At 43.3% G+C, this 144,179-nt stretch overlaps 1 protein-coding gene across 6 annotated transcripts; it reads right to left on the bottom strand.

The window, feature by feature from the left end:
• Nucleotides 1-44,450: 44,450 nt before the first annotated feature.
• On the bottom strand, nt 44,451-134,976 carry CHFR (checkpoint with forkhead and ring finger domains). Of its 6 annotated transcripts, none has more exons than XM_073628401.1 (18): nt 134,822-134,976; nt 128,187-128,319; nt 124,894-124,993; nt 115,988-116,097; nt 113,262-113,321; nt 110,106-110,273; nt 108,517-108,672; nt 102,407-102,557; nt 100,759-100,913; nt 98,215-98,377; nt 78,388-78,527; nt 71,296-71,415; nt 70,991-71,074; nt 68,550-68,620; nt 65,306-65,393; nt 59,971-60,078; nt 47,815-47,887; nt 44,451-44,848 (listed from the first exon to the last, which is right to left on the bottom strand). In XM_073628401.1, the coding sequence occupies exons 2-18, from the start codon at nt 128,305-128,307 to the stop codon at nt 44,806-44,808; spliced, it is 1,911 nt and encodes a 636-aa protein (XP_073484502.1). In that variant the 5' UTR covers nt 128,308-128,319; nt 134,822-134,976; the 3' UTR covers nt 44,451-44,805. The 6 variants fall into 6 exon arrangements, with proteins under 6 accessions (XP_073484502.1, XP_073484517.1, XP_073484510.1 ...); XM_073628416.1 differs by having other exon boundaries at nt 134,706-134,822; XM_073628409.1 differs by lacking the exon at nt 134,822-134,976 and adding an exon at nt 134,131-134,618.
• Between the last annotated feature and the right edge of the window lie 9,203 nt (nt 134,977-144,179).

Below are 144,179 nucleotides of genomic sequence, written 5' to 3'. Positions count from 1 at the left end.
GTTATCCCTAATGGAATTAGAAGGGGGATGGTGGCATCCAAAAGAACTATAGCAAGCTGGATTGTATGTCTGATTCAGAAGGCTTATCGGGCTAGGAGTCTTCCGGTTCCTAAGGCAATCAATGCTCACTCTACTCCGGGGATGACCTCTTCTTGGGTGGCTTTAGCACAGGTCTCCCCAGAAACTATTTGTCGTGCGGCAAATTGGTTTTGATTCACCATCTTCATGGCTTATTATAGCCTGGTCCCAGCCGCACTGACGTCCTGTGATTTTGGGAAAAAAACTTTTGTAAACCCAATTAAACAATGTTTTTTGCAGCAACCCTCTCTGTGAGGGAGTTATTTACCATGTGTATGCTGCCATGGAAGGACCAGGAAACAGCAAAATTGAATATTTCCCATTCCGTAATTTTCCTTTCCTGGTGCCTATCCATGGCAGCATACAGTACACCCTCCCTTTCTATAATCCTCAGTTTTTTAGACTAGTTACAAGAATGGCATGGGGGGCAACTCTTTCTTTTATAGAGTTAAAGTAGTTCTGTGGGTTGGTTGTAAGTGGATCAGAGCTGTTTTGGTGGCAAAAGGGGGACCTACTCAATATTAGGTAGGTGGTCATAATGCTGATCTGTGCATATATACATTTGGTGGACAGCAAGTGGTTAAACTCAGGGGCGGACTGACCATTCGGTCACTCGGTCGCCAACCGAGGGCCCGACGTCAGGAGGGGCCCCATGAGCGGCTCAGTCAGCAGCGGAAAAAAGCCGCCCGCCGCACCGCACGAAAACCCCGTCCTCCCGGACGCCGCGGCCAGCCTGCTGCCCGAGCAGACCTTGGCTTAGGATGAGAGAGGCTCTGTCAGCAGGGAGGGGCGGGGCGGGGCAGGGAGCTCCACTGACCCTCTGACCCTGCCCTGCCCCGCCCCTCCTCATGTAGTCTGAGTCTGTATAGAGCGTCTCTCCTGCACTTCTGAGAGCTCCGCTCTGGACCACAAAAATCTCCGCCCCTACCGATGAAAGCTCCACCCCCTACCGATGAAAGCACGCCCCCTACCGACGAAAGCCCTGCCCCATATCGGCGAAAGCTCCGCCCCCGGACCTCTGAGAGCAGGAGGTGAGCCCGACTGGTCAGGTAGGTCCTTCTGCCTACAGTATATACCCGGCCTGTAGACCCTTTTTTTTTGCTAAACCATCCCTGGAAATGTTGTTTACCCCCCCCTGTATAGCTGTGCATTGCTGAAAGTTTAAATTTTAAAACTGGTTACCTGGTTATTTCCTGTAGTCGCATCCCCAGTCTGGTCATCTCCTGTAGTCGCATTCACAGTCTGGTTACTTCCTGTAGTTGCATTCGCAGTCTGGTTATTTCCTGTAGTCGCATTCGCAGTCTGGTCATCTCCTGTAGTCGCATTCGCAGTCTGGTTATTTCCTGTAGTCGCATTCGCAGTCTGGTCATCTCCTGTAGTCGCATTCGCAGTCTGGTCATCTCCTGTAGTCGCATTCGCAGTCTGGTCATCTCCTGTAGTCGCATTCGCAGTCTGGTTATTTCCTGTAGTCGCATTCGCAGTCTGGTCATCTCCTGTAGTCGCATTCGCAGTCTGGTCATCTCCTGTAGTCGCATTCGCAGTCTGGTTATTTCCTGTAGTCGCATTCGCAGTCTGGTCATTTCCTGTAGTCGCATTCGCAGTCTATGGTTATCTCCTGTAGTCGCATTCGCAGTCTGGTTATTTCCTGTATTCGCATCCCCAGTCTGGTCATCTCCTGTAGTCGCATTCGCAGTCTAGTTATTTCCTGTAGTCGCATTCGCAGTCTGGTCATCTCCTGTAGTCGCATTCGCAGTCTGGTTACTTCCTGTAGTCGCATTCACAGTCTGGTTACTTCCTCTAGTCGCATTCGCAGTCTGGTTGTTTCCTGTAGTCGCATTCGCAGTCTATGGTTATCTCCTGTAGTCGCATTCGCAGTCTGGTTATTTCCTGTAGTCGCATCCCCAGTCTGGTCATCTCCTGTAGTCGCATTCGCAGTCCAGTTATTTCCTTAGTCGCATTCGCAGTCTGGTCATCTCCTGTAGTCGCATTCGCAGTCTGGTTATTTCCTGTAGTCGCATTCGCAGTCTGGTCATCTCCTGTAGTCGCATTCGCAGTCTGGTCATCTCCTGTAGTCGCATTCGCAGTCTGGTCATCTCCTGTAGTCGCATTCGCAGTCTGGTCATCTCCTGTAGTCGCATTCGCAGTCTGGTTATTTCCTGTAGTCGCATTCGCAGTCTGGTCATCTCCTGTAGTCACATTCGCAGTCTGGTCATCTCCTGTAGTCGCATTCGCAGTCTGGTTATTTCCTGTAGTCGCATTTGCAGTCTGGTCATTTCCTGTAGTCGCATTCGCAGTCTATGGTTATCTCCTGTAGTCGCATTCGCAGTCTGGTTATTTCCTGTATTCGCATCCCCAGTCTGGTCATCTCCTGTAGTCGCATTCGCAGTCTAGTTATTTCCTGTAGTCGCATCCCCAGTCTGGTCATCTCCTGTAGTCGCATTCGCAGTCTGGTCATCTCCTGTAGTCGCATTCGCAGTCTGGTCATCTCCTGTAGTCGCATTCGCAGTCTGGTTATTTCCTGTAGTCGCATTCGCAGTCTGGTCATTTCCTGTAGTCGCATTCGCAGTCTGGTCATCTCCTGTAGTCACATTCGCAGTCTGGTTATTACCTGTAGTCGCATTCGCAGTCTGGTCATCTCCTGTAGTCGCATTCGCAGTCTCTGGTTATCTCCTGTAGTCGCATTCGCAGTCTCTGGTTATTTCCTGTAGTTGCATTCGCAGTCTGGTTATTTCCTGTAGTCGCATTCACAGTCTGGTCATCTCCTGTAGTCGCATTTGCAGTCTATGGTTATCTCCTGTAGTCGCATTTGCAGTCTATGGTTATCTCCTGTAGTCGCATTCGCAGTCTGGTTATTTCCTGTAGTCGCATTCGCAGTCGCTGGTTATTTCCTGTAGTTGCATTCGCAGTCTGGTTATTTCCTGTAGTCGCATTCACAGTCTGGTCATCTCCTGTAGTTGCATTCGCAGTCTGGTTATCTCCTGTAGTCGCATTCGCAGTCTCTGGTTATTTCCTGTAGTTGCATTCGCAGTCTGGTTATTTCCTGTAGTCGCATTCACAGTCTGGTCATCTCCTGTAGTCGCATTTGCAGTCTATGGTTATCTCCTGTAGTCGCATTCGCAGTCTCTGGTTATTTCCTGTAGTTGCATTCGCAGTCTGGTTATCTCCTGTAGTCGCATCCCCAATCAAATATAGTGCTCAATATGGATTAAATAAGTAGTGAGAAGAATGTTCCTTACATTATTGATCGGTGATTGGTGATCAGTGGGAAGAATGTTCCTTACATTGGTGATCAGTGAGAAGAATGTTCCTTACATTGGTGATCAGTGAGAAGAATGTCCCTTACATTGGTGATCAGTGAGAAGAATGATCCTTACATTGGTGATCAGTGGGAAGAATGTTCCTTACATTGGTGATCAGTGAGAAGAATGTTCCTTACATTGGTGGTCAGTGAGAAGAATGTTCCTTACATTGGTGGTCAGTGGGAAGAATGTTCCTTACATTGGTGATCAGTGAGAAGAATGTTCCTTACATTGGTGGTCAGTGAGAAGAATGTTCCTTACATTGGTGGTCAGTGAGAAGAATGTTCCTTACATTGGTGGTCAGTGAGAAGAATGTTCCTTACATTGGTGGTCAGTGAGAAGAATGTTCCTTACATTGGTGGTCAGTGGGAAGAATGTTCCTTACATTGGTGGTCAGTGAGAAGAATGTTCCTTACATTGGTGGTCAGTGAGAAGAATGTTCCTTACATTGGTGATCAGTGGGAAGAATGTTCCTTACATTGGTGATCAGTGGGAAGAATGCTCCTTACATTGGTGATCAGTGAGAAGAATGCTCCTTACATTGGTGATCAGTGGGAAGAATGCACCTTACATTGGTGATCAGTGAAAATTATATAAAGTTAATAAAAATAATTAAAAAAAAATGTAAAGCACCCCCATGATCCCCACACATGCTCTATATGAAAAGCTTTATGTAGGATGAGCACATGTATGTAAACATGTGTCTATAGACGCAAATGCTGGACACGGGAGCCCACCTGCAAGGTAACCCCCCCCCCCGGGAGAGCGCTTCTCCTAGGGAGTTATCTGATGTGGGGAGGAGCCACGAGAGCCACCCCCAGATGTCGAGGTTCGGGGCCACTCTGTGCAAAACGAGCTGCACAGTGGAGGTAAGTATGATATGTTTTTTATTTAAAAAAAAAACAAAAAACGAGCCTTTACAATCACTTTAATTTATTAAATATGTAATTCTGTGACGAACGCATGTAGTGTGGGCAGTGCAAAATGTAGGTGGGGATTTGTGTGGGTGTGGCTTGAGTATGGGTGGGAACACATGAGCAGGGACAGGGGGCCCCAGGATCTCCTATTGCCCGGGGGCCCCATGAGTTGTCAGTCCGCCCCTGGTTAAACTACAACCTTTCTGCACTGATTGATGGCTAACATGGTACAAAACTCTGCTACAAAACGTTGTCTTGAGAATGCTAGTTGGAAGAGCATCAGATGCAACAAACTTTGTGCTGAGTACTTTCTCAAATTCAGTTAAAGCAACACTTTCCTTTGACAGTGTTTACTGAAACCACATTCCAATGTAAACGATTCTGCATACATACTCTGTGAACAAAACCTGTTCCAGTCTGTTTCCTGATACCAAGTCAATCCCCTGTGTAAGCTGGCAACACCCAATACGGCAAAGAGAAAGTGAAGCCAGACTGTCAATCAAAGTCTGTACATCAAAGACTCATGTGTCACTGACCTCTGCAGATAGAACACAAGTCTAACTATAGCAAAAATTAAAAAATGACATAAATGACAGCATTAACACAGCAGTCTTTGCTTTTCTCAGTCCCACTGTAACAATCGTATTACCTGGTGATCCTGATAGTAAGTCTGTTGTATTTCAATTTCCTTTAACAGCCCAAGCTGTTCCGCAAAAGTGGCAGTTTTACCACTTAAAATGGTCTGTTTTATTTATTCACGTAAAACCTTTATCCCAAAAGAAAAGAAAAAATACATATATCTATATATGTAAATCTACTAATCCATCCAACACCTCCCTCTCCACAGATTGACAATGCTGCTGCCCAAAGGTGCTTACTTAGTTACTCTATAGATGTAGTGGAGGAGTGAATGTAGCCACCCTAAAATAGGAGGTGTGTTACTGGCTGATCACCAGATGAAAATATAGGAAAAAAGCCTGAAAAAAGAAAACTAATACAGTCACCACATTCAGTGATTGGTGAGCTGTAACATTACATTTTTGTTTTTGGGTTTAGTTACGCTTTAACTGTTGACTTTTTACAAAAAGGCAAAATCTGGGTAGAAGTAACAGCACTTAGTCTACCTAGGCTGTACATTTTGGAGCAATCAGAAGTGAGTTTGAAATAGCTAATGGAGGAAATAAAAAAGGTTTACATTTCTTCACTGTTAGCAATGTAAACTTTTATTTTTTTTTTTAACAAAGGTTTACACTGTTGCTTGGCAAATGTAACCCCCCTCAGCTCCAATCTTGGAGGCCTTAGCTCTTTATATTGCAATCTGTTTATTCAACCATTTCAAATGAACAGAAAAGAAAAAGAAACAATTCCCTTCGCAAAGGGGAATAATTGACAGTTCAAAGCTGAAAGGAATCAGAATATCGCCATGGGAAAAAAAAAAAATTGCATTTCCGTGTACCAACATCAACAAGATATTTGAAATCGAAATAAAGACCCGTGACTAAAAGAACCGTACATTGTATGTCAAAAAAGATGTTATACAGCATGTCTTAGATTATGTACAGGAAGCCTGTATCTGTATATTACAACATAAGAAGAGAATGCATCCTGTAGAAGAAAGTGGCAAAACATGGAACCCTTGGGTAGAATATCTGGCTACTGATTAGCAAAGACCTTGGAGATTTCTATTTTCTTTTTTTTTTTTTTGAATTCCTTTATTTTGTTATGAAAAGGCATAGATACATATACCAGAACAAGTCCAGTCATACATTTTCAAACAGTAACAAATTTTGATTCTATTAATTGAGACTGGTATCTAATATCAAGTATACACAAACTTATAGAATATTATGGATATGTTCTAGCCAATATTATATCTTTTACATACACAGCGAATCAAGGTAGCCCAGAAAGGGGCCTCCTTGTATAGACATCAAATTGGTCATAAACAATAGGGTTATGCATTAAAGTATTTAAACATTTTTAAACAAATATATCGCATGATATATTAACATGCATTTCCCGCTCACCATATATTAAATATTCACAGTATTCACCTTACCGCCGTCACCACGGCTATGATAGCGAGCATAACAGTACAGAGGACATAAAAGAAGAAAACAAGATAGAAATCAAAACAGATATCTGAGTGTGAAAAGAGCAAAAGAGGACATAAAAGAGGGAAGAGAATGGGGGAGGACCAAAAAGGGTTGAGGGGAAGAATGGCCGCGGCACCGCCCCCCCCACAGACACCACCCCCACCGCACCTAAAAGATGAGTACAAGTACGTATTTAGATAATAGATACAAAGTTGTCATCTCATGTATCCAGGGTTTGTGACTGTGCTATCTCATGTAGGTATGCGCTAGTGCTTACAAAGTATCTCCAGGGCCTCCACTTGTCATTAAATTGTTCCTCCTTATTTTGCAAAGTTGCAGTTAGTTCCTCCATGCGGAGGATATAATTTACTTTAGAGTACCACAGGACCTTGGTTGGTGGAAGGGGTTCACGCCACAATGCGGGAATACAAGCCCTCGCCGCATTAAGGAGTTGCATTGTCAGTGTTTTCTTATATTTTCGAGTCGGTCTCGGGGTCAAATGCAAAAGACATGCAGCTGGATTGTCTTTAAGTTCGACCGAGGTCAAACTTTGAATGGTCGATGTCACCCCCTCCTAGAAAGGCCTCAACACTGGACACGCCCAGAAGACATGTACCATACTTCCAACCTCTGTGTTGCATCTCCAACATCTATCTGATAACATAGGGTTCATTTTGTGTAACACATATGGAACTCCATATCATCTGGTCATAATTTTATACCCCGATTCCTGATAGTGACTCGCAATCGAGGATTTGTGGGCTAGTAGTAAAACTTTCCCTATTTGTTGTGGAGAAAACTGAATCCCCAAGTCCCTTTCCCATTTCAATAGAAACTCCGGGGTCGGATCTTCCCCCTGGTTAGTAAGGAGGCTGTATAGGAATGAGAGCGTGTGTCTCGTTGGTTCCCTGGATTTGCACAGAGATTCCAAAGGGGTGAGATCATGGGGGACATATGGAGTTTTCTGAAGAGTCTTCAGAAAGTGTCTGAGCTGCAGGGTGCTAAGATTGTCTAGCGGTGGCTCCGTGAGTCTAGAGATGGTGGAGGCATAAGGAAGCTCTCCCCAGGGCCAAACCTCGCCCAGGGATTGTCTCCCAAATGCGATCAGTTGTCTTAGTCTACGGCTAGTTAAACCAGGAATGAAATCCGGGTTTCCTATGACAGGTGTCATGGGGGAGGGTAGCGATGATATATCCGTATTGCGGAATATTCTCCTCACTACCATGAGAGTGGCCCCTATCAGAGGCTGAGCTTTCAAATCTGCCGGGGGCGAAGATGTAAGCCACGGGGATGAGAGCAAAGGGATGGAGGCATCTTCAACTTCCGTCTTCAACAATCCTGACAAGGTGTACAGCCTTGTAGTATCAGAGAATGTCTGGAAGACCGATGCCCCCCTTCTCCTTGGGTCTGGTCAGTGTTTGCATTTTCATTCTGGGTGACTTATGAGCCCAAATGAAGTCCCGTATTATAGTCTGAATTTGCGTAAAAAAAGTCAATGGTACCTTTATCGGCAGCGTTTGGAGTACATATAGAACCCGTGGTAAAGCCATCATTTTCAGGGCATTACATCAACCAAACCAGGTCAAGGTCAGATTATGCCAAGTCTGAAGGTCTATTTTAAGTCTTTGTAATAGGGGTAGGTAATTGTGGGTGTACAAATGTGCCAAGTCCGGTGTGAAGTCTATTCCCAGGTAGCGTATGGATTTTTCTGCCCACCGGAACGGAAAGGATTTGCACATGGTCTGTGCTTCTGAAACTGGTATTGTAACATTTAGCACCGCGGACTTGGCACAGTTGACCTTAAAATTTGAAACGTCGCCATATGACCGCAAAGCAGCTAAAATGTTAGGCAATGATATCTGTGGATTGGATACGAAAAAAATCAGGTCGTCAGCGAAAGCCGCAATTTTGTGATGTCCCGGGGGCTTCACAATCCCGGTAATATTGGGATTTCCTCTAACACTGCATAGCAACGGCTCAAGCGTCAAAATAAAGATGAGTGGAGAAAGGGGGCACCCCTGTCTCGTCCCGTTAAAGATGTTGAAAAAGTCAGAGCGCCACTCATTGACCTGCACCGCCGCTGAGGGAGCAGAGTAAAGAGATGAAATCCAACCAAGCATATTGGGTCTCAAACCAATGTGTTCCAGGGTCGCTCGTATAAAATGCCAGGCTACCCTATCAAAAGCCTTCTCTGCGTCTGTTGAGAGCAGCAGAAAAGGCTTTTTAATACAACGAGCTTCATGTATAAGGTTTATGACCCTTATGGTGTTGTCGCTCGACTCCCTCAATGGCACAAACCCTGCCTGGTCGAAGTGAATTAGTTGTGGGATATGCGGTAGTATTCTGTTTGCGAGAATTTTGGAGAACAATTTTAGGTCTACGTTTAGTAGCGCAATCGGACGGTAATTGCCACAGTGAGAAGAGTCCTTCCCTTCCTTTGGTATTAGGGAGATAAATGCCCGTAACGAGTCTGCCATGCTAGTACTGCCTCCCTTTAACGTGTTGTATGCTTTCAGGAAATGAGATGACAAATTAGTCACAAAGGTCTGGTAGTAGGTCAGGGTAAAGCCATCCGGCCCAGGTGCCTTCCTCGGCTTTGTTTGAGCCAAGGCTGTCAGGAGTTCCTCAGACGTGATATCAGACTCCAGGGAGTCTCCAATATCATCTGGTAGGGTAGGCATACCTGAGGCCCTGATGTATTCCCCTGCTGCCGCAGTCTTTCCAGTTAAGGACTCCGTGGATTCCCCCCTGTGTATATTATACAATTGTTGATAATAGACAGCAAATTCATTAAACATTAACCAGGGTCACTGTGGTACCTCTGATTTTGCCTTTTACAAGCAAGTATCGACCCAGTGGATCTGCTCTCTCCTCTAATAGAGTCCACGGCAGTGACTTGGCTATCAGTATACTGACACCTTTTGACTTCGACAGAGGGGAGGCGGCATGATAAACATTAGGGAAGTCCCTATTGCATAGTCTGGGAATTGCCGAATGCTTAAAATGTGTCTCCTGGATTAACGCTACCTGGGTGTGGGATTTTTTGAGATCAGAGAGCAGCCTGGAGCGTTTTTCCGGCGTAGCCAGGCCTCAAGCATTTAAGGAGGTAAATTTTATCTCCCCATGGGGACGTGAAGACGGGGGCGCTCCCGAGGGGGCCATGTCACACACCAGTGTAAATTGGGATAGGGTAGGGTAAATCGGGAATGGAAAAAAGAAAGGGGGAGGGGGAGAGGGGGGGGAGGGGGGGAAAGAGGGCGAGACACAAAGGGAGAAGGCGGTAAGCCGAGAAAGGAGTGAGAGTGGAACAGAAAAAGATGAAAGAAGAAAACAGAAAGGTTATAGGTTATCCAACTGTTGCTATATTAAGCTTTGCGCAAGTATGCGCTTCCTATTGGTGGGGGTGGATGACTAGACTCCGTGACACAGAGGGAGACGTGCCATCAGGAGAAAACCAGCATTGTGTAAGACACCAGACTATTACCTCAAAATACATCTAAATTTAGAACCATTAACGACCTAAGATTTAGATTCAAAACCCTCAAACTGAAAACGTGGCTATAATAACTATAATGTAAATACTCATAAGCGTGCTGGTAATCACTCCATACGCTCATGATAAAACATATGAATCACAAATAAATCACTTGTCTTTAACATTGGGGTGGTATTCTAAATGTGTCCCTTTGCCTTTCGGATATGGGCCGCCCCAGCACCCCCATCTCGTATCAGAAAAAATAAAACAAAGCGAAGGATAACAAAAATTCCTTCTAAAAAAATGTAAAACAACGAGGGGGAGGTGCAGCGGGATGACACCTGCTCCGTTCAGTTCCAGGCCTTAGCTCTAAGACACCCAATCCCTCAACCGAGGGGTAGGGTATTACATCAATATACATTCAGTAAGACCCACAATAACTTTGTGAACTGTGCGGGCCCAATGTGAGCATAAAAAGCATACCAGTTCGATTTAGGTCTCTAGGACCCCTAAGAGTCCCCAACCTCTCTCAGCTAATGCTACTCTCTGCTGTTAAGTCCGATTAAGACTCCAGGAAGGTAGGGTTGTCTCTTGGGACCAATCTGGATCTTGAACGCCACCGTCTTCTGCTGGATCTTTGGGGTCTTGGTGATGTAGATCTCGGGTTGTTGAATGTGGTCGGGAAGTCCAGCCAATTAGGTTCAGAAAACCCAGGGATCTCCAGAAACATAAACAGCTCCGGAAGTTGGTCCGGCCATCGCAACGTAAAGGAGTTGTTGCCTCTCAGCACGATCAAGTGAAAGGGATGGCCCCATCTATATGTGGCTCCTGTTGTTCTGATCGCTTCTAGAAGTGGTCGCAACTGTCCTCTCATCTGCAGGGTAAGCCGTGATAAGTCAGGAAATAGTTGCACCGATGCGCCATCAAAGTCTACTGGACCCTGAGTCCATGCCCTCCTTAGAATTTCCTCCTTGATTGTGTAATAATAGACTCTCGCTAGGACATCTCTCGGTGCAAGATCATCTCCTCCTCTAGGACCCTGAACACGGTGTACGCGGTCTAGTTCCAATTCCGCCGTCGGGGGCTTGTCCAGTAAGCGGTTAAAGATGGCCACAATCGTAGCTCTGAGATCCCCCCCCCCCGAAGTGGCTTCAGGCAGGCCACGCAGTCTGATATTGTTTCTACGGCTGCGATTTTCACCATCATCCACTGAAAGTTGCATCAGGATCAGGTGTCTTTTATACTCTGATTGTGCCTCTTCCATAGCTGTCATTCTTGATTCTAACACGGAAGCAGATGTTTCCACCCCTGTTACCCTAGAGTCGACAGTATCTATCCTTTGCTTAAGGTTATTTCTTTAGATAGGGTATTCACAATTGAGGCTGCAGATTCAGTAATGTCCTTTTTAGTGGGGAGGAGGGCGATGATATCTTTCCAGCATTCTGGGAATGGCTGTTCCTGGGTATTAGCAGCCTGTGAAAACGAGCAACCATCCGCCCCTAGGATGTCTGGAGATAAGATCGGAGAGTCCGGTCTGTTGGGGAGAGACACAGTCCCTTGTGAAGTATTAGGGAGCCCTTTGCCAGCCTTCTTACGAGACGCTGCTCCAGCGGTATTGGTACGAGGCGGCGCCATCTTGGAATCCGGGGCCTGCGACGGAGTGGCTGAATTCCGCAGGAAATAAGCGGTGATGTCCGTGCTTCTGCTCGCTGCAAGTGATCCCGGTGGTCTGTCCGTCATGGACATCTAAAAATTGTCAAGGTACGTGCTCTAAATCCGGTTCCCTACCCGAACGGTGCACGGAGCTCCTGGGTAAAGCAGCCTCACAGCGCCATTGCCAAGCCACGCCCCCCGGAGATTTCTATTTTCTCACCAAATTTAGATTGGGTAATATTAAGAGCTTCATGAATCATGATCCAGATACATTTTTGTTTAACATATTCAGAGACCACTGGTTCTAGTTCGGTGCAATTGTGATTCTGGCTGCCAGAATTATGTATGAAACAAGTGTTTAGGAAGTTCAATATCCTCTATGCCTAATTTTTGAAAGAGGGAAACTTCTGGAGCTCTAAGTATATTCACCCCTGTTACCAAGTGGATTAGATTAAAATAACTAAGCCAAAATCTAATTCCTTTAGGGCACTGCCACCAAACATAAAACATTGTATTGTTTTCCTGGCCAAATAGGTACCAAGACATTTTGTGGGCACACTTTGGCAACCCTAATAGAGACTGTGTACCATCTAAGTTATAATTACATTCAACCAAGCTTGTATTAACCACTTAACCACTGGGCACTTAAACCCCCTTCCTAACCAGACCAATTTTCAGCTTTCGGTGCTCTCACATTTTGAATGACAATTACTCAGTCATGCAACACTGTACCTATATGAAATTCTTGTCCTTTTTTTCACATAAATAGAGCTTTCTTTGGTGGTATTTAATCATCTTTGGGTTTTTTTATTTTTTACGCTATAAAAGAAAAAAGACAGAAAATTCTGTAAAAAACTGCATTTTTCTTAATTTCCGTTATAAAATTTTGCTAATTAGTAATTTTTCTTCATAAATTTTGGACAACATTTATACTGCTACATTTCTTTGGTAAACAAGTCCACAAGCTATGGTGCCAATCTCTGAAAATTGATCACACCTGATGTACTGACGGTTAAATTGTTAAATTAGCAGGTTATTTCTCACACACAGCATATGCATAGCACAAATTACACCCCAAAATACATTCTACTACTCCTCCTGAGTACGGCGATACCACATGTGTGAGACTTTTATACAGCGTGGCCACATACAGAGGCGCAACATGCAGGGAGCGCCATCAGGCGCTCTTGGAGCATAAATTACACATCTAATTTCTTGACTACCTCTTACACTTTTGAAGGCCCCGGGAACACCAGGACAATGGAAACGCCCCAACGTATAATCTATGAGGCATAGTGAGTCTTTTGAAAATGTGATTTTTTTCTACACGTTTCTGGAAAATGTGTAAAGAAAATGAAAATGCATTTTTTTTACACAAAGTTGTCCATTTATACAATATTTCTAATCCATAGCATGTACATACCAAAAAATTACACCCCAAAATAGATTCTCCTACTCCTCCTGAGTAAAGTGATACCACATGTGTGAGATTTTTACACAGCCTGGCCACATAGAGAGGCCCAATATGCAGGGAGCACCTTCAGACATTCTAGGGGCATAAATGTCAAATCTAATTTGACTACCTATTACACTTTTGTGAGGCACTCTAGTGGCATGGATGAGCATGAATAGGGATGGATGAGCTGTGGATGGGGATGGCTGAGTATGGATGGGATGACTGAGCATGAATGAATATGGCTGAGTATGGCTGGGATGGCTGGGTGTTGCGGAGTATGGATGGGGGTGGATGGGATGGCTGAGCATGGATGGATGAGTATTGCTCAGTATGGATGGATGGATGAGCATGAATGAGTATTGCTGAGTATGGATGGCTGGCTGAGTATGGATGGATGGATGAGTATTGCTGAATATGGATTGATGGCTGAGCATGGATGAGTATTGCTGAGTATGGATGGATGGATGAGCATGGATGAGTATTGCTGAGTGTGGATGGATAGATGAGCATGGATGAGTATTGCTGAGTATGGATAGATGGCTGAGCATGGAAGGATGGATGAGTATTGCTGAGTATGGATGGATGGCTGAGCATGGATGAGTATTGCTGAGTATGGATGGCTGGCTGAGTATGGATGGCTGACTGAGCATGGATGGATGGCTGGCTGGCTGGCTGAGCCATGGACGGATGGCTGGCTGAGCATGGATGGATGGATAGCTGGCTGAGCATGGATGGCTGGCTGAGTATGGATGGATGGATGGCTGGCTGAGCATGGATGGCTGGCTGAGTATGGATGGATGGATGGCTGGCTCAGTATGGATGAATGACTGGCTCAGTATAGATGGCTCAGTATGGATGGCTGGCTGAATGGCTGTAGTGGGCACAAAACAGCGCTGTGGGCACTACACATCCAGCCCACAGCGTTGCAGCAGCATTTGATCTCTCCCCCTCTCCCCTCTCTATACCGATCTATACAGAGTGGGGAGAGAGGAACTGGACGTGATGCCGGTTTGTTTACATGTGATCGCTCGGCCATTTACCGTGATGCGCCGGATCAGAGGACCCGGCGGTCACGGATGCTCCCAGAGAGGATGTCAATGTACATCCTCCCAGGGTTATCGAGTCGCACTGTAGCCATCATTCGGCTATAGTGTGGTCGTTAAGTAGTTAAAAGAGAAGTATGGGGGTTTGTTCGTTTTTTTTTTAATCATACCTACCTAGGTGGATGCAGGATCGGTCCGATGCTGCATCTGTCCCCCGCCGACTCCAACACTGAGAACCGAGTGATCTAACACCGCCAATTGCTAGGTTCTCACAGCTCCCTGAGCAGAGTGCGGGTGACTGTCAGTCAGTGGCTTTCTGCTCTGCACCCCCTGTGCTCCCTGGAGCGCTGGGCTGTGGAGGGGGTGGTAGCAGCTGACTCAGGCCTTCAGCGGCTGGCTGAGAGGCTGAGCCCTGGCACCGGTGCAGGCATGTGGGTGGATACCGACTTCATTGTCGTGATCTTTCTCGAGCCTGGACTGGCTCTGTGTTGTTAGCAAACTTCAGCCCACTCTCTGCTGAAACTGGGTCACAGGAGTAGGAACTGCACTCTTGTGATCCACAGGAGAAATACAGCCAAGCAAGCTTTGGCTGTACTTCTCCTTTAGGTAAATCCAACATTATATTTGAATCAAGCTCCCATTGTCTCATATAAGGGTTGTATCCATTAAAAGATTATAAAGTATAGAAATATAGCCCTTTGTGGAATCTCTGGTTTTACAAGAAAGAGCAAATAATGTCAACAATAATGAGTGGGTGGTATGTTTTAGCTTATTTCAAACACTTCAGGAGAGGGCAATTGTGGGTTGTTTTTATAGTAGTTCAGACTTTGGATATAATTTCCTGCCCTTGTTTCCCCACCATCTAAATAGGTGTTGGTGTAGCCCCAAAGAAAATTCAGGGTTCTTTAGTAAAGGAACAAAAGGAACATGCTGGGGGAGTGGAGTTGTTTCCTAGCTCTCTTCCTATCCCAAATAGGTAATGTGTAAGATAAAGTGGGACACATAATAGGAGGGTGAAGTCTACTAGGCATCCACATCATGGCAATAGAGCCTGATGAGCAAGAGTGACTTCATGGCAACTCACAGTGGGGTAGGTCCTGTCAAAATAGTTTGTGCTAACATAACAGAGCTATTTGCTCCATTTGGTAATATGCCAAGATTACCTACCCCCCCCCCCAATAAATAGTGATTTTTTATTTGTTATTGCTCCATGTGAAGCAGAGAATTTTGTTTGAATTGTCAAGTCTCTTCTGAGAACTACCAAGGTCCTAAAACAATACAGGAGTCTGGGGAGAGTGTTCATTTTACCTGAATGGATCTTACCGAACCATGACAAAGATGTGGTAGACCACGTGTCCAAGTTTGCCGTAATCTGTTTAAAAACAGCCGAAAAGTTTTCTCGGTATAAATATATGTAATGATGCAGTCAGGCAAATTAGGTCTTAACTCTTTAATAAGTATGCTTTTTTTTTAGCAACTTGTTTGATTCTATTCCGAAAACATAAAAAAGTAGTTTTATTCTACCTTTTTTTTTCTTGAAGCACTACAGCATGCATGTGCACAATGTAAGAGTCTATCTCTCTCTGCACTAGTTTATATTTAAAAGATAGTACCTAACTTTGCAGTGGTTTAGCCGTGGGCAGTGTGTGTACCTTGTGAAATATTTTGTTACATGCTTTTAAGACACTATTAGGACATCTAAGGCCCCTTTCACACGCTCGGACCATTCAGGTCCACCTGTCAGTTTTGACGGTGGACCTGAACGGGCGCTCCATGTTAGCCTATGGAGCGACGGATGGCCCTATGTTCAGATCCGTCACTGGCGGATCGGGTGAGATCTGATGAAAATGGACATGCTCATTGGGATAGGTAGGCGGAGCCAGCTGAGGCAGACATGTCCAGCTGAAGCTCTGTATCTCCCGGGACTTAGCGGCCAGATTAAACACCTGCACGGCTTCGAGTGAAGTATACAAAGAGCTGCATATCTTTACTGAGGTAAAGGGGACACATTATGGTGTTTGGCGGGGCTCGTCCCAAAAGTATAATAAAGAAGAATTCCAGAGAAACTCTGCCCAGGGCTATGTCTAAAATGGCACCTCCCCCTCACCTTACACAAGCTCTTCTCGTGCTGCTAAGCAGAGGCAGAAACAGCACCCACAGGATGATACAGCTGACACAGCTGAATCTGATATTGAATATACTGCTTCTTCACAAACTGCAGTAATGGACACCTTACATCCTAATATTATAAAGCAGTTTGAAAAGATGCTACAAAAGGCACTAAAGCAGACATCAAAGCATATCACAGAAAGCCTGACTAAAGAAATCAGAGAATTAGGCCAGCGGACATCAGACCTTGAAAATAGAGTAGAAGATGTGGAAACAAATACAGTCCCATGTTTGTGAATTGGAAAATCTTAAAGAGGAAAACCTCACTTTGTAAATGCATCTGGAAGATTTTGAGAATAGAGCACGTCATTCTAATCTGCGCATCCGTGGAATTCCTGAGGTAATTGTTGATCTTCAATCGACCATGACTGCTTTATTCCAAGAATTAATGCCGTCAATCCCAATTGATCGATTGGAATTTGATCAAATTCATAGAGCTTTAATGCCACGCAAAACTGAAGGTCCACCTCGCGATATAATTGCAAAGTTACATTTTTTTCGCATCAAAGAGCAAATTTTGTCTGCAGCAAGAGGAAAAGACTTCCTCACTTTTCAGGGTCACCCTTACCAGCTATTCGCCGATCTTTCCCCAATTACAGTTGCTAAACGGCGAGCCTTAAAACCTCTTCTTCAAATCCTTCAGCAAAATCAAACAGCTTATCAATGGGGATTCCCGTTTTCTGTATGTTTTACTTATCAAGGTACCAAATATACCTGCAGATCTTATGATGAGTTGCAAAATACCTTACAAAATCTACATCTCATAGATAGATCCTTTACTACAAGTGGTCCTCGCTGTCATATTACACCTGATCCATCACGAGATTCTGCCAAAGATGACAGAAGTCGCCAAAATTCATCTAAACGCAGTCGCCATAATTCTCCTGATAAAGACCTTGCAGATACTATGGACTGATAGATTCATATTTATTTTTTTTTTTTTTTGGACTCTATTTTGCAAGCATATTCAGCTTTTTCCCCTTTTTTTTTTTTTCCTTATGCCATTAGATGTGTTGGCAAATGTTAACATCTTTACCCTCAACTCATCCTTAATTGATAACGTTATGAGTGCATACAGCTCATTCTTACCCCTAACCTCAATTCTCCTAGATATTTCACTTTTTGTGTACCAAATTTATAGTTTCCTTCCCCTTTTTTTTTTTTTTCGCCCCTTCCCTCCTGCTCTTATTAATTATATGGTTAACAAACCTGGTATGTACGTTTATACCCTACATAGATGTGTAATATGCTTCAACTCAATGTTTTCTTACTCCTTCTCACCCTCCTTTCCCATCCCTCCTTTTTATTTATTTATTTATTTATTTATTTATTTATTTATTTTTCTCTCGCCCCTCTTTTTCCCCATCCTTTTTTTTTTTTTTCTCTTTCCCTATCCCCTTACTTAACACTTATTATAGCCGCTTTTGGGTGTTAGTATACTTTATTTTATTCATATATGTTTTGGCTGTCGTGGTCTCGAGAGAATGTCACTGCTCTCCCCATCTCTCTATCTTTGGGTATTCTTCCTTCCTGTTAATTTTGGGGAATTCCCTGGATAGCTATTAGGCCTCTGGGTTCGTATTTTTACGCACCTAGTATGCCACTTTCTTACTTATCCGCATAATTAAACTTAATGTTGATTGTCTATATAAACCTTACCCCCCTCCTTTATCTTACATACTTCTTACTCTTCTACTTGTTCTTACTCTTCTCTGAAGTAAGTGTAGCAACACAAATTGTAAAGACAAATTTTGACCATATGTCTTTTATACCCTTCTTATGGCTCCTTTAAATGTACTTACTTTAAATGTGCAGGGTTTAAATATACCACAGAAACAAACTAAAGTGTTTCGCTCATTGGCATCAACCAAGGCACATGTTGTTTGTCTCCAGGAGAAGCACTTTACTACTACAGCAACTCCCAAATATTTTAGCCCTTTTTACCTACAAGTTTTTACTGCTTCAGCTGAAACCAAACAAAGAGGAGTATTGGTAGCATTCCATCGCACAACACCTTTCTCTCTCCAAAAGGAAATTAAAGTCCCTGAAGGGAGATACCTGATACTAATGGGGTTTTTATCCGATTCTCCAATTACAGTGGTATCTTATTATGCTCCGAACAAAACTCCAACATCATTTCTTTCCCACTTGCTACATGTGATCGATACCCACAAAATGGGCACACTGTTAATCTGTGTTGACTCAAACCAAGTCCTATATCCGTTCTTAGACAAATCCCCAATACCTATTGCCTCTAATTCACGAAAGCATACCTTCCAACAATTACTCCAACAGTACTCTTTATTAGACTCGGCATGAAAATAATCCCACAAAACGACAATTCACTTTTTATTCCCATCCACATAAGTCATTCTCCCGAATAGATCACATATTGATCGTAATTGGCATGACCCCAGAACTCCTTTCCTCTTCACTTATACCATTTGTGTGGACGGACCATAGTGCTGTACTAACAACATTCACTTCTTTAATTCCTAAAGCACATGACCCCACATGGCTTATCAATAATTCTATATTATTACATCCATCTCATTCCTTAGATTTGGAAAAGGCTTTAAAAAAATATCTGGTTAATAACGCGACTCCTGATATCTCCTCAATGACACTTTGGGAGGCACATAAACCAGTGATTAGAGGTGTTTGTATTCGCCAGGCCTCTTTTCTCAAAAAAGAAAAGAGCTTAAAGCAGCAAAAACTAGAAGCAGAATTTAATTCTGCACATGTGCTCTTCCAATCTAACCCCTCTCCTACAACAAAATTAAAATTAGATAAAACACGCCTTGATCTTGACCTTTTCCTTTCGGACTCAGCGGATAAAACGATACATAAATCCAGACACTTATTTTATTTTAAAGCCAATAAGCCTAGTACACTTCTTGCCTGAGCCCTTAATAAGATAAATCGCCCTTCTAAACCAATACGGTGGAAGTTATCCCAAGGTACATATACCAGTAACCCTATAAAAATCCTAAATGCCTTCCAAAAACATCTTGCCTCCCTATATAACAGGGAAGATCCTCTAGATCAAGCCTCAGCACACTCCTTCTTTTCACAGTTCACTCTTCCAACTATTCCCCCGGCTCATCGCGAGTGCCTTGAAAACCCAATATCCACTAATGAACTCCTGATGGCCATTAAATCCCTTAAATTGAATAAACGCCCAGGCCCAGATGGCCTTTCAGCCCTGTATTACAAAAAATTTGCTTCTATCCTAGCTCCAGTATTGACTGAAGCCCTTAATTCCCTATTAAACGGACATAGCTTTAGAACTGAAACATTAACTGCAATTATTTCAATGATACCTAAACCCCACTCTGATGAAACATCTTGCTCTAATTACAGACCCATCTCGCTGCTTAATTTAGACATCAAACTTTTAGCAAAAGTTTTAGCAACTCGCCTAAATAATATAGTTGGCTCTTTAATACATAGAGATCAAGTAGGCTTCATCCCAAAGCGTCAAGCGGGGGATAATATACGTAGAGCGACACTATTGATGCATATTGCCAAATTAAGGAAAATCCCACTTTGTTTTTGAATGAATGAATGATTTGTAAAGCGCTGCAAATGCGAACTGAATCGCCTCAAGGCGCTAGATATCTCTAGATATCAAAAAAGCGTTCAATACAGTTTCGTGGCCCTACTTACGCTATGTCCTACAATGCTGGGGATTTGGCCCTCATTTCCTTAGTTGGATCTCTTCTTCATATGATAAGCCCAAAGCGTATGTCAAATATGCAGGGTATAAATCAACCACATTCGACATCTGCAGAGGTACGAGACAGGGTTGCCCACTATCCCCACTTATATTTGCCTTACTCATTGAACCCCTTGCCCAATCAATTCGCTCTGATCCCTCAATTGATCCCTTGAGTTAGCTGGACATCATCACAAAACCTGTCTTTTTGCAGACGACATCTTAATCTTTATGTCCTCTTCACATATTTACGCTCCTAATCTTCTCTGAAAACTTGATCAATTTGCTCATATTTCTGGTCTAGTCATTAATCCTCAAAAATCTATGGCACTAAACATCTCCCTATCCCCCTCAGATGTACAACAGGCACAAACATCTCTCCCTTTCACATGGTCTACTACCAGTCTTCCAAATTTAGGAATGAATCTTACGTCTCATCTCTCTGAACTATTTAGGATGAATTTTTCACCTGTCTTACGACAGATTACCAACTTATTAACTCAGTGGTCTTCTCTCCCTATATCTTGGATTGGTAAAATCAATGTTATTAAGATGGCTATATTACCTAAATTTCTTTATCTTTTCAGCGTTTTACCTATTTCAGTCCCAACATGTTTTTTAAGAATAATGCAGCGTAAAATAACAACCTTTGTTTGGGGCTCTTCAAAACCCTGCTTACCTAAACATACTTTATATCTTCCAAAACTTAAAGGTGGTCTCGGATTTCCTAATTTATCTACCTATTACCATGCGGCTCATTTGGCACAAATACCTAAATACCATGCAAAAACTGAAATAACACTTTGGGTAGCTCTGGAGTCTATAGATTGTGACCCATTATCAATATCCAATTTTCTGTGGATACAGCCCTCTTGCCGGAAAAAACTTACAAATCCGATAACTAAACAATCCCTTGCAGTATGGGACAGATTTAAATTGTTATGTGGTTTACAATATCCTCATAATCCACTCTTATCGTTCCTTAAAAATCCTCTTTTTTATCCTGCCTGGAAATTTCCTAAAACTTTTAAAACATGGACCACCTTTAAATTGACCCAATTACATGATCTTACTTCCTCTAATTCCTTTAAAACATTCACAGACTTAAGTAATAGTCACGAACTTCCAAACTCCGAAATTTTCCGATATCTTCAGATTAAAATTTTTTATATGCCTAATATCCAAGGAAGACTTGCACTCGATAAATTATCATACTTTGAAAACATATGTAAACATGACCCCCATACAAAAGGACTTATTTCGAACATTTATGCCCAACTCATTTCTAAATCGGATTCTAGTCCGCCCACATATGTAGCTAAGTGGGAATCTGATCTTGGATTCTCATTGGAAACAACAAAATGGGATAAGATTTGGACTACTACAAAATCCTCCTCTCAAAATATAGCTGCTTTAGAAACCAACTACAAAGTACTTACGCGTTGGTACTTAGTTCCTACTAGAATTGCGAATTTGCCCCCAATTACTCCTCCTCTTGCTTTCGAGGCTGTACTGAACCTGGATCACATTTTCATATTTGGTGGACCTGTCCAATTGTCAAAAGATTTTGGGAAAACATATTCCGCATGATCTCGACATTATTTGCAGTGTCCATCCTTCCTGATCCCTTGATTGCATTTTTGAATTTAAAACCGACAATTCTCTCTAATAATCAGTTCAAGCTAATGCTGCAGATTACTACAGCCGCAAAACAAACAATCGCTAAAGCCTGGAAAAGTCGTACCCTGATATTAACTGAAACTAATTATAGAATTAATCAAGCCATGGTTCATGCCAAAACAGAGGCTATAACGCATGACAAAATTCCTAAATTCAAGAATATATGGCTTCCTTGGACGACACATTTCCTGCCTTCTAATTTCGATGCAACCTTATTGATGCCTGGGTAAATTTCTCATGCATTTTCATTTTCTCAAATTTAATATATTGTTGAAAACACGCCTTACCTCGGAGATCCCTTCCCTTTCATTTCCTTTCCTCTCTCCTCTTTCCTTTCTTTTCTAACCCTTTCGCTATCCTACCTTTCTTTTTCCTTTCTTATACTCCTTGCTCTTCATCAGGTTCATATAGCGTCACTTTTAATTATATTTCATGTTTCTATGACGTTATTAACCCCTTCCCGCCGACCGTACGCAGATCTGCGTACTCGGCTTTCCGGGGTTATACCGGGATGATGCCCGCAGCTGCAGGCATCATCCCGGTACCGTTGTTCACAGCGGGCGATCGGCTACCCGAGTATAACAACCGATGCGGCTAAAAGCCGCTCGACTGTTATACCGGGGGAGCGGGAGGGGACATCCCCCCCCTCCCGCCGCTCTTACCGGGCCTCCCGTGCGATCGGGAGGCCCGGTGTCCAATCGTATGCCTTCGGCGGCTGGGGGCGGGCTGGAACGAAGCTGTGGGTGGCTTCGTTCCAGCCTTCTCGTTGTAAACGCGGAAGCAACGTCATGACGTCACTTCCCGTTTACTCGGCTGCCAATGGCGCCGGTTTTTAAAAAAAATACAGTATTCAGAATCGCCGACTTGCCGATCTGAATACTTTGAAGTGCAAAGGAGGGATCGGGGGTCTTTTAGACCCCCGATCCCTCCATAAAGAGTACCTGTCACCACCTATTACTGTCACAAGGGATGTTTACATTTCTTGTGACAGCAATAAAAGTAAAAAAAAAAAAAATTTTTTTTTAAACACAATTTATAAAGTAAAAAAAAAATAAAATAAATTAAAAAAAAAAAAATTTTTTAAAGCGTCCCCGTCCTCGCGAGCTCACGCATACGGAAGTCGTGCCCGCATACACTACCGTTCAAAAGTTTGGGGTCACATTGAAATGTCCTTATTTTTGAAGGAAAAGCACTGTACTTTTAAATGAAGCTAACTTTAAACTAGTCCTAACTTTAAACAAATATACTCTATACATTGCTAATGTGGTAAATGACTATTCTAACTGCAAATGTCTAGTTTTTGGTGCAATATCTACATAGGTGTATAGAGGCCCATTTCCAGCAACTATCACTCCAGTGTTCTAATGGTACAATGTGTTTGCTCATTGGCTCAGAAGGCTAATTGATGATTAGCAAACCCTTGTGCAATCATGTTCACACATCTAAAAACAGTCTAGCTCCTTCCAGAAGCTACAAAACTGACCTTCCTGTGAGCAGATTGAGTTTCTGGAGCATCACATTTGTGGGGTCAATTAAACGCTCAAAATGGCCAGAAAAAGAGAACTTTCATCTGAAACTCGACAGTCTATTCTTGTTCTTAGAAATGAAGGCTATTCCATGCGAGAAATTGCAAAGAAATTGAAGATTTCCTACAACGGTGTGTACTACTCCCTTCAGAGGACAGCACAAACAGGCTCTAACCAGAGTAGAAAAAGAAGTGGGAGGCCGCGTTGCACAACTAAGCAAGAAGATAAGCACATTAGAGTCTCTAGTTTGAGAAACAGACGCCTCACAGGTCCCCAACTGGCATCTTCATTAAATAGTACCCGCAAAACACCAGTGTCAACATCTACAGTGAAGAAGCGGCTGCGGGATTTTGGGCTTCAGGGCAGAGTGGCAAAGAAAAAGCCATATCTGAGACTGGCCAATAAAAGAAAAAGATTAAGATGGGCAAAAGAACACAGACATTGGACAGAGGAAGACTGGAAAAAAGTGTTGTGGACGGATGAATCCAAGTTTGAGGTGTTTGGATCACAAAGAAGAACGTTTGTGAGACGCAGAACAAATGAAAAGATGCTGGAAGAATGCCTGTTCTCATCTGTTAAGCATGGTGGAGGTAATGTGATGGTCTGGGGTTGCTTTGGTGCTGGTAAGGTGGGAGCTTTGTACAGGGTAAAAGGGATTCTGAATAAGGAAGGCTATCACTCCATTTTGCAACGCCATGCCATACCCAGTGGACAGCGCTTGATTGGAGCCAATTTCATCCTACAACAGGACAATGACCCTAAACACACCTCCAAATTGTGCAAGAACTATTTACAGCAGAAGCAGGCAGCTGGTATTCTATCGGTAATGGAGTGGCCAGCACAGTCACCAGATCTGAACCCCATTGAGCTGTTGTGGGAGCAGCTTGACCGTATGGTACGCCAGAAGTGCCCATCCAACCAATCCAACTTGTGGGAGCTGCTTCTAGAAGCGTGGGGTGCAATTTCTCCAGCTTACCTCAATAAATTAACAGCTAGAATGCCAAAGGTGTGCAATGCTGTAATTGCTGCCAAAGGAGGATTCTTTGATGAAAGCAAAGTTTGATGTAAAAACAATGTTATTTCAAATACAAATCATTATTTCTAACCTTGTCAATGTCTTGACTCTATTTTCTATTCATTTCACAACGTATGGTGGTGAATAAGTGTGACTTTTCATGGAAAACACAAAATTGTTTGGGTGACCCCAAACTTTTGAACGGTAGTGTATGTAAATGGTGTTCAAATCACATATGTGAGGTATTGCCGCGATCGTCAGAGCGAGAGCAATAATTCTAGCCCTAGACCTCCTCTGTAACTCTAACCTGGTAACCGTAAAAAAAAATTTAAAGCGTCGCCTATGAAAATTCATAGGTACCGTAGTTTGTCGCCATTCCACGAGTGCGTGCAATTATAAAGGGTGACATGTTTGTTATCTATTTACTCGGCGTAACATCATCTTTCACATTATACAAAAAAATTGGGGTAACTTTACTGTTTGGATTTTTAAAAATTCATGAAAATGTCCCTTTTCCAAAAATTTGCGTTCAAAACACCGCTGCACAAATACCGTGTGATATAAACTATTGCAACAATCTCCATTTTATTCTCTAGATTCTCTGCTAAAAAAATATATATAATGTTTGGGAACTCTAAGTAATTTTCTAGCAAAAAATACGGATTTTAACTTGTAAACACCAAATTTCAAAAATAGGCTTAGTCATGAAAGGGTTAACCATTGGAACTTCCTCTTACTTGAAATATGAGAGCGACAATTCCTTAACGCTTCTTTTATTTAAAACTTTAGATATTCTCAAATTATAATTTTATTGAGATTCCATTATTCTATCATAGTCTATGTTTAGACACTGACCAGAGCACTTTTTTACAATTTGGCACTGCGTCGCTTTAACTGCTAATTGCGCGGTTATACAATGCTGTACCCAAACAAAATTTGCGTCCTTTTCTTCCCACAAATAGAGCTTTCTTTTAATGGTATTTGATCACCTCTGCAGTTTTTATTTTTTGCTCTATAAACGGAAAAAGACCAAAAATTTTGAAAAAAAATGATATTTTCTACTTTTTGTTATAAAAAAAATCCAATAAACTCAATTTTAGTCATACATTTAGGCCAAAATGTATTCGGCCACATGTCTTTGGTAAAAAAAAATGTCAATAAGCGTATATTTATTGGTTTGCGCAAAAGTTATAGCGTCTACAAACTAGGGTACATTTTCTGGAATTTACACAGCTTTTAGTTTATGACTGCCTATGTCATTTCTTGAGGTGCTAAAATGGCAGGGCAGTACAAAACCCCCCCAAATGAACCCCTTTTGGAAAGTAGACAGCCCAAGGAAATTGCTGAGAGGCATGTTGAGCTCATTGAATATTAATTTTTTTTTTCCCAAGTGATTGAATAATGACAAAAAAAAAAAAAAAATTACAAAAAGTTGTCACTAAATGATATATTGCTCACACAGGCCATAGGCATATGTGGAATTGCACCCCAAAATACATTCAGCTGCTTCTCCTGAGTACGGGGATACCACATGTGTGGGACTTTTTGGGAGCCTAGCCACGTACGGGGCCCCGAAAACCAATCACTGCCTTCTGGATTTCTAAGGGCGTAAATTTTTGATTTCACTCCTCACTACCTATCACAGTTTTGAAGGCCATAAAATGCCCAGATGGCACAAACCCCGCCCCCATATGACCCCATTTTGGAAAGTAGACACCCCAAGCTATTTGTTGAGAGGCATGTTGAGTCCATGGAATATTTTATATTTTGACACAAGTTGCGGGAAAGTGACAATTTTTTTTTTTTGCACAAAGTTGTCACTAAATGATATATTGCTCACACAGGCCATGGGCATATGTGGAATTGCACCCCAAAATACATTTAGCTACTTCTCCTGAGTATGGGGATACCACATGTGTGGGACTTTTTGAAAGCCTAGCCGCGTACGGGGCCCGAAAACCAATCACCACCTTCAGGATTTCTAAGGGCGTAAATTTTTGATTTCACTCCTCATTGCCTATCACAGATTCGGAGGCCATGGAATGCCAAGATGGCACAAAACCCCCCCAAATGACCCCATTTTGGAAAGTAGACACCCCAAGCTATTTGCTGAGAGGCATGGTGAGTATTTTGCAGCTCTCATTTGTTTTTGAAAATGAAGAAAGACAAGAAAAACATTTTTTTTTCTTTTTTCAATTTTCAAAACTTTGTGACAAAAAGTGAGGTCTGCAAAATACTCACTATACCTCTCAGCAAATAGCTTGGGGTGTCTACTTTCCAAAATGGGGTCATTTTGGGGGGTTTTGAACTGTCCTGGCATTTTATGCACAACATTTAGAAGCTTATGTCACACATAACTCACTCTTCTAACCATTTGAAGACAAAGCCCTTTCTGACACAATTTGTTTACATGAAAAAATATTTTTTTTTGCAAGAAAATTACTTTGAACCCCCAAATATTATATATATTTTTTTAAAGCAAAGGCCCCACAAATTAAAATGGTGGGTGTTTCATTTTTTTTTTTCATACAGTATTTGCGCAGCGATTTTTCAAACGCATTTTTTGGGGAAAAAACACACTTTTTTAATTTTAATGCACTAAAACACACTATATTGCCCAAATGTTTGATGAAATAAAAAAGATGATCTTAGGCCGAGTACATGGATACCAAACATGACATGCTTTAAAATTGCACATAAACGTGCAGTGGTGACAATCTACATACATTTTTAAAAGCCTTTAAAAGCCTTTACAGGTTACCACTTTAGATTTACAGAGGAGGTCTACTGCTACAATTACTGCCCTCGATCTGACCTTCGCGGTGATACCTCACATGCATGGTGCAATTGCTGTTTACATTTGACGCCAGACAAACGCTTGCGTTCGCTTTTGCGCGAAAACAGGCGGGGACAGGGGTGCTTTTTTTTTTGCTTTTTTTATCTTATTTTTAAACTGTTCCTTTAATTTTTTTTATCATTTTTATTGTTATCTCAGGGAATGTAAATATCCCCTATGATAGCAATATTTAGTGACAAGTACTCTTTTTTTTTTTTAAATGGGGTCTATTAGACCCTAGATCTCTCCTCTGCCCTCAAAGCATCTGACCACACCAAGATCGGTGTGATAAAATGCTTTCCCAATTTCCCAATGGCGCTGTTTACATCCGGCGAAATCTAAGTCATGAAATGCTCGTAGCTTCCGGTTTCTTAGGCCATAGAGATGATTGGAGCCATTCTGGTCTCTGATCAGCTCTATGGTCAGCTGGCCGAATCACCAGCTGCATTCTGTTGGGACAGGAGAGCCAAAGAAAAACATGGAAGGTGGTGGGGGGGGACATTCCCTCCCACTGCTTCTAAAAGCAGTCTAGAGGCTAATTAGCCGCTAGGATTGCTTTTACATGAAAGCCGACTGCTGGCTGAAAAGAATGATACCAAGATGATACCTAAACCTGCAGGCATCATTCTGGTATAACCACTCAAAGTCATGAATGGCATACCTGAAAACAAAAAAATGGTTAACAATAAAACACAGTAAACAGTAAAGTATAAAAAATTGCATACCTGAAAAGTAAACAAGATAAAACATAACAACAATAAAACATTGCAGAATAGAATACAGTAAAAAAGAGCAGAACAATAGAGAGAGAGAATAGAGCGAGAGAGAACAATAAAACGACAACTATTTTTGTTTTTTTATTTTATATATATATATATATATTTTTTTTTTTTTTACACTTTCTTTTGTAACTTTTATAACTGTAACCGGTTCCAGGTTCGGGTCCCTCAAAATGCGATGGCATCTTGGGAGACCCTGTGAAAGTGTGCCTAGTCTGTGCAGTGCTGTACCCTACGCTAATAAGTAGTGCATGGTAGCGTTCAAAACATTCACCAATGCAAAGACCAGGATTGTCAGGACAGGAGGGACAATAATAGCGGGTGTCACGCCACGACATCTTTTTTGGGGGGTTCGTTGGGTAGGGGTACTCGGGAGGACATAAAGAAAATGCCTCTCATGCAGCCAACTGCATTTGGTTGGGGATGTGAATGGGGGAAGTACGAGCGCTGCAGAAGCGGTGGGTTCCCAATTAGGATTGGCGAATTCAGCAGGAAGGGCACTATGGGCACGATGGGCCTGTGTTTGTCTTCTTCTTGGTGGCAGCGGGACACTACTTGTGCTTGCCACCTCACCAGCTTGAACTGCACTTATGGGACTCGCCACATTACCAAGTGTTACTGCAGTGCTGGTTTGACTACGACCAGGGTGTACTAGGCCGCTGGTGCTTGCCAGTTCAACAAAACACTACCAAAAAAACTGTTAACGATCGCAGGGATCAGGCCTGACTCTGCGAACGCTGCAGTTATGCGTTTAGTGTTTTGTAAGTGACAGTGATCAATCGATACTGCACTTGGGTGGGCTGGGCTGGGCCGGGCGGAGGGGCAAAACGCAGGTGCTAGCAGGTATCTGGGCTGATCCCGCTAACACTGCGTTTTTGGGAACCCTAAACTGCTGAGGACGCTAGTATAGATCTGATTGGATCAGATATTGATCCGTTCAGCTACTATACCACTAAAAGAGGCGTATGCTGCGTGCGTGGGTGTTAGCGGTACTGGTGCTAACCTGACACTGCCTGGGGCTGGTGCTTGCCAGTTCACCAAAACGCTACCAAAAAAACTGTTAGCGATTGCAGGGATCAGGCCTGTCTCTGCGAACGCTGCAGTTATGCGTTTAGTGTTTTGTAAGTGTCAGTGATCGATCGATACTGCACTTGGGTGGGCTGGGCTGGGCGGAGGGGCAAAACGCAGGTGCTAGCAGGTATTTGGGCTGATCCCGATAACACTGCGTTTTTGGGAACCCTAAACTGCTGGGGACGCTAGTATAGATCTGATCAGATCAGATATTGATCCGTTTAGATACTATACCACTAAGGGAGGTGTATGCGTGGGTGTTAGCGGTACTGGCGCTAACCTGACGCTGCCTGGGGCGACGCATATCAACGCCGGGCGATCAGGGGACTAAACCTTTATTAGGTAATAAACGGCGGGTGCCCTGACACTATAAAAAATAAACTAACTAACCAGCGTCACCTGTAACAGTTATACAGTGATCAGTGGTGAAAGGGTTAACTAGGGGGCAATCAAGGGGTTAAAACCTTTATTAGATAGTATATGGGGTCCCTGTCGCTATAAAACGCTGACGGCGAACCTATATATTTATCTCCTTAACTAGCGTCACCAATGACACTAATACAGCGATCAGAAAAATTATCGCTTAGTGACACTGGCGACAGGGGGTGATCAAGGGGTTAAAACTTTAATAGGGGGGTACCCTAGACCTAAAGGGGGCTAACACTAACTGCCCTACCACACTAACTGTCACAAACTGACACCAATGCAGTAATCAGAAAAAAAAAACTGCTTGGTGTCAGTGTGACGGGGGGGGGGGGTGATTAGGGGGTGATTAGGGGGTGATCGGGGGGTAAAGGGGGTGTAAAGTATGCCTGGCATGTTCTACTCTGTGTGTGTGTTTTACCATCACTCGGATGTCTTCTCTCCTCGGCGCCGCAACGGAAAATACAGAGCCGAGGAGAGATGACATCACTTTCTCTGCCTCTGTGTACTATACAGAGGCAGGGGAAGATTGTCATTGGCTGTGAGCGATCGCGAGGGGGGGGCCACGAATGGATGGTCTCCCCCTCACCTCTGATAGCTCCCAGTCAGAAGCCGACCGCCTCGGGCACCGGGGGGGGTGTCTGATCGGACCCCCCGCCCGCGGCAGGCAATCACGTACCAGGTACGTGATTTTGCCTGCCCGTGCCATTCTGCCGCAGTATATCTGCGTTAGGCGGTCGGCAACTGGTTAACACTATAGGAAATGTCTCTCTGAGTTGACAATTTTTTGTTTAAAGGGGTTGTAAAGGTAAAAATTTTTTCACCTTAATGCATTCTATGCATTAAGGTGAAAAAACTTCTGACAGAACCGCCGCCCCCAGGCCCCCCGTTTTACTTACCTGACGCCTCGAAAGTCAGCTTCGCGTTCCCGACATCTGTTCCTCCGCTCACCCTGGCCGCTGATTGGCTGCAGTGGATGGATTGAAAGCAGCGCAGCCATTGGCTCGCGCTGCTGTCAATCACATCCGATGACGCGGCGCGCCGGGGGCGGGGCCGAGTGATACAGCGAGCGGCTATAGCCGCCGGCTGTATCACGGGAGCGCGCCCGCAAGCACTCACCACCGTGCGAGGGAGCTCGCATTAAGGTGGTGAATGCTTGCGGGGAGGAGCTGAAACAGCCGCCGAGGGACCCCAGAAGACGAGGTTCGGGGCCACTCTGTGCAGAACGAGCTGCACAGTGAAGGTAAGTATAACATGTTTGTTATTTTTAAAAAAAAAAAAAAACACCTTTACAAACGCTTTAAAGTAAGAGACAACTTTATCTTTTGTCATATTATAATGTTATACTGTACCTTACTATTGTATATTCCTGTATTGCTTTTGAACCTGTTCCCTGACTTATAAAACTTCAATAAACAAATTTGACAAGAAAACGGACATGCTGTCCGTTTTCGTCCGATCTCCACATAGGCAGCAGCAGCACTGGACAAGCCCCTCCCCACTCAGTGAGCAGAGAGAGACCTATCATCCGCCAGCTCAGCGGAGATCAACTGAGAGATCTTCCGCTGAGCCAGAGGACCGAGGTGGACTCCGTGGAAGCAGAGTCCACCTTGTGTGAAAGGGGCCTAAACAGTTACCTGGTACATATTAGCTTATTTTTTTTATTGTAATTGGAAAAAAGTTAGCCTTTAGAATCACTTTAACCGTTTGCTGTCCTTAGGATGCACCCATAGGTCCTCGGGAACAAGCAGTGATACCAGTATCAAAATCTGTAGCTGATGATGGGATTTCCTGTAGAAGCGATCCTACTGGCTCTTCTGCCATCTGCCGCCAGTCCAGGCTCTCTGGTGCGAATGAGAAACCCAGGACCCCTGTATCCTGATCACGGAAGAAAGGGAGGTACATTCAGAGGTGGAGAATAGGGGAGTGAAGAGGGAATCTGAGGGGGAAGGAGGAAGATTTTTAACTTCTTTCTACCTCGTTCAGACCAGATCAGATAGATATATATATATATATATATATATATATATATATATATATATACGTAGCAATAACTCACGGTGGAGCTGCTGGTTTAAGCGGGTCTGTTACCTTCACTTTGCTTCCCTCTGTTTCACCGGTACTGGGTCTAGGGGTTCCGTTGAGCTTACTGCTGGACGACACATGCATCAACACTGGAGTACGTTTTTTTTCAATGCTTTATTAAACAGTCAACTTTAGGAAGTAGCAGGAAAGAGGTGGAAAAGGAAACTTTCAGGAGAAACTCAAATATCTTCTTCTAATATCTTAGCAACAAATGTCCCGATAGATTTCAGATAATTGGATGCAATGCGCTCCCCTTGTGGGACACACTCTTTGCTCGTCTGGATAGGCCTCTCTCACCGGTCTAGCAGCCAGTACGCAGCACGAATCTAAAGTCTCTGCCACAGACTTACTTGGGGGGTTAAATCTGCACGATCCTCTGCCACAGGATGTATCAGATCTTCTGCAGTGAACAGTCAGTCACAGTGCCTGAACCTTTAAGCTGAACCGGCGACACTATACTGTATAATTACTTCTTTTGGATACGTCCTGCAACCGAGTCATCAGGCCCCTCTACAGACCAGCACGCAGCGTGATCTCTCCAAGACGGGTCCTCCCCTGGGATCTCCTCGGCTGTCCAGCTTCGTCACACAGGACCGACAGCTCAGGACCATTCCTCGGCCGCGGTGGTAGGCTCCAGACAAGCCTCTGGACCCACCCCTGCGCCGCAACATCGTGGGTTTCCAGATCGGAGGACCACGAGGTAGCTCCTTAAGGCATACCTGTCGGCCAGGAGGGCCAGCAGGTGGCTGTAAAAAAAACCTAAAACATGGCGTCTGTTCCATAAATACCCCCTTCCCAGAATGCAACTCGAAGGACCACCTCCACCGAGCTTGTCTCCGAGACAGAAGAGCATCTATACACTTCGACACGTTGCCTTTCCAACACTGACTAGTGGTAACAGCGACACCCACCGGTCAGCACGGAAGCACACACAACGTCAACCAAGCTGGAACAGAGGCGAACTTTTAACCTTCCTAACACCCAATTTACTAAATTTACCTAATCTGTACTGCTTAATAAACTGATATCTCAGTGTTTCTGTGAATTTCTTGTACTATAACCTCGTAAAGTGTCACGAGATTCCAGTATCAGGGGCCGTTCTCCACTGTTTGAAGCGCTTGTAGATCGCTTCACTCCTCCAAAAGAGAAGCGATCTACAAAGTTTCATGAACTGGCACACAGAGAACGATCTCCTCTGTGAATGCCGGAGAATGTAATAGTGAATTATTTTCACTTCATAAACAGACACCTAATACCCAGTAACATTACCAGTACAAGAATCCAAGAGGTGGATTAACTTCACATCAGCATGGGGCAATTATAACAAGAAATCCTGCAAAGGAAAACAACCTGGGTTTGTGGATACACAAGAAAATAGTTAATGTTCAACCTTGGTCAAGACCCCTGAATGGTGAGTGTGAAAAGAGTTTTGTCCAATGTCACTTGTTAGGTGTCACAGAAGTCTCTGTGCGGGTCTTGGAAGATAATCAACAGTTAACGGGTGAATGATGGAGTGAAAGCCTTTCCCAGGAAGACAATATGAATATAGGTTTGAAAGTCTGTAGATGAAAAATTATTATGGAAAGGAGATCAAATGGTTTGGGGAGTAACGCTATTGCAGAATTAAAATGGAGAAAGGAAGAAAAGAGGCGGTAATGAAAGGGAAAAAAACAGGCGTGCAAGTAGGAGAGACACTGCTTGAACCTAGCACATGGGGAATCCTCAATCAAAAGAAAACCATTTGAAACTAGGTAGAGTGCGATAAAGAATATCCAGATACACCAAGTGTGCATGCATGTGGAGAATTTGTCATGATATTTTTCTACCAGCTCCTCTACACATTGTATGCAAGTAAGTTGAGCAATCCATTCTGTGACCGTGGCAGCATCCACTGATTTCCAATGTCTGGCAATTAGATTCCTGGCTGCAAGCAAGAAAAAATGTAGTAACCCTTTTTTGGCTGATGAGATAGGGAGGAGAATTTAGTTACATAGTTACATAGTAGGTGAGGTTGAAAAAAGACACAAGTCCATCAAGTCCAACCTATGTGTGTGATTATGTGTCAGTATTACATTATATATCCCTGTATGTTGCGGTCATTCAGGTGCTTATCTAATAGTTTCTTGAAGCTATCGATGCTCCCCGCTGAGACCACCGCCTGTGGAAGGGAATTCCACATCCTTGCTGCTCTTACAGTAAAGAACCCTCTACGTAGTTTAAGGTTAAACCTCTTTTCTTCTAATTTTAATGAGTGGCCGCGAGTCTTGTTAAACTCTCTTCTGCGAAAAAGTTTTATTTCTATTGTAGGGTCACCAGTACGGTATTTGTATATCGAAATCATATCCCCTCTCAAGCTTCTCTTCTCCAGAGAGAATAAGTTCAGTGCTTGCAACCTTTCCTCATAACTAAGATCCTCCAGACCCTTTATTAGCTTTGTAGCCCTTCTTTGTACTCGCTCCATTTCCAGTACATCCTTCCTGAGGACTGGTGCCCAGAACTGGACAGCATACTCCAGGTGCGGCCGGACCAGAGTCTTGTAGAGTGGGAGAATTATCATTTTATCTCTGGAGTTGATCCCCTTTTTAATGCATGCCAATATTCTGTTTGCTTTGTTTGCAGCAGCTTGCCATTGCTGAGCCTATCATCTACTAGGACCCCCAGGTCCTTTTCCATCCTAGATTCCCCCAGAGGTTCTCCCCCCGGTGTATAGATTGCATTCATATTTTTGCCACCCAAATGCATAATTTTACATTTTTCTACCTTGAACCTCATTTGCCATGTAGTTGCCCACCCCATTAATTTGTTCAGATCTTTTTGCAAGGTTTCCACATCCTGTGGAGAAGTTATTGCCCTGCTTAGCTTAGTATAGTCTGCAAATACAGAGATTGAACTGTTTATCCCATCCTCCAGGTCGTTTATGAACAAATTAAATAGGATTGGTCCCAGCACAGAACCCTGGGGAACCCCACTACCCACCCCTGACCATTCCGAATACTCCCCATTTATCACCACCCTCTGAACTCGCCCTTGTAGCCAGTTTTCAATCCATGTACTCACCCTATGGTCCATGCCAACGCACCTTATTTTGTACAGTAAACGTTTATGGGGAAGTGTGTCAAATGCTTTTGCAAAATCCAGATACACCACGTCTACGGGCCTTCCTTTATCTAGATGGCAACTCACCTCCTCATAGAAGGTTAGTAGATTGGTTTGGCAAGAACGATTCTTCATGAATCCATGCTGATTACTGCTAATGATACCATTCTTATTACTAAAATCTTGTATATAGTCCCTTATCATCCCCTCCAAGAGTTTACATACTATTGATGTTAGGCTAACTGGTCTGTAATTCCCAGGGATGTATTTTGGGCCCTTTTTAAATATTGGTGCTACATTGGCTTTTCTCCAATCAGCTGGTACCATTCCAGGCAGTAGACTGTAAAAATTAGGAACAACGGTCTGGCAATCACTTGACTGAGTTCCCTAAGTATACCCTCGGATGCAAGCCATCTGGTCCCGGTGATTTATTAATGTTAATTCTGTCCTCTGTTAACCATGGAGGTGCTTCCTGTGTTGTGTCATGAGGATAAACACTGCAGTTTTGGTTACTGAAGCCCCCCGATTCACTCGTGAAGACTGAGAAGAATAAATTCAATACCTTCGCCATCTCCCCATCCTTTGTAACCAGATGTCCTTCCTCATTCTTTATGGGGCCAATATGGTCCATCTTCCCTTTTTTACTGTTTACATACTTAAAGAATTTCTTGGGAAATCACGGATCACTTACATCGATTGTGGACTCTTTTTGCTTCAACAACACGTCACTATTGGGACATTATGTTTATGTGCACAGAGATCACTTATATATGTGTTTTTTAGCGCTACATTTTTTTAATTTATGTTTTATTTCTAGTTGGTGCGTCTACCATCTGACCCACAAAATTGTCCTGCAAGACATTAAGGAACTGGCGAGCCTTAAATGAATGTGCGGTTCCCTCCACCCAGTCTATGTCTGGTAAATTAAAATCCCCCATTATGAGAACACCCATCCTTGCTGCTAATCCAAATTGTGATAGGAGATCTGTCTCCACTTCCTCCCTCAGGTTAGGGGGCCTATAGCATACGCCCAGTATTATTTTCCCCTTAGCTTCATCCCTTTGGAGCTCTACCCATAAGGATTCCACCTCCTCCCTAGCTCCGTAGGGTGATGTCATCTCTCACATTCACTTGTACATTATTCTTGATATATAGGCATACCCCTCCCCCTTTTTTACCCTCTCTATCCTTGCGGTAAAGGGTATACCCTTGAATGCTTGCCAGCCAATCATGAGAGCTGTTGAACCAGGTCTCTGAAATTCCCACAAAATCCAAATCCTCCTCGTACAACAGTATCTCTAGTTCACCCATCTTGTCCGCCATGCTCCTGGCATTGGTGAACATGCCACATAGTTTACACCGGTCGCATATTGTCCTTGTATTGGGTGTTTCGAGATTGCAACTCGGACTTGCTACTATACTTACCTTGTGTTTTTGTGCTTTGCTTAACCTACCACTAATGCCCCCAATACTACCCTCTGGAATATCTTCCGCGCTGACTATCTCTACCTCTGGACCCTCCCCCCATCGCCTAGTTTAAAAAGCCCTCTAACTTTTTGGCCATCTTCATTCCCAGCAGATCTGCACCCTCCTCATTTAGGTGCAGTCCGTCCCTTCTATAGTACCGGTTATCGACTGAGAAGTCGGCCCAGTCCTCCAGGAACCCAAACCCCTCCTTACTACACCAGCTCTTCAGCCACTTGTTTACTTCCCTAATCTCCCTCTGCCTTTCTGGTGTGGCTCGATGTACCGGTAGTATTCCTGAGAATACTACCTTGGAGGTCCTTTTCCTCAATTTAGCTCCTAAGTCCCTAAAATCATTCTTTAGGACACTCCATCTGCCTCTGACTTTGTCATTGTTGCCAACGTGCACCATGACAGCTGGCTCTTCCCCAGCCCCTCCCAGTAATCTGTCCACAAGATCCGTGATGTTCCGAACCCGAGCGCCCGGTAGACAACATACTGTTCGGCGCTTCAGGTCTTGGTTACAGATTGCCCTCTCTGTCCTTCTAAGAATTGAGTCCCCTACCACCAGAATCTGTCTTTCCTTTCCCTTCGCTGCCCCCCCACTCTCACTGGAGGAGTTCTTCCCCCGGCAGCTAGGAGAGTCCCTCAGCTCCAGCAGCGCTGGTCCCTGACTGGTTTCACCAGTGTCACTCAATGGAGCGTACTTATTGGGATGCTCCAGTCCTGGATCAGCCTCCCTGGCACTTCCCCCTCTACCCTTCCTGACTGTCACCCATCTACTCTTTGCTAGTGCCTGCACCTCTTTGCTAGTGCCCGCCCCTGTGCTGGCCCCTGCTGCCACCTGCCGTGTACATTCCTGGCGCCATTCCGCAATTTTAAAGAATGACATGTTAGGCATCTATTTACTCAGCCTAACATCATCTTTTCTATTTTACCAAAAAAATTAGGTATTACATTTTGTTTATGTGCACTAAAATTCATTAGCGTTTTTCCTGAAAACTTGCATTTGATAAACAGCTGTGCAAATATCATGCATGAACTACTATTTTATTCTCCAAGGCCCTTGTCAATATTTAACCAGACAGAAAAAAAAAAAAAGGGTAATCATCAGAGCCCCAAGTAGCACTAAACTCTTTCCCACTATCTATAACTGAGAAAAATAACTCAGGCATGGACATACACTTTAACCGCTTCAGATCCGGGCCATTGCCAAATGACGGCAACAGCGCGGATCTAAATTGCCGGGACCACGTCTATCGACGTCGTCCCGTGCACGAGCGGCCTGCGCGCCCCCTGCAGGGCGCGCTCGGTGATCAGCGAGTCTATGAGACTCGCCTGATCACGGATCAGAGTAAGGGGTCGGTCCCGACCCCTTACCACATGATCAGCTGTCAGCCAATGACAGCTGATCATGTGATGTAAACAGAGCCGGTAATCGGCTATTTTTCCTCCTCGCGCTGACAGCGTGAGGAGGAAAAAAAAAACCCGATCACCCGCGGCCGTGATCGGGACATCAGTCCCGATCACGGCAATCTTCTGACACAAAGCAATAGGCAGCAGTGCTGCCTATCAGTGCCCACCAGCGTCACCCATCAGTGCCCACAGTGCCATCAATCAGTGCCACCCATCAGCACCCACATCAGTGCCACCCATCAGCACCCACATCAGTGCAACCTATCAGTGGTACCTTATCTGTGCCTATCAGTGCCGCCTTATCTGTGCCTATCCGTGCCCATCAGTGCAGCCTATCAGTGCCCACCAGTGCCGCCTCATCAGCGCATATCAATGAAGGAGAAAAATTACCTGTTTGCAAAATTTTATAACAAACTATTAAACATGATTTTTTTTTCAAAAATTTCCATCTTTTTTGTTTGTTTAGCAAAAAATAAAAACCCCAGCTGTGATTAAATACCACCAAATGAAAGCTCTATTTGTGGGAAAAAAATGACAAAAATGTCATTTGGGTACAGCGTTGTATGACCGCGCAATTGTCATTCAAAGTGCGACAGCGCTGAAAGCTCAAAATTGGTCTGGGCAGGAGGGGGGTTTAAGTGTCCAGTAAGCAAGTGGTTAACCAGTTGCCAACTGCTGCATGCCGATATACATTGGCACAATGGCAGCGGTAGGCAAATAGGCGCACCAGTATGTCCCCTTTAGGAGCCGGGGATAGCAGGCACACGCGTGCCCGGTGTGTACAGTGTGACCGGCGGACTCGCTGTCTGCCGGTCTCCCGGCGATCATGGCACGGGGCCTCAGAACTGGGAAGTGCCTATGTTAAACAAGGCACTTCCCCATTCTGGCTTGTGTCATGACAGAGATTGCTGCTGCTCTGTCAACGAGAGCAGTGATCACTGTCATGTGACTAGTAGCCCATCCCCCCAGGTAGAATCACTCCCTAGGACACACTTAACATCTTCATCGCCCCCTAGTGGTTAACCCCTTCACTGCCAGTGTTATTTACACAGTAATCAATGCATTTTTATAGCACTGATGACTGTATAAATGCCAATGGTCCCAAAATAGTATAAAAAATGTCCGATGTGTCCGCTGTAATGTTGCAGTCCCGATAAAAATCGCAGATCGCCGCCATTACTAATAAAATAGTAAAAATGTCATAAAACTATCCCCTATTTTGTAAACGCTATAACTTTTGCGCAATCCAATCAATATACACTTATTGCGATTTTTTTTACCAAAAATATGTAGAAGAATACATATCGGCCTAAAATGAGGAAAAAAATATTTTTTTTAATAAATTTTTGGTGGATAGTTATTATAGCAAAAAGTAAAAAATGTGTTTTTTTTTTTCAAAATTGTCGCTCTTTTTTTGTTTATAGTGCAAAAAATAAAAACTGCAGAGGTGATCACATACCACGCAAAAAGTGCTCTGGTCAGGAAGGGGGTAAAATCTTCCGGGGCTGAAGCGGTTAAAGCTGCAGTTATGCCCCTCTACCAGGCAGGACTCTGTAACAAGCATTTTACGTTGCAGCATGGGCACTGAACGTGTCAGCCAGGGAGAGGGAAAGGCTCAATCTATGTGAGTGTATGCATAAGCGTAGAGTGTGTGTGTGTGTGTGTGTGTGTGTGTGTGTCTTTACATTACTGTTAAGCATACACAGTGGGAGGAGCATATTTGCCCGTAGACAGTATGTCTTCAGTGAAACGGTACCCACACAGATGTCAAATTTGTTGCAGCGGCTGCGTCCACGCAACCGCTGCTTCCCAACTGGCATGAGACTGCCTGCAGAGGGATCCACGGAACACCTGTGCATTCCCGATTGAGCATGGGTGTATGCCTAAATGCACACGGGTGAACGAGGCCTAACACTAAACTTTAGGCCTGACTCTTAAGCCTCGTACACATGATCGGATTTTCCGCAGACAAAACCTCTGACTTTTGTCCGAAGGGCGCTGGCCAGGAACTTGTCTTGCATACAAACGGCAAGGAATTATCGGCCAACAAACACGAATGTAGTGACATACTACGTGGTTTTTCAGCTCTTTAGCGACACCCTTTGGGCGCCTTCTGCTAATTTCGTGTTAGTAGAAGTTTGGTGAGTGTTGATTCGCCCTGTTCAGTTATTTCTGAGCGGCCGTTCGTCAACCAGCCATGCTGCAGAATCGTAGGAGATAATGTGTTAATTATTATTGACCTTGGAGTTATTGCTTTGACAGTCCAGGAACAGGAGGAGGATTTCTTGGACCAAAAACTGGTTTCATTATTAATTGTGATCAATTATGTCATATACCTTTGCTGCAGGAGCTCCAGGAGAATAATCCAGATGATTTTCGGAATTATCTCCGGCTGACAGACCCCTGCTTTCACCAAGTCTTGGCATTGTTGCAGGACACATGCATGAGGCTTTTATTTTTTGGTTGAATAATGATTTGATTTGGTGTATTTTTTGATGCATAGAAAGCACTTTTTGGTTAAGTTTTATTGTCTAATTTTCTTTTTCTATTTTTAAAGCACAATAAAAAAAAAAATTGTGTAGAATAATACTTGGCTATGTGTTTTACTTCAAAATGACAGTTTGGGAGTAGGCAGTTACATTTTAAAAAATACAATGTAAAAATTAACCAGGGACACCAACATTGTTTTTAAGATCAAAGATGCAACGATGGGATAATGGTGTTGTGGTAACTTGCACCATAAAAAAAAAATTACAATCATAATAATATCATTCTTGATATCACTAGAAAAAAAAATGCCTTTCAAAATTTGTTTGCCATAACTTCATCAGTATCACCAGCAAAGCAGCTTCATTATTATCCCATTAAAGAAGAAGAGAATTGTGCGCTGCAATTTCGATATTTCATAATTTGCCACATCACAAATGTTAAATTCTCCATTACGAGCGCTAGTTTACAAGACCGACTGCTTCCAGCTCGTCCTTGCTTCCGCGCATGCATGTTTGTACTTTGGATTTTTGTCCGACAGACTTGTGTAAACACGATTGGAAAATCCGACAACAGACATTTGTCTGCGGAGAATTTTAAAGCCTGCCATCCAACATTTGTCCGCAGAAAATCCGACAATTGTCCAATGGAGCACACAAATGGTTGGATTTTCCGCCAACAGCCTGTCATCACACAATTCCCATCGGAAAATCCGATCGTGTGTCTGAGGCTTTACACTCTGTATGACCAGAACTGCTTTCTTTGAGACTGAGGTGCCTCAAGACTAAAAATACTTTTAAAGGATGCTGTGATTGGAAAAAAAAGTTGAAAAACCATGGTTTACTTTAGACTAGGGTTTCTCAACCTCTTTCTCAGTCAAAGCACCCATTAAAATTAGAAAAAAAGGATGGCAACACAGCGCCAAAGATCAATCATGGAAAAATAAATAATAAAACAATACAGGATCGCAGCTGCCCTAAATTTTGACAGGACCAAAAATAATTTTTCGGAGCCAAAAGGAAGACAGCGCTGATCCTCAACTATGTGATCGTTAATATACTGACTGAGAAATTTGTGATAAAAAAAACAAAAAAATAAAAAACATTTTCAGATAAATGCCTAAAGTCCCGTTAAGGTATAAAATATATTTAACAACAAAGTGCAACGTGCCGTAATCTATAGTACACGAAATAATGTGAACATGAGAATGACAAAAGAACATCCTATTAGTGATCCAAAAATAATAATAATAATAATATTATATATTTTATACACACACTTTTTTGGATCACCAAGATGGACTTTGTCATTCTCATGTTCACGTGCTATAGGATTATGAAACATTGAGCACTTGTTGATACATATTATTTATACCTTAGCGGGACTTATCCATTTATCCAAAAATATGTTATTTTTTTTTATCACCAATTTCACACAATCTGTTAAATACAGTAAATACAAATGTGAATATACTATTATCACATAGTTGAGGATCAGCGCTGCCTTCCTTTTGTGTGTGAAAAACCCTTAAAATTATGCACACAATCTCAAGGCACCCCATTTCAAAATATAAAACGAAAACAAACCGAATCAAAACGAATAGGACACTTGAGGTGACAAAGCAATATATTGTTGAACTCTTTGGTGCCAATACTTCTGTGTCTCTTCTTCCTCAGTTTCTCTCCCTCATTCAGCCAACGTGACCCCAGTGCTGACAGAGGGAAATAGAGGAGGGGCAAGCAAGGATGCCCTTAGGTCCCTGATGTACTCCTTATCAGTGCCATTAAAGGTTGATTGTTAGGAAGCTGGCCACACACAGTGCTCAAGTTTGTAATGTTGCACAATAAAACCTGTGGTTTTGTGTAACAAAAAAAAAAAAAAAAAAAAAAAAAAAAAAAAAGGCAGGCCTGACCCACCAGCATGTTGATAATTTTAGGGGATTTGTCAAGGCACCCCTGAAGAACCCAAAAGGCTGGTATAGACTAACACCCTAACAATATATTTGAAGCAAGCAATAAGAAATATAACCACGCTTTGCCTTGAGGAAATCTTCAGTCTTGGACTGCTGTCACACGAGTCTTGTACTGTAGCAGGATAAAAGAAAATCTGATTTGTACTCTGCATTCCAGAGCCTCAAGTAAAGGTTAAATGGTGTTTATTTCTGCTGATTGGGAATGATGGAATGAAAGGATTTTGACTTCACCCTGGTATTCATGAAACCACTCTTGGAAAGTGTGTTTTTGAATATGAAACATCAAGAGGGCAGTAAAGGGGGGGGGGGTGTATTCTTGGGGTTCAACTGGTTCTTTAACCACTTCAGCTCCAGAAGGTTTTAACCCCCTTAATGACCAGGCCATTTTTGCGATAAAGTGACTGCGTCACTTTAATTAACAATTGCGCCGTAGCGCAACACTGTAACCAAACAAATTGAGGTGCTTTTTTTCCCCACAAATAGACCTTTCTTTCGGTGGTATTTGATCACCTCTGCGGTTTTTATTTTTTGCGCTATAAACAAAAAAAAAAAAGACCGGCAATTTTGAAAAAAAAAATAATTAACTTTTTGCTATAATAAATATATATATTAAAAAAAAATCATCAGTTTAGGGTAATGTGTATTCTTCTACACATTTCTGGTAAGAAAAAAAAAAAAAAAAAACGCAATAAGTGTATATTGATTGGGTTACGTAAAAGTTATAGCGTCTACAAAATAAGATAGATTTATAGCATTTTTATTATAATCTTTTTTTACTAGTAATGGTGGTGATCAGCGATTTTTAGCAGGACTGCGACATTGCAGCAGACACATTGGAAACTTTTGACACTTTTTAGGACCATTGACATACAACAATCAGTGCTAAAAATAGCCACTGATTACTGTATAAATGTCACTGGCAGGGAAGAGGTTAACACTAGGGGTGATCAAGGGGTTAAATGTTCCCTAGGGAGTGTATCTAACTGTGGGGGGAGTGGACTCACTGGGAGAACAGAGAGATCGCTGTTCCTGATCACTAGGAACAGCAGATCTCTCTCTACTTCCGTGTCAGAACAGGGATTTGTTTGTTTACACTGACCAATCCCCGTTCTGGCTCTCGGTGGAGTGATCGCGGACAGCTGGCGGACATTGTGGCCGCCGGCCACACACGCACCTGCTATAGGCTTTAAAAGAGACTGCCGTATCAATTTGTGCAGCCAAGCCATTCTGTCACAGTATAACTGCGGCGGCTGGTCGGCAAGAAATTAAAGCACCCTCAGTTTGCTTGGCCATTATAGAACTATGCAGAGCAATAACTCAGACATTATCACCACTACCAGATAGCTGTCTATACCATTATGAATTCCCAATTCTGATGAGCATTTGGCATCATATATGGAAGAAAGGAATACTTTAGCTTTATCCAAACCTGTCCAGATATAGGAATTGCTCATCACACTAATCCAATTCTTTAGTCATTTTAGAGGCTTAGGCGCCTTTCACACGAGCGACCCAATCCCATCTGCCTGTCAGTTTTTCAGGCGGACCCACCAGTCTCTTCTATAGAGCGGCGGATGTCAGTGGACACATGTCCGCCAACATCTTTCACCATCCAATCCACCAAAAACAGACAGATGGTGGTCCTATTCCCCCATCTGTCTAACAGAACAGATCGGATAGAAACGTTTTCAGACGATTACCCCATAGAGGAGAGTGGGACTGTGTCCGCGTTCACTCTGCATAGTGGAGCAGACATGGACCTGTCAGGAGAGATTCCTCACTGAGCAAGCCGATTCTGCTTCACAGAGGCGCACGTGTGAAAGGGGCCTTAGTGAAATTTAGCAATTAGCCATTTAAGGGTTATCCCTGTTAAATTTACTCTTGCAACAGTGTGTTCATGCCCGTTTATGCTGTCATTGTTGAAGCCTGTCCTGTAAGAAACATGTCAAAAAATGAATTTACCTGCATTTCATGCACAGAGTATTGGGTCTACTTGGAACTATAAAATAAAAATATGCAGCTCCACAAAATTTTAAGTAAACAAAAAGAGTTCCTGAAGCCTGCACAGGGTGTGGATTCATTTGGTTGCTGATTGCAGTCTAGGGCTACATGACCAATTTTAATCTCTTGCTACTAAGAGATTAAATCACCACTTGTTGACAGTCATCTCATTAGCAGCACATGGAATTCAGTGAGCCACAAATGAGATGACTGCCAACAAGTGGTTAAACCTTTCTAGAGCAAGAGATTAAAATCATCCGTTTAACTCTAGCTTTACACTTTTGTTCACAACTGTAATAGAAATGGATCTATGCATTATAAGCATTTCTGAAACTAGGAATTGCAACAGTGATCTCAAAAGGAAGGTATCAGAAGAAAAATATGTATAAGCAGATCACACCACACACACAGCTATCCATAAAGTGGACCTTCGGAGTGTAGCAGACACATTCCACAAGCAACAACAATATTTAGCTATGCAGGTCACATACACAGGAACCTCAGTACAGGCAGGATGTTTCTTCTCACTCTAGCCCTTAATCGTAAAAAAAGAGAAGTGGACTGATTTAATCATTATCATGTGTAACTAGAATGTAAAAAGTTGTCTATTTCTTGAAAAGAAAACAAAAGCAGACAGTAGTGAAAATGAAGCCAAAAAGTATTATAAATAAGTAAACAAACAAAAAGCCAAAGCATCATGTACAACAGTATATTGTTTACCAACAATAGCAATGCACAACAAAAAGCTGTTAAACCATTATGTATATGCATTTAACTGGAAGAAAGGCATCTTGCATTGCATAAAGATAGCAGTTTCACTGCCTCCAAACCACAACTCAGCATTTATTAAGGTGACTCCACTCTTTTGCTACAAGCATTTATCAGGAAACAATAAAAGTGTAACCAGCCCAGCATGTATTAGAGCTGCAAATTACACCTTGAGGTCACAAACTGCTGGCCAGGTGAGGCTCCCATTGCTCTGAGAAGGGGTGTACAAGGCCAAGGAGACTTTATTCTCCCCGATATCAAATTTATCTCCAAGTAAGTTCTTCAGTTCTTGAACCTTGTTTGTTCACAAATGTGGTTGAATTTCCTAAAAAAAAAAAAAAATTTTTAAATACATACATAAAAAAGTGTAAATTTATGCGGTTTCATAGTTTTTTTATATTTAGTTAGTAAAAAACTAAAATTTTACAAACCACATCTTTGCCCTAAACTTTAAGCAGCGCTATGCTCATCTTCTCTCCAGCAATGGGATGTCCCAGAGCTTTTAAGTGGCCGGGCCAAGATTAAGTGTACAGTATGGGCAGACAGATATGCAACTTTAACGCAGAAGAGCAACGTCATGTCTCTTTTCCATTAAAAATCCTGCATCAGCATTTTTTTCCCCCATTAAAGTTCCACTTGAAATTCTACAGCTAATCGCAGGCCATCTTTTATCTGTGAGCGCATATTGGGTGAGTAGTGTCAGATGCAGATAGAAAACATCATTCAAAAGAACTTACCTTCTTTGGATATGGTAAAATCAATAAAACCTTTGACATTTCAATTTTGGATTAATGCTGCACACACTAAACCAACAACAGTAAAATCAGTCTGTATATGCAGTAAAGCATGCTGGTTATATTCACTGTGGAACCTAAGGGGTTAATCCTCTGCATTGTGTATTGATACTGTCTTCTCTGATCCTCCCCTTCTTCCGCTTTCCCCAAGCTATCTGCTGATAGAACAGAGCCTTTGGAGGCACTCTGTGCATGCAGTTTGGAGAGTATTGCTAGAGTTTGGGTGCATGTGATCAACACAGGGCCAATCAACACTATCCATACAGAGGGTCAGGGGTCCTGCAGCCTCATAGGACAATCAGGGGAGAATGAAAACCCCTCATACAAGCTCTAAGCAGACACTGATTGAAGTCACACAACTGCTCTATACTGCTGAAGAGAAAGGGTATTTATCAGTTTATATTTACTAAAATATTTTCATTTCCATGTTCTGTGTACTGTGGGAGACCAGATATAGTGAATGCAGGGTCCTGGGTTTAGTAACACTTTAAACCACCTAAAAGCTACCCGTGTCATTTTGGTACTCTGCTGGTGAAATCTTTGTGCTTAAAATAGAAGTGTAAGCAAACCACTAAAATTATAAAAAGAAATAATTAAAAATGAATGTGAACTGTCCAGAAAGAAAATGTAATTCTGTTCCGCCAGTTTTCCAACGAAGACATTCTTGTCAGACAGCACAGGCAGGTTCTGACCACACTTTTCTACATTTAAAGCAATATAGCTTGGACAATGATGACTTCTACCTGTGACTGGATAGTGAAGGAACTGCAACACACTAATAAGAGGGGGAGGAGCGCACAGGGTTGGCCTCTTCAGCCAGCTCTCTGTGTACGGTGCTGTACCTTCCCCTTCAAGTCTAAATTCTGCTGTGCAGAGAATTACAGGAGATTGATTTAATCAAACTACATATAGGTATTCTGTGGGCTAAAAATAGACTGAAAGAACACTACAACATTGCACAGATGTTTTTCTTCCAACTTTGCAATTCTTGGCATTTTACAGGATTTTGAGAGTTAAAAAAATACAAAATACATTTGCTCATTTTCCCTTTTTGATTTTATTTAGGGAGTGCAGTCATCCCGGCACACTGACAGTGTGTCAGAAATGTAAATGGAGCCGCACATGTTCAACTCAGTGTACATTTTGCAGACGATTGCAAACAGGCAGGTGAATGTATTTTATTGCAGAAGAGACGCTGCATAAAGAACCTCAAAGTAGGAAATAGCAAAAAGCAGGGCTCTGCGGTTAACACAAAGCACAAAAACACCTTTATTAAAAGCAGCACACTTACATGTCAGAAATTACCAATCCACCAGTGGATAGTAACACAGCAGGTTGAAACACAAGTGCTGATCAGCTGAAGATACACAGAGACAATGGATGGCTGCCAAGCATGCAGCAGCAGGGGATCCTAAGCTCCAGCAGGTGGAGTGGACTGGCTGCGTCTCCAGCTGCACCGTTAGGCTGACCATACATGGTCGAATTTCGAAAGAATTTTCTTTTGAAAATCAGAAATCTCGTGCGTTTTGTGAACCAATGGTGCCACCATTGATTTAGAAATTCAACCAACCAAGCCTTCAATTTTACCTCCTGTTGCTACAGAAAATAATTTTCGTGGCTGGGAATCTTTTCTTTACAGGACTTTTCTTGCACATTTTCCTGCACATGCGCATTTTTTAATACATTTCTTGCACGATTCTCCCATCATCAATTAGAAAATCGTTTTTCAAAAAATTACCAACATGCCCGATTACTCAAATTCGATCGCCACACGAAAATCTGCTGTTGCTGCAGCCCACTAATGGTGTGAAATTCGAACGAAAATTCTTGGATAAGATTCCCAAAAGAAAATTCTTTCGAAATTCGACCCATGTATGGCCTGCCTTAAAATGACAGCTGGTAGAATCCTATGGTGATGTCAGGAGGGGATAAGCATAACGCGTTTAAAGGGACATAGCCCTCTTTATCAAATGTCTTTTGTCTGTGTATCCCAGATCCTTCTCTTCTCGGTTCCCTCACCGGCGCTCCAGGCCCCTCCCTCTTGCCGAGTGCCCCCACAGCAAGCAGCCTGCTATGGGGGCACCATTCAAACACTGAGCCCTGCCTCAGCCCCACCCCTCTCATTGGCTCGCTGACTTTGAGTGACAGCAGCAGGAGCCAATGGCGCCCACTGTGTGTCTCAGCCAATCAGGAGGGAGAGTGGGACAGCCGAGTCTTTCGTGCAACATCCCTGGATCAAGATGGCGCTCCGATAAGTATTAGGAGGGGCTGATGCACACAGAAGGCAAAGATAAAAAAAATCGCTGCCTTTGCAACCACTTTAAGCCTTTAGTTCCACTTTACTTAAACACGCTGAGCTAGAATTGAATTGGTTACTATGCACAGTTGCTCTAGATTCGGTCTGCTCCCGTTTTACAAAACTACTTTCTTTGTCCCTATAACCACACCTCAGTACCAACACAACAATTAACCAGATTCAGCATAAGGAAATACTTACATGGCATGGTGGGCTTTCACCTGAGTTCTGCAGTTTCGTCCCCAGTAGCAATTTGGTCGTGATGTCACTGCCACTGTAAAGAGCACAAAAACTTAAATAATAGTCATAGGGAAAAAAAATAGTTACTCAAATGTGACCATTTTAGGCTGAAACAGCTAATGCTAGTGCTCATTCGCAGCTATAAAATTCCCCTTTACTACACTAGCTCAAATGCATTTAAATCTCTGCCAGGGATTGGAGCAGTTCATACTTGGTGGCTCAGTTGTTAGCACTGCTCCCTTTTAGCACTAAGGGCACTACCTGCATGAAGTTTGCATGTTCTCCCTGTGCTTGCATGGGTTTCATCCAGGTACTCTTGTTTCCTCTCACACTCCAAAGACATGCAGGTAGGTTAACTGGCTCATGTCTACAATGACCTTAGTATGTGTATGGATAAGGACCTTAGATTGTAAGTTGCTTGAGGGTGGTGACTAATATATATATATATATAAAATAAAAATTAAGTGCCTATACTGTTTAATCATTTCAGCCCCAGATGATCTGGCTGCTCAATGACCAGGCCATTTTTTGCGATATAGCACTGCGCCGCTTTAACTGACAATTGTGCAGTCGTGTGATGCTGTACCCAAACAAAATTGATGTCCTTTTTTTTCCACAAATAGAGCTTTCTTTTGGGGGTATTTGACCACCTCTGCGGTTTTTAATTTTTTTGCGCTATAAACAAAAGAAGAGCGACAAATTTGAAAAAAAAAAAAAAAAAAAAAAAAAAAAAAAAAAAAAAGAACACAATATCTTTTACTTTTTGCCATTATAAATTATATATAATTATATATAAATATTCCAATTTAAAAAAAAATTTCCTCAGTTTAGGCCGATGTGTACAGTGGGGCAAAAAAGTATTTAGTCAGCCACCAATTGTGCAAGTTCTCCCACTTAAAAATATGAGAGGGGCCTGTAATTGTCATCATAGGTATACCTTAACTATGAGAGACAAAATGTGGAAACAAATCCAGACAATCACATTGTCTGATTTTTGAAAGAATTTATTTGCAAATTATGGTGGAAAATAAGTATTTGGTCACCTACAAACAAGCAAGATTGCTGGCTCTCACAGACCTGTATCTTCTTCTTTAAGAGGCTCCTCTGTCCTCCACTCATTACCTGTATTAATGGTACCTGTTTGAACTTGTTATCAGTATAAAAGACACCTGTCCACAACCTCAAAACAGTCACACTCCAAACTCCATTATGGTGAAGACCAAAGAGCTGTCGAAGGACACCAGAAACAAAATTGTAGACCTGCACCAGGCTGGGAAGACTGAATCTGCAATAGGCAAGCAGCTTGGTGTGAAAAAAATCAAATGTGGGAGCAATAATTGGAAAATGGAAGACATACAAGACCACTGATAATCTCCCTCGATCTGGGGCTCCACGCAAGATCTCACCCTGTGGGGTCAAAATGATCACAAGAACGGTGAGCAAAAATCCCAGAACCACACAGGGGGACCTAGTGAATGACCTGCAGAGAGCTGGGACCAACGTAACAAAGGCTACCATCAGTAACACACTACGCTGCCAGGGACTCAGATCCTGCAGTGCCAGACGTGTCCCCCTGTTTAAGCCAGTACATGTCCGGGCCCGTCTGAGGTTTGCCAGAGAGCATTTGGATGATCCAGAAGAGGATTGGGAGAATGTTATATGGACAGATGAAATCAAAGTAGAACTGTTTGGTAGAAACACAACTCGTTGTGTTTGGAGGAGAGAGAATGCTGAGTTGCAACCAAAGAACACCATACCTACTGTGAAGCATGGGGGTGGCAATATCATGCTTTGGAGCTGTTTCTCTGCAAAGAGAACAGGACAATTGATCTGTGTACATGAAAGAATGAATGGGACCATGTAGCGTGAGATTCTGAGTGCAAACATCCTCCCATCAGCAAGGGCATTGAAGATGAAACGTGGCTGAGTCTTTCAGCATGACAATGATCCCAAAAACACCACCCGGGCAACAGAGTGGCTTCGTAAGAAGCATTTCAAGGTCCTGGAGTGGCCTAGCCAGTCTCCAGATCTCAACCCCATAGAAAACCCATAGAGGGAGTTGAAAGTCCGTGTTGCCCAGTGACAGCCCCAAAACATCACTGCTATAGAGGAGATCTGCATGGAGGAATGGGCCAACATACCAGCAACAGTGTGTGACAACCTTGTGAAGACTTACAAAAAACGTTTGACCTCTGTCATTGCCAACAAAGGATATATAACAAAGTATTGAGATGAACTTTTGATATTGACAAAATACTTATTTTACACCATAATTTGCAAATAAACTCTTTAAAAAAAATCAGACAAAGTGATTGTCTGGATTTGTTTCCACATTTTGTCTCTCATAGTTGAGGTATACCTATGATGACAATTACAGGCCTCTCTCATCTTTTTAAGTGGAGTCTCATCTTTTTTAAGAGAACTTGCACAATTGGTGGCTGACTAAATACTTTTTTGCCCCACTGTATTTAACCAAAAATATTGCAATACGCGTATATTGATTGGTTTGTGCAAAAGTTATAGCGTCTACAAAATAGGGGATAGATTTATGGCATTTTTTTTTTTTTTTTTTTTTACTAGTAATGGCTGTGATCTGCGATTTTTATTGGGGCTGTAATATTGCGGTGGACAAATTGGACACATTTGAGACCATTGACAATTATATTGTTAATATTAATTATATTATTGACAATTACACAGCGATCAGTGCTATAAAAATGCACTGATTACTGTATAAATGTCACTGGCAGTGAAGGGGTTAACACTAGGGGGCAATCAAGGGGTTAACTGTGTTCCCTAGGTGTGTTCTAACTGTAGGGGTGATGGGACCGACTAGGGGAGGAGAGAGATCAGTGTTCATACTTAGTATGAACACACGATCTCTCTCCTCTCCCCTGAGAGAACCAGGATTTGTGCGTTTACACACACAGATCCCGGTTCTCGAGCAACCGCGGGTGCCCAGCGGTCATCGCGCCCGCCGGGCACACGCCTCCTACAGCGCCTTAAAGGGCTGATGTACAATTACGGCTATATACAGGTATGCCGTTCCTTCAGAGCGCAGGCGACAGTGACATCACCAGCTGCGTAACCATCTCCTAAACAGTGCACATTTAGGAGATATTTACTGTACCTATAGGTAAGCCTCATTATAGGCTTACCTATAGGTAAACATTATACATGGGAGTTTACTCCTGCCGTTTCACCTTGCTCTGCACATGCTCAGTTGCTTTCCCTTTTTAGGCACTGTCAAGTTTGTAGAGTCTGATCTGCTGACAGCCTTAAAGCTCCAATCCTTTACAGTAGGGTTGCACCAATACTAGTATCAGTGCTGATACCGAGCATTTGCACGAGTACTTGTAAATGCTCCGATGCTTTATCAGATACCTGGGCAGCCTCACGGGTGATCGGTGCAGCGGTGGGGGCAGTTAAAAGCACCAATTTCCCTGTATAGTTTTCAATAAAGCAGCTGACAGCCGCTTCTCCTCCTTGCCCTCCCATGGCTTTCAGCTGCTTTATTGAAAGGTATATAGGGAGATTGGTGCTCGTAACTGCCCGCACCAATCATTCAAAATCTCCCCGTGTCCTCCTCTGGCACCCCGGGTCCTCCCTGTCCCAGATCAGCTCCAGATCTAATGGCTCCTTCCTTTTCTGAATGAACAGAGTCAGTAATCACTGACTCTGTCATTCATAACTGAGCATCGTAAACTGTGTTTACTTTGCTTCAGTTTATGAATGAACAGGAGCCTCTGTCTCTGGGGAATCTGTGTCCTCAGTCCCTTTCCCTGTCTCAAAGGGGAGATGTCAGGGGTCTAAACCGACCCCTGATATCTCACCAAAGCCCCCCCCCAAGGGCTGATAAAAATAAAGAAAGAATTGTAATACATTTTTAAAAGTTAATTTGTAAAAAATAAATAAATAAAAAAACACTGACAACATCTATTTTTACATAGTTACATAGTAGGTGAGGTTGAAAAAAGACACAAGTCAATCAAGTCCAACCTATGTGTGTGATTATAAGTCAGTATTACATTGTATATCCCTGTATGTTGTGGTCGTTCAAGTGCTTATTTAATAGTTTTTTAAAACCATTGATGCTCCCCGCTGAAACCACCACCTGTGGAAGGGAATTCCACATCCTAGCCGCTCTTACAGTAAAGAACCCTCTGCGCAGTTTGTTAAACCTCTTTTCTTCTAATTTTAATGAGCGGCCACATGTCCCATTAAACACCCTATGGATAGCGTAGGACTCACTAACCATGGGGTACTTTGTCGCAGTAAGTGGGCTTAAGCACCATATAGCAATACGGTGTGACCAAATCCTCATATTTTTTGGAAAATGTCTAGGTGTTTTAAATAGCCTTACAGGAGGTAAATGCCTTTTTTGCATGAGTGCACTGTAATATTTTGTTCTTTTTTTTTTATTAAACACCCTTTCACGGAAAAGTTTTATCCCTATTGTGGGGTCACCAGTACGGTATTTGTATATTGAAATCATATCCCCTCTCAAGCGTCTCTTCTCCAGAGAGAATAAGTTCAGTGTTTGTAACCTCTCTTCATAACTACTGTCCTCCAGTCCCTTTATTAGTTTTGTTGCCCTTCTCTGTACTCGCTCCATTTCCAGCACATCCTTCTTGAGGACAGGTGCCCAGAACTGGACAACGTACTCCAGGTGCGGCTGGCCTGGACCAGAGGTGTGTAGAGTGGGAGAATTATTATTATACAGTATTTATATTATACAGTATTTATATAGCGCCAACAGTTTACGTAGCGCTTTAAAACTTGAGGGTAAACAGTACAAATACAATACAATTTGATACAGTAGGAATCAGAGGGCCCTGCTCCTTAGAGCTTACAATCTAAGAGGGAAGGTCAAGAGATACAAAAGGTAATAACTATGGGTGATGTGCTGATTGAGAAGATAAATGTACAGTTGTTAGGTGGGGGCCAGATAGGCTTCTCTGAAGAGATGAGTTTTCAGGGATCGTCTGAAAGTGGATAAAGTAGGAGAAAATCGGACGGATTGGGGTAGAGCATTCCAGAGGATGGGGGAGGCTCTGGAGAAGTCCTGAAGGCGAGCATGGGATGAGGTGACAAGGGAGTTTGAGAGCAGGAGGTCTTGGGAGGAGCGAAGAGAACGATTAGGTTGGTATTTTGTGACTAGGTTAGAGATGTAGCTGGGGGCCAGGTTGTGGATGGCTTTGTAAGTTATAGTTAGTATCTTGAATTTAATTCGGTGACTGAGTGGCAGCCAATGGAGAGATTGGCAGAGGGGTGTAGCAGACGCTGAGCGGTTTGTGTGGTGGATGAGCCTGGCAGCAGCGTTCATGATGGACTGAAGTGGGGATAGCCTATTTAGAGGTAAACCAATGAGGAGGGAGTTGCTGTAATCGAGGCGGGAGATGACCAGGGAGTGGATAAGAAGCTTTGTGGTGTCATTGGTTAGGAAGGTGCGTATCTTGGAGATGTTGCGAAGACTGAAGCGGCAAGCTTTGGATAGTGATAGAATGTGGGGTCGAAAGGTTAGTTCAGAGTCCAGGATTACACCTAGGACCTTGGCGTGGGGAGATGGGTTGATAGTTGAGCCGTTGATCTTGACAGGGAAATCAGGGGAAGTGGCACCTGAGGGAGGAAATATCATGAGCTCAGTTTTGGATAGGTTGAGTTTGAGAAAGTGATGTGACATCCAGGCTGATATGTCTGCTAGTAAGTTGGTAATGCATGAGGAGACAGATGGAGAGGGCTGGGGGGTGGAGAGATAGATTTGCGTAGAGATGGTATTTAAAGCCGTGGGAGGCAATCAACTGACCCAAGGAGGTGGTGTAGATTGAGAAAAGGAGAGGTCCAAGAACAGAACCTTGGGGGACCCCAATGGAAAAAGGAAGAGGAGAGGAGGAAGTAGAGTTGTAAGTGACACTGAAGGAGCGGTGGGATAGGTAGGATGAGAACCAGCGAAGAGTACAGTCACGGAGACCGAAGGAGTGGAGTTTTTTGAGGAGGAGGGGGTGGTCCACTGTGTCAAAGGCAGCAGAGAGATCCAGGAGAAGTAGTACAGAATAGTGTCCATTGGCTTTAGCCATTAGTAGATCATTTGAGAGTTTAAGGAGAGCAGTTTCCGTGGAGTGTTGAGGGCGAAAACCGGACTGAAGGGGATCAAGAAGTTTATTCATGGTCAGATGGTCGCTTAGTCGGTTGCAGACCAGTCTTTCAAGAAGTTTGGAGGAGAAGGAGAGTAAGGAGATGGGACGTAAGTTGTTGAGATTGGTGGGATCCAGTGAGGGCTTTTTTAGCATGGGGGTGACTAGCGCATATTTTAGAGAGTTTGGGAAGATGCCACAAGAGAGGGAGAGGTTGAAAATGTGAGTTAGAGAGCATAGAATCGAGTCAGAGGGTGAGCGTAGCATTTGCGAGGGAACAGGATCCAGGGGGCAAGTGGTTAGATGAGTGCTAGATAAAAGTTTAGCAACCTCAGTAATAGTAGCAGGGTTGAATGAGGGAAGTAATGATTGTGTCTGTGGACATGGGGTGTTGCATGGGGGAGGTTTTTGCGCAATGGCGATCTCCTCATGAATTGTATCAATCTTAGTTTTGAAGTGATTGTCAATCTCCTGGGCAGTGAGTGAGTTGGTGGGTGGAGGCAGTGGAAGACAGAGTAGAGTATTGAAGGTAGAGAAGAGTTGACGTGGACTGGATGAGAAGGTGTTAATGAGTGTGATAAAGTAGGTCTGTTTGGCAATGTGAAGGCAGGAGTAGTATTTTAGGAGGGCAGATTTATATTGTGTGAAGTCTTCCCGGGTCTTAGTCTTATGCCACAGGCGCTCAAGAGCGCGGCTACGTTTTCTGAGACTTCTGGTGTCATTCGTTTGCCAGGGTTGTAGCAGTCGTGGCCTAATTCTGCGTGTAGTGAGGGGGGCAAGCTTGTCTAGGGAGGAAGACAGTGAGCTGTTGTAGATGAAAGTAGCTAGGTTGGGGCAGGACAGAGGTGAGATTTTGTCATAGAGGTGATCAGTAGCAGAGTAGAGAAGAGAATGGTTGAGGTGGCGAAGGTTTCTAGGTGTAACTGTTAGGCGGTTGGAGGGAGAGGAGGTGGAAGACAGGGAGAGATCAAAACTAACAAGGTGGTGATCAGAGAGTGGATTGTTGGAAAGGTTGCATTGTTTTATCTCTGGAGTCAATCCCCTTTTTAATGCATGCCAATATTCTGTTTGCTTTGTTTGCAGCAGCAGCTTGGCATTGCATGCCATTGCTGAGCCTATCATCTACTAGGACCCCCAGGTCCTTTTCCATCCTAGATTCCCCCAGAGGTCCCCCAACCCCCCCCCCCCCCCCCCCCCCGCGAGTAGATTGCATTCATATTTTTGCCATAAAAAAGCATTATTTTACATTTTTCCACATTAAACCTCATTTGCCATGTATTTGCCCACCTTATTAATTTGTTCTACTTGCAAGGTTTCCACATCCTGCGGTGTTAGTTATTGCTCTGCTTAGCTTACTATCATCCGCAAATAGAGATTGAACTGTTTACCCCATCCTCCAGGTCGTTTATGAACAAATTAAATAGGATTGGTCCCAGGACAGAAACCTGAGGGACCCCACTTTCCACCCCTGACCATTCTGAGTACTCCCCATTTATCACCACCCTCTGAACTCACCCTTGTAGCCAGTTTTCAATCCATGTACTCACCCTATGGTCCATGCCAACGGACCTTACTTTGTACAGTAAACGTTTATGGGGAACCGTAGCAAATGCTTTTGCAAAATCCAGATACACCACGTCTACGGGCCTCCCTTTATCTAGATGGCAACTCACCTCCTCATAGAGGGTTAATAGATTGGTTTGGCAAGAACGATTCTTCACGAATCCATGCTGATTACTGCTAATAATACTGTTTTCATGACTAAAATCTTGTATATAGTCTCTTATCATCCCCTCTAAGAGCTTGCATACCATTGATGTTAGGCTAACTGGTCTAATTCCCAGGGATGTATTTTGGCCCTTTTTTAGATATTGGTGTTACATTGGCTTTTCTCCAATCAGCTGGTACCATTCCAGTCAGTAGACGGTCAGTAAAAATGAGGAACAATGGTCTGGCAATTACTTGACTGAGTTCCCCAAGGACCCTCGGGTGCAAGCCATCTGGTCCCAGTGACTTATTAATGTTAAGTTTTTCAAGTCTATTTCTAATTCTGTCCTCTGTTAGCCATGAGGGTGCTTCCTGTGACGTGTCATGAGGATAAACACTGCAGTTTTGATTACCAAAGCCCCCCCGATTCCCTCGTGAAGACTGAGAATAAATTCAATACCTTCGCCATCTCATCATCCTTTGTAACCAGATTCCCTTCCTCATTCTTTATGGGGCCAATATCGCCTGTACTCCCTCTTTTACAGTTTACATACTTAAAGAATTTCTTGGGATTTCTTTTGCTCTCCTCCGCTATGTGTCTTTCGTGTTTTCTATCTTAGCCACTCTAATTGCACCCTTACATTTCTTGTTGCATTCTTTGTAAAGTTTGAATGCCGATGATGATCCCTCAGCCTTGTATTTTTTGAAGGTCTTCTCTCCTTTGCTTTTATATGCATTTTTGCATTGAGTTAAACCACCCAGGACTTTTGTTCGCCCTTTTTAATTTATTTCCCAATGGGATGCACTGGCTAATGCCCTTATTTAATATGCTCTTAAAGCAACCCCATCTCTCCGTGTTCTTTGTTCCTAAGATTTTATCCCAATATCTTCTAGCAAGGTTCGTAATTTAGGGAAGTTGGCTCTTTTGAAATTCAGTGTCTTTGTATTCCCCTTAGGTTTCCTATTTATTTTTTAAACAAAAACACTCCAAGACTTTAACATCACTTTAACCCCTAACCTAACTTTGAAACTAAAACCTTAAACCTACCGTATATACTCGAGTATAAGTCGATATTTTCAGCCCTTTTTTTTGGGCTGAAAGTGCCCCCCTCGACTTATACTCGAGTCACCGCCATCTGCCTACATGATCAGCATGTCATGCAGACAAACGGCAGCCAGCGTGTGATACATTACATTCGGTGGCCATTCCACTATTCAAAAGCCGTGCCTCTCCCTCGTCTGTGATAGGCAGAACACTCCATTTCCCAGCAGTCAGCCTATCACGGACATTCTCTCATCTCCATACCATGGACGAGGATGAGAGAATGTCCATGATAGGCTGTACACTGACTGCTGGGAAATGGAGTGTTCTGCCTATCACAGACGAGGAGGCGGCACGGCTTTTGAATAGTAGAATGGCTGCCAAATGTTATTTTTGACATGCTGATCGGTGGATGCAGAGCGGCACACGGAGGATGGATATCGCCATTCGAAGGCTGCAGATCGGCACACGGAGGCATGCACAGGACACAGGTAGGCTGCACAGGGATACATGCACAGGACACAGGTAGGCTGCACAGGACAGATGCACAAGACACATGCACAGATGCACAAGACACAGGGAGGCATGCAGCTGCAGATGGGCATTGTTGACCCTCTTTTTCCACTTACAGTAGCTGCTGCATTTCTCATCCTCGGGTCAATAAGTTTTTCCTAGTTTTTTATGGTAAATTAGGGGCCTCGGCTTATATTCGGAATTACCTATACTCGAGTATATAGGGTAATCCTTTCCCTAACCTTAACCCAACAGTAGATTAACCTCCAATGATCCCTAAAAAGGAGGTTAAAAACTACAGTAAAGCTCCGCTAAAACTAGCGGCGCTTTAGCAGCGATGCCCCCGTGCTTTTAGTGTGAAAGGGCCCTCTTATTCTGCACAGACTTTACATAGGAACTGTAAGGATCAGTTCAAGGCTTCATTCACACTGGCACTGCTGGTTTAGCATTTCTAAAAGCAAGAGAAGTCACCTGGGAAGTATAAACAACGTTTTTTGCCTCCCACATCACGTTTTCCTTCATTTAGATTTTCCTGCATTAAAGTAGGGTTTGATGCATCCATTTGCATGTACATGTTTTTAGTAGGGATGCACCGAAATTTCGGCTGCCGTAACATAACGGCCGAAAATGGGGGTGTCCTTCTGGCGCGGTGCGCCGCAGTCCTCTCCTCCTCCTCCCCCCTCACCGCGATCTCCGTGTGTCACGGAGCTTAACCACACAGACCGCAGTAACAATGTCCCGCTTCCTGTGACAGATGGCACACTGATCCAATGGTGGGACATTGAATCAGTGTGATGTGATTACAGGAAGCGGGACATTGTTACTACGACCTGAGCAATTCAAACGCAGCTCCGTGACACACGGAGATCGCCGCTGTGATTCGGGCACTGGCAGGCTACATGACGGGCACAGGTGAGGCTGCATCTGAGGGGCAAACGTGGGCTGCATGACAGACACTGGTAAGGCTGTTTTGATCTCCTGTACCATGTCCGCCGTCTCGGACCATCTCCTGTACCATGTCCGCCGTCTCGGACCATCTCCTGTACCATGTCCGCCGTCTCGGACCATCTCCTGTACCATGTCCGCCGTCTCGGACCATCTCCTGTACCATGTCCGCCGTCTCGGACCATCTCCTGTACCATGTCCGCCGTCTCGGACCATCTCCTGTACCATGTCCGCCGTCTCGGACCATCTCCTGTACCATGTCCGCCGTCTCGGACCATCTCCTGTACCATGTCCGCCGTCTCGGACCATCTCCTGTACCATGTCCGCCGTCTCGGACCATCTCCTGTACCATGTCCGCCGTCTTGGACCATCTCCTGTACCATGTCTGCAGTCTCTGACCATCTCCTGTACGATTTCCCCAGTCTCTGATCATCTCTTGTACCATGTCACCAGTCTCTAACCATCTCCTGCATCATATCTGCTAGAGGTGCACCACATGGAAATATTGCTAATGTTATATAAAAATGTATAAATTTTATTTAAAACATATAAAAATATTTTTTTTAAAGCCATCATTTTCGGTATCGTTTTTTGCATAGTGTATTTTTCATTTTCGGTATCGTTTTTTGCATAGTGTATTTTTCATTTTCGGTATCAGTTTCGGCACCAAAAAACCCATTCGGTGCACCCCTAGTTTTTAGTCGCATGTAGCATGTCTTAGGTTTTGGACATACAGAATTTTATTTTCTCTAACCTCAGCTAAAATTCCTGCACCTAAAAACACAGATAAACACACACAGTGTGAATGTCACCATTGAAAAATCATTATAGGCCAGTATATGCATTTAGAAATGTCATCTACTAAAACGCATTTAACACGGACACTCCCAGTGTGAACGAGGTCTAAGAAGTCAAACAATAATAACCAAACTCAATATGATTACAACAGAGGCTGGCAGGTAGAGAATATGCAATTTGCTGAACTTGCCATTTTGAAATATTACAAAATAGCAAGGCTAGAGTTTATCTGATTATAACAATGAATGCAGTTCAATCTTAGATATAAAGGTACAAAAATTAGATTACTTTAATATATTAAGTTGTACTGACTTTTAGCTATTCAAAAATTTTCCTTAACTGAAGCAACATATAGATTAGCACCCGTTCACACCGGTACAACTTTGACAGTTCCAAATCAAATGAAAAGTCTAACCCCACTGCTGGCAATGGAACTGTTCATATCACTGCGACTCACGACACAGCAATTATTAAAAAAGCTCCTGCGTTACTTTTGACCGATTTCATTGCAACTTTCATAGACTTGTTAAATTAAGTAGTAAGACGCAATGAAATCACCAGTGCAAATCGCAATGATGTGCAGCTTTGATATCGTGCTGAAGTAACGCAATTTCAAAGCCGCACCGGTGTGAACCAGGGCTTAGAGGCTAATTCCTATGCTCTAAAAAGGTAATTGCCTGGCCATTATACTGCTTCTCTGGTTTAATAGTCTGAGTCACTGACCTGGAGCAAGTATTTATATCATTGAATACTTGTTTTGGGCGAGTGACTCAGTGCTGTTGAAGCTAGACAACTAGCATGTCAACAATAGCAGTCCCCAGGTTTCTCTTAGGAAAGGCAATCCTAGAAATTCTGCACTGAGAAACCTACTTTTATTAGAGATATATGGAGGCTTTTATCACGATCTTGAAGGCTGTATTTCCATAATTAGTTTCTATATATCAGTTGCAATACAGAATATCAAACTGGAACAGTTACCTGGAAGCTCAGCAGGTGGTATGTTCTGCCTGTACTGGTAGGTTAGATCTCTAAAGTTACGCAGCCCACAGAAGTAGCAGAGAACAGTCGATCCATTAATCCGGTAATCTGTGTGCACAAGCATTTGAAAAGAAAAGCAAACACATTATGTAAAAGAGTCCATTTACTATTAGTGAAACTGTAAATAAAGACCTAAATTATGCAAGATGCTGATCACTACATTGATTCTGATCATAATTGGTCAACAGTATTAAACCTATTGTTTCACTTGATAAAAAAAACAAAACAAAAAAAAAAAAAAAAAAACCTCTACAAGTGAGAAAACTTAAAATTCTGTAAAATGTTTTGTGCAAACAATTATTAAAGCAGAACTCCGGGATTGGAAAAAAAAATCCCCCATTAGTACACCCCACTACACAAAACACTAAAGAGGTATTACTTACCATTACCATATAAATTCCTTACCATTGAAAATCAAAGTCTAACTGAATTTTCAGGAACTCAACTCTCTCTCTAATTCAAAAGATGCAGCATCTATTCTGCCAATGAGGAGCTGTTACAACAATGATTACATCATATCTTCTCCTCTCACTCCACTTTAATGAAAACTACACTTCCCATTGTGCTTTGTGAACTGCAGTGAATGTGGGTAGATACACTAGGCCAGTACACGTTAAATGTGCCCACACTACTCAGTAACACACAGCAGGATAGGTAGGTTACAGCCTTATAAAATGTAGAGCATGTTTGTGCTCTCTCCCTCCAGCCACAACAGGAGATAAACATATTATCCTAACTTGCTTTATGTAATCGTTACCAAACTGTAGACACATGCCCATAATTATATATTTTACCCGCTGTACTCTGCTGTAATTCGGTATTACAAATATTCCTCCTCCTGCTGTAGCTTTGAGATCTTTCTAAACAGCAATCAGTGCTTGTATGGTGTATAGGAGCACATACCTAGCCGCAACACAGAAAGAAAGAGCCAGGCAATGCTGCTTTACATCAGCATGTGGCACAAGTAAATATTGGCATGAGAAAAAAAAAAAGTGCAGTGCTAACTTACTAATCATTAACAAAATAATGGTGGAACCCTCTAATGTATGAAAATCTCAAACTTCAATACCGGTTTCTGTGATATGTAATGTCACATATAATACACATCAAACTGAAAATAAGACATAAAAAAAATGAAACTTTGCAGGGATGGTGGAAACCCCTCCTACAGACATTTGGCCGTGGAAGGTGTCAGTAAAACTGTGGACAGTGTTCATTGCCTAACAGTGCAGCCTCATCAGTGCCCATAAGTGCAGCAGGGATCATTAGAGGAGCCGGTCGGATGATACAGAACGGGGATCTCCCGCTGCGACAGATTTTGTAGATGTAACGCCGGTTGCTGTAAAGTCCCGCCTCCTGGATCGGCATTGGACCAGTGTGCAGTCCATCACAGGAGCCGGTCCAGGAGGTGGGAGTTTACAACGACCGGTGTTTCCCCTACAAGATCTGTCACAGCGGGAGATCCCCGCTCTGTGTCAGCCAACTGACTATCCCCTTGCAGCAGTGAGTGCCGGTTCACACAGGGGCGACTTGTCAGGCGACCCAGTCGCCTGACAAGTCGCCTCCCGTTCTGTACAATGGAGCCATTCTAATAGGAGCGGCGCAAGTCGCTACGACTTAGAAAAAGGTTCCTGTACTTCTTTTGGGGCGACTTGAGGCAACTTGCATAGACTTCTATACAGAAGTTGTTTTGCAAGTCGCCGTGGATGTCGTGTGCAGGTCGCCTCGGTGAGGCGACCTGCAAGTCGTGCCACCCCTGTGTGAACCGGGGCTGACAGATGACTAACAGCCAAGGGCGGGGGGAGGACACCACCACCTCCATGGGCGGTACAGACCGGGGGTCTGTGAGACCCCCTCCGCCCACAACAGCAAGCAAGGACTGAAGTACAAGTCCCTGCTTGCTAGAGAGAACTACAAATGGGCTGTCCCAAGACTGTTGGCTGGGGGAATGGGAGGAATAGCAGCCATCGGTCTTACAAAACAGGAAATCACTGGGGATTAACGGTTTTACTTCAAAAATCATCAGGCTATTACAGAGGAACTACTGAGCCAACAAGACAATGGATGGCACAGTCAGTGAAGGTAGATCAGCAACAAGGACATGGAAAAAAGTTTTTGCCCGCTGTTCTACTTTACCATTAGCTATTGGGTGGGTCATTGTAGTGACCCTTGCAATGCACAGTGTCACAAAAAAAAAAAAAAAAAGACAAAAATAATTAGGAAAAAAATGATTATTGCTGAAAAATACATCTCAGAAGATGGCTGTTCATATTAGAACTGAATGACTGTTTGGGGAATGGGCCAAGAATAATAGGCCTCTAATGACTCTGTACAAAATCTGCAGATGTATGTTCCCTTCAATCTGAGTGCTAAGACAGAACAAAGAGCTAATTGCAAGCTGTTCCCCGAGTACTGGCTGCGTTTGTCAGTTGGGTTATTGTCTTATTTAGCAAACATGTATTTTAGGATGCAGGCTTTGGAGCTGTAATTCTCATCTTTACTTCACTACTAAGCAAATTCGTGCAAATACATACAATTTGTGTAGTTGACGTTCTCTGAAAGGGATATAATGCACACAAATGGAACAGGTATTCTCCACAGTTCTCAGACTGCTACAGTGGCTTTAAACTTTCCCCACTAACCAGGAAAAATGGTTTTGGTTGGAGCTGGGCTTTAAACCTATATGGGTGTAAATGTGACACTATTTCTTCACTAACTACATATAATTTATAGCTTAACCACTTCAGACCCGGAAGGATTTGCCCCCTTAATGACCAGGCAATTTTTTGTGATACGACACTGCATCGCTTTAACTGACAATTGCGCAGTCGTGCGGCACTGTACCCAAACAAAATTGATGTCCTTTTTCCCCCCAAAAATAGAGCTTTCTTTTGGTGGTATTTGATTGATCACCTCTGCGTTTTGTTTTTTTTTGCACTATAAAAACAAAAAATAATGTGTGACAATTTTGGAAAAAAAAAAAAAAAAATACACAAACTTTACTTTCTGCTATAATAGATATCCAAAAAAAAAAAAAATATAAAAAAATAAAATGTATTTATCATTTTATGCCAATATGTATTCTTCTACATATTTTTGTTAAACAAATTGCAATAGGCGTATATTGATTGGTTTGCGCAAAAGTTATCGCGTCTAGAAACTATGGGATACATTTAGGGACTTCTATAATTTTTTATTGTTTTCACTGGTAATGGCGGCGATCTGCGATTTTTAGCGGGTCTGCGACATTGCGGTGGACAAATCTGACCACAAATGACTCTTTTTGGGCTGCCTGGGACACGACAGAGATAGCTGTTCCCGATCACTGGGAACAGCAGATCTCCGAGACGTCCCCTGTCAAGATGGGGATCCGCCTTGTTTACAATGGCAGATCCCTGCTCTGCCTCTGTGTACAGCGATCGCAGGCAGCTAGCGGACAAAGTCCGCCGGACCCGCTGGCGCTGCCGCAGTGCGCAGCGGGCACGTCCGCAATTTCACATGCATGGACCGACGTACAGGTACGTCGGTTCACGCAGGAGAGCTGACCAGCTGCAGTATAAGTGCGGCGGCTGGTCGGCCAGTGGTTAAATGCTTTTAAGTACTGTTCCTATATTTTCCACCAATCCAAAGGACAACTTCTGCATGTATACATTTTACATTTGTGATACACTCTGCCTGAAGAAGCAGCCATGTGTCTGCAATTAAACATGTTGCTGGATCTATTTTTGTCCACAATAAAGCCTATACTTGATGGCACCTGACATATTGTTTGTCTTTAGACAATCTCTTAAAAAGTGATACTAAACACACACTGTTTAATTTACATTGTATCTTCAATCTCTGTATGTGGATGACGGCACTGTAATTATTTTAAATAAAAAAAAAATAAAAAACCCACATCTAAGCACCTTTTTCCTAAATTGATATACAGCTGTCACATGACCCAGATCTTTCCCAGTCTGTCTGCAGGGAAACATATGTAGGAGGAGCTTCTAGTCCTCTGTTGCTGGTCACATGTTCAAAATAAAAACAGCCCGTTTTAAATTGTCATACAAATATATATTTAGAATCAAATATTTTTTGCCAATAACATGGTGAGGGTGAATTTCTGCCAGTCATAGGCCAAGTCACACCCCTTAAGCCTGTGTCTTAGAATAAGAGGGAGGTGAAGCCACCCATTCAACTACATGTAATATCCTGCCCTCATTGTGTTTAGCTGGTTAGTGGGCATGAAGGGAGAGGGAGGGAGTGGGTTGTCATTTACCACTGTGTATACTCCCACATGTGTGACTCCATAGTCACATGGGCTGCTTAGATGTGATGGCAAGGGAATGCTCAGCATAGAAAACCGAGTATGTGCAGCGTTGCCACCACAGCGGCAAAATCCCTAGCTGAATTTGGGCCATGAACAGAGGGTGGAGATAGAGGACAGCAGGATCAACCAGTTTTTTTGCAGAATACAAAAGACAAATCTGATATGAGTGAACAGCATGTAATATAGCATTTATTCATAGTTTTTTATGATGTGGGTTTAGTGACATTTTAATACCTGCTCCATTAAGAAACCTCAGACTTCACTTCCATTAAACCCACCAGCACCAGACCTCTTCAAAAAGGACACATGGGTCCTATAGACCTCAACAAGCATCCAGTTTGACAAAAGAGCAAACCAAAAGGCCTGCATGGAGACAGATATCTTCTTCATAAGTGCAATCTTAGGCTTAAGTCACTCAAACCAATTCTAGCAACATCTAGAGAAGCAAGAAAAAGAGAGGCTACTACTTCTCAATTTCTCTCTTCAATTACCTAATGAACCACTTCAATACATCACCATAACATATTACTACTGAGCAAGTCATTGACTAGAAAAATTACTGATCACTTGGTGACTTATTATTGCAGCAAGGATGAAGATGACAGAAAAAAAAAGAAAGAAAAAGAAAAGAAAGAAAAGAAAAGAAAAGAAAGGAAAGAAAGGAAAAGAAAAGGACAGCATTTCTGTTCTGGCAGGTTTCCTTTAACAAAACTAGTTTAAATAGACAAAATAAATAGTGTTAGAAAGGTCAATTAGACTCTGAAAAAACAAGCAAATCATAAATTGACAAACCCATGTTTACACCTAAATGGAAAGAAGATACTTCTATCTGCATGATTTGCATAGTATGTAGCAGCTTTGAAGCAGCTGAAAATGCATATTAAAAGCGGTAGCCCCATCTTGTGGTCATGTGTTGCAGTTACTCAGTAAAAAATTCTATTAAATATTTAGTAGACTTACCAGGAAGCATAAATACTCCTCTCTGAACTGCAGCAAGACTTTCATGTATCAAGTCTTTCCACGTTAAACCCCTGGATGCCAGGTAATTCTGAACACATGAAGAACACATGAAGTTAAACACAAAATAATGTTTTGAACCATACTTTGATAATGCTACCAGTACACACTTGAATATCAAAAGCTTACACAGATAACGGAGGCCATTACAAACAGAAAATGTTTTTAAAAAAAACTACAGGTGAAAGAAATGTATATGTGCCTACATTTATACACACCTGTACAGCTATAATATGGTGTTCAGTGAGCTTTTTATGTTGACTTTTACTATACAGGCTCAGGTGTCATGGCCTTTCAATGGGTTTAGTTGACTGCCATCTACTTTACATGATCTGAGATCAAAGATTTCTATTTTTAGGAGAAAGCATAACAGTCAAATACAAAAAAAAAAAAAAAAATCTGTATTTAGTTCTACTTTAAAGCTTCTTAAGTTATACTGAATGCACTGTATAATTTGGATGGCTGTCACACTGCCATACTCCTTCTGAAATGTCTAACCACCTCCCCATTTAGCTCCAAAACGTGGCGTAGCGTTGGGGAAGAGGGGGGTTAGTCGCCCCAGGAGCAACATTTAGAGGGGCACAGGCGGGGCAGACAGACCATTCAAGCACTTTGGCAGTGATTTTTACATCTGTTTTTACATCTGTCCCTAAATGTGCATTACGGACACACTGTCTGTATTATGCTGGCCCAACAGTTGCTCCGCCTCCCAAGCAAAGGGGAACAGCACTGTAATCTGCCCCCTTCCTCAGCTAGACACATTTGACTCTAAGAGGAGGCGGCACCTGGAAACTGATGGTGGGAGGGAGAGGATAGAACCTGCAGTGCTGAGACGGACCTAATAATGCCACTAAAAAATGTAAGCTAGATGCATGTAGTCAGTAGCTGGGCTTGTTAGGAGCATGAGACATGTAGCTATTGTCTCCATCTGATGCTTAAAAAGAGTGGCTAAGCGGTAGCTGAAGACAGAAGGATCGGCTGTGGAGAGAGAAAGAAGAGCTGTTTATCTAATGTTCTGAACGTGAATAGGGAGATGCTATCTCCTGACACGTGAATGTCATGTATGCTTACATTGCTTGTCATTCTGCAGCTGTGCTGCTCCTATATTCTCTTAACTGTGCCTGGCAATGAGAATTACATTTTCTTGACTTTGTGCTGTGAAGAATGCATAGTGAGGGGCAATGTGAGCCTCACAATTCCCTGTGAGAGTGATGTCACAGTGTCTCCCGGGTAAGGGGTCTGTGTAGGGAGTCTGGGAAGAAGACCTGCAGTGAACCCTGCTGAGTTATGGTTGTTGGTGTTGATATGTGAATTAAGATGGCTACTCATGCTTCCTGAGCAGAGTGCAGGGGGGAGGAAGCTCTACTTGTAGGGTCCATCAGCCAGCAGTAAAGCACAGCATTCCACTGAGCAGCTGCAATACAGCATAAGAAGTCCATCTGGTCACTAAACTGTGACTTGTGGATTTACAGAAATGTATACTTTATCATCACTGTGATGTTCAGTGCTTGCACTATTACTGCCTGAGCCTCCGATTGACTGCCCGCAGCCTTTTATTATTAGTTGAATCAGTTAAGATATCTCTTTGGACTACTATAGTCAAAGAGATATCTCAGATTCAACCAATAATAAAAGGTTGCGGGCAGCCAATCAGATGCACAGGCTGTGAATGGAGGAACCCTTTTCACTTCCACGGTCACAGTTTAACCACTTCAGACCCGGACCATTTGGCTGGCCAAAGACCAGAGCACTTTTTGCGATTCGGCACTGCGTCGCTTTAACTGACAATTGCGCGGGCATGCGACGTGGCTCCCAAACAAAATTGACGTTCTTTTTTTCCCTACAAATAGAGCTTTCTTTTGGTGGTATTTGACCACCTCTGCGATTTTTATTTTTTGCGCGATAAACAAAAAAACACGCATTATTTTTTTACTTTTTGCTATAACAAATATCCCCAAAACATATATTAAAAAACATTTTTTTTTCCTTCCGGGTTCTCCGTGTTCCCTGAGCTATCGCTGGAGCCTGGCGGTGATCGAGACCGCCGGGCACTCGCAACGGCTCGAGGAGCGAGCGCGCACACGCACCCCCTAGTGGCCACAGGACGAAGTGATGTTACATAACATTGTTTTGCCCAGCCGTGCAAATCTGCCGCAGTACAACTGCGGCGACTGGTCGGCATGTGGTTAATACTGTACTAGTGGAAAGGACTTAGAAAGTGCAAATTACTTGCCTTGCCCCAGGTACTGACAACCCACGCTATGCCACTGCAGTGAAATGCAACATAACTCTGTTATGCCTCTTGCATACTGCTGCCTAAATACACTCAGTGATGATTTGGGGAACCATGTCATCTGCTGGTGTTGGTATAATCTATTACAACCTGACTGTGAAAACTTTACACTGGACCTCATGCAACTTGGATTGTAACACCTGTCAGTGTTACACGATATCCATTTAACATAAATAAAACGTCAATAAATTGACGAGATGCAGACTATTCATAAACCTGCTCCACATTGTATAGGCCCTAAGCAACATTTGGTAGGTGTCAGTTTAAAAGGATAAGTTCACCTTTTAAAAAATAAATAAATAAATGCACATCTTTATGCAGGTAAATAAAATGTGCATTTATTAAATTTTTTAGGAGCCTTTAAAGCAAAGCATTGCACCCACTATCAGCGGATCGTGGGTGCAATGCAGGGCTCTTGAAGACTCCGTGTGTAAGCTGGCTGCTTGTACCTCACACAGCCAAGCAGTTACACACCAACAGGAAGCATCAATGAACTACCACAGGGCTCAAACAGCACCATGATAGTTGTCAGAGCCCCATACGGCAACGTTCTTTGCAGATTGTGACAGAGCGAGGAGAGAAGATTCCCTGCCACAACGCAGAGCCGGGGGGAGGGGGGGGGTTTGCAGGGGCCGGTGGATTTGTAACATGTTACACCCCGAATATGGGTTTAACATGTTACTAAAGGGGAACTTATCCTTTAATGTAGTTTTAATTAGGAATCAACTGAATTTTGAGTAAAATAAAACACTAAAGGAGGCAAAGAAAAAAGTCAACAGGAATTTCTCATTCTTCGCATGGAAAATGTAAGAAGAAATCAATCAGATATAAGCAAATAAAAGGGCCGATAAAAGGAAGGGAGAAAGAAACAAAATCAGCAACTTGTAAACTTACTTTTAGAATGTCAGACTCATAATTATTGTTGTTTAAAACAGAGTCTAAACATTTTTCTCCAAGATTTAACTCTGTGGAAAAAGAGCAAAACAATTAGTGTACTTAATAAAGTATGCAAAATTGTACTTCACTCATGCCACAGCAAGCCAGTCACTGACAAGCATCTAATACTTTCCATCCCTAGGATGTACCCATACATCCTAGGGAACAAGGTTATACCAGGAGCTGCAACTGCAGCCATGATCCTGGCATCAAAATTTGCAGCTGGCGATGGGCTTTACAGCAAAATTGATCTACAGCCTACTGATTACTTTTACAGGGTGTGGACCCCCCTCACCCCCATTTTTTCTGCTTTCAGAATATACTGCAATGTAATCAGTGTTATTCACTTTACCTGTCAGCAGTCATAATGTTATGGCTGATCAGTGTATGTATTCTTGGTTATACAGCTCACCATAATTACGCATGTATAAAAAAACAAAAGGGGTAAAAAGGGCATCCTGTGAGTTAAGCTTGAGAAAGGGGGTGTTCCTGATAACCTTCCGGATGAGATCAGGGGTCGACTTAGGGTGGCTGAGCTCAATTGCAAAGTTGGAAGAGCGTAGGACCACCATGGGCTCCACACCTAGGGAATTTAGCGTGGGAGTTGTGGAGGATACTAGACATCTCATTAATCATGAGAGTCGTTAAGATGCTCTTCACCAAATGAGATAGCCCCTTACAGACCCTTGCTATTGCACACGTCGCAGCGATAAACAAATAGGTGGCCAATTTCTGCTGATAGGAGAAAAGGCCTGGGATCGGACAATGGAGTAAGGCCAACTTGGCATCTTTGTGGGTGGACACATGGAAGAGAGAGTAAATAGAAGACCGAATACCCTCGACCAGAATCCCACTATTCAGGGGAAAAAATATTTTAAGCTCAAGACAGCATGGATTCATTAAAAGACATAAAGTTGTCAAACAATCCGGATTTCTTTTTATGAGGAGGTAACTAAAACCTTGGACAGAGGGATGGCTGTGGACGTGGTATACCTGGATTTAGCAAAAGCGTTTGACAGTTTCCCACACACGGCTCATGTGTAAGGTAAAGTCTACATGCTTGGAAAGATCAATTTGTAAATGGATAGAAAACTGGCTAAAAGACAGAATCAGAGTGTAGTGGTTAATGACTCTTGCTCTGAATGGTCTAAGGCAGGGGTCTCAAACTGGTGGCCCTCCAGCTGTTGCAGAACTACAATTCCCATGAGGCATTGCAAGGCTGACAGTTACATAAATCCCATAGGCAGAGGCATGATGGAACTTGTAGTTCTGCAACAGCTGGAGGGCCACCAGTTTGAGACCCCTGGTCTAAGGTTATCAGTGGTGTTCAGTGCTAAGGTTCAGTGCTGAGACCCTTACTTTTTAATAGCTTTATAAATGATCTAGGGTCTGGGACTAAAAGTAAAATTTTTGTCTTTGCAGATGACACCAAGCTATGCAGTGGAATAACGTCCTTACAGGATGTCTCCAATTTACAAGCCGACCTCAACGCACTAATTGGGCAACTAAGTGGCAAATGAGGTTTAATGTTGATAAATGTAAAGTTATGCACTTGGGGGCAAGGAATATGCATGCATCATACATAGAGAGATGAATTTTCCCCTGTACAAATCATTAGACTTCACCTGGAATATGCAGTTCAGTTTTGGGCACCAGTTCTCAAAAAGGATATCAGGGAACTGGAGAAAGTACAGAGGCATGGATGAGCTCAGCTATGAAAAAAGATTAGAGGAACTGAATCTATGCCATATTGAGAAGAGGAGATTAAGGGAGGATATGATCAACATGTACAAATACATAAGTGGTCCATATAGGGAACTTGGTGTTGAGTTATTCACTTTAAGGTCATCACAGAGTACAAGGGGGCACTCTTTACATCTAGAGGAAAAAAAGATTTCATCTCCAAATATGGAAAGGTTTCTTCACAGTAAGAGCTGTGAAAATGTGGAATAGACTCCCTCCAGAGGTGGTTCTGGCCAGCTCAGTAGATTGCTTTAAAAAATGCCTGGATTCTTTCCATAATGTACATAATATAACTGGGTACTAACATTTATAGGTAAAGTTGATCCAGGGCAGGGTGGGGGGCAGAAAGTTGACATAGGAAACTACACTACTGAACCTGAGAGCACAATTACTTTACCAAAAAAAATAAATGTGACCCCCCTGCCTAGCCTTGCAACGTGCCTAAAGGTAAATAAATCACATGGCTGGCAAACAATTACAAATCCTATAGCAGGTAAAGCAGTATGTGTGTTTCAACTGTATATTTAACCATTTGTCTGGAGTTCCTATTTAATTGCAATTAGCAACAATACATCTTAATCATGAATTTTAAAAAACAAAAAACAAAACAAAAAAAAAAAAAACAAAACACACACACACAGCCAAAAGCTGCTTACCACAAAATGGAGCCAGACAACCAAAACAGCCAATTCGGGTGCATCCCCAGTACATGTGACAGAAAGACTGCAAACATACAGTGCCTGTGAAAGCAAAACAATGAGATGGAAAGTAGAAAGTTGGTGGAAATCAGGCTGCAAGTAAAAGGGCATACAGAATAATGGAGCAAGTAGATTAAATGTGTTTTGGTGACAGGGCCAACTAAGGAATATTATGGCAACAATATCACCCAACATTGAGCAGTTGAAATGGACACCTTTCCAAATTAGTTCAAATGCCAATTTATTTAGAAGTTACATCTTACATTGCTGAGGTGGCACATGAGGGCTCTGTTCCCGCTCACTCCTCCGATCCGGCATTGGCTGGAAACAGCATGTACAGATCACATGACTTCCTTGGGAAGAGCATACATATTCCTGTGTCACTAAAGAAAAAAACCATAAGCGATAGTCAATAATTCCAGAACCGCTTTCACAAACTAAAAACACAAATGTGATTTGATTAAAAGACAGCTGTGACATATAGGCATTCCCTGCAATAAAAGTTTAGGTGAGATCTTCCAAAGAGATGCAAACCCTGCAGCTTTCCTCCTCAGAACACTTAGAATGCACCAGGTGATTATAATGAACTAGTCCCATTCAAAAAATTGGTATCCAAAGGACAGTGGAAAAACAGTGATTTCTTCAGCATAAAAGCAGAAGAGGTAGGAATCTGCAACAAAGTTTGTGAAAAGCCTTGCAATGTACATGAATCACCCAAGAGGGTATTTTTTTTCTACACAGAGAGCAGGGAAGGGTTTAAACCTATAGTATTTTTATTGTCATCTATGTCCTTGTTGAGGAGATTTCACATCACTTCCTGTAAGGGCATGATATAAAAAGAAACCTCTACAAATGGGACAAAAAAAAAAAAAAAAAACTTTTAGAATTGGAATCTATCAAGTTTTTATTGCCCAGTAACACTCCTTTCTTATACAGGAATCACAGTCCAAAGCTATGAGAAATTCTTATTAAAGCGGAGTTCCACCCAAAAGTGGAACTTCCGCTTTAAGTACTCCTAGCCCCCTGACATGCCACAATTTGCATGTAAATTTTGTGGGGGGGTCTGGGTACCTGGTTTGGAGTGGGAATTCCTGTCACACTGCTCCTTCCGACCTCTGACCGCCTAGGTGGCCTCTCCCTCCCGGCAATGTTCTGGGACACGTGACATTGATGGAGCGCAGCACTCACAATGTCGGCGCCCCGAAGAGGAGGGGGAGAGAAATGAGGCTTCGGGCGGCCACATCGCTGGACCGTGGGACAGATGAGTGGCTGTTTATTAAAAGTCAGCAGCTATACTTTTTGTAAACGACATTACCTTAGGTCGCTTCGCCTTTTGGCCACAAGGAGCAAGCACGCCCGCAGCGTGTGCTCGAAGCCAAAGCAAGTGCCCACCGGGCACCCACGATCGCTCGTGACACAGTGAGAACCAGGATCTGTGTGTGTGAACAAACAAATCCCGGTTCTTTCAGGGGAGAAGAGACAGATTGAGTGTTCATACTATGTATGAACAGCGATCTCTCCCTCCTCCTAGACAGTCCCATCCCCCCTACAGTTAGAACACACCTAGGGAACACGGTAAACCCCTTGATCGCCTAGTGTTAAACCCTTCCCTGCCAGTGACATTTATACAGTAATCAGTGTATTTTTATAGCACTGATTGCTGTATAATTGTCAAAGGTCCCAAAAATGTGTCAAGTGTCCAATTTGTCCGCCGCAATATCGCAGTCCCAAAAAAAAAAAAAAAATTAATCATAGATCACTGCCATTACTAGTAAAAAATTTTTTAAAGATGCCATAAATCTATCCCCTATTTTGTAGATGCTATAACTTTTGCGCAAACCAAATCAATATACACTTATTGCGATTTTTAATTACCAAAAATATGTAGAATACATAAATCGGCCTTAACTGAGGAAAAAATTTGCTTTTCAAAAATAAAATTGGGGATATTTATTATAGCAAAAAATTACAAAATTTTGTGTTTTAATTTTCAAAATTGTCGCTCTTTTTTTGTTTATAGCTTAAAACAAAAAAAAAAAAACAAAAAAAAAAAACAAAAACACGCAGAGATGATCAAATACCCACAAAAGAAAGCTCTATTTGTGGGGAAAAAAGGATGTCAAATTTGTTTGGGTACAACGTCGCACAGGAGTGCAATTGTCAGTTAAAGCGGCGCTGTGCCGCATCGCAAAGAATGGCCTGGTCATTGAGCAGCCAAATCTTCTGGGGCTGAAGTGGTTAAGAACTAATGACATGGCTCTTTACCCATGTGATGAGCTGTGTGTAATTACAGCTGATCACATGTAAACAAGGGAATGCCAGGGCGTGTCCAAGATGACAAAACGACCGGACGTCTTTCCCAGAGCTCTGCTGAAGTGAACGCTTGCAGTTATCCTTACCAGGGTTGCTGTGACCTCCCACGCTGCTGTAACGACTGCGGATGCCTAAAAAATTCTTGGGTCGTAGGAAAGGGGGTAAGAAAATTTGTTTTCCTCCGGGAATATCTACTTCATCCAGTCCGGTCCTCAGCCTAGCCCCGATCAGCAGCCACGTGCCAATATGGCGTCTCAGACAGATCCCTTGGCGGAGCCTGCCAAATCAACACCAGGGATTCTGGAGGTCTTGGCGGTGATATACTCCTGTCAGACAGCCATAGCTACTTGTCAGACAGCGCTCACCAACAAAATTGAGGCGGTGCAGCTGGATATGGGGCTTATCACCAGGATCTGCATAAGGTCCGTTTCCGCCTAATCACTAATGAGGTGCGGGTGGGCCATGTAGGAGGACACAGTGGCAGAGCATGATGGAGCACTCCGCACTCTACAATTTAATATGAAGACGCTGGATTATAGAGCTGAAGATGCTGAGAATAGATGCCGGCTAAATAACATCCATATCATTGGCCTACCGGAGGGGACTGAGGGTAAAAACCCCAGTGTTGGTTGAGGAACTTTTGCATTCCCTCTTGCCAGCGGCCCAGTTGTCACCCTAGCGTTTAAATATCTTTAAAAAATGCAATCCTCAGATCTGTATTTTGCAAAAGATGCATTTTATAGGATCTTGCATACTGGGCCTTAAGCGGGCTTGGTTCGCATTACCATGCAACGTACTCCAGGGGAGTTAGTGTACTAGTACACTGATCGCTTCCTTTTCAGCTTCTGGATATCAGGACAGACCCAGAGGGTCGTTACGGTGTGATGCATGTATTAATAGCAGATTTTCCCATGATTTTGCTGGGTCTTCATTTACCTCCTCCAGCTGATGCCTCTATGCTTGCTACCATTCACTATGGGGTGAATGATGTGCTTCTAATGTGAGATTTTAATATGACCCCTTCTCCAAACCTGGATAGACTCTCTCCCACCCCTTGGTGGTCCGCCGCCTTGGCCCAGTGGGCAAACACTTTTGCTCGTGGATGTCTGGCGACACTTTCACTCTACCCTTTGGGAGTTTTCATGTCACTCTGCATCCTTCTGGATGTTCTCATGAATTGACTTGGTCTATGCTACCCAGACCATGCTGCGTAGTGTCGGAGGCCACTATCCTCCCCAGGGGTGTTATAGACCATGCCCCGGTGAGGGTCACTTTGGAGCTGGGCCGCCATAGGAGTGGTTGTGGAGGCTGTACAGATACTGGATTGAGGACCCTGCTATTTAGGATAACTTTCAGGAAGGAATCTGTCAGTATTGGTTGACTAACGCAGAATCTACTACCCCTACGGTAACATGGGATGCCTTTAAGGCTTGGACTCGGGGAGTGTTCATCTCCCACGTGGCAGCTGCCCGCAAAGCATCTGAGCAGTCCCTGGATGAGTTGGAGGAGAAGGAGGTTAGTCGGAAGGAGGCTGCTCTTGTAGACGACCCTAACCCCAATACTTATGGGGCTTGGCAATATGCTCTTAAAAAACGGGTGTCCTTACTTCGAATGGAAATGACTCAGAAGTCTTTGTTAGCTACTACACAGAGAATTTTTGAACACGGAACTAAAAAATGGTAGACTATTGGCGTGGTTAGCTAAGGGCCAGTTTGCCGCAACAAATATTAGTGGTATCAGAGACCCTAGGGCAGTGATGTCGAACCTATGGCACACGAGAGGGTCCAGGTTCACGGCGGGGAGGACACGGCAGCAAGCAGCGGCGAGGTGCAAGAAATTATCTGCATGAGTGAGTGGGCGGCTCCGCAGCCTCTGCACAGAAGGCTACAGGCCTAACAGCTCGGGAGAGAGAGAAGCAAGCAGCGGCAAGGTGCAAGAAACTGCACGAGTGGGCGGCTCCGCTTGGTAGGCTACAGGCCTGACAGGGCGGGAGGGAGAGAAGAGCTTCACCGCTTAATTTTATGGCTGAAGAGGGGAGCAGCATCCCTGGCACCTCAAACCCCCTTCAACAGTGAGGCCTGGAGAACAGACTGACTGTGGGCCTGTAAGACAAGGACAGGCGAGAGGCGCAGGCTGTGAGGAAGCCGCTGGATGGAACAGAGCAGAGCGCTCTCCCGGATCAAGGATGGAGACAGCTACCGGGCACACTTATACACTGAATACCTGCAGACAAAGACTGGGGCAAGGAGGCAGAGCAGGGACAGAGCTAGAGGTCTCCCTTTCTCTCAGCTCCCCTCTTTTTCTGTCTCCCCTCTCTCTCTGCCCCCCTCTTTTTCTGTCTCCCCTCTCTCTCTGTTCTCTCTCTCCTGTGTGCCCTCTGTGTCCCCCCCTCTCTCTCTCTCTCCCTCTGTCCCCCCTCTCTCTCCCTCTCTAACCCCCTCTCTCTCTCTCTGTCACCCTCTCTCTCTCTCTGTCACCCCCTCTCTCTCTCTCTGTCACCCCCTCTCTCTCTCTGTCACCCCCTCTCTCTCTCTCTCTGTCACCCCCTCTCTCTCTCTCTGTCACCCCATCTCTCTCTCGCACACACACACACACAAAACCTCTCTCTTTCTCACAACCCCCACTCTCTCTTTCTCTCTCTCACACACAATCTCTCTCTCTCTCTTACACACACCCCCTCTCTTTCGCTCAGCACCCCTCTCACGAATTGCCGCATTGGCACTTTGCAACACAAAACCAACTTATTTATTTCAGTTTGGGCACTCGGGCTCAAAAAGGTTCGCCATCACTGCCCTAAGCGAACACTGCTGCGGTTGCCCACTCACATAAATGACAGGTCATTTCAATACTACCGGCTCTTATACTCTTCTCGTGTGGCCTATAATACTTCTGACCTGTACACTTACCTTGACAGAATTGCCTTCCCCACTCTCGACTCTGGGACTAGTTCTGACCTGGATCAGGCTATCATCCTGGAGGAAGTTCAGCTAGCTATGACTCAACTTAAGACTGGAACGACCCCAGGAATGGATGGACTCCCCACTGAGATTTATTCGCAACAGTTAGATCTACTTGCTCCTGGACTTACTGCCTTGTTTGAAGTTTTTTTTATTTTGGGGTCCTCGCCCGATTCCATGTTAGAGGCGGTGGTGCTGCTGGTGCCCAAGCCGGGTAAGAACCCTGAGGAATGCTCCTCATACTGACCAATATCTCCTTTTAACGTTGAAGATCTTGGCAAATCATCATACTAAGGTTCTTGAGGACATCATTCATGTGGATCAAACTGGGTTCATGCCTGGGAAGCATAAATTGCCTCCCTCGACGCCGAAAAGCTGTTTGACTCGGTAGAGTGGGGTTTCCTCTGGGAAGGTTAAGGGGCTGAGGGTGGGGTCCTTGGAAGAGAATCTCTCTGTCTACGCCGACGATGCTCTCCTTTACTTACAGGATGCAGATACTTCCCTTAAGGCTGCCTTAGACTTAATGAATTTGGTCACTATTTAGGGATTCGCATCAACTGGGAGTCAACAAGTCCATGTTATCCCCTCTAGATCTCCAGACGTGTGCCGATGCATCGGTCACCCCCTTGGTATGGGAAGAACAATTTAGGTATTTGGGCATCCAGGATCGGAGGGACCCGGCAAGTTTTTCCGAACGCAACATACTCCCACTGTTGCCCTAACTTCCGGAGAGGTGTGCTGCGTGGACTTCTCTGCCTTTGAATCTCATGGGACATATTAACCTTCTGAAAATTATTTTTCTTCCCAAAATTTCTCTATGTTTTTCGTCACTGCCCAACCTGGGTGCCCAATTCCTTCTTTAAGGATGTAGATCGGTGTATGGGGACCTGTGAGGGGGAAGCCCCCCAAGGTTAGCAAAGTCAAACTGAATTCTCCCGGTGCAGTGTGGTGGACTGACACTGCCAGATCTGCGGGTCTATTTTGGAGTGGCTGTCTTGGTCACTGTTCGCTGGTGGTATATGTCTCTCCCGGGCTAATGCAGTGGTGTGCCTTGAGGCCGCTATATTGGGATCCCTCCAGGAGCTAGGGAACTTGGTTTACCGGGGACGCCAGGCCTATCCCATTTTGCCATGTCCCATCAAGACTACTCTTAGGATTTGGGGAGTAGTTAGGAGCAGATTTCGCAAACCTAATAGATGGTCTCCCTTTAACCCGTTGTGGGGCAACCCAAATCTTCTGCTTCTTTGTTCCATCCCTGACCTTCAGCTTTGGGTTAGATATGGGGTTAAGACCCTGCGTGACATATTCATAACAGGTACACTTCTTTCTTTTGCAGAACTTAGGGACAAATTTAAATTGCCCAGATGGATGTTTCTTCGTTACTTTTTTTTTTTTCCAAGGATTTTTTGGTCTTTTTTTATTTTTTAATCAAAAATAAAATAACCCAGCAGTGAATAATTACCACCAAAAGAAAGCCCTATTTGTGTGAAAATAAAAAAAATAAATTTCATTTGGGTACAGTGTTGCATGACCTCACAATTGTCATTCAAAGTGTGACAGTGCTGATAGCTAAAAATTGGCCTGCGCGGTAAGAGTGCCCTGTGTATGTATTGCCCTGGCAGCTGCTACATCACTACAGTGTCCAGTAGTGATGTAGTTGCTGGCCGGAGGAAGCCTAGCACACAATAGGGGAAAGGCATTGTTTGACACAGTCTTAAAAAAAATACAAAAAAAAGACTGCTGCCTACTGGACATTGTAGGTATTCAACTTTTTACAAACTACTTCAGGCTTCATAGCAACAATTTGTTCATAGCAAGGCAACTTTAAAAAAACTGGTCAAACTGGAAAAATGCATTTTAAATTTGTATTGCCATTGTGAAAAGTGAAATTTCAAGATAATACCACAAATAAAAAAAAAAAAAAAAAAAAACCAGAAACAAAAAAGTCTTGGGTTATCCTCCCATCCCACAAAAATAGAATGTATCTCAAATCTCAAGTTGCCAAATCGACCGGTTTGTAGCTGCAATTTAAACATTTCTCTGGCTCTAAAACAGCTGTGAGAGGTCAACTGGTAAAACACTAACCTGCAGGAAACGTAGCAGAGGTAGATGGAGCATCACCTGCAGACCGTGATGCATCAGTCTCAAGAGGTGGAGGATAAGGTGGGGGCTGCACATTGTGTCTACCATATCCCGGACATTGGCGGCAGACAGTGTAGGGTTGGCTGTAGGGTGAAAATGTAACCAAAGGCAAATTACTTGAAAAGCACCAAAAGGAGAAGATAACCATGTATGGAAAGCTGTGCTCCAAAATTCCAAGGAAAAAAATGTTGCGTGGTAATATTCAATACATGGTATTCCTTTATATTCTGGAGGATCAATAAAAGAAATGAATGCTCAGCTTAAAATTGTTGTGGATAACACTGATTTTTAAACAAACCATTTGCAGATATTACTGTAACAGTACAGTAGGGATGAGCTTCGAGTTCGAGTCGAACTCATGTTCGACTCGAACATCGGTTGTTCGCAAGTTCGCCTAACAGCGAACAATTTGGGGTGTTCGCGGCAAATTCGAATGCCGCGGAACACCCTTTAAAAGTCTATGGGAGAAATTAAAAGTGCTAATTTTAAAGGCTTATATGCAAGTTATTGTCATAAAAAAAGTGTTTGGGGACCTGGGTCCTGCCCCAGGGGACATGGATCAATGCAAAAAAGTTTTAAAAACAGCTGTTTTTTCAGGAGCAGTGATTTTAATAATGCTTAAAGTCAAACAATAAAAGTGTAATATCCCTTTAAATTTCGTAGCTGGGGGGTGTCTATAGTATGCCTGTAAAGGGGCGCATGTTTCCCGTGTTTAGAACAGTCTGACAGCAAAATGACATTTCAAAAGGAAAAAAAGTCATTTAAAACTACTCGCGGCTATTGCATTGCCGGTCCGACAATACACATAAAAGTTCATTGATAAAAATGGCATGGGAATTCCCCACAGGGGAACCCAGAGCCAAAATGAAAAAAAAAAAAATAAAAAAAAAACGGCGTGGGGTCCCCCCAAAAATCCATACCAGGCCCTTATCCGAGCACGCAACCTGGCAGGCCGTAGGAAAAGGGGGGGGGGGGGGACGAGAGAGCGCCCTCCCCCTCCTGAACCATACCAGGCCACATTCCCTCAACATTGGGAGGGTGCTTTGGGGTAGCCCCCCAAAACACCTTGTCCCCATGTTGATGAGGACAAGGGCCTCATCCCCACAACCCTGGCCGGTGGTTGTGGGGGGTCTGCGGGGGGGCTTATCGGAATCTGGAAGCCCCCTTTAACAAGGGGACCCCCAGATCCCGCCCCCCCCCGTGTGAAATGGTAAGGGGGTACAAAAGTACCCCTCCCGTTTCACTAAAAAACTGTCAAAATTTTTAAAAATGACAAGAGACAGTTTTTGACAATTCCTTTATTTAAATGCTTCTTCTTTCTTCTATCTTCCTTCATCTTCTTCTGGTTCTTCTTCCGGTGTTCTTGTCCAGCATCTCCTCCGTGGCGTCTTCTATCTTATTCTCCTCGGGCCACTCCGCAGCCATGGCATGGGGGGAGGCTCCCGCTCTTCATCTTCTTCATCTTTTTCTCCGGGCCGCTCCGCATCCATGCTGGCATAGAGGGAGGCTCCCGCTGTGTGACGCGTCTCCTCTGCTGACGGTTCTCAAATAACGGGGGGCGGGGCCCCCCTCTGACGCACGGGACTTTCCTGTGGCATTCCCCGTGATGTCACAGGGAAGTCCCATCAAGTCACCGTGTGTCAGAGGGGGGCGGGGTCACCGGGTGGCCCCTGCCCCCCCCCCCCCCGTTATTTAAGAACCGTCAGAAGAGGAGACGCGTCACACAGCGGGAGCCTCCCTCCATGCCAGCATGGATGCGGAGCGGCCCGGAGAAGAAGATGAAGATGCCGCGGAGGAGATGCTGGAGGAGGAAGAGGAAGAAAGAAGAAAGAAGAAAGAAGGAAGGAAGGAGAAAGAAGAAAGAAGAAGAAAGAAGAAGAAAGAAGAAGAAAGAAGAAGAAAGAAGAAGAAAGAAGAAGAAAGAAGAAGAAAGAAGAAGAAAGAAGAAGAAAGAAGAAAGAAGAAAGTCTTCAATGAACTTTTGTGTGTATTGTCGGACCGGCAATGCAATAGCCGCGAGTAGTTTTAAATGACTTTTTTTCCTTTATTTATTTATTTATTTATTTCAGGTACTTATATAGCGCCGTCAATTTACGCAGCGCTTTTACATATATATTATACATTCACATCAGTCCCTATACCCTCAAGGAGCTTACAATCTAAGGTCCCTAACTCACATTCATACCTATACTAGGGCCAATTTAGACAGGATCCAATTAACCTTCCAGCATGTCTTTGGAGTGTGGGAGGAAACCGGAGTACCCGGAGGAAACCCACGCAGACACAGGGAGAACATGCAAACTCCAGGCAGGTAGTGTCGTGGTCAGGATTCGAACCAGCGACCCTTCTTACTGCTAGGCGAGAGTGCTACCCACTACACCACTGTGCCGCCCACCTTTGAAATGTCATTTTGCTGTCAGACTGTTCTAAACATGGGAAACATGCGCCCCTTTACAGGCATACTATAGACACCCCCCAGCTACGAAATTTAAAGGGATATTACACTTTTATTGTTTGACTTTAAGCATTATTAAAATCACTGCTCCTGAAAAAACAGCGGTTTTTAAAACTTTTTTTTGCATTGATCCATGTCCCCTGGGGCAGGACCCAGGTCCCCAAACACTTTTTATGACAATAACTTGCATAAAAGCCTTTAAAATTAGCACTTTTGACTATTTATGTTCGTGTCCCATAGACTTTAATGGTGTTCGCATGTTCGAACGAACTTTTTTCCTGTTCGCATGTTCTGGTGCAAACCGAACAGGGGGGTGTTCGGCTCATCCCTACAGTACAGTAATAAATAAGCTGTAGAGGGTAATAATTTGACACATGGCTTAATATAGTCATGAACATAAATAATGGACCTCATCTAGTTTGGAGGTCAATAGTAAAGTGAGTGAATTCACATAGATTGAGTGTGGAAGTGTTAAAATTTCATCAGAAGAAATGTTGTTGCACACAAGGAATGTTTATGGATGGAACTTTTTTACTTTATGAAGACACACAAACTTTTTTTACTTTTATTTTATATGTTTGCATTAATTTATTATATGTAGATATAGGAATTGTTCATTCACCTTTATTAGTCTGCCTACACTGATGAATTGATTTATTCTGTTAGAGATACATTCATCAGCAACATATTTTATTTTTTAATTTCATTTGCTTGGTAAGACAAATTGCTAATCAGCCAATCACATGGCAGCAACTTGATGTATTTAGGATGTGGTGAAGATGACTGAAGTTCAAACCGAGCATCAGAATTGGGAAGAAAGGGGATTCAAGTGACTTTGAACATGGCATGGTTGTTGGTGCCAGACGGGCTGGTCTGAGTATTTCAAAAACTGCTGATCTACTGGGATTTTCAAGCACAACCATCACTAGGGTTTACAGAGAATGGTCAGAAAAAGAGAAAATATCCAGCGAGTGGCAGTTGTTAGTATGAAAATGCCTTGTTGATATCAGAGGAGAATGGGCCTACTGGTTAGAAAATTATAGAAAGGCAACAGTAACTCAAATAACCACTTGTTACAACCAAGGTATGCAGAATATCATCTCTGAACGCACAATACATTGAACCTTGAAGCAGATGGGCTACAGCAGCAGAAGACCACACCGGGTTCCACTCCTGTCATCTAAGAATAGAAAACCGAGGCTACAATTCGCACAGGCTCACCAAAATTGGACAATAGAAGATTGGAAAAATGTTGCCTGGTCTGATGAGTCTCGATTTCAGCTGCAACATTCAGATGGTAGGGTTAGAATTTGGGATAAAAAACATGAAAGCATGGATCCATCCTGCCTTATATAAACGGTTCAGGCTGGTGGTGGTGGAGTAATGTTGTGGGGGATATTTTCTTGGTACACTTTGGGCCCTTAGTACCAATTGAGCATTGTTTAAAATGCCACGGCCTACCCAAGTGTTGTTGCTGACCAGGTCTATCCCTTTAGGACTACAGTGTACCCATCTTCTGATGGCTACCTCCAGCAGGATAATGCACCATGTCACAAAGCTCAAATCATCTCAAACTAGTTTCTTGAACATGGCAATATGTTCACTGTACTCCAATGGCCTCCACTGTCACCAGATCTTAACCCAATAGAGCACCTTTGGGACGTGCAGGAACGGGAGATTTATAGCATGAATGTGCAGCAGGCAAATCTGCAGCAACTGCGTGATGCCATCGCCACTATGGAACAAAATCTCTGAGAAATGTTTCCAACACCTCGTTGAATCTATGCTACAAAGAATAAAAGCGTTTGTTGCCAAAAAAAGATAATAATAATAATATTATATATACACACACACACACACACATATATATATACATACACACACATACAGTGGGGGCGGAAAGTATTCAGACCACCTTAAATTTTTCACTTGTTATATTGCAGCCATTTGCTAAAATCATTTAAGTTCATTTTCCCCTCATTAATGTACACACAGCACCCCATATTGACAGAAAAACACAGAATTGTTTACATTTTTGCAGATTTATTAAAAAAGAAAAACTGAAATATCACATGGTCCTAAGTATTCAGACCCCTTTGCTGTGACACTCATATATTTAACTAAAGTACTGTCCATTTCTTCTGATCATCCTTGAGATTGTTCTATACCTTCATTTGAGTCTAGCTGTGTTTGATTATACTGATTGGACTTGATTAGGAAAGCCACACACCTTTCTATATAAGACCTTACAGCTCACAGTGCATGTCAAAGCAAATGAGAATCATGAGGTCAAAAGGAACTGCCTGAAGAGCTCAGAGACAGAATTGTGGCAAGGCACAAATCTGGCCAAGGTTACAAAAAAATGTCTGCTGCACTTAAGGTTCCTAAGAGCACAGTGGCCTCCATAATCCTTAAATGGAAGACGTTTGGGACGACCAGAGCCCTTCCTAGAGCTGGCCGTCCGGCCAGACTGAGCTATCGGGGGAGAAGAGCCTTGGTGAGAGAGGTAAAGAAGAACCCAAAGATCACTGTGGCTGAGCTCCAGAGATGCAGTCGGGAGATGGGAGAAAGTTGTAGAAAGTCAACCATCACTGCAGCCCTCCACCAGTCGGGGCTTTATGGCAGAGTGGCCTGACAGAAGCCTCTCCTCAGTGCAAGACATATGAAAGCCCGCATGGAGTTTGCTAAAAAAAACACCTGAAGGACTCCAAGATGGTGAGAAATAAGATTCTCTGGTCTGAGGAGACCAAGATAGAACTGTTTGGCCTTAATTCTAAATGGTATGTGTGGAGAAAACCAGGCACTGTTCATCACCTGTCCAATACAGTCCCAACATTGAAGCATGGCGGTGGCAGCATCATGCTGTGGGGGTGTTTTTCAGCTGCAGGGACAGGACGACTGGTTGCAATCGAGGGAAAGATGAATGCGGCCAAGTACAGGGATATCCTGGACGAAAACCTTCTCCAGTGTGCTCAGGACCTCAGACTGGGCTGAAGGTTTACCTTCCAACAAGACAATGACCCTAAGCACACAGCTAAAATAACAAAGCTGTGGCTTCACAACAACCAGAGCGCTGACTTAATCCCAATTGAGCATCTCTGGAGAGACCTAAATATGGCTGTCCACCAACGTTTACCATCCAACCTGACAGAACTGGAGAGGATCTGCAAGGAGAATGGCAGAGGATCCCTAAATCCAGGTGTGAAAGACTTGTTGCATCTTTCCCAAAAAGACTAAAGGCTGTATTAGATCAAAAGGGTGCTTCTACTAAATACTGAGCAAAGGGTCTGAATACTTAGGACCATGTGATATTTCAGTTTTTCTTTTTTAATAAATCTGCAAAAATGTCAACAATTCTGTGTTTTTCTGTCAATATGGGGTGCTGTGTGTACATTAATGAGGAAAAAAATGAACTTAAATGATTTTAGCAAATGGCTGCAATATAACAAAGAGTGAAAAATGTAAGGGGGTATAAATACTTTCCGGCCCCACTGTATATGTTCTCTTAAAGCATGTTATGCAGCACAGTGCTTGTGATATGTAATTTGGGCCTCGGTCATGAACCCAGAAGGAAGGCTAGGGAAGGAGGTATGCTGTCTGAGGTCCGGTTCTAGAGAGTTCCTGCCTACCCCTTTCCTGTGAGGAGGTCCATAGAGCTGTGTCCCCCGTGTGGATATCCTAAGATAAGCTATTATCCAGCTTACCTCTGGTAAGCATACATCCTATAAGGTGGAGGATTTCTCACTGGGTGCTGAGTGTTTAACCATTTGATCACCCTCTATTAGCTCCGGCTCCAGGGACTCATTTTCTTTGAACATTTTCACCATTCCCTTGGATATATTTTTGGCAATTTCATTGTTACCATTTGTGTCTCATTCGGTTCACCCTATTATTCATTTATTCCTACTGTATGGTTTTCATTCACCTTCGAATATTTGATTGATTGCTGTTTTTTTATTATTCACATAACCATGTATGGTGTTCAATATGTGTTTTAGCGCAGTCCTTTTTTGATTTTTCATCACTGCAACATAATTGTGCCAATCAGTGCCCATTTGTGGGCACTGATTGGCACAGATTTGGCACACTGGGCACATGTGGATGGCCATGGAGTACATACCTGGCCATCCACATGTTGCCCCTTCCCTGGTGGTCCTAGTGGCGATCCCTGGTGGTCCAGTGTGGTTATCTGCGGGGGGGCTGCGCTGATAAACAATCAGCGCAGACCCCCCTGCCAGGAGAGCCGCCGATCGGCTCTCCTCTACTTGCGTCTGTCAGACGCGAGTGAGGAAGAGCCGATCAACGGCTCTTCCTATTGACAGCGTGATCAGCCGTGATTGGACACGGCTGATCACGTGGTAAAGAGCCTCCGCCGGAGACTTTTTACCAAGATCAGTGTAGCGGTGTGTCAGACTGACACACCGCTCCACCGATTGCCGCGATGCGCGCCCCGGGGGCGCGCTGCGGCATGTTATCCTGCTGGACGTCATATGAACCACTTCCCGGACGTCAATCCGCTATAGGGCGGGCGGGAAGTGGTTAAACACATACTGTGCAGCACATGTCCTTATTTAACCACTTCCCACGCCGATGTACGTCTGCAAAATGGCACGGCTGGGCAAATGGGCGTACAGGTGCCATTGCGTGCGCGCCGGCCAGGATCTCCGTGAGTCTGCTCGCGGGTCCCGCAAACTCGATCGTCGCGGGGATACCCGCGATCGCCTCACGGAGAGGACAAACGGGGAAATGCTGATGTAAACAGCATCTCCCCGTTCTGCCTAGTGACAGTGTCACTGATTTCTTCTCCCTGTCATCGGGAGCAGAGATCAGTGATGTGTCACAGCTAGCCCATCCCCCCTACAGTTAGAAAACACTCCCTAGTACTGACTTAACCCCTCCCCGCCCCCTAGTGGTTAACCCCTTCACTGCCAGTGTCATTTACACAGGAATCAGTGCATTTTTATAGCACTGATTGATGTTTAACCCTTTCATGACTAAGCCTATTTTTGAAATTTGGTGTTTACAAGTTAAAATCCGTATTTTTTGCTAGAGAATTACTTAGAGTTCCCAAACATTATATATATTTTTTTAGCAGGGAATCTAGAGAATAAAATGGCGATTGTTGCAATATTTCTTATCACACGGTATTTGTGCAGCGGTGTTTTAAACGCAAATTTTTGGAAAAGGGACACTTTCATGAATTTTAAAAAATCCAAACAGTAAAGTTACCCCAATTTTTTTGTATAATGTGAAAGATGATGTTATGCTGAATAAATAGATACCAAACATGTCACCCTTTATAATTGCACTCACTCGTGGAATGGCGACAAACTACGGTACCTATGAATTTCCATAGGCGACGCTTTAAAATTTTTTTACGGTTACAAGGTTTGAGTTACAGAGGAGGTCTAGGGCTAGAATTATTGCTCTCGCTCTGACGATCGCGGCGATACCTCACATGTGTGGTTTGAACACCATTTACATATGCGGGCGCGACTTCCGTATGCGTTTTCTTCGCTGCGCGAGCTTGCGGGGACAGGGGCACTTTTAAAAAAAATTTTTTTTTTATTTATTTTATTTATTTTTTTACTTTATAAATTGTGTTTTAAAAAAAATTTTTTTTTTTTTTTTTTTACTTTTATTGCTGTCACAAGGAATCCCTTGTGACAGTAATAGGTGGTGACAGGTACTCTTTATGGAGGGATGGGGGGGTCTAAAAGACCCCCATCCCTCCTTTACACGTCAAAGTATTCAGATCGCCGAAAACGGCGATTCTGAATACTGTGTACTTTTTTAAATTCGGCGCCATTGGCAGCCGAGTAAACGGGAAGTGACGTCATGACGTCGCTTCTGCGTTTACAACAAGAAGGCTGGAACGAAGCCGCTCACAGCTTCGTTCCAGCCCGCCCCCAGCCGCCGAAGGTACCCGATTGGACACCGGGCCTCCCGATCGCACGGGAGGCCCGGTAACAGCGGCGGGAGGGGGGGGATGTTCCCTCCCGCTCCTCCGGTATAACAACCGAGCAACTTTTAGCCGCATCGGTTGTTATACACGGGTAGCCGATCGCCCGCTGTAAACAACGGTACCGGGATGATGCCTGCAGCTGCGGGCATCATCCCGGTATAAACCCGGAAAGCCGAGTACGCATATCTGCGTACGGTCGGCGGGAAGGGGATAAATGACAATGGTCCCAAAAATGTCCGATGTGTTCGACCATAATGTCGCAGTTACAAAAAAAAAAAAAAAAAAAAAAAAAAAAAAAAAAAAAAAAATCGCTGATCGCCACCATTACTAGTGAAAAAAAAAAAAAATTAATAAAAATACCATAAAACTATCCCCTACTTTGTAAATGCTATAACTTTTGCGCAAACCAATCAAACGCTTATTGCGATTTTTTTTTACCAAAAATATGTAGAAGAATACGTATCGGCCTAAACTGAGGAAAAAAAATGTTTTTAATTATTTTTTGGGGATATTTATTATAGCAAAAAGTAAAAAATAACGCATTTTTTTCAAAATTGTCGCTATTTTTTTGTTTATAGCGCAAAAAATAAAAAACGCAGAGGTGATCAAATACCACCAAAAGAAAGCTCTATTTGTGGGAAAAAAAAGGACATCAATTTTGTTTGGGAGCCAAGTCGCACGACCGCGCAATTGTCAGTTAAAGCGACACAGTGCCGAATCGCAAAAAACGCACTGGTCAGGAAGTGGGTAAATTCTTCCGCGGCTGAAGTGGTTAAACAATTACTAGGACCGAGGGGACAATCTGTCACAAAGACCTGAAGTGCCGAACTGTATGCTGTTTACCGGGCGCTCGGGTTCGGCAATCACAGATATGGTGGACAGATTATTGGGTGGGGCTGGGGAAGACTCAGCTGTCATGACACACGTTGGCACCAATGATAAAATCAGAGGAAGATGGAGTGTCCTAAAAAATGATTTTAGGAACTTAGGAGTCAATATCAAGAATGATGTGCAAGTGAATGTGAGGGACAACATCACTAATGGAGCAAGGGAGGAGGTGGAATCCTTATGGGTAGAGCTTCAAAAGGAGGAAACCAAGGGGAAAGTAATACTGGGAGTATGCTATAGGCCCCCTAACCAGAGGGAGGAGGGGGAGGCGGACCTCCTATCACAGTTTGGAATGGCGGCAAGGATGGGAAGTGTCATTATAATGGGGTATTTTAATTATCCAGATACAGGCTGGACGAAAGGAACCGCGCATTAGTCTAAGGCCCACCATTTCCTAAATGTCTTGCAGGACAATTTCATGGGTCAGATGGTAAATGCACAAAAAAAAAAAAAAATTATTACTAACAATACAGAACTAAATCTAAGATGAGGGGAGATTATATCGCCCGTACCTCTTTCCTGCAAAAAGAGGCTTCCAGGACTCGGGAGACTTTAGAGGAGAAGGCCACTAGATGTGAGTCAGATTATATTCAATCCCCTAATGATAACAACTATTATTTATGGCAGAACACCCTACGTGAGCTCTCCCTACAGAACGTTGAGCAGACCAAAAAAATCTACGCTACTCACAAAGCAAAAAATATTTGAACACGGAAATAAAAATGGGCGTCTGTTAGCTTGGCTAACAAAAAAATCAGACAGCTTTCACCCACATAGCTAGTATCCAGAATACCAATGGACAGCTGCTTTCCTCTCCAGAGGAAATAAATGCTGAATTCCTGAAGTTTTTCAGGGAGGTGTATACCTCTAGAGCCCAGTTCACGCCATTAGAATTACAGGAATATCTGGATGCAATCCCATTCCCTTCCCTATCAGAGGAACATAGGAATTTACTAGGAGGGGGATTTTTCCCTGGAAGGAGGTCCAGACTGCAATTGGCAGTTTGCAGAGCGGGAAAACTCCGGGTGCAGATGGCCTTCCCACAGAGTTCTATTCACAAAATGCTGAAGTGCTCGTCCCCAAGATGAAATCCCTCTTCTCTGGCCTGGTGGAGACAGGCGCTCTCCCAGAGTCTATGGAAGAAGCTATTATAGTTCTAATACCCAAACCTGGCAAGGACTCACAGGAATGTGCATCCTTCAGACCAATATCTCTACTCAACGTTGATGCAAAAATCCTAGCAAAGATTTTAGCTAATCGTTTGTCGTCGGTAATCTCCACCCTGGTTCATGCCGACCAAACAGGGTTTATGCCGGGCAAAGGTACCGACATAAATCTTAGGCGCCTTTTCTTAAATCTGTCATTCGGTCATGTTACAGCGGGATCTCGGGTGATTGTCTCCCTAGACGCCGAAAAGGCGTTTGACTCTGTAGAGTGGTTGTATCTTTGGGGGGTGTTACAACACTTTGGGTTTGGCCCCAAATTCATACGCTGGCTGCAACTACTCTACAGAGCTCCCAAAGCAAGGGTACGTACTAATGACCGAATGTCAGACTTATTTTCCCTACACAGGGGCAGCCGCCAAGGATGCCCCCTGTCCCCTAGTTTATTTGCCCTGGCCTTGGAACCCTTAGCGATTTTAATTCGTGAGTCACAGGAGATTAGGGCAATTCGGGTTGGCAACCTAGAAGAGAAAATATCCCTTTATGCGGATGATGCTCTACTTTATCTAAATGACTCTGGACCGTCGTTGTCTGCCGCCCTGGTGTTATTTGATAAATTTGGTGCATTATCAGGCATCCGTATCAATTGGAATAAATCGGTCCTCTTTTCCCTGGATAGGCAGCCCCAAGGCCCATACAATCATACACCACTACAATGGGTTGGAGAATTCAAGTATCTTGGGGTCAGGGTCTCTAGGGATGTCGGCCAATATTATGCTTTGAACCTGCTCCCATTGCTTAGACTCCTACGGGGAAAATGCCGGTCTTGGTCCGGACTTCCATTGAACTTATTAGGCCGTATAAATATTCTCAAAATGGTCATTCTATCCAAGTTCAATTATTTTTTCTGGAATAGTCCAATTTGGATACCGCAGGTCTTTTTCCAAGAAATTGACAAATGCATTACCTCCTTTATATGGAATGGTTCTATACCAAGACTGGCAAAAACTACACTGCGTGCACCGACACACCTGGGGGGACTGGCCCTCCCGGATTTCAGGGTTTATTATTGGGCAGCTATGTTGGTTATGGTATACTGGTGGGTTGCGGCGAGTAAATCTAACGCTGCGGTTTGTGTAGAGGCAGCCTGGTTAGGCTCACTACAGGAACTGCAAAACTTGGCGTATAGAGGAGTGGGAGCGTATAAGGATCTCCCTGCCCCAACTAGGGCGACGATAAAGGTATGGATTGCGGCTAGATGTAGGTTCCTTATAGCGGGTCAATGGTCACCGGTACAGCCTCTCTGGGGAAACCCTAATTTGCCTCATTTTAGGTCAATAACAGATCCTCAGGTTTGGGCGAGATTCGGCGTTAAGACTTTTAGGGATATTATGCCTACGGGCACACTGATGTCATTTTCGCAAATAGCTAGGAAATATGAGTTACCTGGGTGGATGTTCTTTCGCTATGTTCAGCTGAGACATGCGGCCAGGGCCCAATTCCAAACGCAGCCTATTCTGCAATTGGACCCCGTAGAGAATCTATTGTCCTGTGAAGACCTGAAAAAGCCACTTTCGGCTCTATATGGTATTTTACTTCCAATTGATAGCGCTAAAATGGATAGACTCTGGGAGCAATGGAAGGCTGATATTCCATCATTAGAGAGGGAAGATTGGGAGGACAGTCTTGAGCAGAGCCCCAAGCTAGTTATAGCTGCAGGAGATAAACTTATACAGACCAAATTCCTCCACAGGGTTTACTTCACCCCGGTACGTATGTCTAGAATATATCCTGATAGAGACCCACAATGTCCCAGATGCTTGACACATCCGGGCACATACATGCACATGTTTTGGGGCTGCCCTATGCTGTCAAACTTCTGGGCCGAAGTATTTGACCACTTAAACGTCCGCCTTGAGTTGAATGTCCCTGTGACGCCTGAATTAGCCTTAATAGGTATACACGATGATGATCAGCGATCACATCACAGCAAATTGCTAATTTCATATTTGCTTTTCTATGCCAAGAAAGAAATATTGTGTAAATGGACCTCTTCTGTCCCCCCGGATGTAGCTACATGGGAAAACAAAGTAAATGCTGCTCTCTCCCGCTGTATAAGTTGATGTACATCAACCGTGGATGCCCATGGAAATTTGACAAAGTCTGGTCATCTTGGGCATCGATTTAGACGGTGAGACAATGTCAGTAGAGTGGTGGATCTGCTGAGTGGCCCCTGCTTTCCTCTGGTGTTTTCGGTCTCTCTGGAGTATTCTGAATGGTCTGGTGCGGAAAGTGGGGTCCCCCAGGGTTTTGTCCTGGGACCTATCCAATTTAAAATTATTCATAAACGATCTGGAGGATGGGATAAACAGCTCAATCTCACTATTTGCGGACGATACAAAGCTAAGCAGGGCAATAACTTCTATGCAGGGGGTGGAAACCTTGCAAGAAGATCTAAACAAATTAATGGGGTGGGCAACTACATGGCAATTGGGGTTTAATGGTGAAAAATGCAAAGTAATGCATTTGGGTGCCAAAAAATAGGATTTTTTAAAACAGCTTACCTGTAAAATCCTTTTCTTTCGAAGGACATCACGGGACACAGAGCCACAGTAATTACTGATGGGTTATATAGGGTATCACTGGTGATTGGACACTGGCACACCCTATCAGAAAGTTCAACCCCCTATATAATCCCTCCCCTTGCAGGGATACCTCAGTTTTGTAGCCAAGCAATATAGTGTATTAGAAGAGGGGCGGGACCTCTGTGTCCCGTGATGTCCTTCGAAAGAAAAGGATTTTACAGGTAAGCTGTTTTTAAAAATCCTATTTTCTTTCTCGAACATCACGGGACACAGAGCCACAGTAATTACTGATGGGATGTCCCAGAGCAATGCTACCTGAGGGGAGGGGAACCACACAACGTAGGGTGTAATCAGACCTGAGGACCTTGTACCGCAGCCTGCAGCACACTACGCCCAAAGGCGATATCCTCATGCCTTCTCACATCCACCTGATAGAATCTGGTGAATGTATGGACTGAAGACCAGGTTGCGGCCTTACAGATTTGAGCCATAGAGGCCTGGTGATGCACTGCCCAAGAAGCACCAATAGCCCTTGTGGAATGTGCCCTGATCTGAAACGGAGGAATCTTTTGTTTCAAACCGTAAGCCTGAATAATCAACTGACGAATCCATTTAGAAATGGTAGCCTTTGACGCTGCCTGTCCTCTATTGGGACCGTCTGGCAGCACAAACAAAACATCCATTTTGCGAATCTGAGCAGTTGCCCCGAGATAGGCCCTGACTGCTCTTACTACATCCAACGAATGTAGTGATCTCTCTTCCGGAGAACAGGGATCTGGAAAAAAGGAAGGCAGAACAATGTCTTGGTTTAAATGAAAATCAGAAACCACCTTCGGTAAAAAAGTAGGATGAGGGCGCAGTACCACTCTATCCCTGTGTATAATCAAATAAGGCTCCTTACAGGAAAGGGCTGCTAATTCTAAAACTCTTCTAGCAGAAGAGATGGCCACCAGAAAAATTAACTTCCTTGTCAACAAGACCAAAGGAATCTGACTTATTGGTTCAAAAGGCTGTTTCTGTAACACAGCCAGGACCAAGTTCAAGTCCCAGGGGTTTAGGGGCGCTTTAACCGGAGGATTAAGACGCATCACCCCCTGCATAAAGTTTCAGACCAAAGAATGTGAAGCAAGTGGTCGCTGAAATAATACTGATAAAGCCGAGACCTGGCCCTTGATGGTACTCAAGGCCAGCTTCATCTCTAATCCTAATTGTAGAAAATCAAGAATTCTACCTATGACATATTTTCTGGGATGCCAACCCCTGGATTCACACCAGGAAACATAAGCTTTCCAGACTCTATGATAAATCATTCTGGAAGCTGGCTTATCAAGGTAGATATGACAGGACCTGAAAGCCCACGACTCCTCAGAACGTGGGTCTCAATAGCCAAACCATCATATTTAGCGTTTGTAAGGCAGGATGGAACACTGGACCTTGAGATAACAGGTCTGGGCGTACTGGTAGGGTCCATGGGGAACCCACCGTCATCCTTACTATTTCTGCATACCAAGTCCTTCTGGGCCAAGCGGGGGCCACCAGAAGTACCGACTTCTTTTCCTGCCTGATCCTGCAAAGGAGTCGTGGCAGTAGCAGAATAGGCGGGAATGCATAAATCAGTGAGAACCGATGCCACGGAATCACCAACGCATCCGTCCCGCATGCAAGAGGATCCCTCGTCCTTGCCACAAATCTGTCTATCTTTTTGTTGAATCGGGATACAAAGAGATCTACATCTGGGACCCCCCATCTTTGGCATATATTCCAAAAGACGTCAGGATGTAGAGACCATTTCCCTGGGAGTAGCTGCTGGTGACTTAAATAGTCCGCCTGCCAGTTCTCTATCACTGGAATGAAAACTGCCAATATGTATGGCACATGCATCTCTGCCCAGACTAAGATCTGGTTCACCTCCTTTTGAGCAGCTCGGCTCCGGGTGCCTCCCTGATGATTGACACAACCCTGTAGCCTGATAGTCCAGGCCTTTAGGGCCAGGTATACCGCCCGGATCTCCAGAATGTTGACCTCTCGGTCTTGGACCATAGCCCCTGAATCACAGACTGTTCCAGAACTGCTCCCCAACCTGACAGACTGGCATCTGTTGTTACCACCGTCCAGGTAACCGGTAGAAAGGATTTCCCCTTCTGCAGGTTCTCGGGTATGAGCCACCAATTGAGGCTCTGACGCACCGCATGCGACAGGTGCATCGGAAAGTCTAACGCCTGAACCTTCTTGTTCCAGGCTGACAGAATACTGTGTTGTAGCATTCTTGAATGGAACTGAGCCTAGGGAACTGCTTCGAATGAAGAACCATCTTCCCTAGTAGTCTCATACAAAGGCGGACAGAAGGACCCTTCTTGGTCCTGACTGCCAGAATCAGCTCTCTTAAAGCAGCGATCTTTGCCTGGGGTAGAAATATTTTCTCCTGGCTTGTATCTATGATCAGACCTAAATACTCCAGTCTTCTTACTGGTTTTAGGAAAGGTTTCTCTAAGTTGAGGATCCAACCCAGGTGTTCCAGATACCTGACTGCGGTCCTCAAGTTTCCGTTCAAAGAGGCTACCGACCGGTCTATCAAGAGCAGGTCGTCTAGGTATGCTATGACAGCTATACCCTGAGCCCTTAATCTGGCCAGAGGAGGAGCCAAGATCTTTGTGAACACTCGAGGTGCAGTGGCTATCCCAAAGGGCAGAGCCACAAACTGGAAATGGCGCCCTCCTATCTCAAAGCGCAGAAACTTCTGATGAGCAGGAAAAATGGGCACATGCAGATATGCATCTCTGATGTCTATCGATGCCAGAAATTCTCCTCCCTGCAGGGTGGAGACTACTGACCGAATTGATTCCATGCGGAAGGACTGAATCCTTAGGAATCGGTTCGGATCCCGTAAATCCAGAATGGGTCTGACATCTGCATTTGGCTTTTGGACCGTAAACAGGTTGGAATAGAAACCCAATCCCTGGTCCTTTGCGGGAACCATCATAACGACCTCCTGCGACAAAAGTCGCTCTAACGATAGAAGGAGCAACTGCTTCTTCTCTGGGTCTCTGGAGACACTTGATCTGAGGAACCAAGGAGAGAGAAATTCCTGAAACTCCAGCTTGTACCCTAAGGTTACAGTGGAGATTACCCATCTGTCCTGGAAGTCCTCCTGCCAGAGTTCTGAGAACTGCTGCAGTCTTCCCCCCACTCGAATGAGCGGGGGCGCCCCTTCATGAAGAGGTCTTAGTGCTTTGCCTAATAGGCTTCTTCCCCCAGGACTTCTTTTGTTCCTGGGGTTGACTCTTGCTTCTGAACCCAGACAGACAGAGGAGGCCGTCGAGACTGCCTGGAGGCTGAAGCCCCTGGCACTGGGGAAAGAGTCAGTTTGAAAGAGGGACGCTTACTCTTCTTCTTGACAGGTAAGAGAGTACTTTTCCCACCAGAGATTTTCTTGATATAGTCATCCAAGTCATTTCCAAACAACCTTGCACCACGAAATGGAAACCCAGCAGCTTCTTAAATGGTGCTTCGGCTGACCAATTTTTCGACCATAGGATTCTACGTATATGCGAGAAAGACGAGAGGTTTGCACGATAGAATCTCTGACGGCGTCAACAACGGAACATAAGGCCGCAGGAAGGTTAGCAAACCCCTGGGCCTGCTGTTCAGGTAATACCCTGATAACCTGCTTAACATGGTCTCTTAAGTATTGACAGACTCCAATCGCTGCAACTGCAGGTTGAGCCACTGAACCTGCCAAGGAGAAAACATCCTTCAATAGGGATTCCATCTTTTTATCTACAGGATCCCTGAGCATCTGAGCATTGTCTACAGGAGAAGTCAGACTATTATTTATGGAGGAAATGGCGGCATCAATGGCCAGTATTCCCCTCATTTTAATAAACTTTTCTTCCATCGGATAAAGTGTTGAAAACTTTCTCGGCGGAAAAAATGTTTGTCTGGGTGATCCCACTCAGAATAAATGAGCTTTTCAAGTAAATTATGAACAGGAAAAGCCTGTGCTGCTTGAGAAGGTTTCAGTGACCCCAAAGCAGAAGAGGATTCTTTAACAGTTTCAGGTACGGGCAACTTAAATGTGGAGCGGACCAATCCAGTAAGGATCTGTACTAAGACTTTCTCCTCTTGGGAAGTCGCAGAGGGTCCCTCTCCACCTGATTCCTCCGAAGAGGAATCATCCGTCCCATCCTGATCCTCTGAAAGGGATTCGTCTCCTTTATCCCTGAGCTCCTCTTCCTGAGGGTCTTGGAAAACAGAGGAAGGCCTAGTGCGTTTTCTTCCACCGAGTGAAGATGTAATCACGGCCATTAATCTTTCCTCTAAACCATTAATAGCTGAGGAAAAACCTCTTGTGTAATGTATACAGGGGCTGAAGTGCCGGAGGCAGGTATAGCCCCTGACCCCAATGGCTCACCCTGGCTAGCCGTCCCTGGCCCCTCGGGGGGATGCTGCTGACAGGGGGTCCTCAGAACCTGAACGAGATCCCCTAGTGTCTCTGGTTCTGGGAGTGTTTGAACCTCTTCTACCCATAGTGCAAAGCAACAAGGTGGAGGTATCACAAAATGAACACTGACTGCTGAGCGATGTAGTCCGGCTAAAAGCCCTGCTACCCAATGCCTAGTCTGGTGTTACTTTAGTAAATGCTGCCTAGGAGAATGCCTGTGTCCCACCTTACATGCGACCTGTCAGCTCTGTGTCCCTCCGAAGGCTGTGTGCACCTGTACAGAGTGCTTTAATAGCCTGCAGCTGGCCTGAGTGGGAGTCTAAGCACCTGTGCTGACGTCCTGCCCCCCCCCCCCTCTACCGCCCCCCCCCGCCGCTCGAATTTCAAAAAACGAGCGCTTCCCGCGCTGGCCGACCCTCCGGAAACACTATGGAGGAAGGCTGGGGGAGGGGGAGGAAGGAGAGAGGCCGGTAGTGAAGGGCCTGCCTGAAAACGGCAATGGCGGCGGTGCCCGAGCGGTATAACCGCTGTCTAGACCCCTGTGGCCTCCCCCTAGCCTGGGGGGAACATCAAACATGAGAAATCCCCCCCATCCATCCTACCTTGAGCCGGCCGGAGATGCTGTGAAGCCTGAACACTGAGCCGACATCAGCATGACAAGGTTTGTGCTCTTGGCAGCCCCCGGTGGTCACAATAGGCAAAGCATGCATTTACCTTAAAGGAGAAAACCTACTAGAATTAAAAAATTCTGTGGAATCTCCTCTTACCTTATCCAGCCGCAGGGTTCTGTTTACACAGACCCAATCTTCACCTCTCACGGTGGGCTCCGTTTAGAAAACCGTCAGAGACCGGGGCCCCCTACGAATAGGGGGATCCTGCAGTTCTGGACCTGTAAAGCACCCGGCTAGAAAACCATCTTCTAATATGCGGGGTCCAGCTCTCTAAAAAGAGAAGCGTTACAGGTAAAACCTTGTTTCTTCGGACACGAGGCCCGGGTACCATCCAATTCGGCCACGAAAGGACACTTTGAATGGATCCGGTCTGCCTGGCTTGCCCCAGTATAGGATATAGGATATTCCCTTTGGAGCTCAGCACAGGACATCTTTACACGTCCATCACCTAAGACACTGGCGTAAAAACTGAGGTATCCCTGCAAGGGGAGGGATTATATAGGGGGTTGAACTTTCTGATAGGGTGTGCCAGTGTCCAATCACCAGTGATACCCTATATAACCCATCAGTAATTACTGTGGCTCTGTGTCCCCTGATGTTCAAGAAAGAAATATGAATGCAATTTACTCGCTATGGGGAGAACCTCTGGGCGAATCTAGGATGGAAAAGGACCTTGGGTTCTAGTAGATGACAGACTCAGCAATGGCATGCAATGCCAAGCTGCTGCAAGCAAACCCAACCGAAAATTGGCATGCATTAAAATGTGTATTCACTCCAGAGATAAAAAGATAATTCTCCCACTCTACAAGACTTTGGCCCAGCCGCACTTTGAGTATGCCATCCAGTTCTGGGCACCAGTCCTCAGGAGGGATGTACTGGAACTGGAGAGAGTCCAGAGAAAAGCAACAAAGCTAATAAAAAGGGACTGGAGGATCTCATCTACACGGAAAGACTACAAGCATTGAACTTATTCTCTCTGGAGAAGAGACGCTTGAGAGGGGAAATGATTTCAATGTACAAATACCGTACTGGTTACCCTAGCAGAGGGGGAGAAAAAAAAAAACTTTTCTGCAAAAGGGAATTTAAAAAGACACACGGCCATTCACTAAAATTAGAAGAGAAGCGGTTTAACCCTAAACTGCATAGAGGGTTCTTTACTGTAAGAGCGGTAAGAATGTGGAATTCTCTTCCAAACAGTGGTTTTAGCAGTGAGCACTGATAATTTAAAAAACTATTAGATGGGCACCTTAACGACCACAACATACAGGGGTATACAATGTACTATTAACATATAAGCGCACACACACACACACACAGGTTGGACTGGATGTACTTGTGGTTTTTTCAACCTCACCAACTATGTAACAGAGGGGATGGTATGATAGTACGATAGTGGCTTTACAACCACTTTAAGGCAATTCTAAAGGCAAAAGGGGGTCCAACCCGGTACTAGCAAGGTGTACCTAATAAAGTGGCTGATGAGTATATATAGGATTTTTTTTTTTCCTATTGGGCTGGAATTTTAGTTACATCGCATTTTTGCACTTTTAACATTATATACAGCATAATGTCCAATTTTAGGGATTTTTTCCTGTTACAAACCTGATGTCTGAGGATTCACTATCGACATCCGATAGTTCAAGTAGGTCTTCTGAACTTCCCTCTTCATCAGAGAATGATCGTCGTACTTTAGGCTGTAGCATATCTTGAGTGATCTTATTGCGAGCATCCATGCTCCGTCTGTCTTCCTCACTGCGACACTTTTCTGTATTTTGTAGCAAAAATACAAATAAAAAATGACTACAGTGCCAAGCCTATTTCAAGATATAATTAATGAATACATTTATAATGAAAGTCATATTATATTGTTATATTCATGCATTTTGAATTCAAACTCCCATACATTTACATCTTTGTATGTGTGTTGCAGCACATACAGTATGCACGTGCATTACCATATGTGCGATTGGGCCCTTAGTAGTTTTCCCTTTTACCACAAAGGATGGGTCCTATATGCCATGGCAATCAAAGGGTTAAAACAAGGTTACAGCAATCATTTTTAAAAATTGTTATTCATTTTGTAGATCACTTCAACACAGTGTGAGACACATAGTTTCATTGGGGAACACAGTCAAATAATTGTCTACTAATAACTATAGCTGCCATCTCTGAATGGTTGAACACTAGGCAAAGGTAAGGGCACATCTCCTGCAACTGACTATTTCCCTACGTGTACAAGCAGTTAGTAGTAATGAAAGAGAACCTGCCCGTCACCCCTAACGAATTTCAGGTTTAAAGGATTTTACATGGAGTAAAATAAATTGTATTTGTTGGGGTACACAGCCAGTCAGTCAATCTTCTGTTAATGGGACATTTAAAAGCAGTCTCAAAAAAGAAAGCGAAAAACTAAGGCAGCCTCAAAGATCACAGATCACAACACTGCTTGGTGCACCTTGCATCAACAGATGGCATTTTCCAGTGCCTTAGGAGTCACATGGTAAAACAGAAACTAGAATATGAGGTTAAGGTCAAGTAGTTGCCTTGCATACATGAGAAATAGATGCCTGGTGCCAAAAAGCCTAGGATGGTAAAGTGGCATCCCTTCAGGCTCGATTCACACAGGGGCAACACGACTTCAGCGCGACTTTGCACGGCGACTTCAACGCGGCTTCAACACAACTTCAGCGCGACTTTAGCAAATTACAACGCGACTTCAAGTCGCCTCCAGGACAGGCGACTTCGGCTGTGGCCAATCACAGGACAATCAGCTCTCTGGGAGGGAGGGGTTTGCCTGGGCAAACGAAATTTTTTGCCTGCAAAGTCGCTTGACTTTAGAGAGAGATCCGACTTGGAGGCGACTTCCATTGATTTCTATGGTACAGGTCGCCTACCAAGTCGGATCCAAGTAGTACAGGGAGTACGCTCTGAAGTCGGAGCGACTTCAGTAGTGTCTATTAAGACACTCCCATTCACTGTCATGTGAATCTCTTTCTGGGGCGACTTGGGGCGACAAGTCGGATCCCAAGTCCTCCCAGTGTGAACCGAGCCTTGGGGAAAAGTCTGTGTCAACCTGACAGGCAGACTGTGGGAGAAGGGAATTTTAAAGTGCCCAGAAACAGTAGACCGCTATGGTAAAATACATAAAATCACAAAATTTTTTTTTCTTTCTTTACAAAATTATTAAAAAGGAGTAAAAAACTCTGTGCAAATTGGTATGTTCAAAACAGACATATAATACAACCAACTGTGCTTGGATAGATAGCGGAATGTATACGGATTTACGCATTTTGCCCAAAAGGAGGGCTTATTCAGGATCTGCCTTGCAGTATTAATAGAGTTTACAACTCAGACTAAAATCAGAAAGCACAAAACGTATTATGTAGGTATATGCTAGATATCTAGTAGCACACTGACCAAAGTCAAAATATATGAGCTATGACATAGGTAGAAATAGGGAGACAAAATCGCCACCATAGAAGAGCCATCACATGAATATAATTTTCAAAGTGCAAACATTGGAAGGACCTTGATGTCAATGATTAGAGGGTCCAGTTAGGGGGTGGTTTGTACAGCCATGCCCCAAAAACACCAAGTTCAGGTACACGGATGGTCTAAATAATGGGACAAAGACCACAAAACACCCACAGCATGAGCACATGCCATGTGGAGGACACAAAATGGCAGCATCGAGACATACTACTTCCTCAGTACACTAAGGTAAATTGAGCTTATACAGTATTATGCAGGTATATAGATGGGGTGGAGTTTCTAACCTCCTGAAGGCAGCAGCTATACCCATCAGCAGAACATGGACTGTGTCCCCCAACAGACGCTAGCAGAAATATAGTTTTGATGGTTTTCAAGCACGTAATATGTTTTTACAAAACATGAAAAAAAAACATGAAAACTTTTCAGCAGCAGCAAAAAGGGCTTAAAACAGTAAACTGCTACAAGTAGCTAGAAACTACCTATACACAAGAATGGTATTACAACTTGAAATGCACAAACATGAATAGGCTCTTACCTGCACCAACAATGCACATTGTGTTAACAGGAAATCATTCTATGCATTTGTATGTCTTCTACTTCAGCTAGAATTTCCATCCCCTATCTTAATGGAATACAAGCACTGTTCTTAAAACTTGCCTGGATGCTGGAGTAGATAGGCCTCCACTAAATTGTTAAGTATGTGGTTTTTACAGATACGTTCCACAGGACATCGGCAGGTAGGGCAGAGGGAAGAGCGCTCCATCCAGCCAGAATAGCAAGCAGCACAGAATGTGTGCATACAAGGCTGCAAACTAACAGAACAGAAAGACACAATTAGGGTCCATATAAAAGCCTCTAGTTTTTTTTCCCTTATAGAGAGTGACAAACAGGCATTTTGGTGCGTTAAATTAAAAGAAATGTACTGTACCTCTTTTGTAATGATAAATGCAGCTCAGAAGCTAGATTTCTTATGCGCCCTGCTAAACGGTGATATAGAATGTGGGAAGGACTGAGGACACTTACATCATTCCCCTAAAGCGCCTGCAGATAAAGCAGTATCTGTCAACCTGTAGGCTGTGAACAGAGCTAGGCATAGATCTTCACTGAAAGGACTATGATTTGTTCTAACATCTAAGCAACCACAATAGCAGTAGGAACGACAATGCTGCAGTGATTTTACTGCAGAAGGATCAAAGAAAGTACTACTGACAGGATCAACAAGTATTTAGAAAATGTCCCAGGACATTTAGAAAAACAGGGCTCAATTCAGATATTTTAGCATCGAGTCTCCCTTAAAAACCATACCAGACCCGTTTTTTTTTTCTTCAACTGTCCAGGTTGCTTTGTTTACATTCTGCTGTCAACAGTCCAGCCAAGTATTAATTTCATACATTCGTTAAACAGCACATAGCTAGACCATGACTTATTTAACAAATGTATTTTTTCTGTGAATTGACTTTTACATCAGTTCATGGAGGTATTTACTGCGGGTTTCTTATTTTTGCACAAAAAATAAACAAACTGACAATGAAAAGAGATTTTCTATATTGTATACAATATTTGGATCAAATAAGTCATGTGATCTAAATATCGCATGCAATTTTTGCTTTGTGAATTGAGCCCACAGTCTGATGTTAATGGTATGTGCAGTCTGACTCAAATCATGGGAATGGTCCTGAAAGATGTAAGTGGAGGTCATTTTTATTTGAGGGTACCATGTTAGTACCCCTCTACAGCTGACATCCTAAGACTAGTTGTAGTGCCTTTTTCCACAGTTCATCCAGTCCTCTTTAGCGTTTCCATTACTGCTGCCATCTTTCCTGTTACCTAGTAGGTTTTTCCTTTAAAAGGGTGCGTTTCCTGGCTTTATGTCGTGATAAAGACACTATTTGTAAAGGCAATTTTATAATTTTTATTGATTAAAAACAGTTTTACATGAACTATTCTGCTGAGCTTTGCTTTCCCCTTAATGTCCAGTTATATTGCCTATGGATATACACAGAGCTTGCATAAGCAGTCTTGCCTAGGTATTAGTGAATCATGGTATAGATTATTTTGTATTCAAAATCTGTTTGACCAATTAAATAAGATGCATCAATGAAATTATTAAACAAACATTCACTCAACTCCACAGCTTTCGACCTTGGTGACTGCTTCCTGTACTAGTCCTTTTCCATTGAAAAAAAACGGTCACCCTTTTCTTCTGTGCAGCCATTAGCAGAAAAGCAAAAAAGGTATAGTACTGGCTTAAAATTATTTCTGTCTAATATACAAAGTATACATACATTTCCTTATCTGGTATTACCTGACACAGTCATGAAGCAGCTCTTGGCAAATTATGCAGGTCAGCGTCTCTTCCATCTTGTCTGGTTTCACGCTAGATGGTTTAGCATCTTCTGATGTGATCTTTAGATTACTGGACAGTGGAGGGGCATGACTACTTGCACATTCCACTTCTTAAAGAAAATAAATAAATTTTTTTTTTTAAAGTTATATAATTATTCACTGCCCACAAAGTGCAAATTTCAGTTTTGGAGAGAAAAGGGGACAACTTGTGTTAAGGTCCACTATATATTAAGTATTTTTGTACATTTTTTGACCGATTTTACCCTTCTTGTTTGTAGGTCTCCTGACAGGGTGGGGTCTGTGCTTATTGTTTATCAGCGCAGGCCCCCCCCCCCCCACCCAGATGACCACCCAGGAGCACCAGGGATGCTGCCAGACCACCAGGGATGCCCAGAAAAAGGTACCCCAAAAGGCACACCACCCTGGACCACCAGGGAGATGGCAATCAGTGCCCATGAGCAGTGCTGCCCAGCAGTGCCACCCATAAGTACCCATCAGTGCAGCCTTTCAGTGCCGCCTTTCAGTGCCCCTTGCCACCCATGAGTGCAGCCTATCAATGCCACCCATCAGTGCTGCCTTATCAGTGCAGGAGAAAACGGATTTGTTTACAAAATTTTATAACAGAAATAAAAGAAAAAAAAACCTTTTCAATTTGCGGTTTATTTGTTTAGCAAAAAATAAAAACGCAGAGGTGATCAAATACCACCAAAAGAAAGCTCTACTTGTGGGAACAAAATGATAAAAATTTTGTTTGGGTACAGTGTAGCATGACCACGCAATTGTCATTTAAACAGCGACAGCGCTGAAAGCTGAAAATTGGCTTACGCAGGAAGGGGGTAAGTGTCTGGTATTGAAGTGGTTAAACTGAGAAAAAAAAAAAAAAAAAGTCAAATTTTGAAATTGAAGGCAGCAATAAACCTCAAAAAACGTGGGACAGGGCCATGTTTTACCACGGTGTAGCATCCCCTCTTCTTGTTAACACTCTGTGAATGTGTAGAAACTGAGGAGATCAGTTGCTGGAGTTTTGGTACAGGAATGTTGCCCAATTCTTGCCCAATATAGGATTCAACCTGCTCAGTCCTAGGTCGTCTGTGTCATATTTTTCTGTTCAAGATGTGCCAAATATTTTCAGATGGTGAACGTTTTGGACTGCAAGTAGGCCAGTTAAGTACCGGGACTCTTCTATGAAGCTATGCTGTTGTCCTAAATGGAGTATGCGGTTTAGCATTGACATGAACTTTCACTGTATTGTTCATTTAAGCACAAAAGAGACTCCATTTTGTTCACGTTGTTGAAATGTGTTCTGTAACCTAACACACAGACACATCTTCTGCTAGCTCTCCGTCTCTACTCCCCCCTCAAGGTTTTACTTTTGCAATTGTTCTATTCGCTAGCTTTTAACCACTTCAATACAGGGCATTTTCACCCCCTTCCTGCCCAGACCAGTTTTCAGCACTAACATTTTGAATGATAATTGCGCGGTCGTGCGACCCTGTATCCAAACAATTTACGTCCTTTTTCCCCCCAAAATTTAGCTTTCTTTTGGTGGCATTTGATCACCTCCGCAATATTTAATTTTTGCGCTATAAACAAAAAAAAGCGCAACAATTTAGGAAAAAAAAAAAAAACACAAACAACCACCACACACAATATTTTTTCTTTTTTGCTATAATAAATATCTCAATTTAAAATTAAAAAAAAAAACCAACACTTTCTCTCTCAGTTTAGGCCGATACGCATTCTTCTACATTTTTTTTTTTTACCAAACTATGTAGAAGAATGAAGACTGAGAAAGAAATTGTTTTTTTTTTTTTATAATTTTAAATTGAGATATTTATTATAGCAAAAAAGAAAAAAAATATTGTGTGTGGTTGTTTTTGTTTTTTTTACCAAAATAAGTTATAGCGCGTACAAAATAGGGGATGGATTTATGTTTTGTTTTTTTTTACACTAGTAATGGCAGCGATCTGCATTTTTTGTCAGGACTGTGATATTGCGGCTGACAAAATGGACACCTGACACTATTTTGGGACCACTGACAAATATACAGCGATCAGTGCTATAAATATGCACTGTTTACTGTATAAATGTCACAGGAAGGGAAGGAGTTAACACTAGGGGGCGATCAAAGGTTTAAGTGTGTTACTTAGGGAGTGATTCTAACTGTGGGAGGTGACCAATCGGTGTCCCTATAGAAAAGGAACACACGATCGATCTCTTCTCCCTTGACAATTGTGGGTGCCCGGCGGACATCGCAGCCGCTGGGCAGGCACATCAGCCTCCGAGTGAAGCAGCAGGCACACGCCCCCTAGCCCAGGATGAGAGAGCCACCTTGCAGCCGTCATATGACCATATGCGGGATAGGAAGTGGTTAATAATATATTCCTATTTTAGCTTTTAACATCATCTCACACCAGCCCTTTCTTATCTATGTATAAAACAACAACAACAACAACATGTAATAAGCTTTGGCTCTGAACAGATATTTTACACACAGCCATTGCGTCCTGTGAATCTGTTCCTGCAGCTGCAGTATTAACTTCTGTTTTTAGAGTCTCTATCAGAAATAATTCCATAACAGCATTGTACTGCTGAAATATTCAAGGCCTTCCCTGAAAAAAAAGATGTCTGGATGGGAGCCTATGCTGCTCTAAAACCTGGATATATCTTTCAGCATTGACGGTACCTTTCCAGGTATGCAAGCTGCCCATTCCATATGCATTAATGCACAATCAGAGATGCAGGCTTTTCAACAGAGCACTGATAATAAGCCAGAAGGTCCCTCTCCTCTTAATTCCGGAGAAGCAGGGCCAATGATTGCCAAAAAGAATGTCAAATTTTGATTCGTCTGACCACAGACCAAAGTTTTCCACATTGCAACAGACTGCTGTAACTGAGTTTTGGCCCAGAGAAGATGATAATGTTTCTTAATCATGTTCAGGTACAGTATGGCTTCTTTGCAGGATAAAGATATAACTTGCATTTTTGAATGACATGATGAACTGTGTTCACAGACAGGGATTTCTGGAAGTATTCCTGAGCCCATGTAGTGATGTCCATCACAGAATCATGCCCATTTTTAATGCAGTGCCATCTGAGGGCCTGAAGATCACGGGCAACCAAGATTGCATTTCCGCCTTGTCCCATGCACACAGAGATTTCTCCAAATTCTCAAAATCTTTTGATATTATGTACTGTAGAAGATGATATACTTAAAGTCTTTGCAACTTTACATTGTGGAACGTTATTCTGAAATTGTTCAACAATTTTTAACAGATTGGTGAACTTCTGCCCATCTTTACTTCTGAAAAACTTTAAAATGCTATTTTTATACCAATCACGTTACTGCCCTCTTGCTAATTAGCCTAATTTGTTGCAAAATGTTCTTCCAGCTCTTCCTTGTTAGTACCACTTACTTTTCCAGCTTTTTGTTGCCCTATTCCAAGACGTGTTGTTGCCATCAATTTCAAAAGGACCTTAATTTTTTCCTAAAATGGTACATTTTCTCATTTTAAACATTTGTTATGTTTTCTATTTTCTATGGTGAATAAAATGTGGGTTTATGAATTTTCCAAATGATTGCTTTGTTTTTATGCAGATTTTACACAGCATCCAAACTTTTTTGGAATTGGGGTTGTAAAAACTGCACCGCTGCCATTCCCATAGACATGCAAGTACTTTACCGAAGATGGAACTCCCAGTACAGTAAACCTAAAATAATTGCTAAGGGTGCACTTCTCACACCTCGCTGGCCATAAGTGGACATCAAGCTATGTAAGATTTCTGAGAGAGGCAGTAAACAAATTATAGAAGTCTTAGTGAAGACTATTCGGAAAAGCAAATGGAACACTTACTATGGCTGCAATGAAGAGAAATTAGATTTTTCGGAAATGTATGGCAGGCAGCAGTTTACCATTACAAAATATTTAAAGCAGTTATATATTTTACAAACATGAAAAGAACTGAATTTCTCCTTTCAGATGAAATACATAAAGAAGCAGTTCAAGAATTCAGCAGCACATCTTTAGCGCAATTACATGCAAAATTTATAGTGTCAGTAAGCAGGATATTACATTTAGGAAAAAAGTCAAAGCTGAACAAAAAAATATGAAAACCTACACAGCATGCTAGCAATCATAAGCATCATAAAATTATTATTGGATGTTCTGGGTAAACTTTTCTGTCAATATTTAGTAACAACTGACAGCCACAAATATTCCTACCATAAGTGCCGGCAGCAGTTCAAATACTGCACATCCCCGCTGATAACCCTAACCCTTTCCTACCATAATGCCTGGATTTTTGAAAGTTTAAATACTGGGGTAGCTCAGGGGATAATTGACTGTGGTTTATTTATGAAGGATAAGAGGCTGTTCACACACAATGTACATGCTTTGTAAATAAAGTGAGCTGTGTTCCTTGAAACAACCAATCGTGTACTAACAAAAATGCTATTTTTATTTACGGTATTTTTTTAATTTCCCTTGCAAATAACTGGGTATTCAATGTGAGCCCAGTTTCACTTTAAGGCCACTTTCACACTGAGGCACTTTACAGTCGTTTTAGCGCTAAAAATAGTGCCTGCAAAGTGCCTCTCCTGTCACTTCAGTGTGAAAGCCCGAGTGCTTTCACACTGCAGCGGTGTGCTTGCAGGATGGGAAAAAAAAAAGTCCTGCAAGCAGCATCTTTGGGGCGGTTTAGGAGCGGTGAATACACCGCTCCCAAAACACCCCTGTCATTGAAATCAATGGCCAGCACTGCCAAAACGTCTGCAAAGCGATACGGCAGCAGTGCTTTGCGGGCGCTTTTAACCCTTTTTCGTCCGCTAGCTGGGGTTAAAAGCACCCCACTAGCCGCCAAAAAGCGCAGATAAAACTAGCTGCGTTTACCACCAATGGAGCCGCTGCTTCAGTGTGAAAGTGGACTAAAGGTTAAAGCGTTTGTTACCCTAACAAAAAACCAAAAAAGGATCCTGTTCCTTTAAAGCATGTTATACAACACAGTGCTTGTGCTGTGTAATTTGGCCCCTTCAATCACCTGAAAGACCTGGCTGATCCTGCCAGCTTCTGTCCCCCTCCCCTCCTGCTAATGAAGTTACATTAAAAGTTTTATACCATCCTGTGTTTAATAATTCTGTGCGCCCCAGTGTCTGTGTTTTATAAAATTAAGCCATTCTTTACCTGTTTTCAGATCGCCGCTCTCGTGGCCGGCCGCCTCTCTCCTCCTCCCCTCCCGACTGATGTCAGTGGGGGAATCTTGGCCTCGCACGCTGCAGCTGTCAGGCGGGCGGAGCAGAGAGGCAGCGGGCCACGTGAGCGGCGCTCTGAAAACAGGTAAAGAACGGCTTATTTTTTTATAAAACACACAGACACAGGATTATTAAACACCGAAGATGGTATAAATTGCATATAGTGCAACTTATAACAACCACTTTAAAGTTCACCTTTTTTTTTTTTTTTTTTTAATAACAAATACACGTTTTTAAAATTTATTCTCAGGAGCCTGCAGAGCATTGCGCCCACGATCAGTGGATCACTGGGGCAATGTCAGGCTCCTGCAGATACTTCATACAGCTTTCTGCCCTTACTTCTGTACTGAAGACAGTTGCCGAGTTGCAGGAAGTGTCAATGGACTATGAGGGCACTGATCAGAACTCTTAGTACATTGAGAACTACAAGTCTGTCTGCTTCGCTGTGTTTGATCGCTGTGAATGAATGATGAGGCTGTGTGAGTGGAGCTCATTTCAAGTGTGCCTATACTAGCAGGAGACAGCAGTAGACCATGCTGCAAAGAGAACAAAAAACTCAAGACAAAACCCGCAAGGCAAAACTATTTGCTTTCCTCATGGTACTAAAGACAATGCAGTCATTTATGGGATAGCTCATCTGGCTGGATAGCTAGTATTCTACATCTTATGAAAGACCAGCCTATCCAACTGTTTAGAGCCAAATTTTGCAAGCACTGCCATAGACAGCAAGAAAAAGCAAATTTGTTTTGTTGTTTCCTGCATCTTTAATATTTTCCATGTAAGGTTCCAGATGGAAACAGATATACAAAATGAACACCAACCATATTTCAGCTTCTTTTTAGGAGGCGGCTGACCATCTTGCTCTGTATCACTTGTGAGAGACGCGACCCTGGCTGTCTGCATGCTCGGTCCATCAAGTCCTGTACTGGGATGCTGCTCAGGTTGATTCTTCATTGCAGTCACAGGAGATACATTGTCTAAAATACCATGGAGTGCATAGTTTGACAGTGAAATACAAAGGTTTAACTGTATCTATTACCACATAATTAATGGAAAAGACACCGGTTTTATAAAGAAAGACTAAAAGCATAGGTTGACAGTGAAGTATTGCAAAGTAAAAAAGCTATCACTAACATATACAGTAAATGTACCCTATTTTTCATGGAGAAGTTAGAAAGTGAATTTCCAGAAATAAACTAATTATTGCTTTGCAAATTTAAAAAAAGTTAGCCACACATTTATGAGGTACGATTACTTGATCAGAGATCAGTGAATTTATCTGTCTGAATCTCAACCGGTCAGTTGTGATAACTTTCTGCAAACTATCTTCACCCATGACCAAAGTGTCAAGTAGCTAGTTTTATGCAATTACAGACAGGCTTAATGGCACTATACACTTTTAAAAATGTATGCATGACATATAAACGACTACATATGTACAGTTGTGACAACAGCTCACATAAGAAACCGTAACAAGGGGTATTTCAATGTTGCACAGAATGATCTGTAAAAGTATGGTGAGTTTTCAAGTACAAATAGGTGGGAAAGTGACTGTAGGTGCGGTTGATACATAAAAATGTCCCAGGTACAACTTCCTGGGTTATGGTCAAAGTGTTATTGGGGTACTGCAGGACAGTGAAGGGGCAGAGTCGGTCACATGGGCCCCTCCTTGGCAGACCATTCTCTTAGGTAAAGAAGGGAGACAGACTAAGAAAAAGATGGGGGGGTAAAACATATTCCAGCTTCACGGTGAGCTCTGTGTCTCTAAATGCTCGCTTTGCCGGCTTGTGTCTGTGTGAGCTCTAATTACTGTAGAGCTCTAACCTGCATGGGAATTAGATTGTGTTGCATATGTAGTTTCTACACAGGAATGTCAGTTCTCACAAAACAGAGGTAATGCAACAACATGTGCAGTGCCATGACCACATTTCATGTTTTACATAAAAGAAACTGCCGACACATGAATGTGAAGATTTACTCTACCATAGGCTGCATGTACAGGGAAACAAATTACATCATGAAATGACCTAGTCAATGCACATCTTAAGGTATTTAGGTGAAAAACTACAAGGTGCAGGTTGGAATGTTTACAATGACTTTTAATGTAAAATATACATGTACTGCATAGGACCAGGCAATAAATATATAGAAATACAGTACTTTAACAACGTTTTAGGCACGTGTGAAAAAAATGCTGTGAATCAAGAAAGCTTTCAGAAATAGAAAGTGTATTTTTATAATATAAATAAGTGCCAAAGGGTCGCATGAGGTCCCCAGCATGCAGTTTGGGTACCAGGGCTTTTGATCATCCTTGGTTCTAAAATGTCTGAAATTTTGGTAGTAAAAAGACAGTTGTGCAAAGCCAAAACACCATTTACAGCATATTTGTTTCTGACTGCATTGCTCTCACCATCAACTGATGACTGAACCTTCAAAGAAGAATCTGGCTCTTTAGCAGAGGTAGTGCGTGCGTTAAAGAGGCTGGATGTGGAAGTGGAAGGCTGAGGTTCCTCACAGGTAAAGGAAGAATCGTGAAGTGGAGATAAGACCTGTGTCTCCTCTGCGATCCCTGAGGTATCTGAAGATGGAGTGGGGAGTAGAAAACCAACATATTTAAAATGTATGGCCTAGTCTTTAAAACATAGGTCAATTATATATTATACACACGATTTATATAGCGCCAGCAGTTTAAGCAGCACTTTACAATGTAGAGGAGGGACAGCACAATTACAGTACAGTTCAATACAGAAAGGACAAGAAGGCCCTGCTCGTAGAGCTTACATTCTAAGGGGAGGGGTACAAAAGGTAATAGATGCAGGGAATGATTTGATGGGGGTGGCTCGGGGACAGTTGTTAGGTAGGTGTGGGATAGGCTTCCCTGAATAAGTGAGTTTTCGGGGATCTCCTAAAAGGTGGACAGGTTAGGATCTGATCGGATATACCGGGGCAGGAAGTTCCAGAGGATGGGAGAGGCTCTAGAGAAGTCCTGAAGGTGAGCATGGGAGAAGGTCACGAGGGAGCTAGAGAGCAAGAGGTCCTGGGAGGAGCGGAGGGGACGATTTGGGCGATATCTGCAGATGAGGTTGGTAATGTAGCTGGGGGCTATGTTGTGGGGTAGGGGAAGCCAGTGAAGAAATTGACACAGACGAGCAGAAGTCATGAAATGAAGATTCAACCTCAGCCCCAGCCTGGTGTAATGGGAACCACCTAAAGACAACAAAGGTGTAAATTTAACACCCTTTCCTGACATCCCTATGTGACTCTGGGGCCTGCAGAAGAATGCTGCAGACCCTGCCTTACCCTGATCATAGAAATGATTCTATGGAGTTCCTGATCCCCCCAGGTCCAGCAAAGCATTAAAAGTCTAGGAGAAAGGGCCATAAATCTTAGTCAAAGCACTAAAAGCATGTGTCTGACTAAAGCTGACCATAGACCGGTACTTTTTTTTTCCATTCAGCCACAAAAAAAAAAAAAAAAAAAAAAAAAAAAAAAAAAAAGGGGGGAAGAAGAGGATTGCTCCATCCACAGAAGCGAGGTGGATGGAGGAATCCCCACACACAGGGACATTGTATTCAGATAGTGGGACCTGCTGATGTCAGAACACATTGATCAGCAAGTTTCCCAGCATGTCCTTTCGTGACGGTTAAACGATCAATTTCTGCTGAGTGGGGGTGGCCACACTGAATAAAATTTGCCCAGTCTCTGCTAAACCAGTCTAATTTTGATCAGTCTTTGACCAGCTTTAGAGCAGGCCAAGGGAAGGCATCTTGGGCACATTAACCAGAAAACTGTTGATATCCCTCAAGGAGGGGGAGGACCAATTCCCTGATAGAGATCCCACAGAACACTCTGGGAACCCTCTGTCCCCAATAGTGACTACCTACAGAAGGTGATCTGCCTGCTGAAAATCCAGGGAGGCACAGGGCTTTACTCACCCGAACCCGCAGGATCTAAAGCACAGCCCAGTGCACAAGCCTCTCCTCTCGTTGCTGATACCGCTAGTTCAGAAGAGCTAAAATTACAAGGATCTATCAAGCAGACTCCCTTAAAATAAGGTTGCCTGAGAATTCTACAATGGGGATGCCAGGAGAGGGCAGTAGACTAAATACAGGAGCCAATTCTATAAGAATAAGCACTGAGGATCCAGGTTCTTGTCCAAATAGGTAACAGCTACAGCTGGTCCCAGCCAAGCATGCGGGTCAGGGGGCCCTTCTTGAGAGGAGAGACTGTGGAGAGGTACTATGTACCATGAGGGGCTATTCATGCCCTAGAGACATGGGCCTTCTGAGAAAGGGTGTAGAGACCTGGATAAGGCACAGTTCCAGAAATTAACATAAGGAGTGGGACAAAACATGTGGAAAGACCTCAGACTAACTGGGGGAAGTGCAAGATCTTGAAGCATCATGGGGAGATAAAAAGGGAACAACAGAGGTGGGCTACAGGGGCAAAGGATTAGTCTGTGTGCTAAAAAGGGGACTCTGCATCTGAACGCTGGAAAGGGAAACTGCCCAAGGACCTACCAAGATGCACAATCAGCCCTCTACTTGTAGAAATGGGGGTGCACCTTTATGCAGACGACTTTCAGAAGGATTACTGATCTGTGAGTTTGAGCCATACGGGCTGAGCCGATATTAGAAGAAGGTAAAAGGTGGGATTCAGCTAACCTCTCCCTAGACCTCCTACATTGGGGCAGGAGCACTCTCTGGCTTCTCTGGTGAAATGACTGATCATGGTGTTCAAGGTAAGGCCAGCCATGTCAAATGATCTTAGATATGCCCTCAGCATCCCAGCAGCACAACCAGAGTGCCCTACACATCTGTATGGACATCAGCCTCATTCAGGATATTAGATTATATTTTTCCATACAGGTATTTATATAGTGCTGATAATTTACATCAGGCTCTGCCCTCAAGGAGGGCACATGCATAGACACACATACTGGGGCTAATTTAGACAGGAGCTTATCAACCCATCAGCATGTCTTCAGAGTGAGAGTAGAAACTGGAGTACCCAAAGGAAATCCATGTAAGCACAGGAAGAATATGCAGGACTTGTAGTCTCCTGGTTGGAAATGTTTTTATTATTTTTTCAGTTTTGCTTTTAAATATTACAAATGTTTCTTTTTTTAAATCAATGCTGTTGAGGGGGGGGGGTGTCTTTGGTGAGATGTCAGGGGGTCTGACCCCTGACATCTCCCCTTTGAGACAGGTAAAGTGACGGAGGACACAGATTCCCCTTTCTCTCTGCAGCCTCAGCTGCACTGAAGATAAATGGAGAGGAGTGAGAGGCTCCTTCCCATTCATAAACTGAGACATCGTAAACACAGGTTTCGATGCTCAGATATGAATGGACAGAGTCAATGACTCTGTCCATTCAGAAAAGGAAGGAGCCGGTAAATGCAAGTATAAGGTCTTATTTTTGTCTACAGTAGGACGGGGGGGTGTAAATTTTAGTTTTATTAAATAACCTTTAAAAATTGTAAATCCATGTTTATCTGATAGACATCTGAATGTTGGAGAATATGCTGCAACTTTGTAGAAGACAGCCATCTGCAGTCCAGACATACCTGCTAGTTCTTGCATATTGTCTTGTGCTGAATTCAAAGACTTATACAGATATGCAACATCTGGAAACAAATAGATTAATAACTGAATCATTTTACATTGAAAACAAATACTGTATTTTACGGTAATAAGCAAGATTTTTGTGATACAAAATATTGAGGCCTCTTGCACAGGGTCAAAAAAATAAAAAGCCACATTTGTAACATTGTAGAGCTTTTCTTTTATGGATCTGAGCACTAGTACATTATGGTCTAAAATAATCTCTTAAAACGAAACTAAAGTTGGAAAAAAAAAAAAAAAAAAAAATTTGTGACCAGGCAGGCTTACCTGCCTGTTTGCAATACCCTGTAAAATGTACGCTGAGCATCCCAGTTTGCATTCTGGCACACTGCCTCAGGCCACTTAAACGATGGCTCCCCCCAACCCCCTGCAGTTCCTCTTGCTGGCCCCTAGTGACTGCAGGACACAATAGTAACGTAGGGAATCACTGAAAGGATCCACAAATAGCCAGAGGCGAATGCGCTTTTCCACACACAGATGCGTGGTGCTAGGAAGTCTGCTAGAACGAGAAGTTTTTAAGCAAATGGGCCGATAGTTAGATATGTGAAAAAGCTATTTTCTTTACAGGCTACTTATTTTGTAGACTTCTACCCAAGTTTTCATTTATCAAATCAGTCCTTAGGGAGCTACCTTGGATCATAGGCCTAGGCTGAACATGAGTTTCAACTTCTGGACAAGTTAACATTCATCTTGCTACCAGGAACAGTGGGTATAGTGTATATTTTGTTGCCTTGGCTGTGTATTTTGGGTCATTGTCATGCTGGAATACCCATCCACAATGCTCTTGCTCTGAGGGAAGGAGGTTCTCACCCAAGATTTGATAGTACATGCGGTGAAGTTGTCCTGTCCCCTTAGCAGAAAAACACCCCCCAGAGCATAATGTTTCCACCTCCATGTTTAACTGTGGGAATGGCGTTCTTGGGGTCATAGGCAGCATTCCTCCTCCTCCAAAACAGCGAGTTGAGTTAATGCCAAAGAGCTTGATTTTGGTCTCATCTAACCACAACACTTTCACCCAGTTCTCCTCTGAATCATTCAGATGCTCATAAGAAATCTTCAGGGGAGCCTGTGCTTTCTTGAGCAGGGGGACCTTGCGGACACTGCAGGATTTCAGTCCTTCATGGCGTAGTGTGTTACCAATTGTTTTCTTGAATACTATAGTCCCAAATGCCTTGAGATCCTTCTGTGTAGTTCTGGACTGATTACTCAACGTTCTCATGATCACTGAAACTGCAGGAGGGGAGATCTTGCATGAAGCCCTGGATCGAGGGAGATTGGCAGTTATTTTGTGTTTCTTCCATTTCCGAATAAATCAAACCAACTGTTGTCACCCTCTCACCAAGCTGCTTGGCGATGGTCTTGCAGCCCATTCCAGCCTTGTGTGGGTCTAGAATCTTGTTCCTGACATCCTTGGACAGCTCTTTGGTCTTGGCCATGGTGGAGAGATTTGAATCCAATTGATTGCTTCTGCGGACAGGTGTCTTTTATACAGGCAAAAAGCTGAGATTGGGAGCACTCCCTTTCAGGGAGTGTTACCTGTATAGAAGACATCTGGGAACCAGAAATCGTGCTGATTGATAGGGAATCAAAATACTTATTTCAGTCACTAAAATGCAAATTAATTTAGAACTTTTTTGAAATGCGTTTTCTGAATTTTTTTTGCTGTTATTCTGTTGTTTCTCACTGTTAAAATAAACCTACCATTTAGACTGATCATGTCTTTGTCAGTGGGCAAACATACAAAATCAGCAGGGGATCAAATACTTTTTCAAACACTGAAGATTTGGAAGAAATACATAAAGACCACCAAGGTCCCAGAGAATATACTGTACATGCCTCTAGTATTTGGAGAATATTTTTTAGCCCAGAGATCAGCTTTACACGCAGGTTTACGAGCTTTAAAATTATTAGTTTGGTTACATTTTAGGCCATGGTATTTAGGAGACCTAACATAGATTTTTTTTTTTATTGTACTTTTATTAAAAGTTTATTTTAAAAGAAAACAAAAGAAGTATGAATGTACAGCAGCAGAAGAGGAGTAATTGTACATTTTGTGAATTCCCAATATATAAAATTCTATAGTGTCTACAGTTCTAAAATCTTTTTTAAAGACCAAGATCACTTTTAACAAGAAAAAAAAATAATAATGCACATATTTTAGCAGCTCAAAAAAATTTGCATTCAATATTTTTCTACAGGAGCCTGCAAAGTATTGTACCTGCAATCAGTGGATCACGGTGCAATGTCAGGCTCTTGCAGCTTTCTTGCTCATTATTCTGTACGGGCTTTATGTTTGAAAGCTGAAAGAGTGTCAATGGACTATGAGGCCTCTTATCAGCACCCTCCCAGTCCTTTGAGAACTACAAGCTGTCTGCTGTAATGGCAGGCGGGACTTGTAATTTATTTATTCACAGATCTTTGTGAATGAATGATGTGGCTGTGCAAGGAGGGAATTTTAAAATGTGAAAGCTGCTGTGGGGGGAGAGGTATCCCTCCCCCCCCCCCCCCATCTGCTGTCACAGGGAAAGGGGGGGGGTTGCTGAACTTGTTACACCCTAAATACAGGTAACATGTAACACATTCAGAAGGTGAATGTAACCTTTATATTTTTCACTAAGCTATCATAATAGCAATTATATTTTTTAGCGTGAAAAAACATGCAACTTACTGTTTTCTGGCTCATTTTTCTTATACACAACATAGATAATATCACCATTCTTCAATGGATATGTCTGTTTCTTTACCACCTTCTGCTGGTTGATCACAGTGCCATTTGTGCTGCAAAAAGTGGATAACAAGATTGATATTCAAACTGTAATTACTGAAAAAACACATAATAGTATTTGTAGTCCATTAACATACCATATAAAAATCAACAAATTGCCAGGCTGCTAATCAGGGAGAAAAATACGATTAAGTCTAGATACGGAATCAGGTTTGCCTTGGATGGATGACAAGTGAACACATTAAACTAAACTAGATAGGTCATAACCATAAACACTGCTGTTTAACAGTGCCCAAAATGATCTTAGACACAGTCCCCTGCAAAACAAGTTGCATTATACTTGCCTCTCCAGCAATGTATCTCTTAATTTCACATCGCTAAAGCACTACTGCCTCTACAAGAACTTTCACCATTTAAAGATTATTTTTGCCATCTTTGTCCCATTGGGGAGATTTACCTTAATTTCCTGTCCAGTGGCCTAACAGGGAGTGAAAGAAAATCCCTGAAAAGAATCTCTTGGGGCCCCCCAGGTCACCAGAACTAGTGTCCCCATTGAAAGAGTTCCCTTCTATTACTTTTCTGGGGACAACCCAAAAATTGGATTTTCTTTTACTTTCACTTTCAATGAAGGTAAACAGGACAAACAGAGAGAGTGAATCTCCCTAAAGGGGACACAGATAGCAATCTAAACCGTTCTAAGGTGTTAAACTCCAGTTCTTGAGGCCAACTAAATGTCTTTCAGTTCTTTACAGAGACACGAAGGAATGATACTTGGTTTTATCCTTTTAACACCCAACTCCAAGATGTTGTTTTATAAAAGATGGACTATACTTTTCTGTCCCAGTGCCACTCTAAAACTGCACCTAGTCTAGGCAGCTCTGTTGGTTTTTTTACATGGTAAAACAGCTATTAGTGATAGCCACAATCCAGCACTAAGCCCCGGAGCTAAAATTATCAGATCCCCGGTACAGTTCGGTCTCATCTTAAATGGTGTAAAAAGCTGACCTAAAGTAACCTGTGAACTTTGACTTTCCATTTTGCTATGTTACGTTACATCTATGTGGTATCTCCATACACTATATTACCAAAAGTATTGGGACATCTGCCTTTACTCACACATGACCTTTAATGACATTCCAGTCTTAGTCCGTAGGGTTCAATATTGAGTTGGCCCACCCTTTGCAGCTATACCAGCTTAAACTCTTCTAGCAAGGCTGTCCACAAGGTTTAGGAGTGTGTCTATGGGAATGTTTGACCATTCTTCCAGAAGCGCATTTGTGAGGTCAGGCACTGATGTGGACGAGAAGGCCTGGCTTGCAGTCTCCGTTCTAATTCATCCCAAAGGTTTTCTATTGGGTTGAGTTCAGGACTCTTTAAGGACTTTGCTTTGTGCACTGGTCCAAATCATTTGGTGGAAGGGGGGGGGGGGGGGGGGGGATTATGGTGTAGGGTTGTTTTTTAGGTGTTGGGCTTGGCCCCTTAGTTCCAGTGAAGGGAACTCTTTAGGCGTCAGCATACCAAGACATTTTGGACAATTTCATGCCCTCAACTTTGTGGGAAAAGTTTGGGGATGGCGCCTTCCTGTTCCATAATGACTGCGTACCAGTGCACAAAGCAAGGTCCATAAAGACATGAATGAGCGCGTTTGGGGTGGAGAAACTTGACTGGCCTGCAGAGTCCTGAACTCAACCCAAAAGAAAACCTTTTCGGATGAATTAGATCGGAGACTGCAAGCCAGGCCTTCTCGTCCACATCAGTGTCTGACATCCCAAATGCGCTTCTGGAAGAATGGTCAAACATTCCCATAGACACACTCCTAAACCTTGTGGACAGCCTTCCCACAAGAGTTAAAGCTGCAAAGGAGTAGGCCAACTCAATACTGAACCCTACGAACTAAGACTGGGATGCCATTAAAGTTCATGTGCGTGTAAAGGCAGGTGTCCCAATACTTTTGGTAATATAGTGTATATGCACAGAAGAAGAAAGCAGGTAAGGTAAGAAACAACTACATCACCAAAATTAAAAAGGGAAAAAATTATATGGGACCTAAAAAGACACAGTCAGCTTAGCTATGCAGGGCACAGTGACTGTTTCTGCAAAGATCATCCACCAACCCCCTTATACTCACCTAAATTTGCTTTTACAGCTCATTGCTCCTCTGCAGACGTCAAGAAGACCTAGAACTTCCAGTTCAGGGGCAACATGCAATCTATTGTCCTGTGTTGGCGCCTAGCCTTAGCAGCCAATTCCATTGGTACGTGTGACAATCTAACCAAGGACAGAGTTCTTAAATGGGAAGTGTTTTAGATATTTAATTACTACATTACACACTTTTGGTGAACACATCATGAAAAACCACTGCAACTTCAATTTCTTTTTTTTTTCTTGATGCTAAAGGATCCTGCTGCAATAGTGCATATTCTTCAAAGTTGTAAATGTTGTTTACACAGTGGTTATTTTAGCTGTTGTAGATTTTGTATCGCCATTCTTCTCTCATCTCTCCTAAATTATCATTTCTGACTACAGAACTGCTGCTGACCCAGTTTTCTAGTTTTTGGCCCCATTCTCTGTAAAATCCAGAGACTGTGGTGTCTGACAACTGCAGGCACTCAACCATCTCTGAACTAGACATTTTCTATGTTATAATTCCTTTAAAGACCCTGCAAGTAATAAATCTACTGAGCTGAAAAAATAAATAAAAAAGCACTTTACTAATAATCTTCTGCTGTGGGCTGACAAAACTAATGGTTTTATAGACTTAAATCACAAGAAAATGGCATCAGCCCTGTTTAGGTGCGTTTGCTAAACAAACAAATGCATTTCTCTCTCCACATCAAGTATGTGATCTGCTGTACAAGGTAAAAAGGTGGTAATAAAATAATTTTTAAAAAACACAAAGAGGAAACAAGGCTGTTCTGCATTTCTGGCAAAATCTAAGGTATAACAAAAAGGCTTTCAATTGTAAATTTAAAGAACCATCAAGTCAATGTAAAAAAAAAATAATATATATCTCCAAGCCCAGACTGAAGCCCAAATTATGGGTGCTCCAATATGGGGGGAGATACAGCCAGCACTGAAGAAACCAACCCCCCTCTGGATTCTCACTTTGCAAAATAAAATCATAAAAAGGGAGCACTGGATTAATGACTGTGTGGCAATCCCACAGGACCCGTCACTGACTGCAGATGAAGGTGGAATTATTGCACACAGCACCCTGACAGGGGTCAACACCCCAGGTGACTTCACTGACTAATACAGCAGCAGGCGACATGAAGATAGAGTCAAACCGATAAAAAGCTCACTTATCTGAGCAAGCGTGTGACTCACAATAGCATAAGAATCCTTATGGGTAGAGCTCCAAAGGGATGAATCTAAGGGGAAAATAATACTGGGCGTATGCTATAGGCCCCCTAACCTGAGGAGGAGGGGGAGACAGACCTCCTATCACAATTTGGATTAGCAGCAAGGATGGGAAGTGTTATCATAATGGGATATTTATATTATCCAGACATAGACTGGGCGGGGGGAACCACGCATTCGTTCAAGGCTCACCAGTTCCTAAATGTCTTGCAGGACAATTTCATTCACCAACTAGAAACAAGGTGTTACTAGATCTACTGATTACCAACAATACAGACCTGATCACGGATGTGGAAATACAGGGCAATTTAAGAAACTGCGATCACAGGTCAATTGGCTTCAGTATAAATCAATAATTATTGGATTGTAAGCTCTTCTGAGCAGGGCCCTCTTAATCCTCTTGTATTTTATTTTATTGTATTATAACTGTATTGTCTCCCTTTTATATTGTAAAGCGCTGTGTAAACTGTTGGCGCTATATAAATCCTGAATAATAATAATAATAATAATAAATATAAATCACACAAATAGGAAACACAAGAAACTGAAATTCAAGGAATTAGAAAAAAAAAAAAATTACAAATACATGTTACTATTAAAATGTAGACTCAGGTTTCGGTACACAATACATATTCCATGATACAGTGATGCAACCATATAGATATACAGCATTAAAATTCATAATTTAACTGTATGGATACCCAGACACGTTTCGACCTATTCAATCATGGTCTTCTTCTGGGGGATGGCTTACGCTAAATACATTAAACATCTCAGTTTTCAGAAGACCTTTTACATCGTGCACTAAAATTTCATGGACACAACTATGTTGTTATATTTACCGCTGAGAGATGGAATAAACAACCTCATAACCAGAAATTTTAAAATCAGTTGAATGATCCAAATGACTCCATGATTGTCCTTACCTCTCCAAGAAAGGAATTCGACCTGAAAGGTCTTGCAAGAAGCCAGACTTTAACACCCTCAGAGAAAAGGGAAGGACGGCACCTGCCGCAAATTCCCCAATAGTGACAATGTATCAAAGGGAGATCAAAATTATTAAACTCTTGGTACTCTAAATATCCGACTTATCTCGTTTATTATTAAGGTGTACATCCACTGTAAATCTTTTTAGCAATATGTGTACTCATTACAGTGATAATTATGTTCTAAAAAGAAATAAAAATAATGTAACAAAGTATTTAAAATGAAATATTTAAAATGAAAGGGATAATCCCTTGAATAATGTTGTTAACAAAATTAGTGAACTGTGTATAGGGAGCCGAATTTAAATGTATATTCAATACTATTGTTTGGCTCTCTCCTTTGTTCATAGAGACTTTACCTTTCATTCATATTTGCAGTCAGGTATTACAGCTCATTGATATTGATGATTCACGTTCAGCTAAATCCGAACTTAAGGTGAATTATGTTATTTTCTCTTTCTTTATCCTTATGGTCAGCTTTGTTAATGATTAACAGGTCGATATCATTCACTTCAAATTGTTGTTGCTTCTATATTACTGCTAGCGCATAGCGGTGTGTCACCATCAACTATTTTTAAATTATGGATTTTCTTGAGCAGAGATAATTTTTTTCACTACCACACAGTCTAGCCCCCTATACACAGTTCACTTAGCACTAATTTTGTTAACATCACTATTCAAGAGATTATCCCTTTCATTTTAAATATTTCATTTTAAATACTTGTTACATTATTTTTATTTATTTTAGGACATAAATATCACTGTACTGAGTACACATATTGCTAAAAAGATTTACAGCGGATGTACACCTTAATGATAAACAAGTCAGATATTTAAGGGTACCAAGAGTTCAATGATTTTGATCTTCCTTTGATAGATTGTCACTATTCGGGAATTTGCTGCAGGTGCTGTCCTTCCTTTTTCTCTGAGGGTGTTAAAGTCTGGCTTCTTGCAAGGCCTTTCGGGCCAAATTCCTTTCTTGGAGAGGCGAGGACAATCATGGAGTCCATTGGATCATTCAAATGATTTTAAAATTTCTGGTTATGGAGGTCATTTATTCCATCTCCCAGCGGTAAACATAACATCATTGTGTCCATGAAATTTAGTGCACGATGTAAAAGGTCTTCTGAAAATGGAGAAGTTTCATTTAGAGTAAGCCATCCCCCAGAAGACGACCATGATTGAATAGGTTGAAACGCGTCGGATCCATACAATTATGTAATGCTGTATTATTTGCATCGCTGTATCATGGCATATGTATTGTGTCCCGAAACTAGAGTCTACATTTTAATAGTAACATGTATTTGTAATCTTTTCTAATAAAGATTTTTTTTAATAAATTCCTTTACCTCGATCTAGACATCTTGCTGCATTAAAACCCCCCTGGGGGAATTTTCCCATAGTACTTCGTTAAACTACAAACCTTGCTAGAAGATATAAATTGGGATAACATCTTAGAAACAAAGAACATGGAGGAGAGATAGGTTTGCTTTATGAGCATATTAAATAAGGGCATTAGCCAGTGCATCCCATTGGGAAATAAATTTAATAGAGTGAACAAAAGTCCTGGATGGCTTAACTCCAATATAAAAATGCATATAAAAGCAAAGTAGAAGGCCTTCAAAAAATACAAGGCTGAGGGATCATCATCAGCATTCAGACATTACAAAGAATGCAACAAGATATGCAAGGGTGCAATTAGGGCGGCTAAGATGGAACACAAAAGACACAGCGGAGGAGAGCAAAAAAAAAAAAAAGCAAAAAAAATACCAAGAAATTCTTTAAGTATATAAACAGTAAAAAAGGAGGACAGAACAGACCATATTGGCCCCATACAGAATGGAGGAAGGAAATCTGGTTACAACAGATAGGGAGATGGCGAAGGTATTGAACTTCTTCTTCTCAGTAACCAAAACTGCAGCGTTTATTCTCATGACACATCACAGGAAGCACCCTCATGGCTAACAGATGACAGAATTAGAAAAAGACTTGGGAAACTTAACATTAATAAATCACCGGGACGGGTGGCTTGTACCCGAGGGTATTTAGGGAACTCAGTCAAGTAATTGCCAGACAATTGTTCCAAATTTTTACTGGACAGGCTACTGACTGGAATGGTACCACCTGATTGGAGAAAAGCCAATGCAGCACCAATATTTAAAAAAGGGCCAAATACATCCCTGGGAATTACAGACCAGTTAGCCTAACATCAATAGTATGCAAGCTCTTGGAGGGGATAAGGGACTGTATACAAGATTTTAGTAATGAAAATGATATCATTAGCAGTAATCAGCATGGATTCATGAAGAATAGTTCTTGCCAAACCAATCTTTTAACCTTCTATGAGGAGGTGAGCTGCCATCTAGATAAAGGAAGGCCCGTAGACATGGTGCATCTGGATTTTGCAAAAGCATTTGACACAATTCCCCATAAATGTTTACTATACAAAGTAAGGTCTGTTGGTATGGACCATAGGGGGGAGTGTAAGGATTGAAAACTGGCTACAAGGGCGAGTTCAGAAGAAGGTGATAAATGGGGAATATTCTGAATGGTCAGGGGTGGGAAGTGGGGTCCCCCAGGGTTCTGTGCTGCGACCAATCCTGTTTGTTGATAAATGACCTGGAGGATGGGGTAAACAGATTAATATCTGTATTTGCGGACGACACTAAGCTAAGCAGGGCAATAACTTCTCCGCAGGATGTGGAGACCTTGCAAGAAGATCTGAACAAATTAATGGGGTGGGCAACTACATGAGGTTTAATGTAGAAACATGTAAAATAATGCATTTGAGTGGCAAACATATGAACGCTATCTACTCACTAGGGGGTGAACCTCTGAGGGAATCTAGGATGGAAAAGGATCTGGGGGTCCTAGTAGATGATAGGCTCAGCAATGGCATGCAATGCCAAGCTGCTGCTAACAAAGCAAACAGAATATTGCCATGCATTAAAAAGGGGATTAACTTCAGGGATAAAGCGATAATTCTCCCGCTCTACGAGACTTTGGTCCGGCCTCATCTGGCGTATGCTGTCCAGTTCTGGGCACCAGTCCTCGGGAAGGATGTACTGGAAATGGAGCGAGTACAAAGAAGGGCAACAAAGCTAATAAAAGGTCTGAAGTTTATTAGTTATGAAGAAAGGTTGCGAGCACTGAACTTATTTTCTTTGGAGAAGAGACACTTGAGAGGGGATATGATTTCAATTTACAAATACCATAGTGGTGACCCCACAATAGGGATAAAACTTTTTTGCAGAAGGGAGTTTAATAAGACACATGGCCTTTCTTTAAAATTAGAAGAAAAGGAGGTTTAACCTTAAACTGCGTAGAGGGTTCTTTAGTGTAAGAGCGGCAAGCATGTGGAATGCCCTTTCACAGGCATTAGATAAGCACCTGAACAACCGCAACATACAGGGATATACAATGTAATACTGACATATAATCACACCCATAGGTTGGACTTGATGGACATGTGTCTTTTTTCAACCTCACCTACTATGTAACTATTTATAAGTTGATGCTGATGGACCAGTGGGATTTATCAGCTGATAATTCACACAACCCAGTCAACACTAACTTATTCCCCACTACTGTGAAAGCAACGTGTTCACTAGCAGCTAGCCAAATCACAGAGATGATTGCATAGTTAAGCTGCGAGTGTTTTCCCTTACATTATCCTCATGTCACCTGCTGAAAACCCAGCTGCATGGAGTCACCGGGAGCGGTCTGTCCCCCAGCAGCTCTTCTGTCAATTAATGCTGCCTACACCAGCAAGAAAGAGTGGCAGCATTAGAAAAAGTGGAGGAAATAAGGGAAGTGTACTGTTGAGAGTTTACCTACACTTTAAAAGGCATTTTTTTAAATAATTTTGGATAGAGTAAGGGAGGGTTATACCCCAATCTTTTTTTTTTTTTTTCACCATCTGCCATCTAGGGGAGATATCCCTTCATTTCCTGTCCGATTGCCAAATTGAGAGAAAATCAGGGTGTAACCAGAACTAGTATCCTCACTGGAAGATTTTCTCTGTTCTCAACTCAAAATTTAAGGGGGAGAGGGGGAGAGAGGGGGAGAGAGGGGGAGAGAGGGGGAGAGAGGGGGAGAGAGGGGGAGAGAGGGGGAGAGAGGGGGAGAGAGGGGGAGGGAGGGGGAGGGAGGGGGACACACACACACACACACACACACACACAACAATAAAAACTGACAGGTATTCAAATCTCTTTCAGCTCTACCCAAAACTTTAAAAAGTTTAGCCTTTAGTTACACTTTAAGCAGGCAAACCCCATAGAGTGGCCACTTAATGTATAGTAAAGAACATACCTATTTTGTCTATGTGAGTGCTATAACCCACAGTAACCCAACAGCTATCTACTAAGAAGTAGAACAATATGACTGGAAACTGAACTACAAGAAAGTCATATACAGTAGACTTCATAATAAAAAAAAAAAATACCCAGTTTGGGTTTGGTTCAGTTGGCTGAGCCATGAAACAATTAAATGCCAAGTTACCTAGTGTCCTCTAGTGAAACAAGGCCAGACTTTTCATCCACTATGATTTTACAGTGTTCTCCAGACACCAACTTGTTTCCAGGGAATGACAGATCACAGCCTGTAGGGACACATAATCAGATGAGACCTACCATATGATACAGAGCAGTGTTAGGAATACAGAATTCAACTTCAAATGACTTTCCCCTTAACAAATCACCCACTGATTCAGTTAACAAGGAGCAACATATATGCCTAGCAGCAACAGTTCTTGTTCCATCTGTGGTAGACATTCCATAAAACATGATTGCTTATGACAAGAGTCACAAGAATAATTTACTAAGTCACCCAAAGACATTAGGTGACAGTTTCCAATCAGATCTTATATCTATAGGTGCTGTGTATGACTTCTGCACAATCACATTCAAGAGGAAAAAAAAAATGGGCAAGCACGTTAGAAAGGTTGGTATTTGTGGCTTACTAAAAGAAAAAAAAAAAAAAAAAAAAAAAAAAAAAAGCAGGGAAGTGGAGATTTACCTCAGAGCAATACAGGGATTTTAGGAGCACTATATACCCAAAAGTAGACTAATTTAGCACGAAGGAATTAGACAGTAATAATCTTAAAGTCATTGTAAAGCTTTAAATATTTTTTCATTAAAATTATGTGTACAGCGCTAGATTGAGATCAAGTTCAGGTGAGTATTGGGGGGGGGGGGGGGCAGAGAGTGGGGCTACTAGTAAAAGGTTTTTTTTATCTTAATACAGAGAATGCATTAAGGTAAAAAAATAAATAAATAAAAACTTTTACCTTTACAACTACTTCAAGTAAACAAGGCTTCATTAGCTACAATAAAAGGTCATTCAGAAGCCAGCAGTAGTGTTGGATTCCTGATAGGTAAAAGCAGCCAGAACCTTGATGTAATTCCTCCTAGACTGTCAGGTTCAGAGATGAGAAGCTTACGGATGCAGGTGGGATGTTTAAAATATAAAAATATTCCATTCCTCTTGATTATCTTATTACCTTTGCACAGAGGCTGTTGTCAGCCCTTAATCGTTTCCTCTCTATCACAACTGTCAAGCAATGTCTACATATAAGTTGTAAATACTTTCTGTAGAAATACACTTTACATACTTCAACTTTATTCATCTATGTTTTCCCAATTTGGTGGAGGTCAGCCAATAAAAACAAAACAAGTTCCAGCCATTTGAGAAAGAAGGGATGGAGTAATTGTTTTCAGGCAGACTGTAAAATTCGACTATAAAGTGGAACTACACTTCATCTGAGCATCACAAACCAAAAACGCCATTTCATTTTTAATATTCAAAGCAAACTCACCCACATCCATGCATGTCTCCATGCTTTATTTTGCAGAGAAATCACTTTGAAAAACACTCCCCCTGGCATTTCTGGCTGTGGCCATCTTGAGTAAGGGCAGATGATTCATGTAGCATTTACTTCCTGGAATCTACCTGCCCTTAGCTCAGGTGTGCAAGCAGGAGAGGGTTTGCTTAGCTGAGAAAGCCTTTCCTCCCCTACTGAAGACTCGTGGTATGTATGACATTTGCCTAGGCATGAAGACCAGGAAGTAACTGAAGCAATGAAAAAAAAAAAAAAAAAAAAAAGTTTAAAATAGGAAAGTACCGTATATCATATTTGCTTATCCATTCACTAATGCCTGGTGCACACGATGAGATTATCGGACGAATGATCCTGCTTTATTTTTTATTTTTTGCATGCTAATCTCAGATCGAACCTGAAGAGTTTACTAAAGTCACGAAAATTCTCGAACGACAGAATAAAAATTTGGAAGCAAAGTAATGTGCTGTAGTGTATTTGTATTGCATTTTTGATCAACAACGGTACTGGTTAAACGAAAAAAAAAAATTTGTGCATGTCAGATCAACTGTCCTGATCGTCTCTCGAAAGCTCTGTATTAATGATCAGATTAAAGTACGATCGCTCCGAAATCGCTATTTTTCGTACGATTTTCTGATCGTATGTACAGGGCTTAATGCAGGATAAGGATTAAAAATAGTCAATGTTGACATAGAGTGAAGTGCCACTTTAACTTAAAAAAATTGATCTCCACTCTGAGTTTTTACAGCTGCTCCAGAGTGATTGCTAAATAGTTGTGACATGAGAGGGGAGCATGAAAATCCTACAACAGCCTCTATGTACAGATACTGTTAAATGGGCCAGCAAAAGAATGGTATAGCTAACTCTAAATAAAAAGGCTTTGAGAAGCTCAAAAATTGGTCTGTCAATTATGTAATAAAAAAAAATAAATAAATAAAAAACACAGGGTATTAAAAGAATCACAAATAAATAATAATAATTATAATAATATTAATAAAATAAAGACTATAAAAAGCTAATCTGCAAAGTGGCCATCAGTCTTAAAGGATTGGTTCACCTTTTGACATAAAAAAAATAAATAAATTAAATAAAAATAAATAATAAATGCACATTTTATTTCAAGTAAAAAAAAAAGTATTTATTGTTTTGGGAGCCTGTAAAGCATTGCATTAGTGATCAGATCGCTGATGCCATGCATGTCTCCTGCAGAACTGTCAGTTTATTGGCTTGCTTGTACCTTGCACGAGGAAGCTGTTACATTCTGACAGGAAGACTCAATGAACTGCAAGAGCGTTCCCAGTGCCATGGTAGTTCACTGAAAACTACAAGCCTACCGAAACATGTAGTTTTCCATTCACAGTTAATGAAAGATGCAGCCAGGTGGGAGGAGCCTCACACGGGCAAGTCTTTTTTTTAATTGTGGCAGCAGATATGGGGAGAAGATCCCCAGTCGGTTGTCACAGCGGGATGGGGGGGGGGCATTCACCCTGAATATGGGATTAACATGTAACCGTTTATGAAAAGTGAACCTATCGTTTAGGAACTCTGCTAAGCCCTAGGTGCATCTCAAATGAAGACAGCATAATCCCCATGCCATTTGAGAAAAGCAGCAACCCTTTGTATATAAAAAACACTGGGCGTAAGGATAACAAAATACATGTGTAGGAATTCAAGGAACCAAGGATAAGGCCCCGCTTCTGCACGTCACAGCAGCTGTCAAGCACAGATCCAGGGAAGCGTAGAAGACAATTTATTCTAGTTGTCTAGTTTGGGAGATCCGCTAGTTTGCATATTAGCAGCCATCCCAGTTTCAGAAATGGCAATCATTTTTATTAGGAATTAACCAGAGATCTGAACAGACAGCTATTAAACAATATACAAAGTTTTTCCGTTGAATGTACACCATGCATCTATGGCCTTTCCATTGAGCCTTGTGTTCTATAGGTTACAGAATTACCTTTCTTTCTTCCAATTGTCCATTCCTTCTTGCACAGGAAAAGCTCGGAAGCAGCCTCTGTCTCCGCTCCAAGCAATCGGCTCAGCTTCCCCCAGGGCTTCTTCTCCCCTAAGCCTTCCATCTCAATTCACATCTGAAACAATCAGGAAAAAGCCACAATGAGTTGGGGGCAGGGAGAACCAAAGTTATGCATCAGAGAGACGAGAGGTCCCCTCCCCACCAACCAGACACAACAGTAGCAACGGCTCAGACTAGCGTACATGCTATTATTCCATCGAGCTGACATCCAAGGTACTAGAGACAGGCATAATAGCATTAACCCTTACATCGCAAGCAACAGTGCCGCAAGCCTAACATAACAAAAGAGCAATATTGCAATATCTTTTGTGGATGCATCCCTGGCTGCTAAGCAAGCGCGGCAATGCAGATTTTCAGCACGATGCAGAATGTACAACACAGCCCCTGCTTCATTTGTGAAAGTTTCCTTGCCATTTTATTATATTGCAATTAATTGGTATTTATGCACCTTCCATATTGTTTATTACAATCACTGAGAAAATCAGCACTGACTAGAATCAAGTACAGCGTAGTAAGAAGGCACAGAACAGAAGATGCCTGTGACACAAAGGATAGAATCGAGGGTTATTTTACCATTCTTTGTGCCACCAGTGACTACTACTAATACGGTGGGATGTAAAAGGCAGCAGACATGCAAACACATTATTGTCTGTTGCGTTATTCTCCGAGGTTTTGCTATTCCAGTATGAGAGTGGGGGTTGGTGGCAGCTGCCTGTGAACGTGGGAGTATGATTGGGTGATGAGGTGCCATGGAATTTGAGTCCATGGTGGGGAGGTGCAGGATTTAGCGAGGCAATGTTCTTATGTATGTGGGAAAATTTCCTAATGAACACTTTGGTTCCTGCTTAAAATAACGCCTGCCCAGAACAGAAACACGTAACCTCTGCACCTTGAATCACCACGCACAATAGAAGAATCGTTTACACACACACACATAAATAGGCAGTGCAAGGCTGCTTGTTCTAGATGGGGGTGCAAATCAGGAACTGGGAGAGAAAAAAAATCAATACACAAACACTGAAAAGGCATCAAAATAAAGACAAGATGATAAATGCATAAGCATTAAAAACATTATCTGTGGTGATCAAGGGAATGGGAAAATCTGAAACCTATCGTGAGTACTTCTGACTTCTCAGAAAGGAACATGGTTTGCTATGGAACATGTTCACATCAATGCATTTTTTTGCTTCTGCGTTTTTGTAAAGGGTCGGCAACTTGTTTTCCCGCAAAATGCAGTGTTTTCAGAGGGGACTCCCACACATCAAATTTTTTTTTTTTTTTTAAATGGCGTGGGGGACCCCACAAAATCCATACCAGATTCTTATCCGAGCATGCAGCCTGGCAGGTCAGGAAAGGGAGGGGACAAGCGAGTGCCCCCCCCCCCCCTCCCGAACCATACCAGGCCACATGCCCTCAACATGGGGGGGATGGGTGCTTTGGCTCTGCGGCCCCCCCACCCCAAAGCACCTTGCCCCCATGTCAATGGGGACAAGGGCCTCTTCCAGACAACCCTTGCCCGGTTGGCTGTCGGGGTTTGCGGACAGGGGGCTTATCAGACTCTGGAAGCCCCCTTTAACAAGGGAGCCCCCAGATCCCAGGTCCCCCCATGTGAATGAGTATAGGGTACCCCTACCCATTCACAAAAAAAAAAAAAAAAAAAAAAGTAGTGTAGTGTTAAAAAAATACAGTAGACAGTTTTTGACAAATCTTTTATTAAAAATACCTTCTTCTTCCTCCATCTTCTCCCGCATCTTCATCCTCCGGTCTTCTCCTTCTCCCCCTGCTTCTTTTTCTGCTCTTCTCCTGCTCTTCTTCTTCCTCTGCCGCCACTCCCACAGACGACCCTCCTCCGATGCTGTGTCCGGCTGATCTGTCGGCGCCGATGTCCTGCATTTCTTAAATAACGATGGGGGGGGGGGGGCAATTGGATTGTGTCATTCAGAGGCCACGCCCCCTTGTGACGTCACCGCCCGGGGCATGATGGGTCCGTGATGTCACAAGGGGGCGTGGCCTCCGGATGAGGCAACCCGATTGCCACGCCCAACGTTATTTAAGAAATGCAGGACATCGGCGCCAACAGATCAGCGGGACGCAGCATCGGAGGAGGGTCGTCGGCGGGAGCAGCGGAAGAGGAAGAAGAAGAGTGGAAGAAGAAGCAGGGGGAAAAGAAGACCGGAGGATGAAGATGCAGGAGAAGATGGAGGAAGACCGGAGGAAGAATCGGAGAAGAAGAAGATTTATAATAAAAGACTTGTCAAAAACTGTCTACTGTACTTAACACTACTTTTTTTTAGTGAATGGGTAGGGGTACAATGTACCCCATACTCATTCACATAGGGGGTGGCCGGGATCTGGGGGCCCCCTTGTTAAAGGGGGCTTCCAGATTCTGTTAAGCCCCCCGCCCGCAGACCCCGACAACCACCGGGCAAGGGTTGTCGGGAAGAGGCCCTTGTCCCTATCAACATGGGGGCCTGCCCCAAAGCACCCATCCCCCCATGTTGAGGGCATGTGGCCTGTCCCCTCCCTTTCCTGACCTGCATGATCAGATAAGGGTCTGGTATGGATTTTTTTTTTAGATTTTGATGTGTGGGGGTCCCCTCCGAATCCATACTAGACCCAGGGGCCTGATATGGACCTGGGCGGGGACCCCATGCTGTTTTTTCTCTCGTTTTTTTTTTTTTTTAGCTGGCAATTGTTTTTTTTTTTTTACATTGAGCGGGAAGCCCGCTGACAACTGAGGACTCATCGGTTTTTAAGGACGCGGCGGCCGGTTTCCTAGCCCCCTCCTTAGCAACCAGCTATATACAGTGTAAAAAAAAAAAAAAACGCAAATCGTGGCAAAATTTGCAGTAAAAACGTGTGTCCAAAAACACGGCAAGCACCACAAAAAGCACTGCATAAACGCTCAAAAGCAACATGCATAGATGTGAATCGAGCCTAAGATAGAACTGACTTCGCCAAACAGCACGTCATACTGATCAGCCCACACAGTACAATTTCTCTATATAACAACTATATTGTACCAGGGCATGTCTGATTGGAAACAGATGGATTATAGGATACAGATTCATACATATCATTACACAGTTTTAGGTCAATCTACTGGTGGCCATATTAAACGGAATGATTGGTCAAAACAATCGAACACTGATCGAGTGTCATGGCCCAGCGATGAGCGACACTTTCAATCAACCCAAGTTGATCAGTTGTGGCAGAAAAATAATAGAATGTATGGGGTCAATCAGTAATGTTTTTTTACACCCTTACAATGTGGATAGATCATAAGTGATTCACAAGAAATGCCATCAATCTATTTTCTTCCACCACAACCAACTGACTTGGGTCAAATGAAACCATTACTATCTGTGCGATTTTTGTCTTGCTCACTCGATGGACTGATGGCTACCAGAAAGTTGACTGTACAAAGATTCTACAGTCAGATTGGAATGTCTATGGTGACCTTGAAGTGGAACTAACCCCCCCCCCCATCTTTTACAGTCAAGGAAGCTGCCATCTTGGCCGCTGATCTGCAGTTGCCATGGTGCTACATATGTGATCAGCTATGACACCAGGCATTTGATGGCTTGACAGTTCAGCTAAGATAAAACAACTGTTTTGGAAAGCAGTTAGAAGCAAAACTAAACCCTCCTATCATTTTTTTTTTTTAGCCAAAGAAGCTCCCATCTTGGCCTTTGATCAGCAGCGGCCATCATACTGCACAGGTTATCAGTTATGACAATTTGCTTGAGAGCACAACTAATGTGATAGATACATTCTGGAGAACGTAACGCTTTTGAAAACTTAAATTGATGGGTTTATTATAGTTCTTCTTTAAGACTGGGTTCACACTGGTGTGATGTTAGACACTGCATGTGATTCGCAATGCACTGCTGTGCAGATCACATGCAATGTCTGTGTGATGCGAATTTAGCCATGCAGATTGTATGGCTGAATTCACATCGCATTCGCACAAAAATAGTGCAGGACCCTTTTTTGATCCGCACTGGAATCGGATTGCATGGGTGTTCACACCAATTCCTGCACCATTTGACAGGTCGCACTGCGATACACGAATCGATCTGGGGGTGTCATTAACTTTCTACTGACACCGGCAGAGGTTCGCATAGGGCAGTGTGAACTGCCTGCAAGTCCTATGTGATGCGGGAACCGGCACTGGAATCGCACTGGTTCGCGCATCGCAGTAGTGTAAACTGGCACTAAAGCAGTAGTAAACCGTGGCAGTTTAAAAAAAAAAAAAAAAAAAAAAAAACACCTGTAAGGCAAATATCTATCTTAGATCCAAGCCCTTCAGGGGTGCGGTCACAGATCAGAGAGCTTCCATCTTTCCTTGATCTTCCTTCCTGGTTCGTGGCCTCCGGCTGTATGAGCGCTTGCAGCCGTGATGACGTCACTCCCACACATGCAGGCAGGAGCCCTTGGCTACGGCACAAAGCTCTGAAGGTCCAGCACGGCATTACATCCAAACAGCAGCTCTTTAAGGCTATTCTGACATCTTGCAAACGAATTCAAGCAGAAACTGTCCAAAACTGTCTTTTTTCTATTATTATCCAAGTTCAATGGATGCAAGAGTGGTGTCCAAACTATGGCCCTCCAGTTGTTAAGGAACTACAACTCCCATCATGCCTAGTCATGTCTGTGAATGTCAGAGTTTTACAATGCCTCATGGGAAGTGTAGTTCCGCAACAGCTGGAGGGCCGTAGTTTGGACATCCCTAAACCTTCAGAGCGTATGCGCTGGTGATGTCACCGGCTGCATCCAGGGTGAATATCTCCTAAAGTTTAGTCCTCAGCTTGCTTTGGGGGCACTCAGAGAAGAGGAGCGGAGAGCGCCAGCAGGGGACTCCAGAGGAGACTGCTCTGTGCAATACCTTTGTACAGTAAAAAGGTAAGTAACTTTTTTTTCACATGAAAAAAAATTATGTTGTATCACTTTAAAGCAGTAGTAAAGTCCAATATGTGATTTTCACCTACAGGTAAGTCTATAATAAGGCTTACCTGTAGGTAAAATGAATATCTCCTAAACTTGCACTGTTTAGGAGATATTTACATTACATGCAGCAAGTGACATCACTGGCACATGCGCTCTGAAGGAATGGCCACCGTGTCATTCCTTCCGAGCCCTGTGCCGTGAATGGTGGCTCCTGCGCGGGAGTGATGTCATCGCAGCTCCGGACAGTCTCAAAGCCAGAGCCCACAAATCCAGAAGCAAGATGGATGAGTGCTGGAACAGCTTTGTTCCTTTAAAGGAAAGTTTAATATGCATACGAGCACATTATGACTTTACCTTGCAGGAAGGGAAAAAAAACAAAAACGTACAGCGGTGAACAACTGCTTTAAGTTAAAGAAAAATCCTTAGCATTTAGGACAAGTTTACAGCGTTTGTTCACCTTTATGGCCCTTTCACACTGGGGCGGTTTGCAGGTGCTATTGCGCGAATATTAGCGCCTGCAAACCGACCCGAAAGTGCCGCTGCTTTGATTCCAGTGTGAAAGCCCCGAGGGCTTTCACACTGGAGCGGTGCGCTGGCAGGACGGGAAAAAAAGTCCTGCTAGCAGCATTTTTGGAGCGGTGAAGTAGCGGAGTGTATACCGCTCCTTCACCGCTCCTGCCCATTGAAATCAATGGGACAGCGTGGCTATACCGCCGGCAAAGCGCCTCTGTAGAGGCGCTTTGCAGTGTTTTTTAACCCTTTCTCGGCCGCTAGCGGGGGGGGGGGTAAAACGGTAAAGTGCCGCTTACAATAGTGGCGCTTTACCACCGCCCCCGCCCCAGTGTGAAAGGGCCCTTACAGAAAAAAGATGTAAACTAACACTGAACACCCCTCCCCTGGTCCCTGCTGTACTTACCACTGGAGCTGCTAGCACCCCCTCAGCCACTCCAGCAGGCTGTAGATTCGAAATCGCTCTTCTGTCTGAGCATCCAGGATGGACCACCTAGATTCTGATTGGTCAGCACTGTCAATGTTCAACAGCTCGGCAAACCTAAAGGTAAGTGCAGTAGGGACTGAAGGGTGGGGGTGGTTAGGGAGGGTGTCCGGAGTTAGTTTTTCTGTAAAGGTGGACTATTCCTTTAAATGATAGGTTTAGTTCTGCTCTATCTGCCCCTGCTTCCGATCAAATGATGACAATTCAGAAATAGTTATAAGGAAAGCATGGCAGCCAAGCCTGAGGTGATGATGGAAGATATGTGGACAGTCTGTGGGGAAGTCCAGACACTTCATAAGTTATCAGACACTGAACTTCCTAGTGTAGGAGCACTGAGTGCAACTACACATAGAACTTGTATAGAGATAGGGGCCAGGACAAAGGGGGCCTATGGCAGCCAGGTGAGGGGGGACACTGGGACAGGAAGTGCTCAGTATAGGGCTCGCCTAGTCCCTGGAACTAGCATGGAAGGGGGAAGAAGAGGAGCTCACGGATACCAGTATGCCTCCTGCCTTGGGCCTGTGCTCTGCTCTCCTGCCTCTTCCACCACAAATACAGGGCTCCAGCCGTGCTCCTGCCCCGGTCACAGCCCCCGGCCCCGGGAGACCATTACCAGTTCTCCTGTCTTCTCCGCCGTCTCATCCGCGGCCGCCTCCCTGTCACAACACAAGCCAGGCAGCGTCAGCTGATCAGGGGGCGGGGCCTACCCGGAACGTGGCGTCTCCTGTGAAAACCCCCTCTCCCCGTCTACTGGGCGGGGCCTAGCGTGGATCCAGCAGGTCGCCCTATGTCTACCTGAACGGAAGTGCTGGGAGTAATGCAGGCTGCTGGATTGAAGTCTTGGCTCACATACCCATATTGGATCCACCACAGAGCCGGGAGGAACTGTGACTTCACTTGCTGAGCTTCTACAGGGACTCCACAAGTACTGGAGCCAAGAACCGGGTGTTTTAAAGTGGCATTAAAACCATAAATGTCATACTGTACATTACAGCTTACCAATCATTAGTGGTGGTGGCTGCATTCCTTTTCCCTTTTTTTAAGGCTTTTTCCTCCTGGTGATCTGGATAGTAATACACCTCCTGTATTAGAGTGCCCCCACTCTGGATGAAGGCACATTTGAACAGCAAGCATTGTCAGTCTGGGGGGGGGAGGGAAGTGTTCAAGTTGAACTAATGGCAAAAACTTTTAATTTTGGATGGAGTAAGGGAGGAGATTTTTTTTTTTTTGCAATCTGTCCCATTGCTGAGTTTCCCTTCACTTCCTGTCCTATAGCCAAACAGGAAGTCAGAGAAATTTCCTGAAAATTAAGAGAATTCCTTAGACCCCTAGAGAAGATGTCTTCTCTATTAGTTTTCTGAGGACAACCCAAAATTTGTGATTTTCTTTCAATGATAATGGTAAACAGGACAAATAGAGAGAGTGACTCTCCTTAACGGGGGCACAGACAGCAATAAATCTGACAGGTGTTCTAATCCATATCCACTCTATCCAAAACTAAAAAAAATAAAGTTTTGCCTTTTATTATACTTTAAAGTGGTTGTAAAGTCAGAAGTTTTTTAATCTTCATGCATTCTATGCATGAAGATAAAAAAGCCTTCTGTTTGCAGCGGTCCCTCTTTCCAGTGATGTCTACGAGTGTCTCAGCTGCTTGAGATTCTCCTTCCTGATTGGCTGAGACACAGCAGCGCTATTGGCTGCCGCTGCTGTCAAGCAAAGTCAGCTAGCCAATCGGGAATGAGTGGGCCAGGTCAGGGCTTTATGCCTGAATGGACACAGGTAGCTGTGACTCGCCTTGGGTGCCCCTATAGCAAGCTGCTTGTTGTGGGGGACACTCAACAGGTGGGCAGAAGAGGGACCCGAGAAGAGGAGGATCCAGGCTGCTCTGTGCAAAACCACTGGTAAGTATAATATGTTTGTTATTTTTATAGGAAAAAAAAGGCTTCACAATCACTTTAACCACTTAAATACATGGCACTTCCCCCTTCCTGCCAGGACAATTTTTGCTGTCATGCAACACTGTACCCAAACTAAACGTTTATTATTTTCTTCCCACAAATAGAGCTTTCTTTTAGTGGTATTTGATCACCTCTGCGTTTTTTAATTGTTGCGCTATAAACAAAAATAGAGCGACAATTTTGAAAAAAAAAGACTGATGTGCATTGATAGGTGGTACTGATGGAGCTGACAGGTGGTACAGGATAGGCAGCACTGATGAGGAGCTACTGACAGGCTTTACTGAGTGGCACTGATTGGCACTTTGTTGGGGCACTGACAGGCATTACTGATTAGCACTTTTTTTGGGCACTGGTGTGGGCACTGATCTGCACCTTTATGGGCACTAATAGGCTTTATAGAGGGGGGCAGGCTGGCAGATGATGGGCATTGATTGGCAGCTGATTATCAGCACAGACCCCCCCCCCCCCAGACAGGGAGAGCCGCCGATCGGCTCTCCCTGTCAGTGTGAACCGAGGAAAGTCGTTTACCGGCACTTCCTGGTTCACACGATGATCAACTGTGATTGGTCACAGCTGATCACGTGGTATGAAGCCTCTGTCAGATACCACGATCGGAGGTGCGATGTGTCAGACTGACACATCGCACCTCCGAACACCGCGCTGCGTGCCGGCTCTGTTATCCTGATCACGTCATATGACGTCTGATCAGGATAACTAAACCACTTTTCCGCCTTCATTTTGCTATACGGCGGGCGGCAGGTGGTTAAGCTGGCCATACATTATACAATTTTCTTATTCAATTACCTTTAGATTTACCTTCAACTATGTAGTGCAAGGGCCTGCATGATTGCATACAAATTGAAAGCGTTTAGGTTTGACCTCATATTATATGGTTTTGGTAAATCTAAAGGGAAATTTTACAAGAATGTTGTATGTATGGACAGCCTTAGATGTACTAGCAGGTTTAAATACACTAACAAATTGAAGCCAGACTCCAACTAACCCTTTATAAGCAGTAACAGTTTTGTTCCTTTTGGGATAAAGATTTTACACAAATAAATAAGAGCTGATCATTAAAAGAACCCCTGTCAGTGTTAAATGGTTTGTCTCAACCGTCTAACTGCTACATCTTCAGAACAGATTGTTCTGTTGAAATAAAACAAAAAAACAGACGAATAAAAGAGGCTGAAAAAGAAAACAAATGCAGTCATCACATCTAAGAATTGGTAAAGTTTATTGCCACGTTGAGGCTGAACTCTAGGTATGGTTTTATTGCATAGTTACATTAGTCCAATTTGAAACAATGTTAGTATACATATTCCATACCTGTGGAATCGGAGAACCACTGTAGTAGATTGCACTGCTATAGTGATCAATACGGTCTTCTGAGTCCTGTGTTGAGCAGGGGATCATTCCCTCAGCCTTGTAATTACAGTGAGGCTCGGTTCACACAGTGGCAACACGACTCTGGCCGCGACTTTGCGAGGCAACCTGGACACGACCTGAGGACGACACCACAGAGCGACTTGGGGCGACTTACAAGGCGACTTCAAGTCGCCTCCAGGACAGGCGACTTCAAGTCGCCTCCAGGACAGGCGACTTTCCAGTGGCCAATCAAACTACAATCAGCTCTGGGGGAGGGAGGAGTTTGCTTGAAAAAAACATCTTCTCTTCCTGTGAAGTCGCTTCACTATAGACCACGATCCGACTTGTAGGCGACTTCCATTTAAATCAATGGGTACAAGTTGCCTAGAAGTCGCCTTGAAGTAGTACAGGGACCTTTTCTGAAGTCGGAGCGACTTCAGTAGCGTACATTAAGACGGCTCTCATTCACTTGAATGGAATTTCTGATGTTAAGCGACTTGGGGCGACTTGAGGTCTGACAAGTCGGATCCCAAGTCGCGGTAGTGTGAACCGGGACTGACTAGGAATGAGCTCAGGTGTCTTTGGATCTTAGTTCAAACCCACCTGAGCGAGCCCACCCGGAAGCAGTCACTGTACTGGGCCAATCATAGGTGGCCAAAGTATTCCCTGCCCCACAGCCACAGATATACATGGCCATTGTATACATCAGTGGCGGCTGGTGCTCAAATTTTTGGGGGGGTGCAAACAAACTGAAAAATACTGAACCCCCCCATCAATTGCAGCCTCACTGTGCCCATCAATTGCAGCCTCACTGTGCCCGTCAAATGCAGCCACTGTGCCCATCAAACGCAGCCACTGTGCCCATCAAACGCAGCCACTGTGCCCATCATATGCAGCCACTTTTGCCCATTAAACGCAGCCACTTGTGCCCATCATATACAGCCACTTGTGCCCATCATATGCAGCCACTTGTGCCCGTCAAATGCAGCCACTTGTGCCCAGTATATGCAGCCACTTGTGCCCATCATATGTACCACCCCCTCCCGCCCCCGCCATAGGAAACCATGCATCCGGCGTCCTGAAAGGGGCCGGGCGGCGCCTGTGTGCCAACAGTGCACGGCCTGCAACTGGTATATGGCTGCATGACTGGACCAGTACGGGTGACTGCGGCTCTTCCTAAAAGGCTCACTCAGGTGGGTTCAGACTAGGATTTGAACACACCTGAGCTCATCACTAGCGGTGACTACTACACTGATTCCCTGCTTCCATAGAGAGCCCACAAGTATGCAATATTTAAACACCAAAATAAAAAAGCTGAACTATACCTGGAGTTAAGATTTAAAGTGGATCTTCCATGAAAATAAATGTTTCCCGTTACCACCGGGAGCGTGCAGGCCACGCACTCTTGGCACAGCTGTGTCTACAAATCGATCGAGGCAAATATGCTGCCTCTCAGAACCAAGGTCCACCCACCGAAAGGCACCTAGGGGTTAAAGTAAATCTATAGGCATTTGTTAATATTTTGGAAAGACCAAGGGAGGGTTATTACCCGTGTCAGATTTGTTTTCGCCATCTGTGTCCCATTGTGGAGATTTCCCTTCACTTCCTGTCCCATAGTCAAAACAGGAAGTGAGAGGAAAACTTTGCAAATTAAGGGAATTCCTTGGGGACCCCCAGGTCTCCAGAACTAGTGTCCCTATTGGAAGATTTCCCCTATATTACTTTTTTGGGGTCAACCCAAAATTTGGGATTTTCTTTTACTTCCAATTTCAATAATAGTGGTAAACAGGACAAATAGAGAGGGCAAATCTCCCTAATGGGAGTCACAGACAGCAATAAAACCTGACAAGGATTCTAATCCATCTACCCTCTATTCAAAGCTAAAAAAAACAGTTTACCTTTAGTTATAATTTAATCATACATTAAAAAATGTTCCTAATGGTACATTACAGAGTGCAGGATGAAGTATTCTAGAAACAATGGGATATGCAGCTGTCTTCAGGACTATGGACACTGGCAAACAAAGCTTTAAAGTAGTTGTAAACCCTTTTTTGGGACTTTTACCTATAGGTAAGCCTATAATAAGGCTTACCTATAGGTAGTGGAAATATCTCCTAAACGTGCGCCGTTTAGGAGATATTTCACTTGTAGTCTGCTGATAAAGTGAACGGCGCATGCGCAGGAAAGAAATGAAACTCCGTGCCATTTCTTCCCTAGCGTGTGCCATTACTGTGCGCATGCGCGGGAGTGACGTCACGTGGCTCCGGCGAATCACAGAGCCGGAGTCTGCAGCCCGGAAGGAAGATGGGCTCGAAGATGGACGCTGCCTACACAGGGGACATCGCTGGATTCTTTTGCAGGTGAGTGTCACATAATGGGTTAGTATGCGATGCATACTAGCCCATTATGCTTTTAATTTGCAGGCTATACAGGGAGCGAAAGAGGAAGTAAAATCCATCAGGGTTTACTTCCTCTTTAAAGGACAGCCCTGTATAACCACTCCCACTTGAGTGTGCCGGAATAATTCAGTGGGGGTGCCTGGAAACTTTCTCTGAAAGTTAGCCACGGGACAATGTGAGGAGGTTGAAGTGAAACACCAAAAGAAGGCAGCTGGAGATTCTAGGCCTGGTGGAAAAAGCGGATTGCCCACCAAAGGGAGTAAGGGGAGATGGGCTGGGAGCAAGTTACTGAAGTATTTGAGGCCATCCCATATGTGTAGAGTTTGTAGCATCAGTGGACTAAAGCCTCGTACACATGTTTAGATTTTTGGACGACCGAACGTCCGTTTTTTGTTGCATGCTATTCTCATGTCGAAATTAAAGAGGTTACTCACCATACGAAAATTCTAGTATGACGGAATACAACTTTAGAAGTGACGTAATGTATTGACTAGTTTTGTATGTATTCTTTCGTTTCTGAGCATGCGTAGTCTTGCGCTTAATGTACTAATTACATGAAAATCGGACGTTGAGTTCACATATGACAAAAATGTTTTATGCCCCGTACACACGGACAGACTTTGTTCGGACATTCCGACAACAAAATCCTAGGATTTTTTCCGACGGATGTTGGCTCAAACTTGTCTTGCATACACATGGTCACACAAAGTTGTCGGAAAATCCGATCGTTCTGAACGCGGTGACATAAAACACGTACGTCGGGACTATAAACAGGGTGGTGGCCAATAGCTTTCATCTCTTTATTTATTCTGAGCATGCGTGGCACTTTGTGCGTCGGATTTGTGTACACACGATCGGAATTTCCGACAACGGATTTTGTTGTCGGAAAATGTTATATCCTGCTCTCAAACTTTGTGTGTCGGAAATTCCGATGGAAAATGTGTGATGGAGCCCCCACACGGTCGGAATTTCCGACAACAAGGTCCTATTACACATTTTCCGTCGGAAAATCCGACCGTGTGTACGGGGCAACAGTCGGATTTTACTTCCGGTTTTAGTATCCTGTGTACGGGCCTTTAGAGTTGGAGGTCACAATTGGGAAGGTATCCAGGGAATCGCGCACCACACTGCCCCCTAGCCAGCCGGCAACGCAGAGCAGCTGGAGCGATTAATCACTTGTTCCGGTTTGACAGTGTGAATTGACCCTAGGAGAAGAGGCATCTTCACTTCGCTCTGAAAGAAGTATACCACTTTCTTTATGCTCTTTTTCTCAAGATTTTTTTCTACTAGCAAAATTCTTTAGCTGCTGCAGAGCCATTGGGGCTCATTTTTGGCAGTTTCTGGATTAGTTAATCTTGGGTTTTGCCCCAGGAGATCATACTCGGAGGAAGAGGATAAGACAAAAAGAGTTCCTTTTTGTTTCTCTCAGACCTTTCAGAAATATTTCCCTTAATGAAGGAATAGTAACCTACATAATACTCTTCCATTCACGATGAATGCCCTACATACTACAATATGAGCAGTTGATATAACAATTATTTTGAAAACAGGTTATCTATCAGAAAATACATGGCTGATTTGATTAACCACTTAAGGACTAGCCTCGTTTTGGATTTTAGGTGTTTACATGTTTAAAACAGGTTTTTTGCTAGAAAATTACTTAGAACCTCCAAACATTATATATTGTTTTTTTTTCTAACACCCTAGAGAATAAAATGGCGGTCAGTGTAATACTTTTTTTCGCACCGTATTTGCGCAGCGGTCTTATAAGCGCACTTTTTTTGGAAAAAATTCACTTTTTTGAATAAAAAAATAAGACAACAGTAAAGTTAGCCCAATTTTCTCTAGTCATCTTCCAGGACGGCACACCTGAGAGATGAGAGGCTCCTTCCCACAGGAAACACAATCAACAGCTGTTTTAAGTCCACACCCTTCCCCTTGATCCTCAGTTTTTGGTTGTGTTTCTCCCTACACAGCGAAACTGTTTGTTTTTTTCCAAATGACCCGAAGCCTGGGGCTGGTGGTCTCCCCGTGGGAGCCGGACCAAATGCCTGGGAAGCTTCTGGGTCCGGCCGGATATTTTATCCTTCCTGGGGGTTCCCCTATCCTTTCCACAGGGGGGGCAGCAGAAACTGGAAGAGCCCCCCTGAGAGCTGAAGGCCCCTGGGTACAGTGGTGTACCCAGAACTTCAGGGGCCTTTATCCTGTCTCCCACCTTACCTGTCCGGGGGTGCTGGCCGTCGGTTCTTTCCAAGGGGATCGTATCCCCTGACTCCTGGGCCCCTGGTAGCTCGCGTGGGCTGCTGGGGAGGGCGCCGGCTGACACTGAACAGGGTAGTGTTAATGGCGACAAGCACCCGCATCATTTTCAGACTTCGGGAAAATAGCAGCAGCGTTCTTACCCAGGAGGGAAGGCTGAGAGTCAGCAGGAGCAGGCGCCCACATCCTCCTTTCGCTAGGCGAGGAGGCACCAGTTCACTACCGTGGATGTCTGCCTAAACCACCTCAGATGTGAATGAGGAACGTAAGGCATTGCCCCCCCCATGTGTATATACTGACTGGTACAGTGCAGGACACAGCCTAACTCTGCAACTCCCTATGGGGACAGCAGTGGGGGGCACTTTGGCGGCTATCCTCCTTGCGTGTGGACCATAAGGATGGAAAAGCAAGCCTGGTGGCTGTGGCAAAAGGGGAAGACGACAACGGTGAGTACTTTCCTTTGCCTTGGGAATTCAGCTGCAAAATCCCCAATTCCAGCCAGATGTTTTCTGGGCATTTGAGATAATCTCCCCTGGGGTCTGATTCAAATAGCCCAGAAGCTTCTGCTAAAAAACCAGCTGCAGCTCCTCTTACATCAGAGACGCTGTATGGTGGACAAGTGGTGCAGAGGAGCAAGTGTGCCTAAACCACCTCAGATGGGAAGAGGTAGGTAAGGCATTTTCTCCCCCTTCCCTGTGTATATACTGACTGGTGCAGGACCTGGGGTCTAAATACAAATAGCCCAGAAGTTACTGCTAAAATCACTAGCCATGGCTCCCTCTTACAGCAGAGACACTGTGGTTATTGTAAAAGTAGGTTGCCAGCCTCTCCCTACATGCCCAGTTGTGGTACATTAGTAAGGATGAATATAGTGAAGGGGGGACCTGGTAGATACAAAGAGCATGTATACCCCTGAACAAGTTATTAATTGTGCAATGGTTGAAGGATTCAGGAGTAAGCTCCCCTGGTCAGCAGGTGCACTAGGTTATCTGGCCCTATTAGCCCAGCTGCTAGGAATCTGAAGTTGCTCAAAGATGTTTAAAAGCTGACCAAGCTTCTGTGTAGCACAGTAGGGGTTCCCTTGTGACAGATCCTCCTTGTGGGGGTTGCTTGCTATGGGTAGCTTTTCATAAGCTCCAACCTCCCACTCCACCTTTACACTGTGGTTATATTATAGTGCAGAAGGTAAGAAAAACCTCTGTTTGGGCTACAGTCCACTCAGTGGCAGATCTAAAGGCGAGTTACCATAAATCACTTCCCATATCCTTTAATTGAGGTTTTTCGGTACAAACCTATGCAAGGACTACATGATTGTTTGTTTAAGGCCTGCAGGTAGCTATTTAGCTCCAGGCTAAATTGGTAACCACCCTTTCTAGAGGTCTTAAATTGGTCTCTAGGGCTGGGCTCATTGAGACATTAGTTACTGATCAGCCCTACCCCTGTATGAGTTGGCTAGCATTTGCTCAGTCTACGGAGGTAAGGTAGGACAACAGCTACTATAGTAAGGTGTCCAACCATTTTAGGATTTGTTCCTTCACTGATGGTGAAGGGTTAGTATCTACAGCCCAGGCTATGCCTATGAAATAAATTGCCCCTGTTTGGTTATTTCATAAAGGGATACACCATGACTCCTTCTTGGCTGCACACCAGTAGACCTCAGTAGTGAAGGTTTGTCCTTGCTGGGGTGTTTGCTGGCACAGCAAAAATACACATTGAGATTTGTGACATCTCTGCTCATGAGGGGTATATTGCTGTACATCAGAAATGCACTGCACTGAAGCTTGTTTGGTGTCCTTTATATCCTAAAGGTACTGCTTTGTTTGGCTACAGATCAGAAAGATACAACAGTGAAGGTGGTCTGTACTTTCTGGTTTTGTGCCGCACGGCAGAAATGCACATCATTGAGTCTGGTGACATCTCTGCTCATAATTGTTATATTGCTGCACATCAGACATACACAAGATTGAGGTATGTCTGTGGGGTTTTGTGT

Source organism: Aquarana catesbeiana, linkage group LG01, assembly GCF_042186555.1.
Source record: "Aquarana catesbeiana isolate 2022-GZ linkage group LG01, ASM4218655v1, whole genome shotgun sequence".
NCBI classification, from domain to species: Eukaryota; Metazoa; Chordata; class Amphibia; order Anura; family Ranidae; genus Aquarana; species Aquarana catesbeiana.
This window is presented reverse-complemented; position numbering and strand designations above follow the sequence as displayed.

Excerpts from the sequence above, each read along its gene's own strand:
- CHFR (XM_073628401.1), bottom strand. The coding sequence starts at position 128,307 with ATGGAAGGCTTAGGGGAGAAGAAGCCCTGGGGGAAGCTGAGCCGATTG. Across the intron at positions 124,994-128,186 it reads GACAATTGGAAGAAAGAAAG|GCTGTGATCTGTCATTCCCT; the intron begins GTAATTCTGTAA and ends GTGTCCCTACAG. Across the intron at positions 102,558-108,516 it reads TAAAAAGAAGCTGAAATATG|AAGTGGAATGTGCAAGTAGT; the intron begins GTTGGTGTTCAT and ends ATTTTCTTTAAG.